The 144,179-nt window shown below is 40.5% G+C and overlaps 3 protein-coding genes across 12 annotated transcripts; 1 reads left to right on the top strand and 2 right to left on the bottom strand.

The window, feature by feature from the left end:
* Positions 1–21,604: 21,604 nt before the first annotated feature.
* LOC124151648 (DNA-binding protein D-ETS-3-like) lies at positions 21,605–35,235 on the bottom strand. 5 transcript variants are annotated; one of them, XM_046524217.2, is made up of 7 exons: positions 35,158–35,235; positions 32,091–32,331; positions 31,347–31,415; positions 30,623–30,727; positions 29,953–30,351; positions 26,031–26,223; positions 21,605–25,055 (listed from the first exon to the last, which is right to left on the bottom strand). In XM_046524217.2, the coding sequence occupies exons 2-7, from the start codon at positions 32,287–32,289 to the stop codon at positions 24,881–24,883; spliced, it is 1,140 nt and encodes a 379-aa protein (XP_046380173.2). In that variant the 5' UTR covers positions 32,290–32,331; positions 35,158–35,235; the 3' UTR covers positions 21,605–24,880. The 5 variants fall into 5 exon arrangements, with proteins under 5 accessions (XP_046380173.2, XP_046380175.2, XP_048241870.1 ...); XM_046524219.2 differs by having other exon boundaries at positions 26,031–26,220; XM_048385913.1 differs by having other exon boundaries at positions 30,623–30,724.
* Positions 35,236–55,252: 20,017 nt separating this feature from the next.
* On the top strand, positions 55,253–100,295 carry LOC124151649 (A disintegrin and metalloproteinase with thrombospondin motifs 7-like). 2 transcript variants are annotated; one of them, XM_048385692.1, is made up of 17 exons: positions 55,253–55,601; positions 68,993–69,216; positions 77,180–77,260; positions 77,499–77,619; positions 77,887–77,989; positions 80,643–80,730; positions 81,453–81,524; positions 82,283–82,425; positions 83,604–83,653; positions 85,425–85,533; positions 87,504–87,674; positions 88,593–88,725; positions 89,822–89,950; positions 94,000–94,051; positions 95,540–95,689; positions 96,860–97,108; positions 98,110–100,295. In XM_048385692.1, the coding sequence occupies exons 1-17, from the start codon at positions 55,523–55,525 to the stop codon at positions 98,325–98,327; spliced, it is 2,172 nt and encodes a 723-aa protein (XP_048241649.1). In that variant the 5' UTR covers positions 55,253–55,522; the 3' UTR covers positions 98,328–100,295. The 2 variants fall into 2 exon arrangements, with proteins under 2 accessions (XP_048241649.1, XP_048241650.1); XM_048385693.1 differs by lacking the exon at positions 55,253–55,601 and adding an exon at positions 67,625–68,345.
* An 832-nt stretch (positions 100,296–101,127) lies between these two features.
* Positions 101,128–129,464, bottom strand: LOC124151650. Of its 5 annotated transcripts, none has more exons than XM_046524225.2 (20): positions 129,066–129,462; positions 119,936–120,141; positions 118,437–118,526; positions 117,752–117,905; positions 116,041–116,236; positions 114,697–114,790; positions 114,057–114,134; positions 113,272–113,420; positions 112,759–112,814; positions 112,244–112,355; positions 111,303–111,473; positions 111,014–111,149; positions 110,567–110,686; positions 110,103–110,154; positions 109,816–109,968; positions 109,393–109,629; positions 108,565–108,720; positions 105,818–106,246; positions 103,903–104,385; positions 101,128–103,350 (listed from the first exon to the last, which is right to left on the bottom strand). In XM_046524225.2, the coding sequence occupies exons 1-20, from the start codon at positions 129,127–129,129 to the stop codon at positions 103,151–103,153; spliced, it is 3,336 nt and encodes a 1,111-aa protein (XP_046380181.2). In that variant the 5' UTR covers positions 129,130–129,462; the 3' UTR covers positions 101,128–103,150. The 5 variants fall into 5 exon arrangements, 4 of the variants coding, with proteins under 4 accessions (XP_046380181.2, XP_046380182.2, XP_046380184.2 ...); XM_046524227.2 differs by lacking the exon at positions 101,128–103,350 and adding an exon at positions 105,130–105,283 and having other exon boundaries at positions 104,252–104,385; positions 129,066–129,464; XR_006863395.2 differs by lacking the exon at positions 101,128–103,350 and adding an exon at positions 105,125–105,283 and having other exon boundaries at positions 104,278–104,385; positions 129,066–129,464.
* Between the last annotated feature and the right edge of the window lie 14,715 nt (positions 129,465–144,179).

The raw sequence follows: 144,179 nt of genomic DNA, 5'->3' as shown, positions 1-144,179 counted from the left end.
AAAGTGAAGGTCAATTCTTAAATGAATAGTTGTGCTCATTGAGTGATATTACGAGAAACATCTCAGGTCGTTGTGGCACGATGCGGGGAATCACGCGAACTGGGTATCATTAATTGGGTTAATTAAATGTGAAGCAATTGTTTTTTTCACATTCTGCTAACCTGGCGGTTTTAGTTATCATGGCGTTATCGTATTCTAGGCTGTTTTGAGACTGTGAGACTTAACGTTGATAGCGAGTGCTTCAAACCCTGATTAATTTCGTATTTTACAATGTCGATAAACGTTGGCAAAAACACAGTATCTTTAGCGACATGATGGCGTGGCTCGATCCGTTTATTACCGTCTTCGCCATGCTTGTGGTTTTGACACAGAGGTCCATCCATGGCACGACCTGGAATACCAGTATATAGAGGGCGTCATCGAAAATGATCAAAACAAGATTCTTTCGAATAGGCCCATGTACAGCCTCAGACATATCCAGATCTTGTCCTTTTTTATTAATCCAATGAAATCATTTATATCATTGCATTTTTTTGTCCCCTTTAACACTAATGTGATGTGATTGAGGAAAAACATGGCAAATATGCGGACCTCGCTTTCGAAATGTCACGCTTGCATCCCAAGTACCAAGTTGTCCGACTCCCCATTGTTCTCGGTGGCTTAGGTTTGGTACCTCCCAATCTGTTGACTGACATTGGGAGAGTACCCGGGTTTTCTACCAGGAATACAGCCCCTCTGACAATCTGGGTAATGCAGAAGGCTGCAAGTGATTGGGAGTCTTCACATTCTCCGAAAAGGTCTGGGTGGGTTTGACTAGGCAGTGCTTCCTGGGAGAAGTCCCATTCGCTGTCTGGGCTGCGTGTAGAGGGGACAAGGGGCCCTGAACTGATGATGAACCTTACCAGCGTGACTGTGCCAGGATCACCCAAACCCTCTTTGCTACATTTTCTATTTTAATTTGTAAATAATATGAATAATAATAATAATTTTGTGAGTACATTGACATCAGTGAGTAGTGAAGTACACATCTTTTATTTGAGAGTTTATACAAACAGAGCATCACATATGTAAAGTATGCATCGCGATGACAATATACTTAAGATAAGCATGTAAATAAACCACACATCACCATCTTCCGATCAACCCGCAAGACCGTCCTCATCAAAAACGTCTGAACGCACTTCAGCAGGGACAATCTGGATAAGATTCGCTATATAAATCTATCATTTATTTATTTATTTATTTATTTATTTATTTATTTATTTATATTTATTTATTTATTTATTTATTTTTTTATTTATTTATTTATTATACATAACAAGCAGCTCAATATCTTGCAATTCATTTTATAAGATTGCATTAACGGACATTTTAGTGCTAATATTATTTGCCAAGCTTCCCATTGAGATTTCGAGTTAGAATTGATCCCCAGCAAACTATTTGGCAACTTACGTGTGACTTTGTTGTCTGCGGGTCAATGTTCCTTGACGGCGTGAATGGTTTCCCATAATAGCAACTCCTGCTTTGTGTGGTACAGACTCTATTATATACAGGTCGCAGCAGGGATGTATCGGCCCCAAATCTGCAGCGAATGTCATTCAAAATTCCCAAAATGGAAATAAAGGTTTTCTAATTTATGTTAATAAGTAATAGCTAATCATGTGGCTTTGTGGAAATAACCTGTATTTCACTGAGGACAAATAAATATGAAGAGGTTGTAGTGCTAAGTTTTATGTTATTGCATTGACTGCAATCTAAAAATGCAATGTTACAATAGGCCTACTTTTGAATTAATATAAATATGAACTTTTAAAAAATCCACATTTTTATCAAAACTTATTTTCCAAAATTGTCTGCCAGAGGCAGTTTTAAATCCAAGATATATCCCTGGCCGCAGTCATGCAGTTGGCATATTACTGAGTGTTGCGTTAAACAACAAACGGGCACAAATAAAGCATTTACAAGGTTGTATGGTTATATTGTTAGAACATCCACGAAGACATTGCACATTGTCAAGTGGGTAATTACAAGAGGGTTGAGGGGCGGTCGGGTAGCCTAGTGGTTAAAGCGTTCGCTCGTCACGCCGAAGACCCGGGTTCGATTCCCGACATGGGTACAATGTTTGAAGCCCGTTTCTGGTGTCCCCCGCCGTGATATTGCTGGAATATTTCTAAAAGCGGCGTAAAACCATACTCACTCTCTCTCTCTTGAAGCGTGTATATATCGACAAAGAAAGGGAATTTGGCCATGATTATATTCATCCCATGGTACTTCATATTGTCAATAGACCGCCTCCGTGGTCTTGTGGTAGAGCGTCCGCCCGGAGACCGGAAGGTCCAGGGTTCGATCCCGGGCCGCGTCATACAAAAAGACGTTAAAAGATTGTACTTGTTGTTACCCTGTCTGGCGCTCGGCATTAAGGGGCTAAAACAAGGACTGGTCGGCTCGGAGTCAGTATACTGTGTCTGAGTGGGGTATTCACTAGTACAAGCAGCCACACACACACATACACGTGCATGCACGTCGCTATATAAGTGCAATAATCTTGGATGCGACGTTAAACCCAATTTCACCTCACCTCACCTCATATTGTCAATAAAATAAATACCCCCAGATTAAATCATTTTTACTGGCATGCTATGCAAAGAGTAACCTTGACCTTCAGGAGTATTTGAGATCAAGGAAAGGAGACGGTCCTTTAATTGACATCTATGTGGGCGTGGTTTGTCATCAAAGGTGATATCCTCTTCACATTCTGTCGGGAATAGTGGATTTACAAGGACGTAGGTAGTGTTGTTTAATTTTTTTAAATGCATGCAGTTGACTTTATCGGTATGTAATATATATGATTTTACAAACAAAATCTCAAAACCTGTTCCGCCCCCAGCCGATTCGACCGTCACGTTATTCACCCACTCACACACTCACGATTACACAACGAACCACTTCTCACTCTTCCAATGAGTAAAAAAACACCATAAAACATTCGCTCAATCCTCTTGTCCACACAATAAAGTGGGCGGTCGGGTAGCCTAGTGGTTAAAGCGTTCGCTCGTCACGCCGAAGACCCGGGTTCGATTCCCGACATGGGTACAATGTTTGAAGCCCGTTTCTGGTGTCCCCCGCCGTGATATTGCTGGAATATTTCTAAAAGCGGCGTAAAACCATACTCACTCTCTCTCTCTTGAAGCGTGTATATATCGACAAAGAAAGGGTCATATTTTTATCATAAGTTTTTGTACTTTACGACAGTTTCAATAACACAAGGAGGTAAATCACACACTACCATTTAGAGATTCACGACTTTGAACACCCTTGGTCAACACGAACACATTTATCTGCAGATTCAAATAGACAACGTGACATTCGGTTCAGACATGTGTGAAAGACAAACAAATGTTATGTCAATGTAATTTCCGGGTTTGATGGGATATACATTCTGTATAATAGTATTCTCGTTTAGACATTCGCATCAGCTTTAGTTGTGAATGGATTCGTGAGCTAAAAGCGGCGTAAAACCATACTCACTCAAGAGGGTTATTCACTTATCGCTTATCGTGTCTTACTAGACCTCCTTGTAATGTCTACCGAGTAGGTATAATCAGTCCCGTCATGCATATGTCGATGGTGCTCGCGTACCCTATACGCTGAAGGTTAGCCAGCTGCACCCACACACAGTACAACTGAATCGGTGGCTACATATTGATTGCCTCATACAGGTTCGGTTACTTGTCGTGATGATTGTGAGACCAGTAGCTGTTTTTTCAGGTGTATTGTTTTGACACTAAACGCTAAGCTAATACATAGGTATTACGTCAGAAATTCTGCAAAGGGGAATTTCTGGCAAGTCCCTTTATCGCGGGCCCACAAAACGGACACGATGTCATCGTCTATGTTTGGTATGCCAGGATAAAATGACTTTGTACCTCCATTGTTTAGTGATCATGACACGTGACCACTTGTCCCTTTCGATCCGTCCAGGTTCTGTCATAACGTTATCTGACGATGTCTTTCACTGTTAACGACCGCCTCCGTGGTCTAATGGTAGAGCGTCCGCCCGGAGAGCGGAAGGTCCGGGGTTCGATCACCGGCCGCGTCATACCCAAAAACGTTAAAAGATGGTACTTGTTGTTACCCTGTCTGGCGCACGGCATTAAGGGGCTAAAACAAGGACTGGTCGGCTCGGAGTCAGTATACTGTGTCTGAGTGGGGTATTCATGTTTAACTGCGGCATGGTATCTCAGTGAACTAGCACTATAAATCGGCATCAGTCCGGACTAGTACAAGCAGCCACACATACGCGTGCATGCACGTCGCTATATAAGTGCAATATATATCTTGGACGCGACGTTAAACCCAATTTCACCTCACCTCACCTTTCACTGTCACAACGTACGTGGTCTGAATTATGCAAGTTTTACTGTTTAACTTATAATTCATTAAGAGAATCAATAAATCTATATAGTCATATAAAAATCGACGATGTGGTATCAGTTAAGTATTTCTTACTATCACTACATCGATACTTAGATATTTGATTTATAGATTTACAAATCTAGGAAAGAGTATGGCTTTCTCAAACACAATTTCTCACCCAATACCAGAAGACGTTGATTTCCTGAACCCAGATACTCAGATTTCCTGAATTCCCAGACCATAAGAAATGACATATGGCTTTCTCAAATTCAAATTTTATTAGATGACAAAAATAATATTCTTTACTTAACTCAAATGTTCTAATTCTCATAAAATGATAGATGCCAGTATGGCTATTCTGAACTCAAATCCTCACCACCCCAGATAACAGTAATGTCATGGCTTACGTACTTGAAATAAATATGCCTCTTGCCATATGTTCACCAATGATAATGGATGCATGGTATGATGCATCGTGCAACATGTGCAGAATCAATATGACTGCATATTTCTAATGAGAAGTCAGTCACCTGCACTGCACCGGGCAATTATGCAGCATAGATCTCGAAATTACCCTTCACCTGTTTCAAATTGTACATAACCAGATGATTTTATACATTAATGCATGCTGATTTTCATGAAGCATCTTTAGGAAGATTATGGTTCCCTTGTCTGGTCAAGACTCGCAATCACTGTCTTGTCTGGTCAAGACTCGCAATCACTGTCTTGTCCGGTCAGGGCTCGCAATCACTGTCTTGTCTGGTCAAGACTCGCAATCACTGTCTTGTCTGGTCAAGACTCGCAATCACTGCCTTGTCTGGTCAAGACTCGCAATCACTGTCTTGTCTGGTCAAGACTCGCAATCACTGTCTTGTCAGGTCAAGACTCGCAATCACTGTCTTGTCAGGTCAAGACTCGCAATCACTGTCTTGTCTGGTCAAGACTCGCAATCACTGTCTTGTCTGGTCAAGACTCGTTATCACTGTCTTGTCTGGTCAAGACTCGTTATCACTGTCTTGTCTGGTCAAGACTCGCAATCACTGTCTTGTCTGGTCGAGACTCGCAATCGCTGTCTTGTCAGGTCAAGACTCGCAATCACTGTCTTGTCTGGTCAAGACTCGTTATCACTGTCTTGTCTGGTCGAGACTCGTTATCACTATCTTGTCTGGTCAAGACTCGTTATCACTGTCTTGTCTGGTCGAGACTCGTTATCACTGTCTTGTCTGGTCAAGACTCGTTATCACTGTCTTGTCTGGTCAAGACTCGTTATCACTGTCTTGTCTGGTCAAGACTCGTTATCACTATCTTGTCTGGTCAAGACTCGCAATCACTGTCTTGTCTGGTCAAGACTCGCAATCACCGCCTTGTCAGGTCAAGACTCCATTGTTTACAGGCTGCCGGCGTGTGGTTAAACTAATGCTGCCAGGCGGTATCCAACAAACAGATACTTCGTTTTCTTTGCAGATTGGGTGTTAGCGTGTTTTACCAGGGGAGCAGGACATGATTACCCTTTTGGCGAACACTGGTGTCATCACTAGTTTTCAGTGATCCATTCATATAATTTTCACCGTTGTTTTGCCTTTTACGCCCATTGGAATCTGTATTCAAGATGCAGCTACTTTCCCTGTATTTCATAACAGCGTTTCGAATATTAATCGCCACTAGAGTTCCACCCTGCTCATAAATACCGAATCGCAAGAGAGCCAACCCACTTATTATTTCACAACTAATAGCAATTATTGTAATCGAATATATTCAAACGAACTAATAGACAGAGGTCGGTGGATTTTCAAACGGGTCAACCTGCCCTTAATTCACATAGGATATCCATTCATCCTAAACATAATACCCTTTCAGAGTAATGTGTATGTGTCTTTGAAGATACCCTAACACTAGACATCCGAAGAATTTATACGGGTAGAACGTGAAAAAGCACACCCAAAAGCATGAATACATGGACGGCCTTGGCCCAGATAGCGGCCAGGCCACAAAACACGAGCTCATTCATTGGTTAGTTTTAAGCCAATCATCTTACAGGCCTCACTATCGATTGAAGATCGGCTGGGATTGTGCCTCGGGTTTCTTGGGAGTCTATAAATGCGCATTGTATGAGATATGTGTAGCTGCTACATTGAACGGTGAAAGCAGTCACGGTGCAAGTGCATGCTTGAATATGATAACGTTTATGTGCATCTGATTAGATAAGTGTAACTAGGGGACGCAACTCCGTCGGGGCGGACACATACCGGAATGTCAACCTGCAAATTACTGTTAGACTATTTGAAATTTGAGTCATGTCAAACAACGCACGGCGCTGTGAAGTTGCGTTATCATGTTCACTTTGGAATTTATCGCTTTGTTAAAGACTGAATGCTATATTTTAATTGCCTACTACTGCTCCATGATGCATAAATATGTCAGTATGTCGGTTTATGGTGAGTTTGTTTCTAAAAAAATATATATTGGGGATTAAAGTACAGACGATCTTCCAGTTGTATTGTTCTAGTTATTTGATCAACTGTTTACGTTCATTGTTTGTTTGTTAAACAGCCATACTTTATTTCATGGGGTATCAATTCATTTATCAGTCATGAGGTTTAAATGCATTATCGCCACATTATTGCTATTTTCGTGTATATATATTCTTTAATTATTTGATGATATTTTGCTCTCTATGACATATAATGCGTTATCTTTGCTGTATCATTGAAGAAATATACTCCGCCTTCGACCTTTTTATATTTGATACAGTATGTATTTCAGTCAGATGGTACAGTGTGTATTTCTGTCAGATGATACAGTGTGTATTTCAGTCAGATGGTACAGTATGTATTTCAGTCAGATGATACAGTATACGTTTCAATCAGATACGAGACATTTGTTTCTCTAAAGGGAAATGCCCAACAGTTTGTTTTAGATCCACAAACATTTTTTTGTCGCGAACACCTGCTACTATTATTTAAAGATGGTTCATAAACACATGCTCATGATATAGTCGAGAATTGCACAGTGGAATCTGCTTTAATCTGCATGTGATTATGGAAAGGGTTCCGTCGTTTTTATTGGAACGGTTTATTTTTTCTTCAGAAAACTTAGGACAAATTGTTTTTACGTCGTTTTCAGGAACAGATTATTATCGTTTTAAAAAATGTTTTAATGCATTATTAGTGGCTTGTGTTATACGATAGTTTGAATTATGATTAACTAATTTGTGTTCTGCATTTCAGATTCAGATTTTACAAAAACATGTTGATATTTGTCACTTCCTTTGTGTACGGGCATGGAGTTTGTAATCTGGAACGTTGATGGATGAGTTCCATCATGAATTTATTTCATTTTAATACATCGCTCCTCTGCTGAAAATATAAATGTAAATTTGATCATACCTAATCATGCTTTTGGAACTTGCTTTTGGAAGACACATGTATTTGATATGCATGGTTGTCCTGCCACGTGTGTTACATAATATTAAACAAGAACTAGCAGTGGTATTTTGTCAGTGTTAGTATTATTATTATCATTATTAGTAGTTGTAATAGTAATAGAAGTAGTAGAAGTGGTAGTAGTAGTAGTAGTAGTAGTAGTAGTAGTAGTAGCAGCGTCCGTAGTAGTAGTGTCGGTGTTGGTAATATTAGTGGTGATAGTAGTAGTAGCAATAGTAGTAATGGTGGTGGTAGAAGTAGTAGTAGTAGTAGTAGAAGCAGTAGTGATATTATTAGTGGTAGCAGCAGCAGTAGTAGAAGTAGTAGTAGTAGTGGTAGTAGCAGTAGTAGTAGTGGTAGCAGCAGCGTCCGCAGTAGTAGAGGTCATGGTGGAGGTGGTAGTAGTAGTAGTGGTAATAGTAGTAGAAGCAGCAGTAGTAGTGGAGATGGTGTTGGTGGTAGTAGCAGCAGTAGTAGTAGTAGTAGTAGTAGAAGTAGTGGTAGTAGCAGTAGTAGTGGTAGTAGTAGTAGCAGCAGTAGTAGTAGTAGTAGCAGCAGTAGTAGTAGTAGACGTAGTAGCAGTAGTAGTAGTAGTAGCAGCAGCAGTAGTAGTAGCAGTAGTAGTAGCAGCAGTAGTAGTAGCAGTAGTAGTAGAACTAGTAGTAGCAGTAGAAATAGTAGTAGTAGTAGTAGTAGTAGCAGTAGTAGTAGTAGCAGTAGCAGTTGTAGTAGTAGTAGTAGCAGCAGCAGTAGTAGTAGTAGTAGTAGTAGCAGCAGCAGTAGTAGTAGTAGTAGTAGTAGTAGCAGCAGTAGTAGTAGTAGCAGTAGCAGTTGTAGTAGTAGTAGTAGTAGCAGCAGCAGTAGTAGTAGTAGCAGCAGCAGTAGTAGTAGTAGTAGTAGTAGCAGCAGCAGTAGTAGTAGTAGTAGTAGTAGTAGTAGCAGTAGTAGTAGTAGCAGTAGCAGTTGTAGTAGTAGTAGTAGCAGCAGCAGTAGTAGTAGTAGCAGTAGTAGCAGCAGCAGTAGTAGTAGCAGTAGTAGTAGAACTAGTAGTAGCAGTAGTAGTAGCAGTAGTAGTAGTTGTAGTAGTAGCAGCAGCAGTAGTAGTAGAAGTAGTAGTAGTAGCAGCAGCAGCAACAACAGCAGCAGCAGCAGCAGTAGTAGTAGTAGTAGCAGCAGCAGTAGTAGTAGTAGTAGCAGCAGCAGCAGTAGTAGTAGTAGTAGCAGCAGCAGCAGTAGTAGTAGTAGTAGCAGCAGAAGTAGTAGCAGCAGCAGTAGTAGTAGTAGCAGCAGTAGTAGTTGTAGTAGCAGCAGCAGCAGCAGTAGTTGTTGTAGCAGCAGCAGCAGTAGCAGTAGTTGTAGTACTAATGATAACTAACACTTGTGTCCAGAAGGGCCACATCATCGGTGTTTGTTTGTGTTTGTTTCTTTGTTTACTTCACCGCTGTCAGCAGAATCATAACGAATATTATATTTCACGATGTGTGTGCATTTGAAAGGTGTTTATATCATTGTCAAAACTCGATACTCCAGCTCCAGTCATAACAGCTGAAGAGGATAATGTGCGCTGTTGTTACAAAGGTTAAAACATCTTTCAAAATCACGAAGCAATCCTAGATTACATGGCCTGTTTTGTCTGCACTGATAGTGAACAGCAATGTCAAATTAACATACTGTTACCGTGTGTGCAGTTGACTTTGCAGAATCGTCAGTTTGAAGTCATTGTCATCAGGGTGATAAAACTCTATCTTTGATAATACTGTTATCGCATGCCGGTCACTCTAATCCCGTCAACATTGACCATGTCATATAGATATTTAAATAAACCATCTGTTGATACTGGAAGAAGTCACGTTTTATTTAGTATATTTCTAAATTTTAAAACAGTTTTTAAATAAATACATTTTGAAGCTTTATCTTGAAAACGAATACATAACTAAACTTTTCTGAGAAAACCGATGTTAATGTTCGAAAAGTGTATTATGATATGAAATAGTCAGGACTGATCTTGGCGCCATCCATATAACTTCAATGTTTAATTAAATCCTCAAAACCTTTCTATAGCCCCAAGACATCTTTGCTAAAAGCAGAGTCCATTGTAAGATTCCGACTATAACATAAACACATGTTTATGAATCACTATCAAATAGTTTGTTTGTTTGTTTGTTGTTTGTTGTTTAACGCCGCACTCAGCAATATTCCAGCTGTATGACGAGGGTCTGTAAATAATCGAGCCTGGATCAGACAATCCAGTGATCGACATCATGAGCATCAATCCACGCAATTGGGATCGATACATTTATGTCGGGGATATGAAATATTCTACCAAGCGCATCCCTTTGAAAATATTGTATGTTAACCTACTATTTCAAAAACGTTATATCTTATATCACGTCATCTCGTCGAACGCCCCGTATTCGGAGGGATATAATAGCTATCTTTATGATGTTCTTTGTTCATAGGTCTCTATTTTTTTTAGTGTCCATGTATACATGTAATTGTGTTATGCATTACGTGAATATAAAGTTACAGTGAAAGTGAATGACAAGTAAACGCGTGTACACTTTATATAACAGAATTTGCTGAAAGTAGATGTGACAGATCCTAACAATACATGTTTACTTTGAGTAAAAAAAACATGGTTTTTTTCATAATTTTGGACCATGACATGTAACCAGTCGCATGTATCATTGTCTTTGCTTGTAAAGATTTTGAGCTTTGGACCTACTATACAACCATTAGGAGACAGACACGAACGCTGGACAGAAAGTGAACCCTATATATATATGGCTTTATTGAATGACAATGCCCTTACACCATGATATCCGTGTTCAGTTCGTGTAACGCACACTTGAAGTCCTGATTGTAGCCATTGGTCGTAAATTGTTCTACTTTGACGATGATAACTATTCCCGAAAGTATGCCATTTTATTGCGAACTTTCCATGTACTCGTTCTCGTATTGCGCAGCAGTTCTTCCATATTAGGAACATTGTACAAACAAACATTATATCTCTCTCAGTATAATTGCCCCTTTCAGCTAAACTTTTGAATTGTATATTTCTCATAACCTTTTCCCTGAATCTGTTATGTTTTCTGGATTTTAGCAGGGAATGGCCCCTTTCCTCAAACCAAATTGTTTAATAATAATAATAATAATAATAATAATAATAATAATAGTAATAGTAATAATAATAATAACCTCGCTTCGAAATTACACGCTTGCATCCCAAGTACCAAGTTGTCCGACTCACGGTGCCGTAGGTTTGGTACCTCCCAAGCTGTTGGCTGACATTGGGAGAGTACCCGGATTTGCTTCCAGGAATACATCCCTTCTGACAATCTGGGTAATGCAGAAGGCTGCAGTGTTGGGGAGTCTTCACATTCTCCGAGAAGTTCTGGGTGGGTTTGACTAGGCAGCGCTTCCTGGGAGAAGTCCTATTCGCTGTCTGGGCTGACTGTGCCAGGATCACCGAAACCATCTTTGCTGCATTTTTTTATTTTAATCTGTAAATAATAATAATATTAATTAAAATAATGATAATAATGATAATAATAATGATAATAATTATTATTATTATTATTATTATTATTATTATTATTATTATTATTATTATTATCATTATTATTATTATTATTATAATAGTATTAAAAAACAACACTTTCACTGTTATAAGTATAAGGTAGTGTATATTTGTCCGTGATACATACAATTTTATTATCAGTTACAGCAGACATGTTCTGTTCTGTTGAGGACGACACTTAATCTGTTCTCTGAATGCCCGAGGATGACAGGATGTGTGCTTGTACGCGATTGGAACGTACCTCCTATTATACGTACCTTTTATAGATGTTTTCCCATCAATGATCTATTCTAAGCGATGGGAATCGCCGTTGGGTTTCATTTCAAGATATCGGTCTAACGTGAGAGCAAATATGGAAATTTGTAGCTCTGTGTATTTGACTTAGATGGGAACCTTTTGTGAATTTGTCACCTTTGATCCAGACAGACAGACAAATAAATTTTTTTCGTTTCACCTCTTTACATCATGATAAAAGCACACAGTATCGACTGTTAGCTGAACAATTGAGTCGTATCCAGGCCGTATTGTTATCTGTTAAATCGTGCGTATCACCTATTTGGTACGGAATAATGTCACCTATGTATGTATGGAGATGTATGCAGAAGATACCGTCCGTTAAGCGAGGTTCTGCTCGATTTCTCTCTGCTATGGGACTGTTGATACTGTGGGTGTTTGCTCTATTAAGGGTAGTAGTAGTAGTACTAGTAGTAGTAGTAGTAGTAGTAGTACTAGTAGTAGTTACCTAATCGAGCTACGGTAACCAGTCCCAACAGTTTGGAATTGCACTGTAAAAGAGAAAGCGGAGAGTGAGCCCCCCATTACACCCCTATATACGTTGTAGTAGTAGTAGTAGTAGTAGTACTAGTAGTAGTAGTACTTACTTAATCGAGCTACGGTAACCAGTCCCAACAGTTTTGGTATTGCACTGTAAAAGAGAAAGGGGAGAGTGAGCGCCCCGTTACACCCCTATATACGTTGTAGTAGTAGTAGTAGTAGTAGTAGAAGTAGTAGTAGTAGTAGTAGTAGTAGAAGTAGTAGTAGTAGTAGTAGTAGTAGTAGTAGTAGTAGTAGTAGTAGTAGTAGTAGTAGTAGTAGTTGTAGTAGTAGTAATAGTAGTAGTAATAGTAGTAATGATGACAGTAGAAGTAGTTTGTTGTTTAACGCCGCACTCAGCAATATTTCAGTATATGACGGCTGTCTGTAAATAATCGAGCCTGGAGCAGACAATCCAGTGCTGGAACATCATAAGCATCGATCAACACAATTGGGATGCGATGACAGGCATCAACGAAGATAGCGAGCCTGACCTCCCGATCCCGTTAGCCGCCTTTGACAACAAGCATAGTCATCTCTTACGACAAGCATAGATAACTGACCCCCAATTCAAATCCCGATCTTCACGGGTCAATAATAACAGTAGTTGTGGTAGCAAAAGTAGAATTAGTAGTGGTGGGTGAGGTGAAATAGGTAGTTAAAGTGCGTAATAGTACAATGCACAAACTGAAAAGAGGAAACAGAATTGGATTAAACCCATTCTGTCCCCGCCAGCTGCCATCCTAACCTTGGCCTACACGAAACAAATGTAGTTGTTCCTACTAACAAGGCCTCAAATAACGCTTTTCATGTAAGCATCACTTTATTGTTTGATCGTGGAACTTGGTATAAGTGACATATCAAATCATGCCCCATATAAGGCCAGTGTGTTAATTGAGGAAGATATCTGCCAAAACAATACATCAGTACCATCAACTTTTGACTTGTCTCTTACACCTGAAGACTTGTCAATTCCTCTTTTGTTCTGGTTTCCAAAGTTTCATTAATATCCGTTCAAAGAGAAAGATATTACCGGGTACGGCACATGTACCACCAAATACTGTCACAAACATTAACCATAATCCTTAGCAAAGGACGGGCGGGATTTGTTGATATCCACAGAAAGTATGGAATTAAAACCTTGTGGATTCTCAAAAGCTAAAAGGATGTGCTTCAATTTTGGCCTCATCAGAAAAGTTCAACTTTGTACATCACTACATACCAAATGTGAGGGAAAACATCAAACCTCGACCATCGTGCATTTGGCGTTAAAAGTGGTAGCCACAGATATACTTACATATCCCTTTTTAAAGATTCGGGACAATAGTGGGTAACTGTCTTTTCCAATAACGATATAGTCATCTTATTTCACAACACTATTTAGAAAACGAAAAAGAATGTGTCGCATAAATGTACGTGAATATAAATCTTATTTTCTGTTCCATTTTGTTCAAGTCATTACTTGAAGACTAAAGAAATATTTTTGTGGCTTTTGAAAGCAGTTTTTACAACGCGAACTTGGTTAATCCGGAAACCGTTAATCTGAACGCTTCTTATTCCGGACCGCCTCCGTGGTCTAGTGGTAGAGCGTCCGCCCGAAGAGCTAAAGGTTCGGGTTTAGATCCCAGGTCCCCTCATACCAAAAGACGTTAATATATGTTACTTGTTCAGAGCTCCAGATAAGCTGCGTATCTGCGTAAAATACGCATCAGAAATGCAGAACTATGAAGTAAAATAAAATCCAAGCGTATCAAATACGCAACGAACATTACAGATACGCTACACAAAAAAAACTTATGCGTATCATCGAAATATTGTTAAGTAACCCTGCGTATTCGATTCGCAAATCAGCAACTTATTTTGAAATTATTAACGGGCATTCCGTCAACCTTGCCAAACTCCACGATGACAGTTACATCATGATCATTTGCCATCACACTTTCTTGTGGAAGTATCGTGGTATTTTTTAGTCCTACAAAGCTCTCGAACCCACACGACACCAGTTTGCAGGGACTAGATGAATAGTGTTTTTAAATATTTAACTTAAATACCCAAATGTGTAAAAACTAGTGGGTAGCAGAAATTTGATTACCCAGATAGAATTACTGATACCCAATGATTTTAAAATGCATGGGTAAAATACCCACAACACCAAAAGCTTATCTGGAGCTCTGCCTGGCGTTCGGCATAAAGGGAGTCAAAACAAGTACTGATCGGCTCGGAGCCAGTATACTGTGTCTTAATGTTAAACTGAGGCATGGTATCTCAGTGGGCTAGCATTATAAAATCGGTAAAAACACACACACACTTACCGGTATTCACGTCTCCTTATCGATGCAATACTCCAAATACCAAATACCAAATAGAACAAATTTCACCTTACTACTTCACATTCCGCTCGAATTATTCACTTTGTCATATTCACCTGGATCATTTAACTAACTAACAACAATAAACAAGGTTTTCTGAATTAATATAAATTCTAACATGAAATTGGGAATTGCTCGATTCTGATTGGACAATCTGAGGTATAAAATTACAATTACAACCGATTAGACGACCACATCATAGGTAAGAAAATGTTAATATCAACTATATAAAGTTCTTCTTTTTCAGTCCTTGTTGGTAGGCATTTTTAAATGATATAAGTACAATTTCTATAGCCGCTTGTGACGTCATATTTTCTGTGTCAGCATGAGAGGTGTGACGTCATAATGGTGCAGAAATACACCTTGCAAGGCTTGCTGACTCTTCTGTAAGAGTGCCTGTATCTCATGCTGGCTTACAAAATAGCTGTGCTGCATAGTTCCATGTCGGCCATATATTGGATTAAAGCATAATGATGTGTACAAATGGTATGCAAACTTAAATATATCACGACTCGTTGATAAAAGTGAAAATGTGCTCGGCAAACCTCGGATACTTTGTATCAGCTCGACTTGATACATTTGACCTCGGAAGACAAATCTAATGAGATTATTAATCTGTAACCTAAACAGTTAAAGCAAAACAGAGATGCATTATCAATAGTTCTTCATGTCTGGCATGTTTCTTTTAAACCGGGATCTGATTGGACAAAATAAATATATTAAAGGGCAAAAGAAAGCATACACCAAAAAATTGGATTTAATGTTATCAAAGCGTTACTGGGCTGAAAACAGTCGCTGTAAACGACTGTAAACACTGTAAACACTGTAAACGAAAAGCCCAAAACACAACTAGGATACCCCTATCAATTCATCACCATCGAAAAAACATTTCTTGTTTGTTTCATTTTAGCCATGATCAAACAGGGGCGTATACTTTCTTTTGCCCTTCAATACATTTGTTTTGTCCAATCAGATCCCGGCATACATCACAATAGCAGGAAGCACATTATCACGGACAATGCAGTAGCTTCATATTTTAACATATTTGTCTCTATATTAAGCACGGACCCTTACGCATGATAGGGAGAAATATTATGACAATGACATGCTCTCGTTTGCAGGAAGTTCAAACAGTTCAACTTAAACCTTTTATTTTTCAAACAGTTGAAGTTACTCTGAAACCTGATTGGTTAGCGATATGATTAAGTGTGTATAATTAGCTACCGGCTTCCGATGCTTTGTTTCCTGGGTTCATCGAAATCATCACGTCTACTCGGAATCCTACAGGGGCAGGGTGAGATGTCAATAAGAAGCGTCATGGATTTCACAAGCGTGCACTTGTGTAGGCCCTTATCAATTACGCCCGATTCTTGAAACAATTAAATATAGTATACTCTCAACGCCCATGAGTGTTGCAATGTAACTTAATGCAATTTTACGTTTCAAGTCCTGGTGTGGGGTTTGTGTGTGTGTGTGTGGGGGGGGGGGGGGGGGCTGCTGTCCCTTAAGCTTGTCTACAAACTGTGATCGTGGTTTTGACTCCTTGTTCTCCCTGATTATGTTTGTAGGTTTACACACACACTCACACACATTTGAACCCTCGATCATGTTTCAATTGGTTTCTTAGCTCCATTCCCGTGTACGTGGGTTTCACCAAAGGGGTGAAGGTCCAAGAAAAATCCTACTTCGGACTTTCCTCCCACATCAAGCTGACTAGCCGTGATATAGCTCACATCATATTCAATACGACGTTACTCCAAACTCACTCACTCACCCACTCACTGATGCGGCGACTTTTTAAAGTTTAGGTACCGGTACCATTTCCTGTCTCCATCCTTGAGCTCTGTCTTCTCGGATACCCTCTCTATACTGGACATTTCGCCCGTTCCTGGGATTCATGTCAGCGATCTCTGCACAATGAAACCTGGATAATATAGATTTCTTTACTTCGTGTTGGATTGGTTCAAATATTTTTTCTCATAGTGTTATCAAATAGAACCGATCTTTTAATTTCTGAGGTTCAGCTTTTCAAAACAGTGATCAAATTTAAAGAGGCGTTAACCGCACTCACTCACTCACTCACTCACTCACTCACTGTCGGGCTTTCCAGCATGTGGACACCATATGGGGAATCTGACCCCGTCTTCGTTGTCAAGAGCGAACGCTTTAACCACTAGGCTACCCCCACGCCCTACCTTTTGGACGATTACTAAATCTTTAAGGAACCATATACATTATCAAATAGACATTACTACAAATGATTCGTTAAAACATTTAAGTTTTATTGTGGACCATATCCATTGACGACATGATTAACAGGGTGCCACTGTATACGTATTTTCATCACCAATACCCCACGGTTGACGTAAACCCTTAAACGCAGGTGATGCCGAGATTGTGGCAACGGTCACAATCCTTTTTATTGAGAACCACGAGCTTCAATCTACAATTACTACAGCCCTAAGTTATCACAACGTTTGTAATGACACTTAGTCGCTGCAATTCGCAGTTGCCTCCCTTAGCCGCGCAACGATCCGCTAGACGGAAATGCAAATCCGGTGTTTGTCCAAAAATACTTTTTCTGTTATCATCATTAGGTGGAAAGTCACTTTGAGTTTTATCTTAAATTGGGGTACACTGGTGGCCCAGTTGTCTAAGGTGCCGCAATTGGCTGTGCTGGCCCGAAATCTATAATCACCGAGTTCGAATCTCAGCTCCGTTTTGATTAGGTTTTGATCTAGGTTTGTCACCATACTCGTACTCGTTTGTTTTACCAAAGGGTTAAACATCTCAGACCTGCATCACTTTGGGTGTTCTCCCACGTCAAGCAGCCACGCTTTAATATCGTGCAATGGGGCGTTAGATCAAATTGACTCACTCGTGCTTTTCACGTCTTAAAAAGCGTAAAGCTGTTTGATATATGAGATATAGTGATAAAATGGGCGACAAACGAAACACAGCAATTCCCTCCATTGTACGTAGGGCACACCAGAAGTGGAGTTGTTCACACATTGTCACCATGAATCGGTATCGAAACCCGGTCACTCACTCACTCACTCACTCACTCACTCACTCACTCACATATGCACACACGTACTCGGATCTCATTACCATATTCAATAACCTAATTTTGAACCAGTTAATATGTAAACAAAGTACAAACATATAATGAATAAAACAATTTATTTTATTTTATTATGAAGGCGTATCAAAAAAATGAAGAGCTGATTACTCGTTATCAAATCATGAGACACTCAGTCGTCCCACGTCACATTCGTATGACAACCTCGGAAACCCATTCACATACTCATAGGTCAAAGGTCATTTCATATTTCAAACAATGCGTGTCGTGAGTAGACAAGGAAAACACCCTTTTGCGACAGTTTTTTCCTCTGCATGGGTTTTGGCCATCGTATTTTCACATAATTATAAATAACTCTTTGTTGTGAGATTTTCATTTTACGTAATCAACATTTCCTATTTCGTAATCAACTTGATATTTCACATTATGTTAACCAATGCGTATTTACATCAAACACCGTAAACCTTTTCCGTACTTTCTTCCGGTAAATTACCGTCAGCTGCACTGTTAACATTTTCATTAAAAAAAACTGTATGCTGTGAAAATAACTGGTTGGTTGGTTTGTTGTTTAACGCCGCACTCAGCAATATTCCAGCTATATGACGCCGGTCTGTAAATATTCGAGTCTGGACCAGACAATCCAGTGATTGCTATCATGAGCATCGATCCACGCAATTGGGATCGATGACATGCATCAACCAAGTCAGCGAGCCTGACCACCCGATCCCGTTAGTCGCCTTTTACGACAAGCACAGTCGCCTTTTACGGCAAGCATAGGTTGCTGAAGACCTCTTCTACTCCGGATCTTCACAGGTCTGAAAATAACTAATTCCTGTAACAACATATGATGTTTATTATAACAGTAATATATATATATATATATATATATATATATATATATATATATATATATATATATATATGTGTGTGTGTGTGTGTGTGTGTGTGTGTGTGTGTGTGTGTGTGTGTGTGTGTGTGTGTGTGTGTGTACATACACATGCACGCACGCACGTACTCACGCACACAAACAAGCAGATACTCACACGCACGTACACACAAATACACACGCACGCACACACACAAGCAGACACACGCACAAACACATACACACGCAGGCACACACACACAAGCACACACTAACACGCAATTACACACACGCACGAGCACACACATACACACGCACACACAAACACATACACGCACGCATGCACGCACTCACACATAAATAGAACGATGTCCAAAACAGGGAAGGAAACGAAACATTTTTTTGCAAACGTATCTCTGCTCGTCCGTGATCCTACCTATACTGGTAAGGTATGTCTGTGCCTTATTGCTATCAAGTCATATGCCCACATATTTGGTCGCTACTTCCACATGACCCGAATATGTCTCAACAATCAATGAAGACAAAACCACAATGCTTCTGTTCAAATGAAAACCTAAATTTGCAGAACACGGAAAGACACAGTTGTTATTTACTGTGATATTTTGATAGTACTCTACCGTATACGGATATTACGACGAAGCACTGTCATTATTTTTCAGTAAATTACACGACTATTTTTAAAGATTAACAGTGCAGTCGGTTTTTCAAGCTGGAATAGTTATCGGTACGTTGCTGATATAGGATGTGACATGTAGGCTGGGTTAGAGTCCGTCCACAATATCACCCGGTGAGTCAGCATGGTTGAGAAAATACCCAAGTGATGCATCACTATTATGAGGGATTGTTATCATAAAACCACCCCATATCCACCTCCACCCCTAACCTCACGCCATAATAGAAATTGAAACCTGTTTCAAGCGACGATAACCCTCGCTCACTTACAAATGGGGGCGGTGAGGTAGCCCAGTGATTAAAGTGTTCGCTCGTAACAGATATGTCTTGGGTTCGATTCTCAGCAAGGTTGCAATGTGCAAAGTCCGTTCTGGTGTCCCAGTCGTGATATTGCTGGAATGCTCCTAAAAGAGGCCTATCACCGCTCACTCACAAATGGACAAATAGATCATCGTGTTTGACATTATATAACATCTTTAACATAAACACTTAGGACATCCCTTCAGAGTGTATGTCAGGTATTTGGCCATGATTATATTCATCCCATGGTACTTCATATTGTCAATAGACCGCCTCCGTGGTCTTGTGGTAGAGCGTCCGCCCGGAGAGCGGAAGGTCCAGGGTTCGATCCCGGGCCGCGTCATACAAAAAGACGTTAAAAGATTGTACTTGTTGTTACCCTGTCTGGCGCTCGGCATTAAGGGGCTAAAACAAGGACTGGTCGGCTCGGAGTCAGTATACTGTGTCTGAGTGGGGTATTCATGTTAAACTGCGGCATGGTTTCTCAGTGAGCTAGCACTATAAATCGGCATCAGTCCGGACTAGTACAAGCAGCCACACACACACATACACGTGCATGCACGTCGCTATATAAGTGCAATAATCTTGGACGCGACGTTAAACCCAATTTCACCTCACCTCACCTCATATTGTCAATAAAATAAATACCCCCAGATTAAATCATTTTTACTGGCATGCTATGCAAAGAGTAACCTTGACCTTCAGGAGTATTTGAGATCAAGGAAAGGAGACGGTCCTTTAACTGACATCTATGTGGGCGTGGTTTGTCATCAAAGGTGATATCCTCTTCACATTCTGTCGGGAATAGTGGATTTACAAGGACGTAGGTAGTGTTGTTTAATTTTTTTAAATGCATGCAGTTGACTTTATCGGTATGTAATATATATGATTTTACAAACAAAATCTCAAAACCTGTTCCGCCCCCAGCCGATTCGACCGTCACGTTATTCACCCACTCACACACTCACGATTACACAACGAACCACTTCTCACTCTTCCAATGAGTAAAAAAACACCATAAAACATTCGCTCAATCCTCTTGTCCACACAATAAAGTGGGCGGTCGGGTAGCCTAGTGGTTTAAGCGTTCGCTCGTCACGCCGAAGACCCGGGTTCGATTCCCGACATGGGTACAATGTGTGAAGCCCATTTCTGGTGTCCCCCGCCTGATATTGCTGGAATATTGCTAAAAGCGGCGTAAAACGATACTCACTCACTCACTCACTCACACAATAAAGTAGATCCGCCATATAGCAGATGATTTATGTTACTCAATGGGCAACATCTGTTAAAAAACATATTTTAATAGCCAAAGAAATATTGTTTCATTCTATCCACTATAATAAAATAAAAAGAAAGGAAAACAACCGGATAAGGTATCAAAAAGATATCTGGGTATGAGTACATAGAAATATATATTACCCAGTACCAATAGTTCGTTTATCCGGCTATTCCATAATCTGTTATGATTTCACGGGGATCGCAGTCGTCTGGATAAACGGTGTTTCTCTCAGATGACAACCATGCAAGTTACGATGTTAGTCGTCATTAGATAATTACAAATTACCAACAGGCCGGCATGGACAAGTACCACGTCAAACGGCTCACCGGTACGTACCTGTGTGATTCACGTTGCACGTTGTGATTGACGGGGGATTAGTTACCCCGAGGTTCTCCTATTAACATAATCAAGATCATTATCCATGAAAATGCCCAAGGCGCATATAGGGGTGTAACAGGGGTGCTTACTATCCCTTTCTTTTTCTTCCTTGAAATACACAATTAGTAACGTTTGCTTAATAAATGATAATAATAACAGGAAGAAGAGTACCCGGATTTGCTGCCAGGAATACAGCCCTTCTGACAATCTTGATGATAACCCTTACCAGGTTAACTGGGCCAGGATCACCCAAACCCTCCTTGCTGCATTTTTTACATTAATCTGTACATGATATGATAATGATGATGATGGTGATGATGATGATTATGATAATGATTATGATAAACTAGAAAGTGCAGCATTCACGATAGAGTACGTGGAAGAACAAAATAGGACATTCAAAACATATTTTGCAGATTTTATTCACAATAAATTATCAATCAATACATAATATAACATCACGAATGTTGGTTTGTTGATGTATTATCATCGACTAAGTACAATAGATCATGATCAGGTGAATAGATCCGTGTTCAATGTACGTAACCACCAGACCATATCAATAAACATAAATGCAGGCAGACTGGGAATAATTGTCATAACGAAAACCAAAAATCAACATATTATATACAAATGATACAATAATCCTTTTCATCATATTCTTTCAATTATATCTATACAATCAAAGGTATGTAACGTGCGAGTCGTGAGTGATTGCCTGCCGCTAGTGGAAGTAGCCAAGGGGCAACTCTCACTCCCTGCTTTTCCCACTATGACGTGGAGGTGATCATAAGTCTCGCCTTTGCTATGTAGGTAATGAATTGTTAATGTATATATTCAATCATATTTGACAACTTAGGCGTTAAGAGGCAGTTTGATAGGACCACGGGTCTCTTTTGTGACGTTTATTGCTCTGATGAACTCTTTGATCCACATACAAGACTGGATAAACAGTTGTCATCAGTACCATTGCTGAAGCACTGTCCATTTGACCAATTAATCAATGGTGATTTATTTACTTATGTATTCTAAATCTATCTTCCTCTTCTTATTAACTGTATCGAATTAATTGTAAAACCACCATGAACCTTTTGTGTATTTCGCTAGTATAAACCGTACATTTTACCTAAATTAGGAAACAAATATTGATATATTTCACACTATTACATCATGAGAATTCGCACAATTGAATATAAGCAATATGCATATCAATTGTTGAGCAGTATATCTTCAAAGGTATGATTTTAGTGTGAAGAAACTTCACAAAAGTATACAACATATTTTCATAAAAGGATGCATAATATAGTTCGAATACCAAATACTTTTATATCTTTGTATTTCCGATCACAAATAACAAACGGGGTGACTTTTTAGGATTATTGTAAATATAACAATAACATGTTTTTGAGGAATGATGATGGATATTTAATTAATAAACTTGGAAACATGGACGGATTTTCAGCTCGTTAATATTTGATGTAGATGTATTTAATATTGGGATATTAATAATAAAAAAAATTAACCTCATTACATTATGTCCCATAATGTATTACAGGTGTCTTGCCTATAATGTACACCAAGGGACATAATCCGGCAGTCATGGTTAGATAGAGTGATCTTCCCTTGATTTATAAATCATTTATTGCTTGTTACTATTGTGGGCCAGAACACTTAGCGATGACGTCACACTCCGTTTGTTCGGAAACTCCATTATTCCGCACGACTTAAAGGACGTAACGTATACCAGTGACTCGGTAATGCGGACATTTGGCAATCCGGACTATATCTGGACAATACATGACAATAACTAACACGTGATTTAATTCTAATTTCAACAAACCAAGAACACAAGTTATACGTCATTGATAAATCATCATACGTCACTCAAAAGAAATGATGCCTATATCTGACATCAGCGATAACAAATCTTGAAATAATTTACACAAGTTTAACATACATACACAAAATTATCCTTAGCACCGCAGTAAACAAAGCGCTTGTGTATTTGCTCCTGTAGGCCACAACAAATTTAACATTTTTTTCTTCGCTATTATCAATATAACAGGGCGAGGGTATAATCCTCTTACACAAACAAGGGGCATTTATAATTATGATTAGATAGCACAATTTGAAAAAGTTAACTTTTTTCATCTTGTGAATTTGTTTGGAGCTTCGCCGATTTCGAAAGCCATGTTAAGAAAGGGGGGGGTAACTTGGTTGCAAATAGAGTGATTTCAGAAATAATTGACATAAAAAAGGATATTCGATGAGCAGAAAACTTTGATTCGGAAAAGTAGTTTATTTGTTGTGGTCGCAGAGCGCTGTGCATTGGGCAATATGAAACACTCACCAGTAAACCAAAATTACTCAAATGAGTACGGTGGCCAAGATATTGAAATAAACGGATATTTTGGAAGATGCTGATTTCATTAGTAATATGGCTGTTTGGTCTAGTTTAACAATTCCTGGACAATTCCGATGACATAATAACTACGACACCGGAGCAGTCTTAGATGAAGAAAATGTGACTTTAACAGCAACACTGGATAATTGCACAGTAATTTTGATTTAATTTCAAAGTTGCATTAAAACTTCAAGCGACAATTCGTATACGTTAACACCTCATTATCTCGAACTCATTTGATTCGTTCATTCTTTAAGGCTACACATATACAGTAAACTACGGTTATAACGAACTCAAAGCGACTACTATTTTGAGTTCCGTAGTTCGTTATAAGCACATATACAACATAACTACAGCAATTTGTCGAGACCAAAAAAGTTCGTTATATCCGTCATTTCGTTATAAGCGTGTTCGTTATAACCGTAGTTTACTGTAACTGATTGTGCAGTATCTGGACATTTTGGTTTAACGTCGGATTGACTTGAATTATATTTAAAGAACACAAACGAGCGATACCCAAAGGCTGCAAGACCTAAAGTAACACGTGACCTTAATACGTCACGATCGGCGTCTCTCTCCGCACAGGGGACACCAGTGTTAAAACAACCTGGATATGTGTAAAATTAGAATGACGTTACAAAATAACACGATACTTGAAATCTCGATAAGATAAGCAGCGTTATATATTTCGAAATTGAGATATTGAGGTTTCATTGCATACTGTCAAATTTAATTTGTTTCATAAAACCCAGTTTGCACATGGAATGATTGTCGATGAAAGTCCTCATAGAGGATACGTTAAACAACCTAACTGATTGGTTCTGCTGTAGCACTCGTCCAAATTGGCTTACCTCCTTCACACATGTGGTTCATGTGTATACAGGAGGTATCCCAGATCTGGCCCTTGCTAAGTTTTCGTGCAAATCCCTATGTCATGAGACATGTCCACACAGCTGTGTAGATATCATGTCACTGAGCCGGTTTACACATGCATGGCGTAGTGGTATACAGCCATGAAGGATGGCACTTTTTCTGAAAGTCTAGGGACAACTAACACAGAACCCAAAACATCACCAATACGCATCAGAAAAATAGTACCCGTTACAGAAAGACGCATGTTTTAAACATGCATCGGGGTGTGCCAAGTCTTGAAGCCTGGGACAGGGACGTTACTTAGCAGCCGTAACACGGCGCTAAAAGAACGCATCTCTGCGTCTCTGCATCTTGACTAGATGACTTTGAGTTTAAGTATGAATAAGTACATGAATGACGTCATCTAATATGACGTATGAGGAGGGTAGTGGCACTGTGACGTCACCGTGCTGGATACTGTTCTGGGGGTCATGGACATCGACGTCTGGGAGAGGTATTGCCACACCTGTGCGCCCTGGCTGAACTTATAAACCAGTTTCCCAGGAACGTGTTCCAAGACGTTGTGTGTATAATAGTACCTAAAACAATCAAACAGTTAGAGACATGAGACACGTGTGGGACATAGAGGACACGAGAAGCAGAAGAGACACTAAAGACATGACGGAAGTGGGAGACATGAGAAGCAAGTGAGACTTGGTAGAAACATAATCGGGGCGAACAGGGATTCGAACCCACAATCATGGCTTCTGGCGTGCCCAAGGGACGCAATTCTGCACAGCAAATTGCGGCGCCTTAGACGACTGGGCCACCCGTGCCCCCGACAGCCAACGAACACGTGATACATAGAGACGGGGCGTGAAGGGTTGAGACATATGGGAGCAATGACGCATGAGATATCAGTAATGAGACATCAGTAATGGTGTGCGAACAACTGGTGTCACTCCTGAACATCAGGTGTCCATTCAAACAATTTTCACCGCTATTCTGCCTTTTACGCCAAGTATAACCTGTTTCGTCGGATAATCGAAACAGGTTGTTCTTACTTGTGATATGTGTCACGTACGAATTAAATATCTAATCGTGTTTTTAATCCCCTTTCACGAATTTTCTTTTTTCAAGGTTAGACATGTGCAAATATTTGCGAATGGCTAGGTTGTCGCGATATGGATTATTAAGTAGGAGGTTTTTAGGCAGCAGCTCCGGTCACAACTCGAGACGCTAGACCCACGGAAAGATCTTCAAAGAAGTTCCTACAAGTTGATATGTGAGTAAACAACACAGCCATGCACTGCACGGTGATGCATGTTTAGGGCACTGAGGGGGTGTGATAGGCACATGAATATACCGTATTCAATCTAAGTGTCGCACCCTTATATGTTATCGGATATGTATTGGGATTAAAGCACCTCTACCAGCCGAACAAACGCGCAATAATACTTGTGATCAACGGATCCTGGTGCGACTAAGGGACTCAACAGCGAACTGCGATCTGGTCCATTTGGCCACCCAAGGAATTAAATATAACATTTGAAGAAATTTACATATGGACTCACCTCAACCCTCTGCTTAGCTTCTCGTAGTTCATGCTCTTGTTTCCCTTCACGTGGCCCCAAAGTTCCGCCAGCCTCTGTGGGTCGATGAGCCGGAAGATGCCTTCCTGGCGATTGACCCAAGCGATATAGGAGGGGTTATAACGGGGGTCCTCGAGAAGGTCAAGGATGAACTTCCACAGCCGGGGCTGACCTTCTGAAATGAACACGTGACCTGGTAAAGTTGGGTACAGTTTTAGATGCAAAGAGCATGAACGAAATGCACTTAATCTACATAGCATCTGAAGTCTTTGATAGCATTTACAATGTTCACTTGTTTTTTGCCCTATGTCGCACTTATTTCAATTTATGGCACTGTCTTTAAATAATCGAGTCTGAATCAGACAATCCAGTGACTGACATCATCAGCATGTAATCACGCAAGTTTCGATGACATTCAATGAACCGAACATGACCACTCGATCTATTCATTCGCATCGTACGACAAGCATTTTGGATGGGGACATATATTTTTACCCGTAATCCACACGTGTAAACGGCCGTTTTAGAAGTTGGTGAACATCAAAAACGTACATGCAAATGTGGATCGATAACAAATCATTTATTATTCGTAACAACGTTTTCCCCCAAAGAAAGATAAGAAGGATCTCTGACACGTCGTTACAAACAACAAAGAAATGTGTCATTCTTCCAAATAGCATCTGATTCCGAAATTGAGCCTCTACGAAATTGATCATTCGGTAAAGTTGTCACATCTAACCAACAAATATCCCTAGCCTCAAACATGACACACAAAGGGCAGTAGATACGAGGGGAATTGTGTTTTAATTATTGATAAGTTGTTCACTCAACCACGTTCCCCTTGGCCAACAAGCTGTTGTGTACATGGGTGATTAATACAAGCCACTACTGTTGTTTACAATGACTGTTATATATTCAGTAGGAAATTGTTTGTGTATTTATGTCCATATTGTCCCGATGTATCAACATTCATTAATCAAAATGTCAGATCAGAAAAGCACCTACACCGATCGATCACGATTGCACGAGTGACATAGTAACGCCATTGTACAATAGTTACAAAACTGTGCACTTCACACATCATAATAACACATGTGATTTGTAGACACTTGAAGAAAAACACCAAGAAGACAACATTAATATTAATGGCATTAATCACGGTAGAGGTTAGCTGAGGTGACGTGGTGGGGTTTAACGCTGCAACGTGTGCGGGATGGGGGGGGGGGGGGGGCTTCTTGTAAAGTCCGGACTTATGCCGATTTTCTAGTGCTCACCCACTGAGTCATATAATATGCCGTAGTTTAACATGAACACCCCACTCAGACACAGTATTCTGACTCCAAGCCGACCAGTCCTTGTTCTAGCCCCTCAATCCGAGCGTCACTCAGGGTAACAACAAGTACCATATCTTAACGTATTTTGGTATGACGCGACCGGACAGCGAACTTCCGACTTTCCGATCTCCAGGCAAACGCTCTGTCCACGATACCGCATAAGTGGTCTAATACAACGTGCACTATGAAACAACAAACACTGTGTAACTAACGATTCAATAACAAACCTCCCTTGTCATGCACGCTATTTATCTGGCTAAATTCCCCCACGAAGGTTCCCTTGAGCGTGTCAAAATACATCAGACTGCTTTACTGTTAACAGGTGTGTAAGTCGTTCCGCTCCATACACATCGGCCCAGTTCACTAACTGTTAACAACCAAACTTGGTTCGTAGCTAATCACCGGCTGGCAAACGAATGAAGCATTTTGATTGGTCCGTATTGTGCGTAGGGGAACTCCCGTCACTTTTGTCTGCGCTATTTCATTGTTATTGGGAAAACTCAGATTTATTTTTAGAATCCAAATTTAGGCCACCTGAGTCACGACTTGTTGAAAGAAATGTAAACATGTGAGGGACTAGGGTACTTGTATTGTGCGTGAAGCATCACGTAGCTAGTAGAGGAAGAATTTATTACAGGTTCTGATTGTGAGCCAATCTGAATGGCGAATTAAACACTTGCAACGTTTCCTGATGCGCAGTCTTCTTTAAAGATTAGGTAACACATTTTTTAGGGGTTTATGGTAAACAAGATAATCCACGAGCTACGAATGGACCGATCGTGGACCAATGACGACAAAGTATATTCGTCTTTTGTTCAAAAAGAAAGTTGACACACTGACACGTTGCTGATAAATAGACTGGGGTATGATTCTTTGGCTTCTGGCCCATGTCGGACAATAGAGAGAGAGAAGGGAGGGGGGGGGGGGGGATTTTATTCTTTTATTGGCGAGTGTTGATATATTTAATATCAAAGCATGAGATCCTTTTTATCATGCAAAATAATTCTTCCAACTTTTTAAGTTTATAAACAGTATAATATAGTGTCTTGATTGTACAAGGTACAGCTCATCAGCTTCAGCGGCAGAGTGATTAGTGATGTCATTTAATTGTACCCGATGACATCACAATGGTCAGTAAAGCATTGTGATGAATCTCACCAAACGACGTTAAGCCAAGTACGTAAGCATATATAGATGAACAATTTCTTTATTACAATAAGTAGCGACGCATGGAGGAGGTTCTGACGCCGTTATCAAGCAAATGATGCACTGAATATGGTTGACAAGCAATTTTACAGGTATGAGGCAGTGTTTCAGCAGCTGAGTAGATATCAACTAAAGAAGTTGTTCATCCATATATCTTATCCTTACTTATTCTAATGCCTCTCAAAGAAGATATAAAGCCACTTTTGTAAAATGAATATTGCTTTCAAATGCATAACTGTACAATTTAACCCATATTTAAGCAAATTGCAAGATTCGTGGACAGAATATTAAAAAAATAATGGTTTTGTAAAAACAAAAAACTTTTAACTGGAAAAGTTTGAGTTTTCGATGAAGCAAACTTCAGAGGCTAATGTGAATGTAGTCAGGCACTGACTGGACAAACAGGATTCAACATAAGGGAAGTGACCCAACAAAATTTCCTCATGGTGATTGTATGTACGCTTCAAGTAATGTACATTTCCTCTTCCAACTATTGGTCTACAAGAGTTACATCCCCTTACTGAATCATTGGCTGCGGCAGACAATAATTGTGCATGTTAATGGCTTGAGATTGTTTACTCTTCTTCCAGTGTGTGTATGAGTACCCACCGATCTGACCATTTTATGTTTTTTTTAAATCATTTGTTATTTCATCTTGCTTTCAAATTTGAAAAAGATATATTCTATGGTGGTCGAAGCGTACTTTGTGAATTCCGTATCGATAAGACAATATGATAGTATGCATTATAAAGTGTAAATTATTTGTTGTCAGCCGATCTCGAGAGGCATATGGTGTGATGTGACTGCGTGAGACTATGGACACCGAGTCGCCAGGCTCTCACATATAGGCTCGCACACAGGATATCACACCATATGCCCCGAGGGATCGGCAGACAATGAATTTACCTTTCCGACATTCATTCATGCATTTATACAGGTCCGGAAACCATGTCCGCAGTTTCATCGAGTCATCGAAACTCGTAGCAGACGACGCAAACGAGCAGAGTTATTTCCCTTTACCCAATGCATTCGGGAAACATCGGTTCATGTCAGAAACTCAATGATACTTATGCGAGATAAGCAAGTTACCTAAGTTGTGTTACGATAGATTTCCCAGCGGGCTACACGTGCGAGCTACTTGGAAAATAACTCCCCGCTCTTTAACCAATCAGAAGCCAGTATTTGTTAAAATGTTAGTGTTTTGCAGGGATGGATCCATGTCACCGCAAATATTCTTGGTACCAGCTACTGGTCTGTTTTATCAGACTCGATTAATTAAAGGCCTTTACGAAAGCAAAGAAATACACTCTTTCCTGTTTTCGTCAATGCCATGTAACGTGTGAAAACAGAGAGAAATTAATCACCTTGAGATGTTGCCCCGGGATCATGCATGTAACATTGACCTTGACCTTGACCTTGACCTTGTGGGAACCCCATCTCGATGACAGGGAGCATTTGAGGGGATGATCGGTGATCTGGATTCTCCACAACCGGATAGTAGAACTCCATCGCTGACTGTGACCCTTGACCAGAGAACGGCGGGCTTTGACCTCCATATGGAGAGATTTGACCTTCAAATTGGGGACTTTGACTTCCAACTTGATGACCTTGACCTATTGGAGAAGATGACGTTGGGATGCCTGAATGTCTTGTCTGCGTGAAGTCTTGGCGTCCGGAGTGGGGATTTTGTGTTTCAGTCTGGGGGTTGGGGTGTAAAAGTTCTTGGACAAATCTTGCTGCAGTCTCCATCTCACTGGTGCTAGCTTTAATAAAATAGAGTGGGCACTCGGATAAAAACGAGTTCTGTACGATTAATCAAATGCCATGCAAATCAAATACTTCTGGAGCAATACAAACCTACATTTTGACAGGGAAACAATACAATTACTTTTCCTGTCATAACTATCACGAACTTTAGTCTATCTTACCTCATCAGTTTGAAAACATATCTTTCAAAGTCATGTTATTGTTTCGATGCAGCCTAATGATACATGCGATCCTGCCAACATTTAATAGTCGGTGAATGACACTTACCACTATACGACGCTGTTTCAATATTTGACCTCGTTGGGTTGTCAGGTCTTGATGCCATGTCTGAGCTATCGATCAGTTCTTCAAATAATGGAATATTTCCACCTGCTAACAAAAGGATATTGAAATACATATTGACTGTCATGTATAAATATAATTTCAGATATACACGTTTATCATGAAATACATATCATCTGTCATGTATTAATATGAAGGCTAAAAAGCATTTGCGTTACGCCGTGTTCCGCTAGCGGAGATGGCACAGACCCAGGCTTTGTACATTCACACGAGACATTATACAAACAGCTGGCTTTCATTATTTGCATATCTGAATAAATTTGAAGTTTTTTTCCAATGAAGATTAATGAAGTTGTCGACAATGCAGAAACTTTAACAACTGTCAGTATAATACATGAATACGTGAATACAGATCTTACGTGTACCTGTAACACACATGTTTACGTAAATAAGAATCTTAAACAAATTTTAAAGAAGATAAAAAGAAATGAATCTTTCTCAAACATTATGAAAACAGAAAGAAAATCATTACAAATTGAATTTTACCAGACCCATTTAAAAATATATGATAAAATCCTTAGGTTTGACTTAAAACTTTCCAAAAACGAATTCATCAAAATACATTCTTGTCAAATTCGTATTTTTAAAAATAATGATATAAATTATTTCGCATAATAACTAATAATATGATATAATCTATATTACATACTTTCTATTTGTTCTGTACCATATCCGATGGGGAAACAGGCGATTTTGGTTAAACAGGACACCAAGAACTCTGCAAGCACATAGGAAGGGGAGACAATCAGATAAAGCGCGTATGAAGAGTCGAGAATTGTCTGCTTGGCTCAATCTGTGACAAACACACGCCCAGTGGATCATAAACGGTAAGGGAAATAACTCTGTATTGCGAGATTGATTCAACCTTTGGTTTTGTCACCCACGAGACACGAGTTCGAGTCCCATATTGGCACTTACTAGTGAAGGTTGCCATCCAGTAGCAATTTATATAAAAAAACAACCCTCAAGGAAACAAAGTCTATACGTCATTACCGATACCGCTACATGTTAGGAACCCACTAGTATATAAACACAGTCAACAGATATGCAGCCGTCAGAAAATAATTCTTAAAATAGTATTCTACCTTTTACTATGTTATTTAGAATGTATAACAAGAACCATATAGGAAGGCACCGCCCTCTAGTTTCAGACCATATATGGCAGTTATACAGTTAATTTTACCCCCAGAGGATGAAGGAATCCTATAAAATCAACAACATAATAATTTCCCTCTTTTCAGTAACTCAATGTGTAACTATATATATGTTTTCCTGATTGTTAATATTTAGTAGTTCCAGATTAATCAGCGCACGCATACAATAGAGAAGTCAGAGAAGCTTCAGGCAGGATAGATGCAGACTGAAACACCATGAAACATTTGAAACGTCTTACCTAGTTCTGCTTGGGACACACCCGCGGTCGACTCAGGTTGCGGGGGGAGGTGTGACGTCACTGGTATTAGATGCGTCATCATGTGAGGTCCGGCTTGCGACATGTGAAACTGGGGGTTGGACTGCACGGCATTCATTGTTGCGGGGGAATATGTATCTGAATACGAAGCTGAATCTGTTTTGATTGGGTTGTTATCCATGTACTTGACACTTGACGCTGTCGTGAAGATCTGACCGCCAACCTGTAAACAACCATTCAATAGAGTCAGAATATGTTGTTGTTTAACGCCGCACTCAGCAATATGACATTTGTACGACGTTGGCTTGTAAATAATCGAAATGGTAAGGGTATCCTGCATCTGTCACAAACACATGCAAAGGCAAGTCAACTGTCCACCTGAACACGGGAACAACACAAAATAGGGAATTGAATCGGACATCATTATTGTCACTGATGCGTCAAATGTGAAAAAGAAAACATTTTGAAAACTTTACTAAGGCTAAAACAACTTTTGAGCAGGGGGCGCGGGTGCTCTGTGAAATCATCGTAGAAGGACCATGTTCGATTATACCCCAAATCTGATACCTAAGACGGAGCTTCTGAAATATTGCTAACATTAAGGGACATTTGACTATTGGAAAACCTCCAGTAAACACTTAGTCTGGGCCATGCAACCAGTCACTGAGAGTAAGAGCATCGAACCACGCCATCGGCGTACTATGACACACAAGAAACATCTGATACACTGAGGATTGATACACTGAGCACTACATATTAGTTTGGGGTTGAAATGGGGTTTAACGTCGCGTCCAGGATATTTGCACTTATATAGCGACATGCATGCACGCTCATGCGTGTATGTGTGTGTGTGTGTGTGTGTGTGTGTGTGTGTGTGTGTGTGTCTGCTTGTACTAGTCCGGACAGATGCTGATTTATAGTGCCAGTTCACTGAGATACCATGCCGCAGTTTAACATGAATACCCCACTCAAACACAGAATACTGACTGCGAGCCGACCAGTCCTTGTTTTAGCCCCTTAGTGCCGAGCGCCAGGCAGGGTAACAACAAGTACCATCTTTTAACGTCGAACCCCAGACCTTTCGCGCTCCGGGCGGGCGCTCTACGATTAGACCACGGAGGCGGTCCGTCATCCATGAGGAAAACATGATGAAGTGCTCATCATCTAGGTCAAGGTCGAGTAAAAAGCATGATACGTAAATGTATGCGTGACATAAAGTCATGCTGTAGGAAAACACTCGTTTAAAATATCATCCCGGAACCGAAAACCTTGTCTGAGTTGGTAAATATATAAACATTTGACACGCGATGCGAGGTACTCTCATCGTATTACAACTTCCCTGTAGACGCCTTTTTAATCTGAACATGTCACAGCAGGATTTGTGCAAATCACAAAACAAACTAAGTCAACATTCGAATTATATGCATGTGTATCCAATGCTGCTGTAAATATTCCATAGATCTAATAATGAAAGTACAGTAAACTACGGTTATAACGAACTCAAAGGGACCACTAATTTTAGTTCGTTATAACCGTTGTTCGTTATAAGCATACATATACAAAGCAAATGGCTGAGAAAAAACAAAACAGTTCGTTATATCCGTTGTTATAAGCGTGTTCGTAATAAACGTAGTTAACTGTATAGCTAAAGCTACAAATGTATATAGCCTAAAATATATTAAACAAACACAACACGGACGTCACTATTTAAAACCAGCCTGCAATAACAAGTTACCTTCAGAATTCCCAAACGACCCTTCACTCTCCTATGTCTTGAATGAAGTATATATTTCTTGTTCAGCCCAAGTGTGTGATTAACACAGCAGAACAATCGACGTATTTGTAGCCCGTGTTGGTTCCAGCTCGACGGGGAAATAAATTAAACTGGTAATTTCCAGAAACGAAACTACATTTAATGCTAGTGTCTCATGATCAGCTGGTGATGTTACATACATTTCACAGAAAGTTCTGATTTATTTCCTCAAGTACTTCGATGAACTGACTGTTCCTTAGAAATGTGGACGAACGATATTTCTGACTATTTCCGATGACCGCACTGAGATTGTCGAACAGGATTTAGGTCAGAGTTGCATTATCGCAGGACAATTTACGACAGACTGTTGACAGACACTTTTATCGCCAAAATGTTTCCTGTGGGATTGGCATACGCCGTTAGGCATGATTTGTTTCTCCTAAGTGATGGAGAAACACGGAGATGGATGCATGTGAACACCGAATCCCCCACCAGAAAGCAGGCCTGTATGAAAGACCAGAGAAGTGTTGAATGTGGAAATCTGACAAAATAATATAAAATATTCAACTTTTTATCAGCGAACACTTCAGCACTGATATGCTCCCTATTCACGACACCTAGTGTCATCAGTATAAGCATCATTCCTAAACACAGGCTCACGATCCGATATAGGCGGGATCGTAGAATCTGCTTTTAGCAAAGGTTTCTGATGGATATGGAAATTTTTTTCTCGCTTATATTAACATCGACTCTCGAATGATTCAGCATTTAAGGTTACTTACTTCATCACAATGAAACACTTCACACTGTCTGGTGTTATAACTTCTTCTTCGATGCTGTTTTTTATATCAACATCTTTTCCTTTTACAAACTTCGGAGAAATTGTTTAATCCAGGATGGTATATAAAATCGACAAAACCCAAATAATCACATGAAATCTCTTCTAAAAGCAGAGTCTATACAATTCCGATGATATGAATCACTACAAAATTGTAATAATACCAGGTGTTCGCGTGACTGTGGGTGTATCCTGCCTAGTGGTCTCACCCGTCACAAACACATGCAAAAGCAAGTCAAGTTATCACGTGCATCTCATACATCGACAAAATTAATATCAAAACATTATATAAATATGATTAATAACCCAAACCCAAACCAATACTTTCTGTATAAAATATACGTTGTGGGTGTGAGAAAGTCCCCATAATCACAACGCGACTACATCAAAGGAAGGCGTAGGCATACAATGATATTAAAACAATAAGCCTACGCTTGTAAACAAGGTGTTTCAATTACCTTGTCTGCTGTACTGCACGCGTCTATTCGGTTTGGTCACTGTGTTGTAAATAAGGAATATCAGACTAAGCAGGTCTTAACGTTAGGCCCTACGGGAAACCACCGCGTAGTTATTTTTAGAAAAGAAGGAAGTCACGTGGCATAAACTTTGACAAGTTGGAAATTGAGCCAATCGCTTTGCTCCACGTCACCGATTGTTTGCTGGTTGAGTAGACTTGATGAGCCAGTGAGAAACCTGAAAGCAGCGGGGTTTTCTGCGCCCACGTATTGATCGAGTTGAGACATGTATATTTGCATATCTGTCATGCAATGTGCCCCACTATTATTATAATAATATCTTAAGCAGCGAAAATGTCAATAACATACACACATACAAAATATGAGTGTGATCCGAAGTCACCAATGCCAGGAGTGAATTTAAACTTTGATAATTTAATCAATATATTTATATATTTTCCTCAATAAACACAACGGAGCGGAAAATGTATTGTTAAATCAAGGCCGTAGTTAACTTAACAAATATTTGCACAAGTATCACTTGTCCCCAACTTGATTCAAATATACTATATATTCTATATATATTCCACTGGGGGGGAGGATGAGGGACTCCCCCCCCCCCCCCCCCCCCCCCCCCCCCACGGGCTGGCTACGGCACTGTTAATTATTTACAACTTAGAAGTGTTATGTGACGTGTGTTGATACTGCCCCTCTTACTGTTATTGATATCATTGCTGTCAGATGTTGAATGCTGGTGTCATTTAACTCGCTTAACAATTAGGGTATTCTTACGTGATTTTTATATATTATTTCTCCGTATAAGCGGAAATAGGAATACAAACATTTCGGTTTCAAAGGTTTCTTTACTCATCATTCTTAAGGAAGAGAATATATGGATGCCAACTTCTTTATTATGAGGAACACAACGTTTCGGGTTATATGCCTACTCCATCATCAGGTGAATGAGTTATCCTGATGAAGGAGTAAGCATATACTCCGAAACGTTGTGTTCCTTATGATACAGAGGTTGACATCCATATATTCTCTTCCTTATGTGTATCACTGCTAAATGCCTTTCAAAGATCATCATTCTTGATCTTGGATTGTAAATTCAATAAAACAAATGATTAATTAGTGAATGCATTATTGAAAATCACCAACACAAATAACTAGCAATTTGTAGCGGCTTTAATTTGTTGCATGGATTGCGTGGACTGGTGTTTATGCTTTCAAGCTCTAGTTTGATCAGTTACTTGATTATATACAGGTCTCGGTGATATAGCTGAAATATTGCCAAGTGCAGCGTTAAACAACATTCATAGATAGCTATTTTGTTGCGTCGTGCAATCTGAACGGGGTCAAAACGTAAACGAAGCAAAGGTAGTGAATTGGTCCTAGGAGTGTGTCAGTATATGATGAGGATATCACCTACAGGATGCAGACTATAAAGAGATGCTATTTCAAATCGTCAGTAGAAAATTAGATCTTTTACGTGCCATTTTACGTGACTATGAAACGTTGACTTGTGGGGAAAGGTGTGAACGAGCGTTAACGAATACACAATGAAATATCAGGCAAAGATAAATTATGGACAAAACCATTTTCATAATCATAAGATAAATCTGTTATAACCAGATCATGGAGTGAGTGAGTGAGTTAAAATTTAACGTTGCATCGGCATTATTTCAGCCATATATCGACGACAGATCATTAAACGATCCCGACAATACCATAAGCATTTAATGACAATATCACTATCAACCGGTTATGATTCCAGGTGTTAGCGAAAGGATGAGTGTATCCTGCCCCACCTGAGGCAAGGGTCACAAACACATGCAAAGGCAAGTCAAGTGTGAGACTTGTCGACGTTCTGGTAATTTGCCATTTCAGTGGAGACTGTACTAAATTGAAAACTGTGTTAACATTTTACTCATAGTGATATTCCATAAACATGTCAGTTGTTCTTTGTCATGCTTGGTTGCATCGTTCTAAATGTATCGACATCGTGGTCATCACAATTTCCTATTGTCGGCATTGTGTTTGCGTGTTAGGCAAATCACGTGGTTATTACCAGGACGTAATAAAACATTCACAAGTCACGCATCTGAAAAAATAAATATGACAAGGATTCATAGATAAATACGGGACTTCATTTTTGATTGACGAATACTGAAATCTCATTAAAATCAGACGGATTACTCTGAACTGATACCTCTCCTGTCACCTGTGATAATTCTTCACCCCACCCCTAACCCAACACCCCACACCCCATACCCCACACCCCACACCCCATACCCCATACCCCACACCCCATACCCCCCAACCAATTATTAGCCACCCTCAAAGATAGGTGTCTACTTTCTTATGCCCGGCAGTGCAGTTAAGAGCAATAAGCCTCATGCTTACCATCAGTACCCCTCTACGAGTCATGACTAACACGCAGTTCATAAAGGGTTGATTTTGTAGGCGCAGAGTTTCATGTTTTTGAAAGGATGGTATTCTTTGTTAAACACCATACAGCAATATTAAATATGAATACTCGAGTCTCGCCCAGAAAACCAGTGATTGATATCATGAACAACGCTCCACGCCGTGTGGTACGATGACATGCAAATCAACCAAGTCAACGCGTCTGACCATTCGATCCATTAATTCGCCACCTACGGCTAGCACATGTTGTTTGGGCCCTATGTCACTGTAAATGCAAACCATAAAAACATTTCCATAATCATATGAAAATTAATATCTCCTTAAATGCCGAGAGTATAGTCGATTGCACGATTCCTACTATATCATATGTTTTTGAGTTGCTATCAAATAGCGATGATACCAGGTGTTCGTGCAAAGATGAGCTTATCCTGCCGACCCGTGGTACCCGTCACAAACACATGCAAAGGCAAGTCAGTTCACCTGAAAAAAGCACAGAAACATATGGTACACGTCAAAATGGGGAATTGCATCGTACATAATCGTTGTCACTGATGCGTAAACAAAAGGAAAAAAAAATTAACACGTAAATGTATTTTGGTGACCCAGCTCGACAACACCCTGAAATAAGCTAGCATTTATTTGTGCCCTGGCTGACATAGGCCTACATAGCCACAATACTATAAGGAAATATTTACCAACGGTCGCATTTATCCTCCTAAACGAACAATGTATGATATATGTGTATTGAATGTTATCACTAGGAATATATCATGATAACATATATGACATATCCATATGAATACTCGGCATATGGTGATGATAGCAACGTTTGTGTTCAAAGGTAGCAGCTTTTTGTGTTTTCTGAATGCATTTTGTAATGTTTACTTAATGTGTATATTTTGCATAATACACAGCTCGTTTTGTGAATAGATTCAGCATCGCCTATTTCGGTCCAGCAGCTTTGAGGAAACAATCGAGATCCCAGGATGACTTAGCTAGACGGCTGATAGCGTATATTTCCTGGCGAAGAGCTGTATGCGCTGTAAGAGGAAAGTAGCTCCTGGTATGATGTAGTTGATCAATATAATTTCGACTCATTTTCGGAGAATATATTAATCATCTGGTTGGTGTAACTAAAAACAACTATGTTATTTTTAACAGAGCCTTTTTGCTATTATACTTGTGCATTGTGTTTCTTCTTTGTTGACATACATCAAGGTGTGTCGGCTTATAGTGTTCCTTTTGGAATCCACGATTCGTTCAGAGTTGCGTCCCTTGGTGGTTCCAGGATCATATAATCGTGGTTTCGAATCGGAGATTTGCTTTGATAATAATCTTTGGTTTATCGGCACCATAACGGTGTTCGTGGGTTTGACCAGAGTGGTGGACTTGTAAGACATGCACCACTTGGGGTTTGTCCGACCACGCAGAGCTGACTCGCATTGCTATGAGTGAAATAGAGCAAAACCCACCTTACCTGTACCTTCACCCATTCTCTGAATAGTGGCGAGTTTTGGGACCAAGCGAAATCGTTCAATTCGTTCACTACTTAATGCCGCTATTTGAGCGGGGGTAAAATAATGTCTGTTTCGCTCAATTTGACTTGATCTTAACTGGAAATGGGTGAGGTGTTGTGAAATGGGGTTCAACATCAAGTTCAATGTATTATTCTTGTGTGTGTGTGTGTGTGTGTGTGTGTGTGTGTGTGTGTGTGTGTGTGTGTGTGTGTGTGTGTGTGTGTGTGTGTGTGTGTGTGTGTGTGTGTGTGTGTGTGTGTGTGTGTGTGTGCCGCAGTTTAACATGGACACAATACTAACACACAATACACAGACTCCTAGCCGACTGGTCCTTATTTTATCCCCTTAATGCCGGGCATCAAGCAAGTAAACAACAAGTTCCATATTCTGTTGTCTTTTGGTATGACGTGGCCGGGGATCGATCCACCGACTTTCTGCTCTCCGGGAGACGTCTACTAGACCACGGAGACTGTCTGTCTAGATATGGACACTAGGCCTTTGAGTATCAATTCTATTTAAAGTTTAACGAAAGCGAAATGGTCATGAACTTTTTAAAACGGACAACGGATACTGACATGGCCAAGGGACGCGACTCTGCATTTTGTAATCACGAAACCCAAGGCTATTTGATCAATAAGTATATCACAACTTTCTCAGTTCGTGTTACGGCGTTAAATGTAGCATCGAAAAGAAACGTTATGAAATTGGTACAGTTAACATTCTGATGTGTACCGTTACATGGTTGTTGTTTGCATGTATGTACACACTAAATGTATGTTTGCATTCTGCGTGGGACATCAAATACAACTCATGATGAAAAACGTCGATTGCATGAAGAGAAAGTCGTTTGACATAGTTAAGCATAGATAAATGCCTATATACAAAAAAAAATAAAACTAAGGTTAGATATCTGATGTTAGTAAGGAAATAGACTGAAAATTGATAAATTATGGCAGTTCATACACTAAACTACTTTTATAACGAACACGCTTATAACGAACTGACGGATATAACGTACTGTGTTTTTGTCACGGGCATTTGCTGCATACACCCTATATATAGTTATAATCAACTACGGTTATAACGAACTAAAATTAGTTCTCCCTTTGAGTTCCCTTTGAGTTCGTTATAACCGTAGTTTACTAAATATATATGAACAAATTAAATGATGTTCAGGGGCGTCAGGTGGCTAAGTGGTTAAAGAATTCGCTCGTTGAGCCTAACGCCCGATTTTGATTTCCCAGATGTGTAGGATGTGTGACACCGGTTCCTGGTGTCCTCCGCCTTGATGTTGCTTGAATACAGGCAGGATAAAAAGCAACTTACTCACTCATGATATTCACAGGGTCATATGAAACCATTTAAATATTTTCAATGACACCCAGAAGGCCAACCTTAACACACCCAGTTCCAGTGAACCAGCGGTAACAGTCAACCCAGGAAACCAGTATTATATTAATACCATGTGAAGACAGGCGTACGTGTCCGCTTCAAGATGCGTCACGGGCTTCCACACAACAGGATGCTGTTGAAACTGCTCGTGTTGTAATGTGTGCATAAGGGGGCGTGCACCACATTCAGTGCAATGTTCAAACAAACCTCCTAGCACACGTGGACCCAGTGAGAGAGGTCAATTTTACGCGCTTTTAGCAAAATGTCAGAGTGAGTGAGTGAGTGAGTATGGTTTTACGCCGCTTTTAGCAATATTCCAGCAATATCACGGCAGGGGACACCAGAAATGGGCTTCACACATTGTACCCATGTCGGGAATCGAACCCGGGTCTTCGGCGTGACGAGCGAACGCTTTAACCACTAGGCTACCCGACCGCCCCGCAAAATGTCAGAACGAACACGGTGGGGGTTTCAACCCAGAAATGGGTTTCAATCATTATACCCATGAAGGGAATCAACCATACTCCAGCGTGACGAGCGAACGCTTTAACCATTAAACTACCCCACGCTCCTTCACTGCAATACGGGGCACGGGTGGCCCAGTCGTCTAAGGCGCCGCGATTCGCTGTGCACAGTTGCGTCCCTTGGGCACGCCAGAAACCTATGATCGTGGGTTCGAATCCCGGTTCGCCCCGATTATGTCTCTAGGTTTGTCAGCACCATACCCGTGCTCGTGGGTTTCACCGAAGTGGTAAACGTCTGAGACCTGCATCACTTCGGGCCTTCCTCCCACATTAAGCTGACACGCCGTGATATACATGTAACTGGAATACTGTTAAAAGCGGCGTTAAACCCAATTCACTCACTCACTCACTGCAATACGCGTGTGCTGACTGACAGATGACGCAGCATATTTGTCTCCGTTTCAAGGTTCGGTAATATCTAATTAGGCCTTATTCATGGTATACCACTTACAATATCCATACACACTATTAGAAATAAATTACCTCATGTCAGCTTGACCCGGCCTTCACACACAGTTATAAAGCCACACAAAACAGATATCTGCAGCAACCGACATATTCACTAAATTGTTGGATTAAATATTCTAAACTGAAAAAGCGTTTTCAACTTTTCACAAAGAGATTTTATCATGCGAAACTTGTTGAAAGTACTGTTATCTTTCAAGTAATCAAGAAACGCCCCATTGTAACGCGTAATGCTGACATGGCAATATTTACAAGCGTGCGAGCAAACACTTATAGAAATGAATTTATCGCAATTTACATACAGACTGGATAAAGCACATGGGATGGTAGCGGGTGGGTGCTCCCGAGCGTGTAATCTGTAACCACTGGATGTATATCTGAGTCTGAAAATTCAAATTTTTAAACTTGGCTAATAACCTACTTTTTCTACATTATCTACAAATATTGGACTGATTTGACAAGATACATCATTTACTTCATCAATGATTATTGTTTAATGGCCAATGCGTACAATTAGAACAGTACAATTTTCTAGCACGTGAACATTTATCATCACGATTTTGTTAGACGTTATATATTTTATCAGAATTATATCTTACCTTAATAATCTATCAGTGGCATGGCATTATCAGCATTTTACAAGATACAGTGTACCCATAGAATCTGGCTTGAAATTCTGATGTAGTTTTTTTCAAAACAAAAGTAATAACTACGAGTGCCTGAACGAACATACTAAAACCATTGGTTTGTAGTCTATACCTACATCTCCGAAGATATCCTGAAATTAGAATATGCTCCAGACATTAGAATCATACTTTAAGGCACATTTAAAAAAACTACATTCTGTGCAGTTATATGCATTTATAAATTTCATTTTCATATCATTAATTGATTCAAAGGTTTGGAAAAAAATGTTTTAAATGTCTAACTTGTATATCTGGTTGTTGACGTGACTTGTCTCAACAAGGAAAAGGCGTGTAAGTCAGACATCTCTGGAGGAAACAAACCTAGCGAGTACATGCTCTGAACAAACGAGCACGTGGTCACAACCATCCCAAGACGTTGCTCACGGCGGTGTTGTTTTGCCAGCTTTGCATCCTGTCTCACCAACACTGTGACGTCGACGTCGACCCTGGTGCAGCTAGGTCCCACCAAGGTCACTGAAAGTCGTGAATCTTGCTTCTGTAAAAGGAAACCATTCTAGCATCGTCATGACGTGACCGATGATGTGGCAACGGTAAGTGTGCTCACAAGTAATGACATGCAGTACTGGAGCCGCTCAACCTTATCTAAAGAGTTGTTCAGTTCAACCTTGATCTCTCGAAGTCAGTGGAACCATCATAGATACTTCGAGTTAGCTGGAGTTCGAGAAAGGCGAAGTGTCGAATTGGAAGTTGTTATCATTCTAAAAATCGATGGGAAAGAAACGAAATATTGTTTGCATTTATATCCAGACAGAAAGACATACACATACACAAGCAGACACAAACACACTGGCACACATTCACAGACACATTCAAAGACACAGATACAGACACAAGCAGACACAGATACAGACACAAACGCATTGACACACAAACACAGACACACATACACAAACAGACACAGACACAGACACACAGATATAACAACACTGACACACATACACAAGCAGACGCAGATACAGACACACAGACACTGACACACATTCACAAGCAGACACAGACACAGACATTGACACTGACACATACACAAGCAGACACAGACACAGATAGAGACACTGACACAAACACAAACACAAGCAGACACAGACACAGACACACAGACATGGGCACACTGACACACATACACAAGCAGACAGACGCAGATACAGACACAGACACTGACACACATACACAAGCAGACACAGATACAAACACTGACACACATACACAAGCAGACGCAGACGCAGATACAGACACACAGACACTGACACACATACACAAGCAGACACAGATACAGACACACAGACAATGATACTCATACAAAAGATACAGACACACGGATATAAACACACAGGCACACATACACAAGCAGACACAGACGCAGATACAGACACACATTCACTGACACTCATACAAAAGCAGACACAGACAGATACAGACACACAGACGCAGATACAGACACACATACACAAGCAGATACAGACGCAGATACACAAACACACTGACACATTTATACATACAGACATAGACACTGACACACATACACAAGCAGACACTGACACACAGACACAAACATACACACGCAGACTTAGATACAGACACACAGATATAAACACACAGGCACACATACACAAACAGACACTGACACACATACACAAGCAGACACAGACGCAGATACAGACACACAGACACAAGCAGACACAGACGCAGATACAGACACACAGACACGAGCAGATACAGACACATAGACACAAACACACTGACACGTATACACAAACAGGGATATAGACACTCACACATACACAAACAGACACACAAACACTGACACACATACATAAACAGACAGACACTGACACACAGGCACAAACATACACAAGCAGACACAGATACAGACACACAGACATAAACGTACTGTCACACACATACACTGACACATACCCAAGCAGACACAGACACAGATACACAGACACAAACACACTGACACGCAGACACAACAGACACAGACACTGACACACAGACTCTTACACACATACACAAACAGGCACACAAACTCTGACACACATACACAAACAACACAGACACTGACACACATACACACATAGCAGTCACAGAAACAGATACAGACATAGACACAAACACACTGACACGTATACACAAACATACACAGGCAGACACCGAGACAGACACACAGACATAAACGTACTGACACACATACACAAGCAGACACAGATACAGACACACGGACACGCATACACAACAGACACAGACACTGACAATGACACACATACACAAACAGACACACAGACCCTTACACACATACACCGACAGGCACACAAACACTCACACACACACACACACACACACACACACACACACACACACACACACACACACACACACACACACACACACACACACACACACACACACACACACACACTGACACACAGACACTGACACACGTACACAAATAGGCACAGACACAAGCAGACACAAACACCGACACAGACACACTGACACACATACACAACAGACACTGACATTGACATACATACACAAACTCTTACACACATACACAGACAGGCACACAAACACTGACACACACACACAAACAGACACAGACACTGACACACGTACACAAACAGGCACAGACACAAGCAGACTCAAACACCGAAACAGACACACAGACACAAACACACTGACACACATACACAAGCAGACACAGACGCAGACACAAACACAGACACAGATATAGACACCTACATAAGCAGACACAGCCATAGACTACACAGACATAATTTATAAAGATCCTTAACTATAGTATGTTTGTTAACTCAAAGTCCTCAAAGAAAACATTTAGAATTTTGATACAAGCGGAGTGTGGACTCTCTACCAAAAGTCCTATTCATATTCTGCCTGAACAATATTGTTACATCGTCTCGATTCGTCAAGTGAGTGAGTATACAAATGTACAGTGGTGTTTGAATGACTTGACCTTTGTTTTGCTGGGGTTCATGTTGTGTAAGAAAGCTGCAAAAAATTCGCCGAGTATCGACTTATTAACAAAATTGGATCTTAAATTACGGTTAGAAATCACAGACCTAAAAGAACCATTCAATCCGTATATTCTGCGACGGCATTTTTCAACGCTTAGCTTACTTGATATACTCTAAAATATATATACAACATAATGACCGCCTAATATACCAGCAACACTCTAAACCTACTAAACATATAAAAGACAACCGCTATTTCGTAAACTCAGGGTGAGGTAGGCAAGAGACCATTTTCTGGCCTCCATCGCCATGATAGTGCTTGAATATTGCTCAAAGCGGCGTAAAACCATGCCCTCAACAGTTTCCTCAACCCGCGATATCGTATTACGGATGTTTTATCCAAGCCAAGGTTGAGGGCTTCTTGACTTTTCGACCTACGCTGGGATCAATTGACAATGCATTCCAAGTTGTTTTCTTTTATCTGAAGTAGCCACTTGAGGAGTTGGGGGACTACGTACAATTGTCGACCTAGCTGCGAATGATGGCCTTGTACCAATGTGGGTAATTGTAGCGGGGAGGCTTTGAGGAAGTAATTCTAACCAAGCAGCATGCTAGTCGTGATAATTGCTGGTCGTCATATGCGTTGGGGCTCTGTCTTTGCTCTGTTATAAGTCGCAAATATTTATTGGTTAAGATGTAATCCTATGACGAAACAATACTGTATTTTTTGTCAATAAGGATTTATTTATTTCATGTCTTTCTTTATTTTTTATTTCTTTTAACGACGTCTTGAAAAAATCATTGTCTGTGACGTAATGTTGAGAAAGATGTATTGATTCTGTGTGAATAGATTTGTCTTAATTGTCATTAAAAAACAAACATTTGCTGATGACATATTACGAAAAGGATATATCATGTTTGTTTTACAACTGATACCAATGAGTGCGAAATACAAAACAATTTGTAACTGATATCCTTGTCAGCGATACTATATTTTGATACAATAAACCTTATCGTATCCTGCTACTGATTGTCGGGTAGAGTGAAACCCTTCCTGTTTGACCAAGGTCACATGTACATTGTCTTACTAAACTCCTTATACTGACTGACCCGTAAAGATCCGGTGTAGAATAGGTCTTAAGCAACCCATGCTTGCCGTAAAAGGCGACTATGCTTGTCGTAAGAGGCGACTAACGGGATCGGGTGGTCAGGCTCGCTGACTTGGTTGACGCATGTCATCGATACCAATTGCGTGGATCGATGCTCATGTTGTCAATCACTTGATTGTCCGGCCCAGACTCGATAACTTCAAGTCCGCCGTCATATAGCTGGAATATATGCTGAGTGCGGCGTTAAACAACAAACCAACCAACCAACCTTAAACTGACTTTCAATTATTAGTTACTGATTTTAAATGCTGCAATCTCTCGTCACCAGTCTATCTCACGGAGTTACTGCTCCCCTTCTCTCAAACACGTAAACTCAGATCACATGACAAGATGCCGCTTTCCGTCCCAAACATCAAAACCAACGCATTTGGTCACTTCCAATACTCAGCTGCAACCAAATAGAGCAACAAGATCAAGTCCTCCCAAAGTCGGGCTGTTTTAAAGAAACAACGGAAAACTCACCTTTTCAAATGTTTTCAAACGCATGATTCTGTGTTTTGACTGATGCAGAGGACAAGCATCATTCCATTAATGGCGTATAGAGAGCACGTCAGTGTGAAGTGTTGCTCCATATAATTGCAATTTTATTTTATACAGATTAAAATAAAAAATGCAGCAAAGAGGGTTTGGGCGATCTTGGCACAGTCAGGCTGGTTAGGCTCATCATCAGCTTAGGGCCCTTTCCCCCTCTACACGCAGCCCAGACAGCGAATGGGACTTCTCCCAGGAAGCACTGCCTAGTTAAACCCACCCAGATCTTTTCGGAAAACGTGAAGACTCCCCAACACTGCAGCCTTCTGCATTGCCCCGATTGTCAGAAGGGCTGTATTCCTGGTAGCAAACCAGGGTACTCTCCCAATGTCAGTCAACAGATTGGGAGGTACCAAACCTAAGACACCGAGAACAATGGGGAGACGGACAACGTGGTACTTGTTTTTCCTGAATCTTGTCAATCACATTGGTGTCAAAAGGGACAGAATATTCAATGATATAAATGATTTCATTGGATTTATCAAAAAAGGACAAGATCAGGTTTGTTGACCATGGATACGTCTGAGGCTGTAAATGGGCCTATTCCAAAGAATTTTGTATTGATCATTTTCCAAGACGTCCTCTACATATTCTGGGTCGTACCATGGGTGGACCTCTGTGTCAAAACCATAAGCATGGCGAAGACGGTAATAAAGTGAACGAGCTACACCATCCTGTCGTTTAAGATACTGTGTATGTGCCAAAGCTGGGCATCCACTGACAATGTGTTGGACAGTCTCATTAAATTCATTACATAATCTACATTTCCTATTTACATTTTTATGGCATTCGAAGCGCAGTACGATGACACAAGATATGTAAGAAACCCTGTAAATAGTTTGTACTGTGTGTTCAAACAAGTAATTGGGCGGAAGATTTTAGGGTCAGTCAGATCACCTTTCTTTGGGAGAAGTATTGTTCGCCCTTTGCAGAACCAAGGCGGAACATCCCCTGCATGCACAAGAGAATTAAAACAGTTAAGTAATGGTGTTTGGTCACAAGGGAACAGTTTCCAATACCGGTTTCGAATACTATCAGGCCTGGCGCCGTATTAGATGACATTTTTTAGGCAATCAGGTGTAATGAAACACACCAATGGTGACCTTATGTTTTCATGTACACTATTATTGTAATCCTCTACCCATGGTTCCTCGAGGTTACAGTTGCCGGGTATGGACCACAACTGTTTCCAAAACCTTTCACTGGAATCCATGTTGGGTCTTTTCTCATCACTCTCATTCGTTGCATTTAATTGCCTGTAAAATTGTTTTTCATTTGATTTTAAGAATTAAGTTTGTTTTATGATTTTTTTTTCTTATCCCACTTTCTTTTTCTTTCTGTCCAAACCTTTAACTTTGCCCTTAGAGAATCAAGAATTTGATTGAGAATTTTCTCCTTTGTTGTCTTGTGTTTTGTTTTTAATTTTTTCCAAATTGATCTCTGGCGTTTTGACATAGATTGTCCCGAAGAACGCAGTTTTAAAGTTCTATCCAGGACACATCTTTCCTTGTTTCATTCAATTTAATTTGAAACCAGTTTTTCTTTTGATTTTGGTTTTTTTTCCCCTTTTGTGGTTCTTTTTTTTTAAAAACTGTATGGAGTTCCTCCAGTTTTCGAGCAGCAGCACACACGCAACAGTTAATGTCATGCAAAGATCAGTCCGCATTGAGAGTAACAGAAATAAGTCATTTAATTTATTAAGTTGATTCTGTGGAAATGATTGGTTAAATTGTTTTATTGGCCTTCGTTTCTCAATCGGTATATCATAGATTTTGGTAGTAGTAGTAGTAGTAGTAGTAGTAGTAATAGTTGTAGCAGTAGTAGTAGTAGTAGTAGTAGTAGTAGTAGTAGTACCAAAGCTTTCAGAAAGAGTTAAGGTAGACCTGGAAAACCCCCAGCTACCACTGAATTTCAGTGATCAGTTCATGTAATTTTCATGACTATTGTGCCGTTAGTGCTCAAAGGAATATGTCTCGGCACTGATTATTCTCTGGCGTTTCCTATGTTATATATTTGAGGTTATAACTTCAACTGTATTTTTATTATAAGACCTATGAAATAATTATATCATTAGATAGATACACATGCGTATAATTCGAATGTAGACTTAGTTTGTTTTTGTTTTTACAACTGCACTAACCTGTGCCTGTTAAGATAAATAGGTCTTCAACAAGGAAGTTGTAATACAAGGACAGTACCTGGGGTCGCGCGGTATATGTTTGTACACTTACCAACTCTCGGCGACATGCCACGCAAGGCTTCGGGATCCGGGATGATATTGCAAACGAGTCTGTTTACTGCATGAATACATGTCACACATACAGATATGTATGATGCATTTTACAAGAACTTCTTAAAACGCTTAATCACGTGGTTGCATGGCCTCGATTCCACTATGTTTAAGGATTTGCTTGAATTTTTTCATTGGTCACATTTTTCCTTCATGTCAAGCAATGTTACAGCATATCCATGAAGCTGTATGTTTTCTTAAATATTCCGGCAGCTCCAGTCATTGGTTTCATTATTTCACAATGTTCGATTAACAATCGAGCATGCTCTTTCTACGAAGATGTCAAATAGCGTCATACGACTTTTGCTCCAAAGTTGTTCAAGGACTTAGCAAAGCTTTTAATTTTTTTATGGAATTTTTAATGTGGATGACGCATCAGTGACAAAAATTATGCGATTCCCTATGTATAATTGTACCATATGTTCCCATGTTTTTAGATGATCAATTGACTTTCCTTTGCATGTGTTTGTGACGGGTGCCACATGTGGGACAGGATACGCCTGGTATTATCATTATATGAAAGGGATTCATAAACGTATGCTTAAAAAATTGTCGGATTCGAACATTGGATTGATTTTAGCAGAGCTTTCCTTGGACTATGGACAGGATTGTGTCACTGCTTCTCTGTTAATTTACATAATGATGGACCCCCATGGGTGAAGGTTTGATAACTGGATCATCTGTGTGTTAGGGGCACGACGGAGCAGTCGTGTGCAGTTCGCTGTGCAAATATGAGTTCCTCGGGGCTTGCCAGTAATCATTTGTTATCGTGAGTTCGATTCTCCAAAATTGCGTTTTACATTTGAAATATATCGTTTGGATGAATATCAAGGAGCTATGGCTGAAGTGAAATTGCACCACAATGCTTTGCAGGCCATAATGACGGCATCAGTGTCCATGACATCAATGACATCTCTAATCACTCTGCCATATTAGCTGTACTTAAACTCAAGAATCCCTTATTACGGTTTACAAGCTGGGCGAATGATGATGAATAGAATCTCACCCGTCTGTCTTTTGATATCAGATAGATGGACTTGTGTTGAAAACACTGATAAAGTAACTGGTTACAGAGGAATAACACAGAGAAATATGTAGGATATTAAGTCAGAGGAACGTACATCCACCGCGTACAGGGGGCACGGTCGTCTAAGGCGCCGCGATTCGCTGTGCAGAGTTGCGCCCCTTAGGCACGCCAGAAACCTATGATTGTTGGTTCGAATCCCGGTTCGCCCCGATTATGTCTCTAGGTTTGTCAGCACCATACCCGTGCCAGTGGGTTTCACCGAAGTGGTAAACGTCTGAGACCTGCATCACTTCGGGCTTTCCTCCCATATTAAGCTGACACGCCGTGATATAATTGGAATACTGTTAAAAGCGGTGTTAACTTACTAACTCACTCACTCACTCCACCGCGAACCCCACGAACTACTACAGCGATAATACGATGACAGCCTGGTTTGTTCTCAATTACAAAATAAGTTCATATCTATTTCCGCTGGAGCTAGCAAAATTCCATCTCTTTCACCGCGGCCTGTAAGAATCGAACCTGGGTTATGAGGGCGTGAGAGTGATAGCATGAGTAGCATACTAACCAACCATATCACACACTGTGACCAACATGTTCCCTTTAGCATTGGTGCCTAGTCTGCCTTGACATCCCCACCTCATATTTACTGCTATATCTTGAATGAATATACCATGCCAAATTGCATTATATCGTTCCTCTGGTCGTGCAAAATGTCACTTTTTATTCATAGAATGTCGTTTATTTAATATATAATCTGTAAAAAAGTTAAAATAATGTGACAACTGTTTGCCGATATGTTCATGTCCCTGCGGGCCAAATGGGAATGAAATATGATGGATGCATCCTGGTTATGTTTCAGACAGAATGTGCACTCAAGATTAAAGGAGATTTAACCACAAACACTTGATATTTGCTCCTTGGACATATGGTAGGTTTACTTCCTGCGTGCCGGTTAGACCGTGTGGAGTGAGCGTTTCAACTGCGAGGTCACAGACATGCGTCTTGTTGACATTTTTAATCATTTGGGGTGCAGGTGTCCTGTTATTATTTTTGTCGATCGTGATGGTAACATATTTGAGCAGCTCTGTCGAAATATGATATCAGGGTGGTTAACTTGTAGAGCCAGTAAACGGGCGCGATGTGCTGGGCCTAGAATCAGTTTATGTCTGTGATTTGCTTGTCCAAAAATAGTTATTCACAGAGTTGAGCTGGATCTAGAACCAGTTCCTGTCAGTGAGTGATGTGCTGGATCTAGAACCAGTTCCTGTCAGTGATGTGCTGGATCAAGAACCAGTTCCTGTCAGTGATGTGCTGGACCAAGAACCAGTTTCTGTCGGTAATGTGGTGGGTCAAGAACCAGTTTCTGTCAGTGATGTGCTGGATCTAGAACCAGTTCTTGTTAATGATGTGCTGGATCTAGAGCCATTACTTGTTAATGATGTTCTGTATCTAGAACCAGTTCCTGTTAATGATGTGCTGGATCTAGAACCAGTTCTCGTTAATGATGTGCTGGATCTAGAACCAGTTCTTATTAATGATGTGCTGGATCTGGAACCAGTTCTTGTTAATGCTGTGCTGGATCTGGAACCAGTTCTTGTTAATGATGTGCTTGATCTAGAACCAGTTCTCGTTAATGATGTGCTGGATCTAGAACCAGTTCTTATTAATGATGTGCTGGATCTGGAACCAGTTCTTGTCAATCATGTGCTGGATCTGGAACCAGTTCTTGTTACTGATGTGCTGGATCTGGAACCAGTTCTTGTTAATGATGTGCTGGATCTAGAACAAGTTTTTGCAAGTGATCTGCTGGATCAAGAACCAGTTTCTGTCAGTGATGTGCTGGATCTAGAACCAGTTCATGTCAGTGTGATGTGCTCGGTCTAGAACCAGTTCCTGTCAGTGATGTGCTGGATCAAGAACCAGTTCCTGTCAGTGATGTGCTGGACCAAGAACCAGTTTCTGTCAGTCATGTGCTGGATCTAGAACCAGTTCTTGTTAATGATGTGCTGGATCTAGAACCAGTTCCTGTTAATGATGTGCTGGATCTAGAACCAGTTCTTGTTAATGATGTGCTGGATCTAGAACCAGTTCTTGTTAATGATGTGCTGGATCTAGAACCAGTTCTTGTTAATTATGTGCTGGATCTAGAAACAGTTCTTATTAATGATGTGCTGGATCTAGAACCAGTTCTTATTAATGATGTGCTGGATCTGGAACCAGTTCTTGTAAATGATGTGCTGGATCTAGAACAAGTTTTTGCTAGTGATCTGCTGGATCAAGAACCAGTTTCTGTCAGTGATGTGCTGGATCTAGAACCAGTTCCTGTCAGTGATGTGCTGGATCTAGAACCAGTTTCTGTCAGAGTGATGTGCTGGATCTAGAACCAGTTTCTGTCAGAGTGATGTGCTGGATCTAGAACCAGTTCCTGTCAGTGATGTGCTGGATCTCGAACCAGGTTCTGTCAGTGATGTGCTGGATCTAGAACCAGTTTCTGTCAGTGATGTGTTGGAACTAGAACTAGTTCCTGTCAGTGATGTGTTGGATCTAGAACCAGTTCCTGTTAATCATTTGCTGGATTTAGAACCAGTTCCTGTCAATGATGTGCTGGATCTCGAACCAGTTTCTGTCAATGATGTGCTTGATCTCGAACCAGTTTATGTCAGTGATGTGCTGGATCTCGAACCAGTTCCTGTCAGTGATGTGCTGGATCTTGAACCAGTTTCTGTCAGTGATGTTCTGGATCTAGAACCAGTTTCTGTCAGTGATGTACTGGATCTAGAACCAGCGTCTGTCGGTGATGTACTGGATCTAGAACCAGTTTCTGTCGGTGAATGATAAACGGCCTGTGTTGTGCTGGGCCAAGAATGAGATATCCACTGTTTAGGCTGGGTGTAGCATCAGGGGGCACGGGTGGCCCAGTCGTCTAAAGCGCCGCGATTCGCTGTGCAGAGTTGCGTCCCTTGTACGATTGTGGGTTCGAAATCCGGTTCACCCCGATTATGTTTCTAGGTTTGTCAGCACCATACCCGTGCTCGTGGGTTTCACCGAAGTGGTAAACGTCTGAGACCTGCATCGCTTCGGGCTTTCCTCCCATATTAAGCTGACACGCCGCGATATAACTGTAATAGTGTTAAAAGCGGCGTTAAACAAAGCTCACTCACTCACTCACTCCACCGCGAAAACCACTACAGCGATAATACGATGACAGCCTGGTTTGTTCCACTCACTCACTCACCCACTGTAGAATCAGACACTGTCAGTGTAAATCATAAATATTTATTTTGAACAAGTTAATGTGTTGGATGTGATATGATGTGTTCAACCAATTACGTATGTTGTCGGAGCTGTGTACTGCTCCTAGAACTAGGTATTGGCAGTTGGTCGGTACAACATAGTTAACATCAATATATTTATAGAGGTTAGCAGGTTAGCGTCCTCCTTTGCCGGTGATATTGATTCAGTTATATCCCTGGAGCGTTGAAATCCATATAGCACCCTTAGGGAGTTGCTACGAATATATACCATGGCGGCATGTAAATAATAAAATCTGGGACAGAGAGTGAGTGAGTGAGTATGGTTTTACGCCGCTTTTAGCAATATTCCAGCAATATCACGGCGGGGGACACCAGAAATGGGCTTCACACATTGTACCCATGTCGGGAATCGAACCCGGGTCTTCGGCGTGACGAGCCAACGCTTTAATCACTAGGCTACCCCACCGCCCCTCTGGGACAGAGACACCACGATAGCACCATAAGGGTATGCTGCCTCGCAGGGATTCAAGCCACAGAGCCTAAACTCTCGGTATCCAGTAAAGTTGTGCCTTATAACAAACATGAGGTATACCGACAGCAGATCTTTTCCTGTGCCACCAGAACTGCAAGTAAATACAACCGTATCAATGCTGCTGTCCGACAAATAACGTTGAACCAGTATGAATTTCAGAAGTGCTGATTTTGAAATCATATGCATGAACTCACTTCCAATTGCTCCTTGCGTAAATGGGGGCCATGGGCCGCGATTAGGCAGAGTTGCGGCCCTTCTGCTAGAAACCTGTGCTCGTAGATTCGACGCCTCGTTGGCCCTGGTCACGTGTCTTGGTTTCTCAGCACTGTAGTTGTGCTCGTGGGTTTTAACGAATTTTTTGAAGTGGTAAACGTCTGAGACCTTCGTCCCTCCTGGGTTATTTTCGGTCCTTATCTAATCAGGGTTAGAATTCCCAGTTTGATTTAATCAAAATTGAATAAACGAGCCAATCACACTTCTGTTTGATTGAGGGGCGGTCGGGTAGCCTAGTGGTTAAAGCGTTAGCTCGTCACGCCGAAGACCCGGGTTCGATTCCCGACATGGGTACAAAGTGTGAAGCCCATTTCTGGTGTCCCCCGCCGTGATATTGCTGGAATATTGCTAAAAGCGGCGTAAAACCATACTCACTCACTCACTCTGTTTGATTGACTTAGGTCAAACTTACGACCGCGATTGGTCCTCATGCACAGCCCTTTCTAAAGCGTAAAACTGCATTCACTCACTCACAATTTCATGTTAAATATCATGCGACAACGTGCTTCCACTAAATGGTTATTAAATTATGATTTACACTCTGACCCCACGCGGTATTTCTAAAGGCAGAGAACCTGCCACAACCCTCGCCCTAACTTTGACTGATTCACGTTCTACAATAACAGCTACAAGAAGCGTAAATCACATGGATATGAGTATTCAAGTCATCGCCCGTTGTAATTTAGGCCCTTTCAATTGTATAAATTAGATTATAATGTTAAACCTTCGCTCTATGGGTAAAGCAAGCTGTTCGTGATCATTGGTCTTTTATGATACCCTCAACCACGCTTTCAATATTGCCTTAAGACTTGCGGCTTTTGCTTTTGTAATCACAGTCAACACGATTTGATCTTTCACCACCTTCTATTTCCAGTAAAAGACTCATTCAGGTATCGACCACATCGATAGGCTTATCGGATCACGACTGGGCTACGCCCTTATACATGCACTACCCTTACTGACGACACGGGTTGTCTCCCCTGTTGCGTAAATATACGTCACTCGTCTTGAGAATGCCGCGTCATTCAGGTTAAACTACCTGTATAACATTTTACAAAACACCCGGAGATGAAGCAATGAGGGGTCGGATCGTGTGTCGGACCCGTGAATCAACCTGTGCTCTATTTTCACGCTCCCTTGATCACGGGGGGTCGTGTTCCATGCGATCTTCACTCATTCTTGTCGCGCGCCACATCGGGGGGAGCAGATCGCTACCGACTCTCGCCAGCTGACGAAGACATTGAAGCACTCGCTCACCAGGAAGCGTGATTGACCGGACGCGATGAAAGAACTGAATACTTTACCTGTAATCTTTTGTTTGTTTTTATCACCTGTGCTACCTGCTGCATCACAACGACCAGGTAAGGCTGTACACCTGTGACCATCATCATTTCAAGTAGTTACGTTTTATTGTTTGCATATTTAACGTAGCTTCTCGCGTTGTTGATTTATGTAAACACAGATTGTGGTTTGATTTGTGACCCGGTTTCTAATATATGCTATCACACGATTGTTCCGGTTTAATTTGGCTAAAACACATTAAAGGGATTGGGCACCAAGGCCGTAGTTAATTTTTTTTGAAGGGGGGCAAATATTTGTACAAGTATCACTTGTCCCTATCTTGATTCAAATAAAACTGTTTTCTATAAAGAATCCATGGGTTGCCATATCGGTATATCAATTCCTCGCTTAAGCCTTTTTGTTCTAAATAAATTGTTATGTAATGCACTATCACCATGTGTTAATTGTGTATGTATATTAGTTCTGATACCATATGAGAAATATTGTTGAGGATTTATCTATGCATAAATTGAACTTATAGAGAGAGAATGTTTCAACACAGGATATATATTTCACAGTTAAACGGACAATGGTACAAGCGATCGTTCCGCTTGGCTGACTGCGATACACAGGCCCGTGTTTTGACGATTGTTATTTTAATAACAGTGATCATTATGATTATTAATAACATAGTACATACAATCTCAACTGTGTCGTTTAGTTCTGCTACGTGTGTCGTATTTAAGATAGAGATGACATTATCGTGTGCTACATTCTGTTCACTGTTCGTAATTGTGGCATCTATCTCACAACAGTAAACAGATATAATCCATTACTGATATATAATTTCTAACGTATCTTAAACACAAACTAATGTTTTGTGCTGCATGAGCTCTTGTATGTGGATGAGCATACACACTAACTAATATTTGGTGTTTCATGAACACTTGTATTTGGATCATCAAACACACTAACTAATGTTTGGTGCTTCATGAGCACTTGTATTTGGTTCATCATACACATTAACTAATGTTTGGTGCTTCATGAACACTTGTATTTGGATCATCATACACACTAACTAATATTTGGTGTTTCATGAACACTTGTATTTGGATCATCATACACACTAACTTATGTTTAGTGCTTCATGAGCACTTGTATTTGGTTCATCATGCACACTAACTAATGCTGGTGTTTCATGCGCACTTGTATTTGGATGAGCATACACACTTACTAATGTTTGGTGCTTCATGAACACTTGTATTTGTATCATCATACACACTACTGTTTGGTGTTTCATGAACGCTTGTATTTAGATCATCATACACACTAACTAATGTTTGGTGTTTCATGAACACGTGTATTTGGTTCATCATACACATTAACTAATGTTTGGTGTTTCATGAACACTTGTAGTTGTATCATCATACACACTAACTAATGTTTGGGGCTTCATGAACACGTGTATTGGGTTCATCATACACACTAACTAATGTTTGGTGCTTCATGAACACTTGTATTTGGATCATCATACACACTAACTAATATTTGGTGTTTCATGAACACTTGTATTTGGATGATTATTGTATTTGTATCATCATACACACTACTGTTTGGTGTTTCATGAACGCTTGTATTTAGATCATCATACACACTAACTAATGTTTGGTGTTTCATGAACACGTGTAGTTTGGTTCATCATACACATTAAATAATGTTTGGTGTTTCATGAACACTTGTATTTGGATCATCATACACACTAACTAATATTTGGTGTTTCATGAACACTTGTATTTGGATCATCATACACACTAACTTATGTTTAGTGCTTCATGAGCACTTGTATTTGGTTCATCATGCACACTAACTAATGCTGGTGTTTCATGCGCACTTGTATTTGGATGAGCATACACACTTACTAATGTTTGGTGCTTCATGAACACTTGTATTTGTATCATCATACACACTACTGTTTGGTGTTTCATGAACGCTTGTATTTAGATCATCATACACACTAACTAATGTTTGGTGTTTCATGAACACGTGTATTTGGTTCATCATACACACTAACTAATGTTTGGTGTTTCATGAACACTTGTATTTGTATCATCATACACACTAATGTTTGGTGTTTCATGAACACGTGTATTTAGATCATCATACACACTAACTAATGTTTGGGGATTCATGAACACGTGTATTGGGTTGATCATACACACTAACTAATGTTTGGTGTTTCATGAACACGTTTATTTGGATGAGCATACACATTATCTAATGTTTGGTGCTTCATGAACACATGCATTTGGATGATCATACACACTAACTAATGTTTGGTGTTTCATGAACACGTGTATTTGGATGAGCATACACATTATCTAATGTTTGGTGCTTCATGAGCACTGGTATTTGGATCATCATACACACTAGCTAATGTTTGGTGCTTCATGAACACTAAGATGTATGTGGATCCGCATGAACTCTATCTTCTGTGATCACGAGTGTCTTTATATGTTCATCATAAAGTCACTATTGATCACAATATTTTACGGATAAATAAACGTAAATAACATATGTATTTTAACACAAAAAGGTTTGATCAACTTCAAAATCGACTTCGCCTTTGTAGTATGCAGAGACAATGTGGTATAATTAATATAGAATATGAACAAACGTGTGACAATGAGACCCGGAAGCGATAGGTTTTTCACAGCACCCAATCAATCACAAGCCATGGTGACTCACGGTGTGCTAATACTGGTTTTGAGTAAATGAGTGATATCCTTATTATGAACATCCGGGACAGGGGACCTTTGATGTAATAATACACGCAGCATTTCGCTGTGTGGATTTGTGTGCAGGATTCTCTGGTCATGGGCTTAAATCTTGGATTTGTAGTTGAACCTTGGTCTGTGACCACTGTGCTAATCGGGCTCATTAAAGTTAATGTTAACGTCCTAAGTCACTTGGACCTATCACACGAGTCTGACATAGGGCAAGGAGTGAGTGAGTGAGTGAGTTCGGTTTAACGCCGCTTTTAACAGTATTCCAGTTATATCGCGGTGTGTCAGCTTAATGTGGGAGGAAGCCCGAAGTGATACAGGTCTCAGACGTTTACCACTGCGGTGAAACCCACAAGCACGGGTATGGTGCTGACAAACCTAGAAACATAATCGGGGCGAACCGGGATTCGAACCCATTACCATAGGTTTCTGGCGTGCCCAAGGGACGCAACTCTGCACAGCGAATCGCGGCGCCTTAGACGACTGGGCCACCCGTGCCCCCATAGGGCAAGGAGGGAAGGTACTTGGGGGTTTGGTAACCTTGTAGTTATAGCCTTCTCGCATGACGCCGAAGGTCCGGGTTCGATTCCGCTTATGAGAACAATCTGTGAAGCGCGTTCCTTGGGTCCCTTCTGCGATATACTGAATATGACCCCAAAATGGCGTTAACGAGTTCTCAATTCTTTAAATAGTATTTCAAATATTTATATGTAGTACTTTGTGCCGTTTACTCTGTTACACGTATGTTGTGTTTATATTTTATAATCAGTTGCTCAAATCGGACATGAAATGTGATTCACGTCTATTTCAGCATGCCGGGAATATAATCAGGTCACATCTAAATAGATGTTCAACAGGGTTTTTTAAAAACGACTTTAATAGGTTGCATATATCATTGATAGACTAAGACGAGTTTACCAGAAAATGTGGGGGCTTTTTGAAAAGCGCCTCGTATAGTAAACGAATGAACGTTATTTTCGCACACTCCTCGAAATCATATTATTATTTATTATAACCGGTGCTGGAACTTCCTCAAATATTATCAATGCTTAAAATGTCAAATGAACATTAGTTATGCAGATATCGCTAGAGTGAGTTAGTGAATGAGTTTGATGAATTCCGCCGATATCACCGCGTTTCGGCTTGTTGTGGGAGGAACGCCTGAATTGATGCATGCGGGTCTTAGACGTTTACCACTTTGATGAAGCTTCAGTGATGCATCTCTTCACTGTGGATTGCGGCGCCTCTCACGACTGTACCACCCATGCCCACCCACCCTAGATTTTGCTGGAATAATTCCTACGCCAATTAAAGCGTATTCAAGACGGGAATGGGGTTGTCTGATTGTAGTACCACAATGGGAGCGTATATTAAGCAGGGGTGTTACTATGGTTATATTATCCAACAAAATCAAACATCCCACTCCAGACTGATCTCCCTTAGATGCTATAGCTCTAGCATCCTATAGCTAGCTACATCCCTCTCTGTGTGTTTAAATCCCATTCCCACCCTTTTTAGCTCTACCACACTATTCCTACACCTTTCTGAGCTCTAGCATTCCTTTCTAAGTTGTGGCATCGCATTTGTATAACTTTCTCAGCTCAAACATCCCATTCCTCTCCTTTCCCAGCTCAAACATCCCATTCCTATACTTTCCCAGCTCAAATGTCTCATTCCTATCCTTTCGCACATCAAACATCCCATTCTTAACCCTTCCCAGCTCAAACATCCCATTCCGACCCATTTCTGGTTGCCGGTGTACAGTGTAAGATCATCATGGCCAGAAATTCCACCTGATCTAACCTCAGTATTCACGAGACATCTACAGTTACAATACAAACTCACAGACAGTGAAAGCAAACACGCACGTACTCGCTATAATCTTGTCTTTGTGCGCCAGTAAAGGAGTAAATCGGCGCTAAGATTTATCACATTCACGATTTCATTTAGATGCACTGAGGCAGAATATATAGCAAGCATTGCCCGTGTAACATATTGTGCTTTATATTTACTCACGTCTTACCCGACCCAGACACGCTGAAGGTCAGCCATTGCGGCACGATTTAGTAGTGTCCACGAGGGTGTGATTCGTTCATTATTTTTTGACGTAGACATGTATATCAAGGCATGATTATACTGAACAAAAAGGTCAGGGATCATGAATATTTATGGGGATATTATTAAGAAATTGTGTGCTCGTCATATTGTTGGAGACTGATGATGGTGTTCAAAATTTGCCATTGACTATCATTGATAAATATCATGAACAGTTTCTAGTATATTTTGTATTTCCACAAATAAACATACACAAAAATGTGCTCTACGTGGTTTTTTTAAGTAAAATGTTAATTTCTGGTCAAGTTAAGTCCCCTTTGGTTTAGGATGCATATACAAATCACTGGTTCTCGGGCACATATTTTCTTCCTGTTTTTGCTTTAGATCTCACCATTACATCTCTTAACGAATACTTAAAATTTAGGCATCCTCATGCTTACTGGATCTACTGTGTCATCCATTAAGAATACTGTGATCGATTTCGAACATTTGTGTTCCATTATGGACACGTAGGATCGATTATGGATGCTAATGATTGATTGTATTGTTACTTTGTCACCAACAAGCATCGCTAGCATCATCACAATCAACCACAGAAACATTGTTAATTGCACTCCGTGTCCCAGATCGTTTGATCAAAATCAGTCGTATTAAAATATTTTCGTACTCATAAAATATACTACAGAAGAAACCGTTTGTTAAAGTAGATTTGTAGGTATAAAGAGGGTGCACTCTGTGCAACTCTGACAATACAGACTTGACGCATTGTGTATTTTGTGTTGTTAATAATAGTGAGTGAGTGAGTAGATTTGTTCTTCAGCAACCCATTCTTGCCGTAAAAGGTGACTAAGCTTGTCGTAAGAGGCGAGTAAAGGGATCGGCGGTGGGGCTCGCTGACTTGGTTGATTCATGTCATCCTATCCCAATTGCGTGGATCGATGCTCATCATGTCAATCACTGGATTCTCTGGTCCAGATTTGATTATTTACAGACCGCCATCAGACAGCTGGAATATTGCTGAGTGCGGCGTAAAACAAACAAAAAACAAACCAAAACATTATCAGGGCGAATCTGGGATTCAAACCCACGATCAAAGTTTTCTGGTACATCAAATTGGCGCAACTCCGCACAGCGAATTTCGGCGCCTTTGACGACTTGGCCATCCGTTATTTGTTCTCCTACAAATAGACATGAGATGAGAGGGTAATCATGCGACGTCCTTGTTGAAGAGCTGGACAAACAACGCCCACCAATATACACGTGTGCCACTTACTATGGACACCCTGATAAGAACACTTCCTATATGAGTCACTCAGTATTCGACCTTATATAGTGGACATTCGTACATGTAAAATTAGAAAATAAAATGCTAAAGCTAAGCTGGATAAGGATATCTTTTAGACACGCAGAAATGTCAAAATGACCATTTGTTTCGTTAAGAATATTAGTAACCATGTCTTCATGTCACAAGTTTTGCACTAAAGTGAGTAGAAAGTGCTGTGTTCTTACTTCTGTAGAAACTCTAAAATTAAATCCATGGCCCACAGATATTTTCTTACAATATATGTTGGTACTATCACTAAGACCCTGGTTATGTTTAAACGAAACAATACATTCCCGGAAACCCCTGTAATCAATCAATCAGGGAGTCGGAGGCCCAGGATGCCAGTTTGTTTCTAATACACACGGCTTTATATATGAACATCGATGTTTTTGACGGTCTGTTCGTTAGTGGACGACATTAATACATTAAACGTGTGTCTAGAAGCATGGGCATAGTCTGTTGGTGTTATCAGTTGGGATCTAAGATCATATGTTTTACACATCAAAATAAAATGATATTCGTATTCTATATAGCTCTCGTTACATATAACACAAATTCTATCTTTCTCATTTCTTTACTAATTTCTTAGGCAATGGGAACTGCATCTAAACTGTTGCATTGGGTTTCTAGTTTATAACATGTAAGGGCTAAGATGTAGTATTCGGTATTGAAGTTACATGTATACAATGAGTAATCCTATGATTTTGTGTTAACGCCCATGCTAATCCTGATTGTATGATAGTTTCAATCTTTGAAAGAACTCTTACAAAAAACGTGATACGCTTGGAACACACTGTTGTTCCCACGGAAAGCCAAAACCTGAACATAATATAAAATGACTGTCAAACTTTAGAGGCCCAGTTTGTTTTACGATTGTCCGTATATAGGACAAGCTATAAGTGTGTGTGTGTGTGTGTGTGTGTGTGTGTGTGTGTGTGTGTGTGTGTGTGTGTGTGTGCGTGCCTGCGTGCCTGCGTGCCTGCGTGCGTGTGTTTGTGTGTGTGTTTGTGTGTGTGTGTGTGTGTGTGTGCCGATGTTATAGTGCTAGCCCACTGAGATATCATGCTGCAGTTTAACATGAATATCCCACTCAGACACAGAATACTGACTCCGAGCCGACCAGTCCTTGTTTTAGCCCCTTAATGCCGAGCGCCAGACAGGGTAACACGTACTATCTTTTTACGTCTTTTTGTATGACGCGGCCTGTAATCGATCTCCAGGCAGACGTTCTACCACTAGACCACGGAGGCGGTCGTTTCACTGTAAAGTCGGGGAGGCAGTCCTGTTAACTGTCAACTTACATTTGTAATTTAAATACAATCCCACGATCCCACGATTTTTAAGACAATTATATCTTCGAATTTTTTAATTATCCGAGATACACACAGCTTGGAACTAATTAAAAACGTTAGGTTTATATTATGCTACATTTTGCGTCACGTAAAAGAAAAGAGAGTCATATTTTTTACAATTCAACTGTGGTTATATAATGCGAATTCTTGAAACAAATTTTTGTCACATGTACATGTAGATCCGGCTGGTGGAGATATTGTGAAATCTCATGTATCCGCATCGCTGAGTGTCATCTGACTAAACCTATCACAATCCTACGCCAAGATCCTGGTATATGAAGGAATATACACAAGAAAATATATCTGCTGTTGCTGTCATATTATGATCCAGTATCAAGGATATACATATATCGTGTCATATTATGATCCATTTTCAAGGATATACATATATCCTGTCATATTATGATCCAGTATCAAGGATATACATATATCGTGTCATATTATGATCCAGTATCAAGGATATACATATATCGTGTCATATTATGATCCATTTTCAAGGATATACATATGTCGTGTCATATTATAATCCAGTACCAAGGATATACATATATCGTGTCATATTAGCAAATGGTACAGTTTTCCATGGGTGATATACGCAGCAGAAATTTGTTCTCAAGAAAGAACTTTAATTTTTTCAATTGCATTTCCAATATCTGAATTGATCATGAAGTAACTTAGAGATATACATACTATGTCATGTCACCTTCCAATACCGGAGGGCGGTCGGGTAGCCTAGTGGTTAAAGCGTTAGCTCGTCACGCCGAAGACCCGGGTTCGATTCCCGACATGGGTACAATGTGTGAAGCCCATTTCTGGTGTCCCCCGCCGTGATGTTGCTGGAATATTGCTAAAAGCGGCGTAAAACTATACTCACTCACTCCAATACTGGATTATGCAGGAAATGCATGAAGCAGGAGGGTTTTCTCCACATCAAGATTTATGTTTTCGAAATTTTCAATTTTGGATAACTGTTTTATCAATATGTCATCTTTTCATACAATATACAAAGAATATATCAAATATGACACATTGACAGTATATGACAATACTGGTTTCCCTAGGAGATATTACACTAAGAACCAAACCAATTTGATATTCTAGGGTGGGGAAGGGGGCCTTGGGTTGTTGTTTTTTTAAAAAAGAATTTTTATCTCCGGTGTTACCAAAACAATAAATTGTTAGCTCGGCCGGATGTGCTGTAGATGATGTGTTGAACTGTTCGTTTCCTCATTTCAATTAAAACAATTGTGTGTTTTGAAACTTCATCTTGAAACATATTCTGTCTGCATCAAGAATCTCCCTATAAAAACGTGGGTCCCTTATAACATAATTCCCCAAAAGGAGATACATATTTTTAATTTTGGTTAACTGTATGATCAATATGTCATTGTGTCATGGAATGTCCAAGAGATATATCAAGTATCTCACACTACGATACAAAACTGCCTTCCACAGTTGATATACACAGTAGCAAATGTGTCTTTAGGTGGACATATATGTGTTGTACAATGCTGGACAACTTCAACCAGTACCCAGAAGATATACATAATGTCATATGAGATACACACGGCAGAATACGTTTCTGCAGATTCGTCAGTACAAGGTTGATGTATTTCAATTTTCATTGAAATACAGCATACTTGCCAGAGTTTGACCTGTTATGATCTTAGAATACTCCAATTAGTGCACAGTCATTGAAAACAAGTTATATATATATTGTAGCAGGGACCCCGAGATTAGCGGCCATAACATTTCCGAGTCCCGTGATGGGATTCGAACCACGGACCCTCTGATCAGAGGTCGGACGCCTTGTCCACATGATCAAAGAGGTTAATCCCGTCAGCAAGCTGACAAGGTAAGGATGTCATCTGTGGGATGACAGAGGTCGGACGCCTTGTCCACATGACCAAAGAGGTTAATCCCGTCAGCAAGCTGACAAGGTAAGGATGTCATCTGTGGGATGACTCTACGCCCTGCTACAATATTAATGTTCACATCGTTTGTGTTCATTCTAGATGTTTAGTACATGTATATTACGCTGCCGTAACAATATAGTTATAACGATCTCGATATTTCTTGATTCATAATCACATTGTAATGATGTAGTCGAAATCGCACAATGAAGATATTTTATATGATTATGGAAAGGGTTTTGTCTCTTTTTTGTTTTAAACGTGTAACAGTTTAATATTTGTTAATGATATTGGATGACTAATAAAATAGGTACGTGCAGCAAAGGATGACATCTTCTTAAAATGCACAACTCTCTCACACACGAACTTCTTCTGTGTAGGATATATTTGTGCACATGTTTAAGTATAATTACATCTTGTTTAATAAACTCAGATATAATCCAGACTTAAAAGATAGCATATTTACTTCCTAAATATACTTAAAAATTTGCTGTCTTTGGAGGAGGAGATGTAATGCCTGCATATTCAAATGCAGAACGTTTTGCGGTGAGATTCTGTTCACGAGGTACCAGGATTTACATTCTGACGAAATACATTGAAATCCAATTTATATTTAAGAGCATATTAATAATTCCACTCAGCATAACACGAAAAGCGACATAATACAGACAATGAGGATGTTCATCAATAATTTGCTACGCATTTAAGTAATTGCCACCATTGAAGAGAGTGGGCGGATGCGAATTTACACCGCAAGTTGGGGTCTTCTTGGAACCAACAGCATCAGAGAGCCAATACAACTGCGAACCGGTTAATTTGAAACGAGCTTCTTTGGAGTTCCTGGTATAGTCGTGACTTTTTCCATGCGTAACGTGTGTTTGTTGTTTAACAACTTACTCATCAATATTCCAGCTCTATGGCAGCGGCCTGTAAATAATGGAGTATGGGCAAGACAATCAAGTGATTGATATTATGAGCATTGCCCCGTAGGGGTATGACAAGACGCAAGTCATAGAGCCTGATCTCGATCCATTTAGTTACTGAGATCCTGTTCGAACCAAGAGTACCTATGATCTGGATGCGTAGCGATACAGCAATGATGAAGTCGTCCACAAACTGGAGCCACAAAGCATCATGTTTAATCGTTATCTCTTTACCATTTACTGTATCTCAAAACTACCTTTCTGTACATCTGCATGGACCAAACAACCGCTCGCTAAATCGTTTAATTCGATGTAACAGAAAAATCTTTAACAACTCTATGGTGTAATGTTGGTACTCTGCTTATATCGAACGCATCACTCGACATATATTAGCTGCGGTAACCGCATCTCTGGTACTCCCTATTTAACCATTGTGATAGTGACTATCGCTACACAGACCTACGGGTTGTCCCACCGTGTTTTTTCTGTATCGCATCGCACTTTATATGCTTCAGCAAAGTGTTTGAGTCGTGGCAATAGGATTCACATACTAAGACACCTGCTTACCTTCAAATACGACAATTATACTTTTGATCGAGCAACAATGTACTGTAAACTACGGTTATAACGAATTCGAAGGGACCACTAACTTTAGTTTGTTATAACCGTAGTTCGTTATAAACATATATACAGCATAACTATAGCAAATAGTCGGGACAAAAAAATCAGTTCGTTATATCCGTCAGTTCGGTATAAGCGTGTTTCTATAAACGTACTTTACTGTATTTACTTATCGTGTTACCGGGCCGGTAAAGATTTCTCATACAAATCTGTACCCTCTCGGTGATTCCTATCCTATAAGTACACAAAAGGTTGCATGATCGAACATATAAGTACCCATATTTGAAGGCTAGTGTTTCAGGGATCAAATCGTGTTGCAGTTTTCGTGAGATTATGATTCATGGACATTATGTCAGGGTTGTTGGTGCGGTATGTTCCGAATCGGGAATCAAGCAGGAAAACACCACGGCACAGCCCGTAAATCTTTCTTGCGACAAGTCAATATCAGAACTGTTTATAGGGACCAGCACAGAGATACAGTTACACCAGATAGATATATGCGATGGGAGCCAGAACTTCGGGACAACGAGGTTTCGCAGTATGTTAACTAAGAAGAAGAAGAAGAAGGAAGAGAAGAAGAAGAAGGCGTAGACGAAGAAGCAGAAGAAGAAGGAGAAGAAGAAGAAGAAAGAAGAAGGAAGAGAAGAAGAAGAAGGCGTAGAAGAAGAAGCAGAAGGAGAAGAAGAAGAAAGAAGAAGAAGAGGAAGAAGAAGAAGGCGTAGAAGAAGAAGTAGAAGAAGCAGAAGGAGAAGAAGAAAGAAGAAGAAGTCGAAGAAGAAGCAGAAGGATAAGAAGAAGAAGGAGAAGAAGAAAGAAGAAGAAGAAGAGGAAGAAGCAGAAGGAGAAGAAAAAAGAAGAAGAAGTCGAAGAAGAAGCAGAAGGATAAGAAGGAGAAGGAGAAGAAGAAAGAAGAAGAAGAGGAAGAAGAGGAAGAAGAAGAAGAAGGAGCAGAAGGAGCAGAAGAAGAAGAGACTACTGGAGAGTGCCTACTGCCAGGCATATTACACTGCCGGACAAAAGAGAGTATGCGCTTCAAACCACACACTTCACTCTGCTCATTACTGTGTACTGTGCAAAGGTGACCAACATGTTCCTTGAGGCGTCATGACCACGTCACCTTTTGTGAGATACTCACTGATATGAAGAATGAAATATCGTATGTGATACCCGTATGAAATACATCACCATCGAATACCCATTTCTTGTTTGTTTGATTAGCCACCTTCAAACACGGGAGAGTACTTTCTTATGCCCAGCAGTGTATATTCTGACGCAGGTCTGAGACAGAACGTTCAAACTAGTAGCTCGCGGCGCGAACTTCTCTTTAACAGTCTTCTGAGTCACTGCTAAACGCGCAAAAAGTTGTTTTATCTCCAGATAATGTGTGTTGTCAAGCGTGTAACTCTGGATAAATCCAAATGTGAAGGGGAGTCAATGTGTCGTTTTGATAAAGCAAGATGAATGTATTTGGAATGAGTTTAGCCCAGAATACATTTGATGCAGGAGTTACTGAGTGCTTCAAAATTGTAAAGAACAAAATGCAGTTATATCTTTTTAACGGGTGTGTTTGGAATAGATTACATTACAAGTTCCGCTTCAGTGATATTTCATACTGGTTTCATGAAACGGAATGATTAATACATTTTGTAATCCCAAGTTTCGAAGTGATGATTTCCGAGCGAGGTAGATTTCAAGGTTATTATCATTAGGACGTAAGAATGCAGCAAAGAGGGTTTGGGTGATCCTGGCACAGTCAGGCTGGTTAGGCGCATCATCAACTCATTGCCCTCTACACGCAGCCCAGACAGCGAATGGTACAGGAAGCTCTGCCTACTCACCCAAAACTTTTCGGAGTATGTGAAGACCCCCCAACACTGCAGCCTTCTGCATTACCCAGATTGTCAGAAGGGCTGTAATCCGGGTACTCTCCCAATGTCAGTCAACAGACTGGGTGGTACCAAACATAAGGCTCCGAGAACAATGGTGGAGTCTTGTTTTCCTCATGAGTCACAACACAATTCTACCATGAGGAGCCTCCACATTAATCAAACCACGCTCTCCCATCATAATTGTTCATATAAGAGATTGAGGGAAGAGCGGGGGTGGTGGGTTAATCAAACCAAACCCTCCCTTTATAATCGTGAAGACGGTAATAACAGGATCGAGCCACGCCAAGTCGCTTAAGATACTGTGTTTGTGCCAAAGCTGGGCATCCATTGACAATGTGTTGGACAGTCTCATTAAATTTATTGCACGATCTACATTTCATATTGACATTGTAATGCAAAATCGCTCATTGACGGTTTGGGTTGGGAAGTTGACTGGTCCTGAGCAGCAAATAGAAAGCCGTGAAGTATTCGATATATTTTGACTAAACCCTTTACCGCAAATTGTTTCTGGCAAGGTATCATCTCACTATAACGAAACTTGATTTATCATATTTCGTGAAATATCCATTTTCCTATGATTACAAATCAGATGTTACTTTATTTATTTACAGACAGAGTCGTCCGTATATCCGTCCAGGCCACACCAAATGAAGAACAACGTTCGTGCCACCTTGCAGACGACCTTTACCTTCAAATGCAAGGCCGCAATGTATCGATAACTCTACATCTACAACATGAGCCACACCACGACACCAGAGCCCCCATTCCTGTGTTCGGGAGGAAGGCGAATGGGCAATCCGTCTCCAGGTTCTGGCAACAGATAACAACTAAATGGGTGAGACTGTAATATGCAAATAACTGTGTTGTCAGCGGAAGAAATTCCCAAAACGTTTTGAAATGATCCCGTAGTTTGCGCGTAGCCTCAAATGGCCACCTCCTAGTGGTAATCATCAAATGTTTGTTTGTTTATTTCTTTTTTGTTCAACGCCGCACACAGCAATATTACAGCTATATGACCGCGCTGTTTTAAATATTCAAGTCTGGACCAGATAAATCAGTGACTGATATCATGAGCATCGATCTACTCAGCGAGGCTGACCACCCGATCCCGACAGTAGTCTCTTATGACGACCCTATTTGCCTCTACCCTCTACCGGATCTTCACGGGTCCATCATATGTAATAATCTTATTGTTGATATGGAAACAGAAAGAAACCTCTTCATGCTCTCCCCAAAAGTTACCTGAGCTATGTCTTATGTGAAATTCGGCAAAAAAATTGAAAATACGATAGATCCCGTCTGATTTTAGACAAAAAATTAACTCGGTAGCAGTTGGTTTAGGGACGGACCAAACCACACCAGGAAGTGGCTTACAACACTGATATCTTATATCGATTACGCTCACGTCTCGGAACATGAAATACCCACTGTGACGAAACCACAACTGAAACACATATGTGTCCACCACACTGTTCCGCGGGGATAGTCAGATCACTTACAAGATAAACAATTTCTGCGTACTTCGTGCTTCGTGGTGTATCATGCAAGTACATCGGGGCGGTGTTATAACCTTGTGGTTAAAGGGTTCGATCGTCACTACAGACCGGGGTTCGATTCCTTACGTGGTTACTAGTGACACCACACTCGTTCACTCACTCACTCGGGTGCATCAGGTGCAAAAGGTATTTGGTACATTAGGATGGTGCAACATGGACACTAGGTGTAGGAGAAGGTGCATCATGGACACTAGATGTAGGAGAGGGAACAACATGGACACTAGATGTAGGAGAAGGGGCAACTTGGACACTAGGTGTAGGAGAAGGTGCACCATGGACACTAGATGTAGGAGAGGGGATCACATGGACACTAGATGTAGGAGAGGGGGCAACAATGGCACTAGATGTAGGAGAAGGTGCACCATGGACACTAGATGTAGGAGAGGGGACAACATGGACACTAGATGTAGGAGAGGGGACAACATGGACACTAGATGTAGGAGAGGGGACACAATGGACACTAGATGTAGGAGAAGTGCAACATGGACACTAGATGTAGGAGAGATGGCAACATGGACACTAGATGTAGGAGAGGGGACACCATGGACACTAGATGTAGCAGAGGGGACACCATGGACACTAGATGTAGGAGAAGGTGCAACATGGACACTAGATGTAGGAGAGGGGACACCATGGACACTAGATGTAGGAGAAGGTGCAACATGGACACTAGATGTAGGAGAAGGGACACCATGGACACTAGATGTAGGAGAAGGTGCAACATGGACACTAGATGTAGGAGAGATGGCAACATGGACACTAGATGTAGGAGAGGGAACAACATGGACACTAGATGTAGGAGAGGGGACACCATGGACACTAGATGTAGGAGAAGGTGCAACATGGACACTAGATGTAGGAGAAGGGACACCATGGACACTAGCTGTAGGAGAAGGTGCAACATGGACACTAGATGTAGGAGAGGTGGCAACTTGGACACTAGATGTAGGAGAAGGTGCAACATGGGCACTAGATGTAGGAGAAGTCACCTCTCCTACATCTAGTGTCCATGTTGCCCCCTCTCCTACACCTAGTGTCCATGGTGCACCTTCTCCTACACCAAGTGTCCATGTTGCCACCTCTCCTACACCTAGTGTCCATGGTGCACCTTCACTAGATGTAGGAGAAGGGGCAACATGGGCACTAGATGTAGAAGGGGCAACATGGGCACTAGATGTAGGAGAAGGGTACACATGGACACTAGGTGTAGGAGAAGGGTAAACATGGACACTAGGTGTAGGAGAGGGGACAACATGGGCACTAGGTGTAGGAGAGGGGACAACATGGACACTAGATGTAGGAAAGGGGACAACATGGACACTAGGTGTAGGAAAGGGGACAACATGGGCACTAGGTGTAGGAGAAGGGACAACATGGGCACTAGATGTAGGAAAGGGGACAACATGGACACTAGGTGTCGGAGAAGGGGCAACATGGACACTAGGTGTAGGAGAGGGGGCAACCCTGGACACTAGATGTAGGAGAGGTGACAACATGGACACTAGATGTAGGAGAAGGGGCAACATGGACACTAGATGTAGGAGAGGGGGCAACCCTGGACACTAGATATAGGAGGAGGGAAAACATGGACACTAGATGTAGGAGAAAGGGCAACAATGCCACTAGGCACAAGAGAAGGGTAAACATGGACACTAGGTGTAGGAGAAAGGGTAAACATGGACACTAGGTGTAGGGGAAAGGGAAAAAATGGACACTAGGTGTAGGGGAAGGGGCAACATGGACACTAGATGTAGGAGAAGGGGCAACATGGTCACTAGGCACAAGAGAAGGGTAAACATGGACACTAGGTGTAGGGGAAGGGTAAACATGGACACTAGCTGTAGGGGAAGGGGCAACATGGACACTAGGTGTAGGAGAAGGGGCAACATGGACACTTGGTGTAGGAGAAGGGGCAACATGGACACTAGGTGTAGGAGAGGGGGCAACATGGACACTAGGTGTAGGAGAAGGGGCAACATGGACACTTGGTGTAGGAGAAGGGGCAACATGGACACTAGGTGTAGGAGAGGGGGCAACATGGACACTAGCTGTAGGAGAAGGGTAAACATGGACACTAGGTGTAGGAGAAGGGGCAACATGGACACTAGATGTAGGAGAAGGGTAAACATGGACACTAGATGTAGGAGAAGGGGCAACATGGACACTAGATGTAGGAGAAGGGTAAACATGGACACTAGCTGTAGGAGAAGGGTAAACATGGACACTAGGTGTAGGAGAAGGGGCAACATGGACACTAGATGTAGGAGAAGGGACACCATGGACACTAGAAGTAGGAGAAGGGGCAACTTGGACACTAGATGTAGGAGAAGGGTAAACATGGACACTAGGTGTAGGAGAAGGGGCAACATGGACACTAGATGTAGGAGAAGGGGCAACATGGACACTAGATGTAGGAGAAGGGTAAACATGGACACTAGGTGTAGGAGAAGGGTAAACATGGACACTAGGTGTAGGAGAAGGGGCAACATGGACACTAGGTGTAGGAGAGGGGACAACATGGGCACTAGGTGTAGGAGAGGGGACAACATGGACACTAGATGTAGGAAAGGGGACAACATGGACACTAGGTGTAGGAAAGGGGACAACATGGGCACTAGGTGTAGGAGAAGGGACAACATGGGCACTAGATGTAGGAAAGGGGACAACATGGACACTAGGTGTCGGAGAAGGGGCAACATGGACACTAGGTGTAGGAGAGGGGGCAACCCTGGACACTAGATGTAGGAGAGGTGACAACATGGACACTAGATGTAGGAGAAGGGGCAACATGGACACTAGATGTAGGAGAGGGGGCAACCCTGGACACTAGATATAGGAGGAGGGAAAACATGGACACTAGATGTAGGAGAAAGGGCAACAATGCCACTAGGCACAAGAGAAGGGTAAACATGGACACTAGGTGTAGGAGAAGGGACAACATGGACACTAGATGTAGGAGAAGGGTAAACATGGACACTAGGTGTAGGAGAAGGGTAAACATGGACACTGGGTGTAGGAGAAGGGTAAACATGGACACTAGGTGTAGGAGAAGGGGCAACATGGACACTAGATGTAGGAGAAGGGTAAACATGGACACTAGATGTAGGGGAAGGGACACCATGGACACTAGCTGTAGGGGAAGGGGCAACATGGACACTAGGTGTAGGAGAAGGGGCAACATGGACACTTGGTGTAGGAGAAGGGGCAACATGGACACTAGGTGTAGGAGAGGGGGCAACATGGACACTAGGTGTAGGAGAAGGGGCAACATGGACACTTGGTGTAGGAGAAGGGGCAACATGGACACTAGGTGTAGGAGAGGGGGCAACATGGACACTAGCTGTAGGAGAAGGGTAAACATGGACACTAGGTGTAGGAGAAGGGGCAACATGGACACTAGATGTAGGAGAAGGGTAAACATGGACACTAGATGTAGGAGAAGGGGCAACATGGACACTAGATGTAGGAGAAGGGTAAACATGGACACTAGCTGTAGGAGAAGGGTAAACATGGACACTAGGTGTAGGAGAAGGGGCAACATGGACACTAGATGTAGGAGAAGGGACACCATGGACACTAGAAGTAGGAGAAGGGGCAACTTGGACACTAGATGTAGGAGAAGGGTAAACATGGACACTAGGTGTAGGAGAAGGGGCAACATGGACACTAGATGTAGGAGAAGGGGCAACATGGACACTAGATGTAGGAGAAGGGTAAACATGGACACTAGGTGTAGGAGAAGGGTAAACATGGACACTAGGTGTAGGAGAAGGGGCAACATGGACACTAGATGTAGGAGAAGGGGCAACATGGACACTAGATGTAGGAGAAGGGTAAACATGGACACTAGGTGTAGGAGAAGGGTAAACATGGACACTGGGTGTAGGAGAAGGGTAAACATGGACACTAGGTGTAGGAGAAGGGGCAACATGGACACTAGATGTAGGAGAAGGGTAAACATGGACACTAGATGTAGGGGAAGGGACACCATGGACACTAGATGTAGGGGAAGGGACACCATGGACACTTGGTGTAGGAGAAGGGTAAACATGGACACTAGATGTAGGGGAAGGGGTAACATAGAGAGTAGGTGCAGGAAAAGGGGCTGCATTAAAAGGTCAAATTGATTAGGCAAAAGTTGTTTAAATTACAACTCTCTTTCCATAAACATATATATGCAGACAGCGGACAGTATTAAACATTGAAATATGTAACTAGCATACAAACTTCAGTACTTCCATGAAAATAGTAACATTAACAATATTATATAAACTATTTGTGTGGTGAATGATATATACTAGTAATCATTTGAGATATTATGGTAAAACAACAAATGTGAAATAAGAGAATAACAATTGTATTAAATAAAAATATTAATAAAATCGCTTTTTTGACTTAATCGCTTTTTAATGTGAAGATGTTTTGTGTTAGTGAGCCTGAATTATCACCATAAGGAATTGTCTGGATCGAGACTTGGCGTCCTTCTGATAAAATCATATTCGTGCTATTGCTGCTGACAAAACACACGACCAACGAATGTTCACAAAAAAAGAATGAGGACATCTAGATAACTATATTTATATCCTTCGATGTGATGGGCTATTATTTTGTTTTCATTTTTACAGATACCTTTATCCCAACTTGTACCGTACGTGTTACTACTGAACCCACATCTGTATATTAGTCCTAATTTCATAAATTTGCTTATAATCTATATGATTTCCAAGACCTAGGTTATTTAAGTACTACTGAAAACTGAATTTTGCTTCGTTTTTATAACTGACATGTTAGCCTTTGAATATTTATTACGAGCAAGTATTTTAATCTGGTCTTTGGTATTTTATTCTGTGATGTCGTCTTAACCAATATTCGTGTACCAGTAGGTTCCCCACGTCGTCAGTCAAACCTTAGTTTAATGCCTGACAAGGAAACACCTTTACCACAAGGCTTCCACGGGTTATTTATTGAGCAGGGTTTAACGCCGCCTGGCAATCATGTGGTAGTCTCTTCGCACAGAATCGTTATCCAACAATGAGTAAGCTCCGATTGATTTTGCTAATTAAGAATTACATATTAATGTCTACAATGTCGCAGTCAATGTGAACTTCTGTTTCGCTCACAATGTTCTACATAGATCACCTGACGAACGCAAACAGCTGTACAGAGTTGCGTCCCTTAGTCGTGCCAGGGTCCGTTGATTTTGGGTTCGTATCCCGATTTCGTACCAACTATGCTCCTTGGTTTATTGCCCCCATACGCTCTTGGGTTTCACCAAAGGAATATAAAAGGCGTGCGTCGTTCACTCACTCACTCAACCACCCGCACACTCACTCACGCACTCACCTACGCATTCACCCACTCATTCAATCATAGAAACACGTAAGACTTAGTTGAGTATCCCCCCCCCCCCCCCCCCCCCCCCACCCCCCACCCCCCCAGGACAGGAAACAAGACAATGGGAATGAAGTGTACATTATCCGTAATGTATCTAAATATAACTCATTGAATCATCCAGCTAACCCAGAAGGAAATATAAACTTGGGATTTCTCAAGAGGGTATTGCGTTAGCGTCCCCGCGCATGCGGGTTACGTAAATGTTGACCCGTGAAGGTCCGGAGAAGGACAGGTCTTCAGCAACCCATTCTTGCCGTAAAAGGCGACTGTGCTTGTCGTAAGAGGCGACTAACGGGATCGGGTGGTCAGGCTCGCTGACTTGGTTGATGCATGTCATTGTATCCCAATTGCGTGGATCGATGCTCATGATATCAGTCATTGGATTGTCTGGTCCAGACTCGATTATTTACAGACCGCCGTCATATAGCTGGAATATTGCTGAGTGCGGCGTTAAACAACAAACTACTTCTACTGTCATAACTTCTACTACTACGACTACTACTACTACTACCACCACCACCACCACCACCACCACCACTACTACTACTACTACTACTACTACTACTGCTACTACTACCACTGCTGCTGTGCGGCGTTATATAATAAACCAACCAACCAACCAACATGCATGTTGGTTGTGTATTTTTTGCTGGTTGTGCAAAAGAACTTATCATTCCCACAAACATAGAGGTGGCCCAGTTTATCTGCTTTTTCTTCTTTTCCCGTTGTGTTTGCGATGTACAATCTCGATAATCCGGACTATGCGGTTTCCGTCGAAATCGTCAAGATATATAAAATGTCGGATTACTGAATACTTAAACAGAGTAATGCCCTTCATTTTCAAGGAGTATTGTCCTTCATTTTCACAAAGTAAAGTCCTTTGTTTACAAAGTAATGCCCTTTTGGAATTTACAGACTAATATTTCATTTATTTACAGAGTAATGTCCTTAATATGTACAGACCAATGACCTATGTATTTACAGGGTTATGAGCCCGTATTTTCGATATTTCATTGCATCAAAAGTTCACGAACAGCATGCGATTTAAAATAAGACTGTTATATCATTTGACAACGATCATCGATCACGCTCCGGAATATGGGCTCTGCTTTTTCCAATATGATTCATGTAGTTAATCCAGAACATCTATCAATAGGATGACGTCGTCTGTAACTACTGACATGACTGTAGAATTCTTTCAATAAATAGTTATGCTTCAGACTGTTGGACATTTTCTACCACGAAATTACAACATGGTGTTTGTTAGTCTCTCTCTCTCTCTCTCTCTCTCTCTCTCTCTCTCTCTCTCTCTCTCTCTCGCTCTCTCTCTCTCTCGCTCTCTCTCTCTCTCTCGCTCTCTCTCTCTCTCTCTCTCTCTCTCTCTCTCTCTCTCTCTCTCTCTCTCACACACACACACACACACGTACTCACACAAACTGGCATGACCTTTGATGGGAAAATGGTGAATTTCTAATCACATGGAAGTATCGTCCCTGTGAGAACCAGAAATGAATTGTTCAAATAGGTGTTTTTTTTGCTTTCGATTTCTTTTGCAATGTCCTTAAACCATTGCATATGATACCTTTGTTCCGCGTGACATGGGTGCTGTAACGGAAACAATCTTCAGTGGTATGTTGTGACTCACAATGACGCTGACCTTTGTAATTCCTGAAAACACTGCATGGACTGCTTTAAATACGAAACAAAACGAAAGGTTTCTGGAAAACAAAACACGTGAGGAATATTTTGTACTTGTAAAACAGCTGCAAAACTGTACCCGTGTGAAATCGTAGAACTGACTTAAATAAACGCATGTGTTTTTGTACTTATTTTCGCGTGTGTTTTCAGAGATCCTACGAAGATGTCCATCGAACCAGCTCCCTTGAAGTCGCATGCTCCATGACAGAATCTAGACCATTGTATCGAATAGTGCGTATAATAATAATAAAAAGTTCTGGGTGGGTTTGACCAGGTAGCGCTTCCTGGGAGAAGTCCCATTCGCTGTCTGGACTGTACGTTGAAGGGGCACGGGCCCTCAGCTGATGATGAGCCTTATAATAATAATCATAATAATCATAATAATCATAATGATGATGATGATAATAATAAAACAGCGTTATCACTATCCTCCGCCAGATATATATTAACCTTTATGTCCTATTTTCAGTCTGGGTTTGTGATCGTTGGCGGCCAACTATACCGCCTGAAGCCATTGGAAGGGGGTGCATCCTCCCGCCATGTTCATCATCTGGTTCCTTTGTCGGAAGTCTCCAATACTGAAAAAATAGGTATTTTTCGTTAAAATCTATTTGTATTTTTGTAAGCATGTCAGTAAATAATAAATATTTAATTCTTTATTTATATACTCATAAACGAAACCTTATCATCCTATGCAATACGATTAAACAATATGTACTTTAAACCTCAATACGCCAAGTCTACAAATGCATATGCAGTAATTGGCTCTTTATTAATATACGTTTATGTCCTAAGATCGAGTTGTTAACGTCATATTACTTTCTGTATTCATTGTTTGTTATCTATGTTTATTCCAGAATATCATCAGCAACACAACCCTCGATTTCGGCAGAGACGAGAAGTAGTCCCAGAGTACAACATTGACGTTTTAGTAATAGTAGATTATCAGCTTTTTCAGCAGTGAGTATCCTCTATCAGTAATGAGAATGTGCTTTGTCAGTCGAGCCAGGATATGACCCATTCCAAGGAGCCCTAAACACACTTCAATATATCCGAAGTTCGTATTGTCTGATATATATATAAATAATAACTAAGGTCGGTGACGTTGGAATAGTGTGTGGTTGCTTGGGCGTTGGTTTGATGGCGCACGAGATCGCGCGTTTGTATGTGTGTGTGTGTATGGATGAGTGCGTGAGTGGGTGAGTGTGTGGGTGAGTTGCTGCGTGAGTTTGTCGTTGTGTGAGTGTGTGGTTGTGGATGTGTGGGTTAGTTGTTGTGTGCGTGTGTGGTTGTGGGTGAGTGGGTGTGTGTTTGTCGTTGTGTGAGTGTGTGGGTTAGTTTTTGCATGTTTTGAGTGTGTCGGGGAGTGGGTATGTGGGTAAGTTGGTGTGTGGTTGTGTGGGTGACTGCGTGTATGAGTGCGTGGTTGTGGGTGAGTGGGTGTGTGAGTTTGTGAGTGTGTCGGTGAATCAGTGTGTGAGTTAGTTGGTGTGTGGTTGTGGGTGAGTGGGTGTGTGATTTTGTGGTTGTGGGTGAGTGGGTGTGTGAGTTTGTGAGTGTGTCGGTGAATCAGTGTGTGAGTTAGTTGGTGTGTGGTTGTGGGTGAGTGGGCGTGTGAGTTTGTGAGTGTGTCGGTGAATCAGTGTGTGAGTTAGTTGGTGTGTGGTTGTGGGTGAGTGGGTTTGTGAGTTTGTGAGTTTGTGAGTGTGTCGGTGAATCAGTGTGTGAGTTAGTTGGTGTGTGGTTGTGGGTGAGTGGGTGTGTGAGTTTGTGAGTTTGTGAGTGTGTCGGTGAATCAGTGTGTGAGTTAGTTGGTGTGTGGTTGTGGGTGAGTCGGTGTGTGAGTTTGTGAGTGTGTCGGTGAATCAGTGTGTGAGTTAGTTGTTGTGTGGTTGTGGGTGAGTGGGTGTGTGAGTTTGTGAGTGTGTCGGTGAATCAGTGTGTGAGTTAGTTGGTGTTTGGTTGTGGGTTAGTGGGTGTGTGAGTTTGTGAGTGTGTCGGTGAATCAGTTTGTGAGTTAGTTGTTGTGTGGTTGTGGGTGAGTGGGTGTGTGAGTTTGTGAGTGTGTCGGTGAATCAGTGTGTGAGTTAGTTGGTGTGTGGTTGTGGGTGAGTTGGTGTGTGAGTTTGTGAGTGTGTCGGTGAATCAGTGTTTGAGTTAGTTGGTGTGTGTTTGTGGGTGAGTGGGTGTGTGAGTTTGTGAGTGTGTCGGTGAATCAGTGTGTGAGTTAGTTGGTGTGTGGTTGTGGGTGAGTTGGTGTGTGAGTTTGTGAGTGTGTCGGTGAATCAGTGTGTGAGTTAGTTGGTGTGTGGTTGTGGGTTAGTGGGTGAGTGAGTTTGTGAGTTTGTGAGTGTGTCGGTGAATCAGTGTGTGAGTTAGTTGGTGTGTGGTTGTGGGTGAGTCGGGGTGTGAGTTTGTGAGTGTGTCGTTGAATCAGTGTGTGAGTTAGTTGGTGTGTGGTTGTGGGTGAGCGGGTGGGTGAGTTTGTGAGTGTGTCGGTGAATCAGTGTGTGAGTTAGTTGTTGTGTGGTTGTGGGTGAGTGGGTGTGTGAGTTTGTGAGTGTGTCGGTGAATCAGTGTGTGAGTTAGTTGGTGTGTGGTTGTGGGTGAGTGGGTTTGTGAGTTTGTGAGTTTGTGAGTGTGTCGGTGAATCAGTGTGTGAATTAGTTGGTGTGTGGTTGTGGGTTAGTGGGTGTGTGAGTTTGTGAGTGTGTCGGTGAATCAGTGTGTGAGTTAGTTGGTGTGTGGTTGTGGGTTAGTGGGTGTGTGAGTTTGTGAGTGTGTCGGTGAATCAGTGTGTGAGTTAGTTGGTGTGTGGTTGTGGGTGAGTGGGTGTGTGAGTTTGTGAGTGTGTCGGTGAATCAGTGTGTGAGTTAGTTGTTGTGTGGTTGTGGGTGAGTGGGTGTGTGAGTTTGTGAGTGTGTCTGTGAATCAGTGTGTGAGTTAGTTGGTGTGTGGTTGTGGGTTAGTGGGTGGGTGAGTTTGTGAGTGTGTCGGTGAATCAGTGTGTGAGTTAGTTGGTGTGTGGTTGTGGCTGAGTGGGTGTGTGAGTTTGTGAGTGTGTCGGTGAATCAGTGTGTGAGTTAGTTGGTGTGTGGTTGTGGGTGAGTAGATGTGTGGGGGAGTGAGTTTGTGGTTATGGGTGAGTTGGTGTGTGAGTTTGTTGTTGTGGGTTTGTGGTTGTGGGTGAGTAAGTGTATGAGTTTGTGGTTATGGGTGAGTTGGTGTGTGAGTTTGTTGTTGTGGGTGATTTGATGTGTGGTTGTGGGTTATTGAGTGCATGAGTGTGTTGTTATGGGTGAGTAGATGTGAGGGGGAGTGAGTGTGTGTTATCTTAAGCCGCACTCAACAATGTTCCAGCTATAAGCCGCCGGACTGTTACGTCTGGATCAGACAATCCTGTGACCAATATTATGAGCAACAGTCCACACCAAGCCTGACTAGCCGATCCATTAGGTCTCCCATCGAGACCTGCATAAACTGCCAGGGACATTTTCTATCCCGGAACTCCCACGGGGCGACACAACAGAACGTAATAGAACCACTCTGTTTTCGTCATACGCTTTGGTGTTAGTCTAAATTGTGTCTAAATATGTTTCATTTTCTTCAACAGTTGGCGCAATTTTGTAACTGGGTCAGCCACAACAATAGATAAGACTAAATCAGATATCAAGACTTATATAGCGCTGGTTTTTAAAGGGGTGAGTGCCTGCTTCTTTCGTCATAATCCTCTTGTTTTTACATTTATTCATAAGTGAACAGTTTCATTTCATACTGGTTTGGAACTTCTCGGGTGGTTAAGTTTAGGACGTTGCAATTCGCCATGCGGAGTTGTGTCCCTTATTTGTCCAAGGATCTGTTTATCGAAGATTATAGGAGTGAGTGATTGAGTATGGTTTTACCCCGCTTTTAGCAATATTCCATCAATATCACGACAGAGGACACCAGAAATGGGCTTCACACTTTGAACCTGGGCCTGAAGCGTGACGAGCGAACGCTTTAACTGCTAGGCTACCCTATTGCCCCGAAGATTGTATGAAATCTCTCGGTATAAGTGTACTACTCGGGCTTTTCCTCCACATCAAGCTGACACGTCGTGAAATTGCTAAAATAATCTTGAAATTACTAAAATAATCTTGAAATTACTAAAATAATCTTGAAATTACTAAAATAATCTTGAAATCTCCGGGGTTAGATTAAGTTATTTTTCGTCGCAATTCACAACGCACATTTGCGCCCCTTGGGGTACCAGAACCTAGGTTTGTGGATTCGAAACCCGGTTTATCCTAATTATGTTTCACCACAGTTTTCAAAGCTGTGTGGAATAAGAAACTATACTATGCAGTTCGAGATACTGAAAACAAAGAACGGGGGATACTAAACGTTTTCCTGGTGTATATATTCTCTATGTTGTTTTATTCAGGTGAATGTTCGCTTCGCCAGCATCTCAGACTACAAAATCAATGTCAGAATCGTAGATATAATCATTGCGGAGGTAAGTCGATAGTGTGTTTGTTTTGCATTGTTTGTTTGTTTGTTTGTTTGTTTTTAGCTAAAATAGACCCCAAAACATTATGGAAAAGAACTTCTTCTTTAAGAGAATTTATGGATGTCAACTTCTTTATTATGAGGAACACAACGTTTTCGGAGTATATGCTTTCTCCTTCATCAGGTGAATGATGTGTTTGGGGAGAAGGAGTAAGCATATACCCCGAAAACGTTGTGTTCCTCATATACGGAAGTTGACATCTATACATTTTCTTCCTTATGTGTATTACTACTAAATGCCTTTCAAAGAACTTCTTTTTGTTTGCCATTTTAATACAGACATGATCATTTCATGCCGCCGTGTTCCATTCGTCCGGAATATCGATTTCCGGATTTGCACATTATATGTTTAGAGTAATGTCCCTTTAAAATCTGTCAAAATCTGATTCTGACCGATCCAGATTTATGTCAATACCGCAACACATAAACGGTTCTGATTTTACTACGGTGTTATTTCAAGTAATACTGGTGTCTTTCAAACGTATACTTCTTTCCAATAGTTTTATCTACTGTTATAATCACACTCAGCAGGACCTCTGCCTAAACCGGACTAAAATTTCGGTTGCACGGAAGTCCGGTTAAGACAGAGTTCATTTTAAACATTTTCAACTTTGATCGTCAAAAAAACGTTAAGTCCTAATAAACGGGGTTTCAGTGAACACGGTATAATTTTAAATATGTAATTTTTTTCTGTTTCTGTTTTAGACTGCCACGTCACCGACTGCAATACTCACAAGTCAGTTTGCAATTAGTAATAACGTAAATGCTAACAGTACATTGTTTGCTTTGCGAAACTATGTGGCATCCAATCAGCTTCCACAGAATGATCATGTGATGTTATTTACCGGGTAAGCATTTTAATTGTGTGTTTTCCCTTTGGATTTAGATATGCAGGTATAAACAATGTTCCGTTTTATCATGTGTTCTGACGGTGCATTATTTACTGATGGTGACTGTTCGTATTTTACAGTTAGACACGTAACCGAGTCACATTCTCTCAGCACAGATGACCCGTGAAGATTCCGGGGTAGAATAGGTCTTCAGCAACCCATGCTTGCCGTAAAAGGTGACTATGCTTGTCGTAAAAGGCGACTAACGGGATCGGATGGTCAGGCTCGCTGACTTGGTTGATGCATGTCATCGAACCCAATTGCATTGATCGATGCTCATGATATTAATCACTGGATTGTCTGGTTCAGACTCGATTATTTACAGACTGCCGTCATATAGCTGGAATATTGCTGAGTGCGGCGTTAAACAGCAAACCAACCAACCAACCAACCTAGCACAGATAAGAGGCACACGCGGCTACGCCAACAAGAGCGCCGCATCTCGCTGTGCAGAGTTGCGTCCTTTAGCTGTGCCAGGATCCTGTGATTGTGGGGTTCAATTCCAGATCTATTATGATGTTCGGCATGTCTATACCCATATTCATAGATTTCACCAAAGGTAAACGTCTAAGACCGGCATCACTTTAAATTTCCTCCCAAGCTGACACGTGATATTTCTGAAATACTGTTCAAGACGGCGTTAAATAAAAGCAACAAACAAATATTAATAATCATCAGAAATCTCTGCTTGAAGCAAAGAACCGTTGTACGATTCCGACTCCATGTGAAGCATGTGTTTATCAAACACAATGGGTGACTGTCAGAACGCCACAGACACCAGGTGTCTTTTGGTCTTGCTGTGATACTATCAGTTATATAATGCGTATCTATATCTTCGTGGATCACATATTTCATTTGTTTACTGGATTCGTTGTGTTTGTGTTCGTGCATATGCATATCCGTTAAAAATGATAACTTACTTTTAGACTAACATTTAGTCTATGAAAATCTTAAATTACACAATACTCTTCTTGACTCTAAAAATATTTTTTTTAAATTTCCCGATGCTGATTTTATACAGCTAGCTGGAGCTGGCTAGACTTGCTTTTGTATAGACTTGCTTCTAGAGTGTGTTTTGTTTCATAAAATAGATATATGCAACAGTCATGGTGCAGGACTAATTACTTTCCTTCCAGGTATGACATTTTCGGCTCTGACAATGGCGTTTTATTCAAGTACACCAAAGGTATTTTAGTATCATTCTTCTTATACTAACATTTTTAGAAGTAGTGGTAGCGTTAGTAGTTTTGTTTCCTTGTTTGTTGTTTAACGCCGCACTCAGCAATATTTGAGCTATATGATGGCGGTCTGTAATTAATCGAGTCTGGACCAGATAATGATTGACAACGTGAGCGTTAGTAGTAGTAGAGGTCCAACTTTGTTTACACACTGAACCAAAAACTGGGGTAATTATATTTTAGCGCCATGAACATGCACTTGATCAATGGAAACAGGATTGACTCTGACCAGAGTTACATATATATATATATATATGTGCAAATACAAGGAAACCAACTTAAAAATCACTCAACTACAGAAAATGACGACATAATTATTACATTGAAAAAAACATGCATGGGTGCGATAACATATCTTTTTAAAACAAATAGTGCAGTATTGCTACATATTTAGAAACCTAAAAAATACAACATTTATATCTATCCGACCTTTTCGCACCGCTTATTATAAGCCTACTTATATTTCAAATGTTTGAATATGACCCACTACTTCCTTGTCTCGTGGGGATGTAGGTGCTACATGTAAATCCTACACTAAATATAACTATAAAAAATATATTAATTATTATTTTTTGTAACGGATATAATCCTGCTACAATCTGTATAACCTGACTTGGCTACAAAGGTATGGGACGATAACCTTGGTGTCTCGTGCTGCGTGAGATCAAACGACACACCCATGTTATCAAGCAAGGCAGCTGTTAATGTATGTTCCCCGTTTAACCCTACTCTAGATGGCTAGAAGAAGATCAGTGACTCACCTGGCTACTCCTATAATGTACCGATATCTCACATGTACAGTGACCGCCTCCGTGGTCTAGTGGTAGAGCGTCCGCCCGGAGAGCGGAAGGTCCAGGGTTCGATCCCGGGCCGCGTCATACAAAAAGACGTTAAAAGATTGTACTTGTTACCCTGTCTGGCGCTCGGCATTAAGGGGCTAAAACAAGGACTGGTCGGCTCGGAGTCAGTATACTGTGTCTGAGTGGGGTATTCATGTTAAACTGCGGCATGGTATCTCAGTGAGCTAGCACTATAAATCGGCATCAGTCCGGACTAGTACAAGCAGCCACACACACACATCCACGTGCATGCACGTCGCTATATAAGTGCAATAATCTTGGACGCGACGTTAAACCCAATTTCACCTCACCTCACCTCACCTCACATGTACATGTATGTTGTTACTGTTTAACACAGTGAAAGTTCTTGCGTTGTTTAAATTTATATCTGTCGCTATTACCGTGTACTTGTTACAGGTGTCGGTTCATACGAAGTTAGTTATTTACATTATTACTATGCAGTAAATTACCACTCCTAACTATGTAGAAAGGTAATATATAGCTCGTCTTTAAAAGGCATTTTGAAGTGGTACACATAAGGAAGAGAATTTATGGATGTCAACTTCTTTGTTATGAGGAACACAACGTTTCGGAGTATATACTTACTCCTTTATCAGGTGAATGACGGAGTAAGTATATTTCTCCGAAATGTTGTGTTCCTCATAATAAAGAAGTTGGCATTCATAAAATTTACTTCCTTCGGGTAATAGCTGTCCATTCTATACACCTGGTTATTCGATTCATCCGTAGTTCGTCTTTCACCCTGTTCATACTGATGATGACTATGATGATTTTGGTTACTGGTTGATTAGGCATTGTTTAATTATCACCGAGTATTCGTTATAGTCGACTGTTCGTTACAACTGAAGTTGTGTTTCAGGTCAGGCGTTTGTTGGGACGTTGTGTGAAGTTGGTCGTAGCGTCTCCGTCGTCGAGGACCATGCAGGATTCCAGAGTGTCCACACGGCTACCCATGAGTTGGCTCATAGGTGGGTTAACACCTCAACCGTCCACACCACCGATCCTCCTACCGGCACATACCCATCCGACCATCCACACACCTATCTAACCACCCACACCCATCCGACACTCCACACACCTATCTAACCATCCCACACACCTATCCGACCACCAAAACACCCATCTAACCATCCACACACCTATCTAACCATCCACACACCCATCCGACCACCAAAACACCCATCTAACCATCCACACACCCATCCGACCACCAAAACACCCATCTAACCATCCACACACCCATCCGACCACCAAAACACCCATCCGACCATCCACACACGCATCCGACCACCAAAACACCCATCCGACCATCCACACACCCATCCGACCATCCACACACCTATCTAACCATCCACACACCCATCCGACCACCAGAACACCCATCCGACCATCCACACACCCATCCGACCATCCACACACCTATCTAACTATCCCACACATCCATCCCACACACCCATCCCACACACCCATCCAACCATCCCACACATCCATCCCACACGACCATCCCACACACCCATCCAACCATCTCACACATCCATCCTCATCCCACACATCCATCTAACCGTCCCACACATCCATCCCACACACCCATCCAACCATCCCACACGCCCATCCAACCATCAACACACGTATCTAACCATCCCACACACCCATCCAACCATCCCACACGCCCATCCAACCATCAACACACGTATCTAACCATCCCACACACCCATCCAACCATCCACACATCCATCTAACCATCCCACAAACCCATCCAACCATCCCACACTACCATCCAACCATCCACACACATATCCACTTGGCGGCACATTCCCATCATACGATCTCACACATCCATCCCACCATCCACATACCCATCCAACCATCCCACACGCCCATCCAACCATCCACACACTTATAACCATCCCACACACCCATCCCACACATCCATCCAACCATCCACACATCCATCTAACCATCCCACAAACCCATTCAACCATCCCACACACCCATCTAACCAACCCACACACCCATCTAACCATCCACACACATATCCAATTGGCGGCACATTCCCATCATACCATCCCACACATCCATCCAACTATCCCACACACCCATCCACCTGCCACCGATCTAACCATCCAACACAGCCATACTTATCCCACACACCCATCCAACCATCCACACACCCATCCAACCATCCACACACCCATCCAACCACCCACACACCCATCCAACCATCCCACACACCCATCCAAACATCCCACACACCTGCCACCCATCCCACACACCCATCCACACACCCATCCCACACACCCATCCAACCATCAACACACCCATCCTACCATCCACACACCCATCCAACCATCCCACACACACATCCACACACCCATCCAGGCACCAATCTGACCATCCACACACCAATCTACCTACCGGCACACACCTGTTCAACCGTTCAGTGTCTACGCAACACTTCTACCGCAGACGTAATATTTACTAACATATAATGCAAAATATATATATTATGTATCGTCACGTCTATTTTAGATACTGATGCACGTGTAGCCACAAGGCACCGTAATGCGCCATGGACAGATTCGAATCCCAAACTCTAATTATCTTTCTTGGTTTGTCCGCCGTGAACGTGGGTCTCATTAAGAAGCTGCATCACTTCCGGCTTTCCTATTACACTGACAAGAGTTGCATCCCTTGGGCACGCCAGCAACCTATATTCGGGTTCGAATCACGGTTATGGTTCTAGGTCTGTCAGCACTATACCCATTCTCGTGGGTTTCACCAAAGTGGTAAACGTCTGAGACCTGCATCACTTCGGGTTTTCCTCCCACAATAAGCTGACACGTGATATAACTAGAATCACGTTAAAAGCCCTTTTAAACCAAACTGACTCGCCGCTTTCATTTACAAATTGGGTCTGACATTATTTGTGTGTTTCCAGCATGAATGCCACCCATGACGGGGACGACGACCCCAGCTGTAGTTCACGTGACCGCTACCTGATGGCCGGGCGGCCGGAGGCGCCAACAGACCTGACCAGGGCCAACCCATGGCGCTTCTCAAACTGTTCAATAGAAACGATGGCAAACTTTTTTGAAAACAAATTGAAAAAGTAAGTAATGCCATGTCGATCATGGAATGTGCAGAATTGTTTCCCTTGGGCGTGTCCGGATTCTGTGATCTTGGATTTCGATACCAGATCCGCGAAGGTTATGCACCCTATCGATGCTTTGGAGTTTCGGCAAAAGGATATGAGACCAGCATCAGTTCCCGAAAGCTGTGATAATATTGTTTAAATTTCACTCATTCACTCTCTCGCTCACATTCGAAGTGATATATCTCAAATACTGTTAGGGGGCACGGGTGGCCCAGTCGTCTAAGGCGCTGTGCAGAGTTGCGTCCCTTGGGCACGCCAGAAACCTATGATTGTGGGTTCGAATCCCGCTTCGCCCCGATTATGTTTCTAGGTTTGTCAGCACCATACCCGTGCTCGTGGGTTTCACTGAAGTGGTAAACGTCTGAGGCCGGCATCATTTCGGGCTTTCCTCCCACATTAAGGTGACACGCCGTGATATAACTGGAATACTGTTAAAAGCGGCGTTAAACCCAATTCACTCACTCACTCACTGCAATACGTGTGTACTGACTGACAGATGACGGAGCATATTTGACTCCGTTTCAAGGTTCGGTAATGACTTATTAGGCCTTATCCAAATAAGCTGACACGCCGTGACATAACTGGAATACTGTTAAAAGCGGCGTAAAACCTAACTCACTCACTCACTCAAATACTGTTCGAAGCGAACATAATACCAGCTCACTCAATAATCTTCTAACATTGCAAAAGGGGGCGGTCGGGTAGCCTAGTGGTTAAAGCGTTCGCTCGTCACGCCGAAGACCCGGGTTCGATTCCCGACATGGGTACAATGTGCGAAGCCCATTTCTGGTATCCCCCGCCGTGATATTGCTGGAATATTGCTAAAAGCGGCGTAAAACCATATTCACTCACTCACTCACTCTAACATTGCAGAGGGGGCGAGTCGTGCTTGTTACAAAGCACGGGAACAAACGTTCCGACTGTCAGCAGTTCAGCACCAGGTCAACTGTACAGCCCCAATCAACAGTGTCAACATATCGAAGGCCCACAGTCATACTACTGCAGGGTAAGGCCATATACAACCAACTCGGATACAGTGAAAACTCCTTTGTCCGGCCGCCCTGCAATCCGGACGATTACTACCCTGTACGTGTACACTTATCGCAATACTTATCTCGTGAACTCGGAGAATTGTTAATCCGGCCGAATTGTCTGTGAACAGTACGGATTAACGGGGTTTCATAGTTTAGCCAATTCTCGTTATAACGAACAACCTGATATCAAGGAATGGTCATGACCATTGGTAATAAGTGTTATCGTCTAGTTATTGAGTAAGGATAAGAATTTATGGATGAACAACTTCTTTATTACAATTAAGAGCGAGGTTTCGGTGTCGGTTCTAACACCGTTATCAAGCAAGTCATCACTTGATAACGGTGTTAGAACCGGTGCATCTATATAATTACGCAATTTTTTACAGAAATATATAATTGATCACTGGATATCCTGCATGCCCTGAAATCATGTGTTGTGTTACAACAAAATATGTTTCGCAATACTGTCTTGAAGACGTTACAGAACAATAGTCTTTCTCCTTGAAGCGTCCTTAGGTACATGTATGCTTCCTTTCTACTTAGTCAGATATTAGGGGGATACAGGTTGGCCCGTCATGTAACCCGAGGTAGGTTCAGAGTTGCCTCCCTTAGGCGTGTCAGGTTCCTATGATTGTGTGTTTGAAACCCGTTGGTTTCATGTCTGTTAGAAGACCTTCATCAGTTCGGGCCCCTTACCCACATCAGGCTGACATGTCGTATTATGACTCAAATAATGTTTAAAGCGGTGTTAAACTCTCTTAGGTTTTGCGCAAGTGTCTAGATACCAGGTATATACTATTTTCATGTCAACAAAAAGTGGTCACTTTTATTCTCAGCATTTGATTCTTCGCTCTTTGATGATACATGCTATGTTTGAGTCTGATTCTGTGTTGCACCCTTTTTAGTTTGAAATGTGACAATGTTTGTTTCCTAACCTTTAAATTTTAAAGGATGCATTGTGTCATAAAATGGAATCCGAAATTTGTTTTTGACGGAATACTGTATTACTCTACAACTCTGGGAACAATAAAAAATAAATAAATAGATATACTATTTACATCTTTACAGGGGCCTTCATTCAGCAACGTCAGCGACATCTGTACCTCCATGTACTGTTACCTGAATAACGTGGATGCCAACCAAATTCAATGCAATGAACACCATGCAGCCGATGGGACGTCCTGCGGAAACAGGAAGGTGACACTCAAGATCAATCAAATAATTATCAGTAATACATTCACCTGAAAACAGGTTAAGCACCTTCCTTGTTTCATATAGCTGGGACCGCCTCCGCGGTCTAGTGGTAGAGCGTCCGCCCGGAGAGCGGAAGGTCCGGGGTTCGATCCCCGGCCGCGTCATACCAAAAGACGTTAAAAGATGGTACTTGTTGTTACCCTGTCTGGCGCTCGGCATTAAGGGGCTAAAGCAAGGACTGGTCGGCTCGGAGTCAGTATACTGTGTCTGAGTGGGGTATTCATGTTAAACTGCGGCATGGTATCTCAGTGTGCTAGCACTATAAATCGGCATCAGTCCGGACTAGTACAAGCAGCCACACAAACACACACACGTACATGCACGTCGCTATATAAGTGCAATAATCTTGGACGCGACGTTAAACCCCATTTCACCTCACCTCACCTCATACAGCTGGAGTGCGGCGTTCAACTATCCTCAACGTCCAGGATGGACCTAGCTGCATATGTCGTTGATGTTATTTTGTTAGTGTCAAAGGTATCGCCTACACCTGGTAAAACGTTGGTATATAGAAACTTTTTGCTCCTCTGGTCATTGCAAACGCAAGAGCAACACAAACTATACCTCTCAGTTCGTTTTATGATATGATTTAAAACGGAAATATCTTACGTTAGCGATATACAGTAAACTACGGTTATAACGAACTCAAAGGGACCACTAATTTTAGTTCGTTATAACCGTAGTTCGTTATAAGCATAATAAATACAGCATCTAAACAAACGATCGGGACCAAAAAAGAAGTTCGTTATATCCATCATTTCGTTATAACCGTGTTCGTCATAAACGTAGTTGACTGTATATCTAGTGAACTGTATTGGCGCTTAGTCAGCACTCAACGAATACGTCTACATGGTTTTATTGTTTCAAATATAGTCGATTTCAAAACTTTTAAAATTAAAATAATATTTCGCATAATACACAACTGTTGATGGTCATCTCAGATATCCTATCTTTGAAAATAGATAAATTTGATTTTTCGGCATAAATTTACATTTCCAATATGCAGTAAACTACGGTTATAACGAACTCAAAGGGACTACTATTTTTAGTTCGTTATAACCGTAGTTCGTTATAAACATATATACAGCATAACCACAGCAAAAAGTCGGGACTAAAAAGTAAGTTCGTTATATCCGTCAGTTCGTTATAAGCGTGTTCGTTATAACCGTAGTTTACTGTAGTAAGGAGCGTATTGTTGCAAATTCATTTCTTACCCCCGGTCTTCATTGAACCAATCTTTTTTACACACAATTACCCAGCCACAGATTACTGTTTACAAACTGTTGCCGGAATGAGTGATGGTTAAAAAGACATACTTAAATTTAACGATAGTTCTTTCAATTTTCAATCACATAACAAACAAACTCGGTATATTTTATTTTGCCCCTCAGTATATAATATGGGAAGAAGCTGACGTGGCATTTGAAAAAGTAAGTCAAATATCACATTACTTTTCTTAGTAAGAAAAGCAGTATGTCACGTTGTAAACATACAAATGTGATACTCAAATAATAAATCTACGGTACGGTTTAGTAATGGCTCCTTATATGGAAATTAAAAGTTTAATTATTTTCCAGGTGTATATTTCAATATTTAAAAGCCATTTAAAAAAATCTTATCCTGTATTAAGTTTTAGGCAAAAGGCATGTTTTTGAGTACGCATATTGAAATACAGAAGTCAATTTCGATTATCTTTGTGACTACAGTCAACTACGTTTATGACGAACACGGTTATAACGAAATGATGGATATAACGAACTATTTCCCGATTGTTTGTTTATATGCTGTATTTATTATCCTTATAACGAACTACGGTTATAACGAACTAAAATTAGTGGTCCCTTTGAGTTCGTTATAACCGTAGTTTACTGTATTTCATCGGCTTCCTCTCCTTCGCATCAAGTGATGTGACTCGGTGATGAGACCGCCCGGAGATACATACAGTGTTCTTGTACCCACATTTCTCCAGGTATCATTGGTATGTAAGACATGTAGCAAAATGATATCAATGTCTTTTTCTATAAATATGGAAGTTTCACATAAATGAAATAAAAAAGGCTGGTTACTTTTTTCAAGTGTATATATTGCAATCTCGATATCCTGAAGTCCCGAAAAACTAAACAAAAATGTTCATGTGGAGACATTTGTACCCAAATCATTTACTGAAAAACCCGCGTGAGTTTGCACAGAGTATAAAGACTAGGCTTGTGCTTGTAAATTTGATTGAAGTCATAGTCCATCCAGAGTTACATCCCTTTGGTCGTTTCGAGACTGGCTGAAATAAGCACAAGCTGCGAGGCTTGACGAAACAATGCAGTGATTGATATTGTGAATGACGCTCCACCCCGCCGGGCCACGATCAACCAAGTCACCGAGTCTAACCACCCGATCAATTTGGTCGCCGTTAAGACCGGTATAGGTTGTATGGTCTTTGCCCAACCGGAATCCCCACGCTCATATGAGATGTGATATATAAGTACTAAGACATACATGTCGGTTAGTCTATGTGTAACGGTGTTAGCTTCATAGTCATAGAGCCGCCCCCGTGGTCTAGTGGTAGAGCGTCTGCCTGGAGAGCGGAAGGTCGGGGATTCGATCCCAAAAGACGTTCAAAAACGTACCTGTGGTTAGCCTGCCTGACGCTCGGCATTAAGGGGCTAAACACGTCAGTATACTGTGTCTGAGTGGGGTATCCATGTTAAACTGCAGCATGGTATCTCAGTGGGCTGGCACTATAAAATCGGCATTGGTCCAGACCAGTACAAGCACACACACACACACGCACGCACGCACGCACGCACGCACACACACACACACACACACACTTGCACGTCGCTATATAAGTGCAATAATCTAAGACCGCCTCCGTGGTCTTGTGGTAGAGCGTCCGCCCGGAGAGCGGAAGGTCCAGGGTTCGATCCCGGGCCGCGTCATACCAAAAGACGTTAAAAGATTGTACTTGTTGTTACCCTGTCTGGCGCTCGGCATTAAGGGGCTAAAACAAGGACTGGTCGGCTCGGAGTCAGTATACTGTGTCTGAGTGGGGTATTCATGTTAAACTGCGGCATGGTATCTCAGTGAGCTAGCACTATAAATCGGCATCAGTCCGGACTAGTACAAGCAGCCACACACACACATACACGTGCATGCACGTCGCTATATAAGTGCAATAATCTTGGACGCGACGTTAAACCCAATTTCACCTCACCTCACCCACTTTACCTCACATCAAAGTCATTAGCACAACCCCCGGGTTATCTCCCCTATATGGTGCACGTGTAAAGTGACGTAAAATCGATCAGTCAAACCATCCTCTGGTTTCCTTGGGTAGTTAGGTAACCGAGTGGTTAAATGGTTAGCTCCTTACGCCGAAGTCCCAGGTTCGATTCCCAAAACGGGTAAATTGTGTGAAGAACATTTCTGATGTTTACTGCATTGGCATTGCTAAAATATTGCTATGTCGTCTGAGACGACGCAATTCGCCATGCAGAGTTGCGTCCCTTAGTCTTCCCAGGATCTGTTGATTGTAAGTTCGAATCTCTGATTCGCCTGATTATGAAACTTACCCCCAAACGTCCATCTTAAAGACCAGCTTTGGTTTAGCATCCTGCATCATGCTCACAGGTCGTGACGTCACTGAAGATGTTCACAGCGGCGTAAAATTACATTCACTCTGTATACCCTGACAGCGGAAAGATTGTTAGCCCCTTCTCAGGTAGACAAAACTGTTTTATTTTATCATTGCAATTTGAGAAATCACATCACTCACTAACTCCGACGTTCGATTGATGACGCGTATCAATTGATGAGCGTGATGTTTCAGAGTTTAAAATAACGTTGTCCGTTCCAAGGCTCAGTGTTTAAGGAAGTAATGCGTATGTCAGATAAGTCTACATATACTCAACATAGCCCATCGAAAGAGATCCTGCGCCGTTGATTGGGACATAAGGATGATTATATCAGTACATGTCATTGGTATTGTGTTGTTCCAGTGGTGCGAGCAAGGACGATGTGTTGAATCTGAAGATGCACCAGTTAAAGATGGTAAGATAATTTCCTATATTATACCCCGCCACGAAGTGGGACTGGTGATATAGGAACGGAGTCCGTCTTTCCGTCTGTCCGTCCGTCCGCTTCTCAAAGGAGACACATTTTCTCAAAAACTATTTAAGTTAGAGAAATTAAATTTTACACACTTGTGTTACTGGTCATGATCTAAAATGAGTTCTAAAATTGGTGTCTTAAATTCATTTATTACAGAGTTATGTCCCTTGCTCCGGGCTTTTTAACTTAGTGCATGGTGTCTGCAATGGGGACAAGTTGTCTCAGAAACTACTGAAGTTACATGAATGAAAATTCGCATGCTTCTCTAAGTGTTACTTGTCAAGACAGAGCTTCAAAATCGGTGCCGTAAATAATTTTTCTACAGAATTATGGCCCGTGCTTTTCAGCTTAGTGCGGGGCGGTCGGGTAGCCTAGTGGTTAAAGCGTTCGCTCGTCACGCCGAAGACCCGGGTTCGATTCCCGACATGAGTACAATGTGTGAGGCCCATTTCTGGTGTCCCCCGCCGTGATATTGCTGGAATATTGCTAAAAGCGGCGTAAAACCATACTGACTCACTCACTTCAAGTTAGTGCATAGTGTTTACAATCGGGACAACATTTTCTCAGAAACTACTGACGTTACATAAATAAAAGTTTGCGTGCTTATCTGAGAGATACTATTTTTTTCCTGATTTACGTCCCTTAATACAGCTTTTAGATTTGGAGGATACACAGTTACGGCCCTTGATCCATGTTATGTTACAAAATGCATAGTGTCTGCAATTGCAATGTGGACAAGTTTTCCCAGAAACTACTGAAGTTAGCTTATGTAAGAGATGCTTATCAAGACTGAGTTCGAGAATTGGTGCCATAAAATAATCCACGGAAGGGGCCTTTTGTGTGTATTTATTTCACATTTAATCATTTTTTATGATGACATAAAGCGGCCCTAGTCTTCAGGCTTTATAAGACTCTTTTTTATAGTTTATTTTCCCTACTTTATGAACAAAGAAAAATCTAATGTGCCCCATGGCGGGGGATAGTGATAACGCTGTTTTCTTCTTCTTCTTCTTCTCTTCTTCTTCTTCTTCTTCTTCTTCTTCTTCTACTTCTGCAATGTTGCATTGTGCCGGAAACACACACTGTCTTCATGCTGCCGCTGTAACGTATCATCCCCGAAAGGGAGCACGGGCGGTCCTGTCGACTAAGGTGCCGCTACTCAAAATGCAGAGTTGCGCCCCTTAGAGACCTATGGTCTAAGTTTGTCAGAACACGTGTTCGTGGGTTTCCCCAAAGTTGTAAACGTGTAACCCTCGTATCACTTCGGGATTTCCTCCCACATTAAGCTGACATGCATTGATGTAACTGGAATACGGTTCAAATTTACGTTAAACCCAACTCACTCACTCACTCACTAACTTATCCCCCGTAATTATACGCTCATTCAAACTGTTACGTTGCAAATAAACAAAACTTTCATTCTTGTAGATGATTGTGTCTTTGGTGACGAAGTCGGGGTCACCGTGAACGGCAAAACGTGCTCAGCAGCGGTGGCGGAGGCGCCTTATGCCTGTTACAGAAGTGATATTCGGCAGCGTTGTTGTGGATCGTGCGGGAATATTCAACCACGTACAAGAGGTAAGAATGCGAGGGGTGTTGATTTGAACAAATTTCCTGAAAATGTGGATAAACTGCCATCCAAACAAGGAAATGGTGACCCTTCACAAAGTTAAAGTCAAGCTTTTATGTCAAGAATCCTACTTCTCCGTATTATTCATATGGTATTACAAAAAAAGATTAATGGTACACACGAAACGTATGACACATTCCGAAAGACGTTAAAATATGGTACTTGTTGTAACCCTGCCTGACGTTGGGCATTCAGGGATTGAAATAAAGACTGGTAGGCCCCGGGTCAGGATACTGTGTCTGAATGGGGATTTCATGTTAAACTGCGGCATGGTATCTCAGTGAGCTAGCACTATAAACCCGGCTAAAGTCCGGACTAGTACAAGACGCCACACACACACACTTTCTCTCTCTCTCTCTCTCTCTCTCTCTCTCTCTCTCTCTCTCTCTCTCTCTCTCTCTCTCTCTCTCTCTCTCTCTCTTACACACACACACACACACAAACAGTCACACGCATATACGCACACACACGCGCGCACACACACGTATATGCACGTCGCTATAAGTGTAATAATGTTCAACGCAACATTAAACCCCATTTCACATCACAAAAAGGACCCCAGAAGCACCAACGGTCCTTAGATCCAAAACAAATCGTGCCACACAACCTGGCCGTTTAGTATGTACGTTTCTGCCACGCATACTCTAAATTTCCCAATGCAGGAACATACTTGAAATTCATGTTTTTTATCTGCGCGAATCTTAACAACATGACAGCAAAATTATATTCATACTTAAAAAATAAGTCATAACGTATAATAAAGTTGGTGCGGTACATATACATGCAGTCGGAAAGCAGTATGAATGGCAAAGCTCCATGCTTTTTATATATTTGAATCATGAAAATACAAGTTGGGGACAAGTGACACTTGTTGTCATACAATATACTGCAATAGAATTCATTTATGTGTGATGTTGTATTCGATCAGTAAATACGGATCTGTAAAGAAATACAGCTACTAAGGTAAAAAGATTACTTTGGATAATAATAATCTTTATGCGTATTTGTACGCCGTCAACTCAAAATAGATTGTGTAATATTGATTTATTTTTACGCAACTACGCAGCTTATCCGATGCTCTGATTTGATGAATATTACAAGAACTGTTTTCTACCAAGGCTGCGAGTACGGAGACAAACTACCCGGCTGCGTGACACGCGGCTGTCACTCCATCCTCACTAACGGTAAAATCTATGACGACGACTGCTGTCGGACGTGCAACTTCAGCATCGATGCATGGCAATGCAGAGACGAATCTACAGCCGATCTCGACTGTTCTCGTATACAATCCTACCAGTGTTATACACCTAACATTGCCTTCTCCTGCTGTTCTGCGTGTGCAAAATACCGGAATGTCGACAATACTGGTAAGTAGAAATGTTTATGTTGATGAGTAGTTAAGCCTTTTTGTTTTAGTGTATATTAATGTGGTGTCAGGGTGTCCGTATGATACCAAACGTCTTTAATCGCGCTTGGTTGACAGGTGTCTTTTTGTGGGGAACATAATGCTCTTAGCGACAGGCGTTTACAGTCTAAGGGAGATAACTCTATGTCTCCTCAAAGGGAGATAACCAATGTATAACCAGTGATTTACGGAATTCTAATGTTGCTAAGTAACTAGTATAATGGTAATGATATCTGGTTAGGTTGAGATTTAAAATCCGCAGTCTCAGTGTAGATTCCTAGATCTTAAATAAACAAGTCGTGTTGTAACTGGCTTTGCTACGATCGTTCAACCTATGTTTTGTTTGTTAAGTTATGCTAGTAATTGTTGTTATTATGTGAGAGTGTTGATGTGGTGTTAGGCTGTCTTTGTGATGTGGGTTTGGTATAATGGGGTTTCACTGTAATCCCCAGAAACATTACTCCGCACCAAGATTCGTTTATCCAGACAATGGTGAATCAAGCGATTACCCAGAGAAAGGAATCGTCCGGTTAAACGAAGTTTCACTGAATTAAGCCTTATTTGGCCTGTAGTTGTCATGCCGGTCTATCGTTGGTTGGTTGGTTTGTTGTTTAACGCCGCATTCAGCAATATTCCAGCTATATGACGGCGGTCTGTAAATAATCGAGTCTGGACCAGACAATCCAGTGATTGACATCATGAGCATCAATCCACGCAATTGGGATCGATGACATGCATCAACCAAGTCAGCGAGCCTGACCACCCGATCCCGTTAGTCGCCTTTTACGACAAGCATAGTCGCCTTTTACGACACGCATAGTCACCTTTTACGACAAGCATAGTCACCTTTTCTGGGGAAGGGGTGGCCTTTCAGTTTACCTTGTGTTTCAAAGGTCACATACAGGCAGACATACACGTGGCACATCCTAATACCTTGTTTCCTATATATATATTTCTTTATAGGCTGTGAATACGGGGACCAGCAGGAGCGATGTGATATTCTAAGTAACTACGGAAAGGAATGCAGCACCGACAGACAAGTCAAGGAAGTCTGTTGCAAAACATGTTCGCCGGATATCAATTCTGCGCATGTCATGACGTCATCTTTCGCGGCCATATTTTTACTTTTCATAACAAATTTGCTTTATGTTTGTCAGGAAATGAACAGATATGTGCGATAAATGGCATCAGCAAAACCCTAATTTCACACCTGGACCAGTCCCACCCGACCTCAGCGCTGAGCTAATCGTAACATAGGCATATGATCGTCGTAGCGCTGAGGTCACTTTGTCGAACGGTGCCAAAACTGCTCTCAATTATTTACAAGCCGCTTAAGACGTTTCACATATACTTGAAGTCATTCCCAATCCTCCAAAAATATAACCCCTTTATGATCTGATTCATAAATCAGGGAAATGTGCCAAATATGATATAATGTAACTACGACTTTAAAATGATATCTTATTATGTTTGTTTGCTGTTTACGCCGCACACCACTCTATAAATAATACCGCGATTCGCTGTGCAGAGTTGCGTCCCTTGGGCACGCCAGAAACCTATGATTGCGGGATCGAATCCAGGTTCACCCCGATTATGTTTCTAGGTTTGTCAGCACCATACCCGTGCTCGTGGGTTTCACCGAAGTGGTAAACGTCTGGGACCTGCATCACTTCGGTCTTTCCTCCCACATTAAGCTGACACGCCGCGATATAACTGGTCACGGGTCAAGAGCGAAATGAGTACAATTAAGCATTTATTGCCAGGTAGATCAGGGAGTGCGAGATACTAGTACATGAAGGCGAATCAGATAATTATTAATATATACATCAAGGGCAACATAATTATTTACTGGGATGCGAGGCTTATTCGGAGCTTAGAAATAAGTATTATGATACTCAATAAAAAGTTAGCCATACGCATACAAAATGATTGACTACTAACGTAGCTTTGTCAAAATTTGTATAGTTTGCTTCTGAATTCCACTTGGCAATGCAGTAACGATATTCATAGCTTCAACATACATTGCTGTTTATCATTATTTGATTTCCAGTAGTGCAAACTGTATATATGTACTGATTCTCCAAATGCACTACTTTGTGTAATCTGTTGTGTATGTAACTGTGTTCAATGGGCCTCTAGCCTGAAACTTCAATCACAAATAATCAGGGTAATTTTAATAGCCAGCGTTCAGTTTTATCACAGCGAGATACTATCATGACCAAGAGTGAGACTGACACGTTTATTGAGAGTGGTTCTTGAATTGCGATGGAGACGTGTGAGAGTTAACGATCCTTTGAGAAAATGTGATGTAGACATGCAAGGAATTAGCTAAAGCCTATGTACATTATCGGAGGATTGAGTTAATAGTTTGTGTGTTGTCTAACGACGCACTCAGCAATATTCCAGCTATATGACGGCGGTCTGTTATTAATGGAGCATGGACCAGACAATCCAGTGATTGACCTCATGTCGAAGCGATCCACGCAATTGGGATACGATGATATGCATCAACCAAGTCAGCGAGCCTGACAACCCAATCACGTTAGTCGTTTCTTTCGACAAGCATGGGCGCCTTTTATCGCAAGTATGGGTTGCTGAAGACTTATTCTACCACGGATCTTCACGGGTCGATTTGCGTTAATAACTATGATCTTTTATAATCTGGCACACAAAGCCACCAACCAATATGGTGTGTTTTTCATCTTGGGTTCGAATCTCAGATTAGCCATGATAATGTTTCAAGGTTTTTCAGCAATATACCCGTGCTCGTGGGTTTCACCAAATTGGTAAACGTCTGAGACCTGCATCACTTAGGGTTTCTTCTCAAATGAACCTGCCACGCCGTGATATACTGAAAGACTGTTCAAAGCGGCGATAAAACCAACAAACTGGAATTAGTTGTATGTTTATGAATGAATGAAGTTAATTGTTGTGGAACCTCATTTTATACATGCATATCAATAATAACATAGATGACTTATTGATATTTTTGTGTGTCTACAGCTGAAGCAAAATGTACAAGAATGATATTAATATAATCTGAATAGGGCATGTATTGTCCGGTGGTTTTGAAATGATTGATATTGCTCAAATGAAATATTCATGTATTTGTTGATATTTTATATGAAAAGAATAAAAATGTAGACTGCGTTGTTTGTTTTTGTCGATACATATATACATGAACATATGCAGTAAATTAGCCTGGTGGTGGTTTTTCAAACTACCGGGTACCCATGCACTGCTGGGTGAACAGAGGCATGGTTCCATCAAAGTCATCTGCCTCAGGAGACATCCCATGTGGTACATGTGTTTCAGTGAAGGGTAGGACCGAAGCCCTGGAAACTCTCAATGAGTAAAGCCCCCGTACACTATCACCCATCTGTGTGCGACGTTCACCTTTTTTGCGTCTAGATATTAAATATATAATTTAAAAAAACGCTGGCAGCGGTGTGCAGATGGGTGGGTGGGCGTGCTCGGCACGCTTCACTTCGGCGAGTTTCTAGGGTTTCAGTTCCAGGCTGGTATTTGATCTGAATGCAAAAGGGCAACTTGTTTGGAGCGCGGAAATTGAATGTACAGTGACCCGTTAGCCAGGGAGATCTGCAAGACTTAATATCTGTTTGTTGTTATCATTAACCACTTAAGTGAGTGAGTTGGGTTTCACGCCGTTTTTATCATTATTGCAGTTATATCACGGCGTGTCAGCTTAATGTGGGAGGAGAGCTCGAAGTGATGCAGGTCTCAGACGTTTACCATTTCGGTGAAACCCACGAGCACGGGTATGGTGCTGACAAACCTAGAAACATAATCGGGGCGAACCGGGATTCGAACCCACAATCATAGGTGCCTGGCGTGCCCAAGGGACGCAACTCTGCACAGCGAATCGCTGCGCCTTAGACGACTTGGCTACCCGTGTCCCCTAACCACTTAGGTTAGCCGTTTGACATCTTGGTTTAACTTAGGAACATACCTCATTCAACAAAGAAATATTAAGTCATGTCAAAATAGGTTTTATTTCTATGTACAATATATACATGATAATGATATAAAAAATCCATTATATTAATTGTAGAGGCCAGCTCTAATAATAACTATGTATATACATGAAATTTAAAAAAGATATACGTTAAATCAAAATTAAAATATTTTGAGATTAGATTAAGTGACTAAATGTTGAAAGGGCGTTTCATAAACATGACTGGAATGTGACTTCATCATTATTAAGCGAATGGGTTTTCCTTAACACTGACCAGATTTCAACATGTCTGAGTGACAAAACATAAACAAAAATATAATACCATGTCAAACGTGATTGTGCGAAAAAAAAGTCGCAGAAATCACAACTCCCTGATTTCGTCAAGATATGTATCAAGAATATCAAGAACATCAAGAAGTAGGACATGGCAGAATCTTTATCTGTTTCTGTTATACCTTGGTCTTGTATAAAAATAGACTCAAGATGCGTGTTTAGTAATTCATCATTTATACTTGTTATAATGTTTTCGGATATACATATAATTCACCCTGATTGCACTGACGTGTTGAGATTATATTTCAACTGTTATACTTGTGTTGACTACGTTTTGGCTCTTTTGATCAATTACTCCGTCCCGCAGAGCACGTTGGTCATGGGAGAGATATGGTTACAGAACATGCAACAGAGATCTGAAAGCCACATATACATATTTCTGATTTGATATCTATCTTCAAAATCCTGAAAATCTTATTGAAAAAGAATGATATTGTATAGAAAAAATAAAATGTAACCCAAATTAAAGCAGATTAAATGTAAGCAAACAGAATGCCTTAAAACCCCAAAATATTCAAGTTGATACAAATATGAAAGATGTGTATCAACTTATAATACCCAAACCAACATAATTGAATGTAAATGTTAAAATGAAATCGGACATGTAAGCGTTTTATGTATAAAGGATGCGCTCAGATGTCACCATCCCTCATTTGCACTGTTGATCAAACCGACAAGCAAACCTCAGCACAACATACACGCTAGAATTTGACAAGCATTCTATATTATAAGTATTATGCTTATCTGCAATACGTGACACAGCGTTCTCCATCTCAGAGACCAACACGTTTCATTTGCAATGTTAACTGAGTTAATTGTTGCTGTGAATGCATAAAATGCACACAAGAAATAGTCGGTGTTAAAGAAATAAATGTCATATGAAAAGTAAAGGACAACCAGAATTGCATACAACCATCGACAAACAAGCTATCCACCTTATAATGTCTATCACAGAATGGTTTGGATGAGCTCTTTGTTATTGGAAGACCACGTGACTCTTCACGTATTTTGTTCAGTATTGGTACGCTACGTCTATCATTGGACCAATCAGTGATGACCAAACTAACTGACATGTAGTCAAGACTTCGCAACGACACAACTGTTAACGCAACGCAACTTGCATTATCACAAGCTCACAACTTGACAATCATGTTGAGGACCATAAACTACTATTGCAATATCGTTGAGCATTATCGATTTCATTGTTTCTCTGACGCAAGGGTGTCTACAAAACACAACTGTACAGTGCTATCTTCAGCATCTGTCCAAGGCACCATTAATGTTGAGCATTATCGAGTAGATTGTCTGCCATCAGAGCAGTGTGCATTCTACGCTGAACATGGTGTTATTCAAAATACAGCCACAACGATGGAATAGGAATGCCATGAAGACAGCTGCAATGTTAATGATAAAAAAGTCTTTAACCCTGTGCAAGTAGACACCTTGACAAACTCTTTCACAATGGTTCACTTATGTCCAGGAACTGACGCCTATCAATTTGTTCATCAAATCGATACAATGTTGTTGGAGCGGTCGAAGGTATTAGTAGAAACCCCTGAGATCTTCTCACAACCTCGCCTGTCTTCAAGACAACTTCATTCATTAGGAGACAAATACCCACCAGCAAATGTCCTTGTAAAATGCGCAATTGTAATGATTGTCCACAACCACATGTGAACTAAATAACCAGCGCTATCATACAAATAATGCTATAAGGGTGACACATAGTCCGGACAATATTGCGGATATTGCTGACCATCCCGTCCGATGATCAGCCCTTGATATAACAGATTTACAAGTATTGCAGCAGGTTTCTTCCAATCCCTTGCAAGAGGTATCCAAAGGTGCTGTCAGACCGCTGCAGATTGCTGGACTCTTGTCGCCATACTTACATCCTGAAATAAATAACATGCATTATATTAGAGTAATGCAAATAACAAGGTTGCAAGAGTGCACATACCTTCCGTGAAAACTTATACGCCCATGAAAGGTGAAAAAATACATCTGACCCTTTGTTTCATTTTTTAAATGATTAAAGCAATAATATGTCTCGTCACTCACAGTCCACTGAAGAACGTGTGCGTGTCTACATTTATTAGGAATAAACTCATGAAACTCAAGTTGGTTCTTATCACAAAGCACATTTAAGTCACATATCTTAAAACGTATTTGAAACATGTAGTAGACTGCTGCACACCAAGACATGTCGACACCCTTCATCGTGTATTCAAACAGACACACCTTATTACACCTGGTCATAGGGAAGTCAACCCAAATATATCAATTAAAATACAAATGTACAAGGAAAATAAGAAACTATATGAAGAAATAAGACGTGATGCGAAACATGACTGCTTTCAATACAAACGAAACAACCTTTACCAGCGTAAACAAATCAGCTTTAAAGATATGTACATAGTCTAAACATTTTTATCACAACCATGTACCTGGATCAGAGTCAATTCGAATATTAGCGCAAGAAACACAGCATAGCTCTTCAAAATCTGGTATGTAACAAGCCGGGGATCCTTCCGTTCTAAGATTAACAGAGCAGTTGCTGTTGGTGTCAACACACGCTGGAGTTGTGGTCGCTGGACGTGTCGTAGGGGTTGTAGTTGTAGCTGAGGTAGTCTTGGTTGAAGTTGGTGGACGCGTTGTGATAGGACTAGGAGTAACAATTTTCGTTGTAGGCGAAGGACGTTGGGTTGTTGTTGTTCTCGTTGTAGTAGTCGGGCGTGTAGTTGTTCTCGTTGTTGTAGTCGGACGAGTAGTTGTTGTTGTAGTTGATGTTGTTGTCGGTGGTGCAAGTGTTGAAACAAGTACGTTTGAACACGTGTCACAGCAGAAGTATGTGTACGGCGTTCCGTCGTCAAAGACGTGGTCACAGAGTACTGCATAGCAGCTATTATATCGGTCTCCGTAGGGGCAGTCTAGAGTTGGAAACGAGTTTCATGAATATCTACTGTTATACCGCATAAAATTGTAACTAGACCTTTGTCTAAATTTTATTGCAGTATGAAATCCAATATAAGTTATAAAAAAATGTTTTCACATTTAATTCAATTAAGAAATGATAAACATATAACTACATTTAAGATTTCTAGGTGTTATGGAAAAGTGCAACAGTGTTACTATTGTGAAGACAGACCACTCTAAGACTAACGAAAAGAGCAAATTAGAAGTAAGTTGGCAAAATAAAGTCTGTTGTGAGTGATAAGCGAGGGGCGCAGGAACTAGGCTTTTATTACAATTCTGTATACACTTATATCCTCATGGGACCGAATGACAAACTTCTGCTGATACTCTTGTAAAGAAAATATCCAATATTCTCCCTCAAACACTTATTCCCTCCCCTCCCAGTACACAACAAAAGGGCGAACCGGGATTCGAACCCATGATCTTAGGTTTCTCACGTGCCCAATGGACAAACCAAATGTTAAAGGATATAGTTATAAAATGATAAAGACCTTCAAATAAGGGTTTAATCCTAACCCGCCAAACTCTGAGACATATTTCCAAGGAGTTTTCCTGCTCGTAATGTGCATGTCAAAATGTATTCCATCTGAAGTCAGGTGTGATTCACCAGAAACTGTTTACCAAATTAAATACGTTATTTTTCGTTTTTTCAAAAGTATGAGCAGAAGTTTGATTTGATAAAAAATCATTCACCTTGCCTTTTTGTCATTTTCCAATTTCGTTTCATTGTTATTTGTTATCTTCCCTAGGAAAGAAATCCTAAAGATGAAAGATAACGCATCCAAGACGATGGGCGTGATGAAGGCTTAATACGACCACTTAATGGCCTACGTCGGAAAAAGAAACCTCGCCCTGAAAAGTGGTGATCAGGTTGATTAGGAGTCAGGGTTGTACACTGCAGAGAGTTCGAGAAAGTTCTCCATGTATGTTAGAGGTGCTTGACATTGTGAAGCAATAGAAAATCAACTACAGTGCACTGCACAGAGTTAAAAGAAAGCGTTTGTGAATTTAAACTAAAGAAAAATCGGAAATGAAACATAAAACTAAGAGATAAAAAGTACTAAGCTAGTGGATTAACTAGTGAGTGAGTGAGGGGGGTTTTACGCCGCTTTTAGCAATATTCCAGCAATATCACGGCGGGGGACACCAGAAATGGGCTTCACACATTGTACCCATGTCGGGAATCGAACCCGGGTCTTCTGCGTGACGAGCGAACGCTTTAACCACTAGGCTACCCGACCGCCCCGGATTAACTAGTGGAAGACTACAGAGATAGTAATTTATTTTAACAGAAAGCTGAACGAAATAAGAACAGTGATGGTTAAACAGTAAATATTCCTAGTTTTTGGTTAAAGGGTTTGGTTAAAGATTTCGTTTGTGCGTTACCTGGTTTGGAGGGGTTGGAAACAGCTGCACACGAACTGCAGCATGCTTTAGAAACGTCGCTGTTGTAGCAACGCCCCTTGCCGTACAGGCCGATATAAGCCTGGCAGCTTACACCGTATATCCTCTCTGAACACCTCTCTTGCACAGGTGTAGTGGTGGTGGGTCTGGCGGTCGTTGTTGTAGTCGTTGTTGTGGGAGTGGTTGTCGTAGTTGTGGGTGTAGTTGTAGTAGGAGTTGTGGTAGTGGTGGTAGTTGTTGTAGTGGTAGTTGGGGTTGTTGTTGTTGTTGTTGTTGTTGTTGTTGTTGTTGTTGTTGCCGGTCTACCGCTGCAGGTGTCGCAGCAGTAGAAACGGTAGGGAGTTCCGTCCGCGTAGACGTAGTCGCAAGCGTTATCTACACATCCACTGAACCAATCCCCGTACATGCAGCCTGGAGAAATATCGTCATAAAGATAGGATATCGCTTAAATTGGTCATGACAACCAAGACGTTTTTGCAAAGTCATTTTTGTTCCTACTTTCTACCGTCTTTCCTCGATATGCTCAAACAGAATGTTGAATATTGAGGTTTCATTGGAATATATCTCAATGTGAGTGGATAACATCTCAGAACAATTTACCAGTATTCCGGCAATATCGCGACATGCTATACCAATAGCTGGCTTCACGCTGTGGGACATCTAGGGTCTCCGTTGTGGATGCCCAAACGCCCATCAAAGATTAAAGGGGATAAACATCAAAGAGGGACGCCCGATATATGAGTGTGTGTTTGGTTTAACGTCGCTTAGCACATTATTTCAGTTATATCACGATGTGTAATCTTTACATGGGAGGAAGACCCGACGTGGCGCAGGCCTTAGACGTTTAGCATTCAGTGAACTCAGGGACATGGTGCTGACAAACCTCTAAACACAATTAGGCCGATTCTGGGATTCGAACCCACGACCCCAGGTGTCTGGCGAGCCTATCAGACGCAACTCTGCTCAGTGAATTGGCCCTCCAAGCCCCAGTTCTATCTATGACATATATTCTTCCTTTAAAGTTATTGATGGTATATGAATATGAATATGAATATGAATATACAGGGGCAGTACTAACTACGCTAGGATATGACTACTAAGTATGTACATGTATATGCTTAAACATCAGTTTCAACGGCGTTTGAAGATTGCTGTACCGTCATAAAAGAATATGACATGACTAGACAGTGGTATTATAACATTACGGTTATTGACATTGTGTATATAGGCATGACGAGAAGGGTTAAACACGGACTATTACAGAATGAGTTCAGGTGTGACACAAGCAGAGTGAGATTAGAGTGCAGTACTGTGACAGGGTACTGTGAGGAAAGAAGAAGGATTCTTCGTTTCCCTAGAAAGTCAGGGATGGAAAGCTCCGTTATCTCTTCTGATAAAGATTCTGACGTGATCAAATAAACTTGTATTTGTACCATCGCCAAAACGTTCTTCTTCCAATTTCAAAGTTAATCCATTGTCTGTCTGGCGTAGAGGGAGAGGGCGATATACTTATTGCGATATATTCTCTCAAAAGTTGACTGTTTCATTCTTCTTTCGTTGGCATTTCTTACGCCACACTCAATCTTTCTCCTCGCGAGCTGAAGTACATCCATTGCAGTTCACAGGTCTGGTTGTTAAAGAAGGGAGGTAACTCCTGAAGGTTTATCGTCCTCCGAGGAACTTTCTCATGATAAATTACAGAGCACACAGTTCAGGTGAGAAAGCTTTTATTAGGTTAGGTTTGTTAGAACAACAGTTCACACAACAGAGACAGACATGGCATATCGTACGCAGTGGAGGTTACATGGCACACATGTTATATCGGACAGGTTGTCAATATGTAATTAATGAAAGCAGTCATATTAGCACATCAAGAAAGAAGAAAGCGTTAGGTTTCATTCTGGAAAATACTTTCCACACTTCCAAATGAATGAGTCTCACGCATCCTAATGTCAACCAGTATAACACTATGTTAAGTACAAGGCGGTGGTAGTATCAATACCAACTTAGGTTATATAACACCTCCTTGACTTAAAACATACACTACTGAAAATATTCTCAGCCACAAAAACATCTTTCAGATTAAAAAAAGCGAGTGAAAGCAAATCAATATCTTATTGATATTTGTACCTTGATGACATTTTGGCGTTTATCATTGGATAATACTGACAGTTGTCGATTTTTTTACTATTACTTAAGGAAAAATATAAGAAAGAACAATGATCGTGTTTTTGTGATGTTGAAACTCATTCAGGAAGCTAGGTAAAACAGCAAGATCAAACATCGAACTGACAATAACGTTAGTAAAGAAGTACACAACGCAGATTATGCTGTATTTGTAAAGTTAGTAACGAAAGCACACAATGCAAATTATGCTGTATAAGTGTTATTGTAATGAGAATGATATAAGCACATGCAGTACTCAAACAAGTTAAGCAATTTCTCAAGCAGAAACACAGAATCGATGAACACGCATGCATTTCAATCATGCAAACATCTTTTAATTGTCCACAAACGAACTTTTGATTAAAGCGATATCAATTTCCAGATCCCCAAACCAAGATAAAATAGCATTTCGACCCGAATTTTACCTCCCTAACTCTTTTAGCAAACAGCACACATTATCAGAAAACAAGATGGCTGCTATGTCGTGGCAGCCATCTTGTAACGACAGGTTAGTCCCATATCCTCTAAGCGATAGGTTAGCAAATGAGAGTAATCTCCCTTACCTTGTATGCCCGTTTGTCTCTGTTTACAAGAGAAGCAGCAGTAGTTTTGGGTGGACTCGCTGTAACAGACGCCTGGGTCTGAGATGACGTATCCGACACACGACATTCCGTTGAAAGTTACGCCATTCCTGTCACCAAGGTTACTGGTGCAATCACCTGGAACAGCAGAGAAAAGGACATTCACAGTTATTATTACTTTATGGCATGGCTAGTTCGTAAGTTAAATGATAAAATATATAATCACTTTGACATAAACAGCCTACGACACTATCACTTTTCGAAGTTAACAATATATGACATGAAGCGTTTTAAGGAGTTTTCAGTCTCGACCTCTACAATATCTCGAATGATTTTCCCGCAGCATTAAGCAGTATTTTTATAGATTGCAAGTCCAATATATTGCCAATCCAGATTACTTATACATTAGACTGAACAATAAAGACTAACAATGAGAATAATTGAGATCATGCATCGTTGATCTATCCGTGGAATATTCATTGCATGTTTTCTGTGATATATTAAGCTCGGGTCTTTATCGCAAACCTACACTCACAATATAATTTTATTAACTAAACAAAACACGATTTTAGCCAGACGATCGGACGTGTTGTACATGTTAACCATCCGACAAAAATATCCTCTCGTACTGTCGGGCAGGCGATTACTTTTTACACTGTTTTATGTGATATTTTAGTTATATCTTGGCGCGTCAGGTTAATGTCGCAGAAAAACCCATTTGGCAGGTCGAAGCTACTTTGGTGAAACCAACGATAATGATAATGATCCCAAAGCTTCCCAACTCCCGTCTCCCCCATCCCTCTGACGTACCTCCTTGTGAAGTGGATGCCGTAGTGGGAACAGGTGCTCTTGTTGTTGTTGTTGTTGTTGTTGTTGTTATTGTTTTTGTTGTTACTGGTGCTCGCGTTGTTGTAGTTGTCGTAATGGGGACTGTAACACCACGTCCGCAAGTCTTACAGCAGTTGTCCGCGTACCGGGTACCGTCGTCGTATATGTAGGCGCAGAACTGGTCTTCGCAGCCGCGGACCTTGTCGCCGTAAAGACAGCCTGTCGAGAGGTTCACATATGAAACTTCCATAACAACCAAATGTTTCTAATTGAACCTTTAATTGGATGTATATTCCAGCAATCAAGACCCTGTATACACCAACAGTAGCAATAATTAGCAATTGTGTTTCAGTTAAAAACATTTGCCGACATAATGGTTACTTTTATTTATTCTTATCCACTTACTTTGTACACCTGTGAAATGTCTCTTGCAGGAGGCACAACAGCGGCCTCTGACCACCTCCTGGTAACAGTACGGAGAGTTATCACCGGCTGTGAAGTCCTCGCAAGTCTGGCCCTCAAACGATACCCCGCTCTGGTCTCCAAATACACAATCGTCTAGAAAATAAGAGAATATATGTCTTTTACTACAATGAAGAAATATGAAATTACTTAAGACAGTGGATGAGAGAGAACTGGATTTTGGCTAGTTTTGATCTAGAAGGTCAAAGTGGTTGGATATTTTCACTTACCGTCCGCAGATGGAGCTTCAGGGGAATACTGGCACAATCCATCTATGCACCACTGAAATATGAACAAAGGTAAATGAATATTTTGATGGCAAAATCGCTTTAAAATTCATTCACAAAAAATGTATTCGTTGTCACTGTCACTTTATTTGGACTATAAGTTCTTTGCCGTTCAAGAAAGAATTACATTTGAGAGTCCGATGGCATATACTAGTATTTTTCGTTGCCAACTATATATTATTATGAGTGAATGAAGGGCTTAATCATTTCCATTTTGCTCTTTTTTTATGAAACTAGTGATGCTAATGAATACATCAGGTCATGATACATCATAAGATAAGATACTGTTGACCGAGATACACTAATACGTTCCATGTGTGTCACGTATTGTGCCTGAGGATCCACTTGACTGAAAAGTTCCTGTGTGAACGTACAGTTAGATAAGAGAAGGGGGTAGGAGTTCTCACCTTCCTATCGCCACAGGTTGTCCCCCGGGCAGCCTCGTGCTGAAAGCAGGTGCCCACGCTGGTTGGATCCAAACAGAACATGCTGGTGCACACCAGACTGTAATTACCGAACTCTGGACCCTGAAACAGACACAAAATAGACGTTCATAACCGAAGACCGCAAATACCGCAAATACCGCAAATACCGCAAAAAATAATTTTACATGGTCCTCTATGGTCCCGCAGGACCGCTTCTGTGGTCCAATGGATAGAGCTTTACCCGGAGAGCGGAAGGTCGGGGTTCAACCCCCGGTTGCGTCATACCAAAAGACGTTAAAATATGGAGCTTGCTGTTGCCCTGCCTGGCGGTCGGCATGCAGACCAAATGCATCACACAGGTTTCCGGTACTACTTAATTTATGATGATGATATTATTTGTATCATCAGTATCATTGTTGTTATTATTACCATGCAGAGTCTTGAACGGGCTCCATGGGTCATCTGACATTGCTGATCAGGGTTGTACAGTTGTCCTGGGTTCACCGAGCCTATATCCGGAACACTTTCTACAGGCAAGGCACTGGTGAGACACTGGATTCCATTTCTGAAACATAGCGATACAAACAATGGTAATGACCTCCAGTGTACAATTCCAGAAACCTGAACGGACCTTTCGTCGAAACAGTCTTGGATTTAGCGTTTCCAGACCAACTCTGACTGACTCAAAACAATTCCTGAAATAAAGAAAGATACTTACGATGTCCTGGAAAGGGATGAAATCAGAGTCCGGAAGTAATCGACTGAGCATGTGGAGAAGAACCATGGATTCCGTTCATTTTCTGTGTTAGTCTTGTATGATCCCCCAGACATGATGAAACGGTCATTTGCTTTGCAGTTGTTACCATCACCATCATGCTTAGCTCCAAGGCTGAAAGATGGAAAAAATATTTTCAGATTGCGATGGTCATCTGGTAAATAACTTCACTAAGTAAAACTATATATTTTGTTACTTTTCTATCAAATGGTTATTGGATAAATAACTTCACTAAGTAACACTATATATTTCGTTACTTTTTTTATCAAATGGTTATTGGGTAAATAACTTCACTAAGTCACACTATATATTTCGTTACTTTTTCATCAAATGGTTATCGGGTAAATAACTTCACCATAATAACACTATATATTTCGTTACTTTTATATCAAATGGTTATCGGGTAAAAAACTTCACTAAGTCACACTATATATTTTGTTACTTTTTCATCAAATGGTTATCGGGTAAATAACTTCACTAAGTAACACTATATATTTCGTTACTTTTATATCAAATGGTTATATCGGGAACATAACTTTACTAAGTAACATTATAAACTTTGTTACTTATTCATCAATAGATGAAGTGATATAGTGTGTCTAGAAAAGCCTCCGATGATTCCTACAAATACCATCACTGTAATCGGAAATAGTCTATCGGTATCTCAAATATCGTTCCGTGAACGATGAATATCCGAAGACACTCAAAAAAATTGTTTAAACGTGAACTCTCGTAATGAAAAAACAACAACATCAAACCTAACATTGAAATGAGTCCCCAGTGCATGTATGTGCTTATCGCGTCAAAAACACATGGTAATAACGGTGAAGACTCATTCAGGCCAGTTTTAGAGAACAAGTACCGCATTCATAACATAGACTTACCCGTGTCCAAGTTCATGGGCGGCAGTATCAACACACTGGAACCCTCCGACGTCTTCCACCAATGAAATACTCCTCCCGTCGCTTCTGCACATAGTCGAGATGTAAGCGAGCCCTGTAATAAAACACCAATAAAATACATTATACCATCACTCCAACAAAGATGAAAGTGTAATTAACTGTTCAGTTAACCATTCAATAATTATACTTACATATACCACCAATTTACATAATCAAAGTCGTTTATAATAACTATTGCTTTGTTAGTTTAGTCAGATCAAGGTGTAGTAATGTGTGAGGCTAATTTCTGGTGTCGCCGCCGTGATATTGCTGGAATATTGCTAAACGCGGCGTAAAACCATACTCACCCCCAATCCAGGATAACCTATCTTCAAGTCGCACTACAAGATTGTTAACGCCATAAACCTTAAGATAGGACAATGTATGAACAGGAATTATTGGGAATATTTGTCCAGGGTTTACATCCTTCGTCTGATCTGTTAAAGGCAATTGCTTACCTGAAGTGGCAGTGGATTTGGCGTTGGTGATGGAGTTGATAGTGTAAAGATCATACCTGAAAGAACAGAAATACAAGACATTGCAGAGGAGCGTCCAAATAGATTCTCAGTAAGTACTTCCTTTTATACACAATGATGCACAGTACATTTACTCCAAAGTCACCCCGGACAATAGAAATGACACAAATATATTTTTTTTCGAGTGAGTGAGTATGTTTTTACCCCGCTTTTAGCAATATTCAAGCAATATCACGGCGGGGGACACCAGAAATGGGCTTCACGCATTGTACCCATGTCGGGAATCGAACCCGGGTCTTCAGCGTGACGAGCAAACGCTTTAACCAGTAAGCTACCCGACCGCCCCCATTTTTTTTCGAATGTTACGACCTTCCAAAATATCAACTCGTTATGTCCGGCATTCGCATGTTTGGCACTGTAATCCAAGGGCAACGTCAAATATCAAAATTGACTTTAACAGATTTTACTTCTAACAATTGTACAACTAAATCCTACCCAGAGAACATCATGACGTGATCGTTTGCCGGAAGTGACGTCCTGGCGACCCAATCTCGGAGATATACAAGTACTTTGTCCGCATCAACTTCGGAACCAGAACTACCGGATATCCGGAATGATTCTGTCCATGGCGATGAAGCTGCGGTCTGAAAACAATAAACACATTACTTCATGAAAACGAGATATGAACTAAAATAAACAAATCGGTCGATTGGATACCACAACGGTAGATATAACACATACTGAAGTCAATAATATCAGATGCCAATCGAGTTATGTTCATGACGACACCCTTATTTTATCATTAATTAATCCCACATAAGTCTATACAAGATACAAGATATAGTTGGGGTGTGATACACATGTATTGTTAATTCTCATATTTGCACTGTAAGCGCTGTGCCTGGTACAAGAGACTGCTTGACCAGTAGTTGTGATGTGATACACACGTATTGATAATGATCTTATTGTGCCAACCCTCTGCCTTGGGCCAAATAACGTCTTGTATAATTATTTCCTCTACATAAAGTTCATGTCAAATATCAACACCCCACTTGTCTCTAACTTTGAAACTCAGAGGCGTACTAAGATGTTTTATGAAATGTTATATTAATTTTAGGAAATAATTACGAAATAGTGAGAATAGAATTAAAAATGACGACAATTCTCTATACTCAACGAGGAAGACATGTTTCGGGTTACTTCATGGTATGTTAACAGTTTGTTGAGTGGGTACTAAAAGCCTCGGGTCATTAAATGATATAAATAGGTTTATTGCATACCTCGGCCACATAGTAGCCCACAAGCCGAACATTAATCCGTGAGTTAAGGCCAGTTATTGACTTGAACCTCAGACTGACCTATAAGAGACGAAAATAAGCAACTATATAGCATGTAACAAAGGCATATAGTGAAAAAAGACAATATATTCAAAGAAAAGATTACAGTTTGGGCATTTTAATCAACAACAGTAAACTACGTTTATAACGAACACGCTTATAACGAACTGACGAATATAGCGAACTTATGTTTTTGTCCCGACTAATTGCTGCAGTTATGGTGTATACATATATGCATATAACGAACTACGGTTATTACGAACTAAAATTAGTGGTCCCTTTGAGTTCGTTATATCCGTAGTGTACTGTATATATCAACGAATGAATATTTATGTACAGAGATACCTCATCCTAGATTAACCCACTTTGTTCATTTTGCTTATTTAACCATTTGCAGATTTATTGAGTAAACAGCTCGTAAGTCATTAGTCAGGGGTGTGTTCAAGTGCTTAATGCTGGGACCTCTACAGAAATCCCTGTAGGCGAATAGTTTGCACGCATTCAATTGTCGACACCCTGTCTGATTTTTGCCGCCTCCAGGTCGATTAAGGTGCTGTTAGTAACAAGATAAACATCCACTTACCCCGTTCATGACGTAGGCATAGTAACGTCTTATGTTTTGCAAGGTTTCTATTTTTTTCTGAGCAGCGGTTGGCTTTGTGCTGACGCCATACCATCTGGAAAATAATATTTTGAAAATAAGTATTTTCATCTCATAATTTTCTTGCCTCTTTTAACTGAAGGTACGCTGACAAAGTTCACAATGAATATGCCAAACATGTTTTCCCAAAAAATAACCATTCCCCAATTGTGTGCAGGTTCTACCATATGAAATGAACTATCAATGTACATATTTTCAAATTGTCTTGATATACTCAAAACTCCTTCTTCTTGCTAATTTTGACTTATGTTTTTGACAAAAACACTTATATCATACAAACTACAAAGACATAAAATAGATAGTGAAAATAACGTTACTCTGAACTGAGGGACAGAAAACCAGTATATAAAACAATCCTTCAGTATGGGAGCATTTGTTCAGGACGCGGAATCTAAAACACGCTTAACAAAACTGACACCTTCTTATATTTGTTTTCAGCGTGTGTTCCTATCCATGTTTCCAGAAATAGCGACATTGTTGGTTGTGAGATTGTTTGGGGCCAAGTTTGGCGTCAAAATACTAGCCTAATTGCCGCTCTGGGTTATGTTTGTTTCTGAATGAACTTGACACATGGCCTCCATGTTCTGTTGACGTTAACGTAACTATTGACATGTTTAACGTGTGTCAATTAACCGACGTTTCTGTCAGTATGTTGGTATTTTGCTCTCTCTCGGAATAACACATCTTCTGTTACTACAAAAATGCACCTTGAACATGCTTTTCGTTTTTACACGAAAATGATCATCTGTACTTGTACTGGTAGTGGTACTATACGGAGTACGTAATTCTTAAACGTGTGAAAGATTCATTGCATCAATACTTCATATTTAGAGAAACTGTTCATAGTTAAGTCTTTGAAAGGCATTTAAAGTGATACACATTAGGACGCGATTGAAGGAGTAAGCATATGCTCCGAAACGTTGTGCTCCTCATAATAAAGAAGTTGACATCCATAAATTCTCTTCCTTATTCATAGTTACTTCAATAGTTTCAAATAATAAGATAAAATAAGATATTTTTATCCATAAATACTTCCAAACATCAATATGCAAAAATATGGTAAATATAACTAATACAAATCTTTAATAATATTGACGTAAATTCATGGTCTATTGACCACACACAAGCACTGGAGGTCAGTAACCTTAGACAGAAAGTCAACAAGGTACAACGACACAGGTACGCCAACCTGGACTAGATTAGCAGGTGTTAACTATCATTTACCCGCCGGCGTTTCCGTAAACCCCCAACATCTACTAAACCCACCTTTCATAAACGCCGTAGTCTACAAGAGCAAGGACATCAATATAATACTGTGAAACTTGACGTTTTTGCCTGTCGAGGGGGGCATCTTTCAGCGGTACATATTGTGAAGAATGGCGTTTATGTCTAGTAATGGTGGCATCCTTGAGAGGAAGCACTTGATGAGTTTCTTTGATGGTACGTAGGGGATCCTCGGCCGCTGGAAATATGAATAAAATTATCATTAACTTGAAGTATGTGTCTCGTAAACAAAACATGTGATGGGAGTATGCACAACGGAATGTAGTATGTGTGATGGTACCTTTCTACTTATTGTTCACAAGGGTTAACCTACTTTAAGTATGACACTGTCCATTACAGTTTCCGTTTATTAACACAAGGAGGACGGTAATGTATGTCCTTTGTAAAACATGGGGTCAAAATGATTTATATATTAACACCATGTATACACGACATATAAAAAAGCACGTTGATGTTGTTTCAAGCTTATATTGCACATTTATACATTATTATGCGTTTACTAATGTAAAGGTCATTAAGGTAACATCAACCCAAGACTTCCATATCAGCCCGAGGGTCGAAGACCAGAGGACTGACATGGGGGTCGAGAGTTGATTTGGGGTACGACATAAAAAATGCTACATATTACCTTTTCGTCTCATACAATAACATCAAATTGTAACATTATCCATTTGCAAGTGAATGCAATAGTTTCACCTTATTTGAAAGACATTGTCACGGGAGAGCTGGTCGAACTGACGACGCACTAAGGACGTAACTCCAATTTCTTACACCCGGTCTGTATCGATCGCCCATTAAAATGCATTGACAAGCCATATCAGCCCAGCAGGGGGTGTAATACGGGTCTGGTTATTACACCCCTTGTGATATGACCGTCTCTATGTTCGCTCTATCGCACATGCAAAATGCCTTATATCATTGATAGGTATCTGGTTATAGGCAACTATTCGCGTAACAAACAGAGAATCGTGATTGAATTAAACATATATATAAAGCACGTATGCTTCAGCCCTTTAAGATCGTCTAGTCTGTATATAGTCTGATATATAAATACAAGCTAATTGCAAGGCCAGTTGGTTGGTTGAATACACCATTCAAATGTATAGATGAATGTATGTATGCTTAAAGGGAGTGGATAGTAAAGTAGATTTATCCATACATGCATGTAATCATTACATCAGACATGAAGACATGTAGCCAATACAGGTGGATATTGAGTCACACGTATTATCCACAAGTAGCGAATCGAGACCAAGCCTAGGGATAGTCTTATCTCGTATCTCGTCAAATATCCCTGACACACGTGCCTTTTAATATATAGGGGAAAGAGGCTATGTTCCCGAAGTGTTTCCTTTAACTCAAATGCTTAACAGATGCTTGCGAAGGTTTACATTCCACGTTCTCGTCATCAACTTCCTATTTCTTGGTCCTCGTTTCCCGCAAGTCACATGTATACCCTAGAGGAAGAGTCATCAACCGTTACGTGAAATCCCCAGGGGCCATGTGGTGCTACAGTTTAAGCATGTTCCCACGTTTTTCTCAAGAAACTATTTTTAATACAAATGGATAGTGAAACTAGAATAACACCACTAATAGCAATGATGATGATGATGATGATGATGATGATAATAATAGCAACAACAACAATAACAACAACAACAACAACAATAATAATAATAACGTGAGTGCGTACTTGGAGGTGCCTCTCTGTAATCATTTGCTGTGACTGGTGCAACATCTTCAGTAATTTCGTATTCTTCTGGATCACTTGTTGAATTTGTATCTCGGCGCTGCCTCTTTGGTCTCTCTATAATATATAGTTTCCGGTCCACTGTGATTGAACCATGCTGAAATAACAAAAAGGATATTGATCATGAGGGCTTTGCAGCTGAAATTTGTTTTTCATCACTGTACCAAATATATAGTTACCACACTACCTTCTCGTAAGTACATACGACCTCTACACCAACGCGATCAATATATGATATTGCTTCATCAATATCTGCAATGCTTGTCTTCTCTCATTCTATATATACTTACCACTGATATCTAAAAGTTAGCACATGCAAGTATATGATTCATGAGCATTTTGGGCCAATATGAGTGAGTGAGTGAGAATGGTTTTAAGCAGCTTTTAGCAATATTTCACCAATATCACTTCCGAGGACACAAGAAAAGGGCTTTACACATTGTTCCAATGTGGGGAATCGAACCCGGGTCTTCGGCGAGACGAGCGAACGCTTAAACCACTAGGCTACCCCACCGCCCCCGGGCCAATATGAACTAAGGAAAAATAATGTAAATAGGAAATGGGAAGACGTGATTTTGATTTGTACGTGAACACTCCTCTTTTTGGTCTGAATGGTGTGACTACCTACCACTGATACATCTACTCCTTGGTTTTCCAGCATCTGACAGTCAACTGTCATGGCCGCTTTTTGCACCTCATCTTGGTATTCTGCGCTATCCTGAAAATAGATAAAATTGTTAAAGCATATAATGCATTTGGTGTAAAATATTAAACGTTGTTTACAAAACTTAAAGTACTCGAATATTATGAGATGTTGCACAAGAACACATTACGGTGTGCATTACACATATATGTATATAGTTTTACGTCTATTCATAAATATGTGTTTCATATAGATAAAAAATTAACAAAAATTCCTTGGTGGTACACCAAGGTATTCATTAAAGTTGATTTTTTTATATTGGATTTCACATTTGTATGACATCGTTTCAGTTTCTAGAGGAACTCAAATAATTCTATGCAGGGAGTGGTAGAACCATTTTATTACTTAGTTTGGCCCAAAACACCCTACCTACAGTCATTAAAACTTATCAAGAAGTCATATTTTGATGTGCCATAACTGATATGTTGCCTCAGGAGATACTTAAAATATACTTCGTTGAAGTGGGCAAAAAAGGAGCACAAACGTTTTATATTTATATATGGCTTGTACAAGTATCCATTCCAGTTTATTTAGTTATTGTTTATGCAAAAACTAGAAGCAACTCAACTGATAACAGATTATCAATTCCTATTCAAAATGCATGCTGTCGGTTTGATTCGTGTCTCATATATCAATGCAAAAAACATGATATAAATCAATAGCATATGCAGCATATATGTCGAATACCTGATGTGATTGAGTGCATTTTGGAATGCAATGCCGAAACCCGATCCCTAAGGATATCTATTGATCATCTTTTAAATATACATATCAAGATCAGTACGTTTAGAATGCTTGCAGGATGCATATGTTGTGGAAAATTTCAATGTACAAAACCATATATAAACAGATTTATAATTAAATATGGAGTTAACACTTTTAAACTTGCTACACTTCAACGTAGATAAACAGGGAATGATTGCTTACGGAATAATATCCTAGAGTAGGAAATCAGTGTATATGTCTTAAAAGGGATAACAGAATGTCATCTTTACAACAGTATTCTTGGGCATACAAAAATCCCGTTACGCCATCAGGAAACTGCACATTGACAATTAATTCCACGTAGAATTTTGTTTGTTTGTTTGTTTCTTGTTTAACGTCGCACTCAGCAATGTTCCAGCCATACGACGGCGGTCTGTAAATAATCGAGTCTGGATCAGACAATCCAATGATAGACATCATGAGCATAGAACTAATGCAATTGGGATACGATGACACGCTTTAACCAAGTCAGCGAGCCTGACCACCGGATCCCGTTGGTCGCCTCTTACGACAAGCTTGAGTTGCTGAACACCAATTCTAACCCGGATCTTTAAGGGTATATTCCACGTAGAAAAAAACCACGTTGATTACCTAAGGAATCAATTGTGCTGAAAATATATTTTTAGTTGATCTGGAACCGTTCATCATTTCCAACTCACCGATATGTCGAGAAGGATTTCCTTCTTCACCTCATCATCTCGAAACAGACTTGTCGTGTATAGCGGAACATTTATATCAATATCGGCATTCTTGGTGAGTGTTAGAGGTAAGGAATGGCCATCTGTTGTTACTGTGATATATATGGTCCTAGGTAACTTGCACTCGCTGATTTCGGTCAGTGTTGTGTCGGACACCTGCACATAGGCTGCAAGGAAAAGATTAAAGATGTTACAAGTTTGTTTGTTTTAACATTATTTTAATAATAACTATATGATGGTGGCCCGTACCTAATCGAGTCTGAACCAGACAATCCAGTGATGGACATCATGAGCATCGATCCACGCAATTAGAATAGGTTTACATCAACCAAATCAGCGACCCTGACCTCCACCCCATCCCAACTCCTCCCAATATCAAACGGTCGGTCCCTAACAGTCAAACATTAAGCTGAGTCATTATTTAATAACAAGACACATGACACGACAGAGACTGGGTCAACTGAAATGTAAATAAAACGTCTTATTTGAAAGAGTTCGTGTCTATTATTTAACAGTGCAGTATAAGTTCACGAAAATCAAACATGCATACATAATGGCTTCACTGAACAACTGCCAAAACGAAGCACGCAGTGTACACATCACGCACTTTGGAAACACTGTACGATTATGATAAGATGTGTGTATAAAGCTGTTAAATACGTAGATGTGTTCCACTTAAGATATGTGCGTGAGATATCTAAATCATAAGGAACTTTGTCCAGCAATGGCCTTGTACTGTATTGCTTCACACAGTTCTTATATATCCAATGTCATGGCATTGATTCCATCATGAACCTGCTATTCCCGTGACGTATGAACAAAACAAAACAATGCACATAACAGTAAATTTATATAAACAACCTGTATCCAAGATCTTTAAGTGCATGGCACATACTTTCTTGATACTAGCACCTGTAACACTATACATAAACTGTTTGCGTGGCTTTCTAGACGTTTGTGAGTATAATATTAAAAGAAAACGTACAACGTTATGTACAGTAAAGAATCTTTTAACGCAAAATTGTATGCAGAAAACTTTGGGACGTCAGTTAACTTCAGTTATTTTTACCCCATGATGTCAATATATGATTTAAGATATGGCTACGAGACAGAGCCTGGGGTACATTGACATAAAGGTCTATATAACTGGTATTCCACAAAGAGTCTATGGTATGAATCTGTGGTGGAGGAATTTATTTCCAAATGATTCAGTACATTTGGAAAGTTGTACTGCCAGTCTTGAATGATGACTGCCTCATAAAATGGCAATAAGTTGCTAGTTTCCTGTCTGAAGAGTCAGTATTATTTTCACCTGTGTGGTGATTACAGGTAATATTGTCATAAAATTACCAGAGACAGGACTGTGTTTTAAAGTTCGAATTCATATCAGACAGCGGGAAAACAACATGAATCCTAACTGTATTTCTTTGAATAATATAAGAGGAATCCTTTCATAGGAAGAATCAAAGGATCCTTGTTTCTATTTCTATTTATAGTATCATAAGGCAATGCATGATGAGCAAAGGTATTGCGGAATATTTCTCCAAAGATTGTGACTGTCAAAAAAGTAAAATATTTGATATCGTTGTAAAATATTAATTTCTTTGAACAAACTAAAACAGAATTTGTTGATTTCTCGACAAGTTATGTTTGCCATTTACAATAAAAACAAGTAGTTGAATAATATTTTCTTTAATTACCAGACTCAAATGATGTATTGTTTCAGAACAAACATACTTGCCATAGAACAAATATCCTCAATTTTCACAAGTCACTATGTTTTAAATACGAAAATCGAGCCTAATTTCATTATATTCACGTTAGAAAATACCCAGTTCGTATATTTTGTCTCTAGATCACCTGGATCAAGTTTAATTGTCAATTCCAACCTGCCCCTCCGCCTATGGTAAATACAACAATCCTAGTCACCCCATACCAGGCTCACAGAGCGACCCCAAGCCTAGACTGTACCTGCAAATTGCTGTTTGCACATTCGAGGTAATTAAATCGCGAGGTAGGTTAATGAATACCTTAAGCGGACTGTATGTCCCAGGTCTGACCATCGCCTGACCACTAAATCCGTGGTCATGTGTAACGTTTACACCTGTGCGTCCTGCTTCAAGGAGGTGGCAGAAATACTGCATGGTAGCGTTTTGTGCATACGAGTAAAGTGAAAAGGCTTAAAGGCTTAAAGGGAAAGGTTACTTTGTCAGAGTTCCGAATGATTGTAGTTGTGAGAATTTGGGATCTTGACATTTGGAAGTGCCTTTGGTGTTTCTCTGGTGAAGAGCGAGTGAGTTTTAGAAACTTCTACTGGTAATCTACTTATATATGAATAGACACGTGTTATGCTGTAGTCACTCTTTAAATGTCTCTATGATGTCAAGTTTCATATCTAATGGTTTGATTTGGTTCGTTTATTGTTTAACGCCACACTCAGCAGTATTCCAGCTATATGGTGGCGGTCTGTAAATAATCCAGTCTGGACAAGACAATCAAGTGATTGACATCATGAGCATCGATCCACGAATTTGGAATACGATGACATGCATCAACCAAGTCAGCCAGCCTCACCACCCGATCCCGTTAGTCGCCTCTTACGACAAGCATAGTCGCCTTCATATCTAATGCCAATCCTTTTACTCGTATAACTGACACTCATCTTGAAATGGAATTATCCAGACTGATTACTCTCTGGCGTTGGCGTTGTGTATTACATGTTGTGTTGGCTGATTCATAACATGATATTATCACTAGGAAATGACACTACAATGAGTATCGACCAATAGGCATGTATTGTTGCTAAACTATTTATATTTAATCTTCAAGTAAAACAGACCCGTGAAGATTCCGGGGTAGAATAGGTCTTAAGCAACCCATGCTTGCCGTAAAAGGCGACTAACGGGATCGGGTGGTCAGGCTCGCTGACTTGGTTGATACATGTCATCGATCCCAATTGCGTTGATCGATGCTCATGATGTCAATCACTTGATTGTCTGGTCCAGACTGGATTATTTACAGACCGCCACCATATAGCTGGAATATTGCTGAGTGCGGCGTTAAACAACAAACAAACAAACAACAATGAAGTAAAACAGCAGACAATCCCACCCAACATCGGGTTTAAACTTTGTAACTAAAGAATGTTATTAAGATGTTAAGCCATCGCTTTGTCTTCCATGTTCGTGTAACCCCACGACATGTGACACAATGTGGGTTTCAGGAACTCAGTCCCCACCCAAGCCGCCCTCACGTGTCACATCCTACATCAGCAGCCCTTCAGGATATGAGACATCCGTTTTTTTCAGTACGAAATGTTTAAGGGGCTTGTTCATCACATGATGGTGACGGATGCTAATGTCTTCCAGCAACAAAACTGATTTATGAGACCGTTAAACAGAACACATCACAAGTGTCCATCATGAGAAACAAGAAGCTGTAGTGTATCGCCTTCACGCTGCGGGTGTGAGAAATTGCAGCGTTTTCATTTCGTTATGTCTGAAATGTCCCTCACGTCATGAACAAGGAGCTTTATAATAGACAAAGCTTGAATAATACATCGGTGGTGTATACGAATGGCTAAGTTTAAACTTGCGTGTCCATTAAGTTCACTTTCAGGACCATCTGCAATTAATTATCGAGCAGTTTCAAAGCAGAATTACACAAACTGCTAACACGAGTATAATCACATAAATACTTCGAACGAGATGTCATTTCAGGGGACTTAGCATTATACGTGCATCAGTAGGGAACACAACTTTGACCCTATTATTTGCCAATATCGTTTGACAGGTGCCCCATCACTGACGCATACACATCGATCTACTAGTAATTGCTTTTGGTATCGGGGCGTTGACGTATTAGTAATTTATAAAATGGAGCCATATAATGTATGACAATACAGAATTTTTCACAGGTGTTTTAGTATAACATTCGTTTGAGTAAATCAGTGCCTGTGCCGTAGTGGATGTCTTTAACGATCAAAATATGAACAAAACATCTATCAAAGCTTCATGGTTAATAGTCGTGGAGGACGAATCTTACGAATAGTGATTCTTACACATTCATATGACAAATACCCCTTCCTTTCTACAATAAGCGAACGGTGTAAAGCTGCATGAAAATCCGTATGACTAACGGTGCACCACAGCATGACTAACGTGCATTCAGCCAACTGAGCTATCTTATATCGTGGTCCGCCCGGCTATGTGGGACGATACTGATGGTAATTAGGTTATTGCGAAAGATTGTTTACGGAGGTGTTGCATTGTCCTTATATGAACATCAGTTTTAACTTAGGAAGGAAAAAATATCATCCTGGTAAACTTTTTCATGACGAAGTTTTAAAATCCCACGCATAATTATGATAACAGATTCATTCACACGTGATTTATTCTTATCATAACCGTTTACGAAAAGTTATACCATGTTGGGTCAGTTGGGAGGATATGAAACGCTTATATATCTCACGTGAACATTTACAATAAACTACATTCACGTGATGCATGTACATATATGAGTGAAAGAGATAGTGTTTGATATCAGGCAATCAGATGTACATTGAAATCAACATTACGACACGATGACGTGTTAGTCATTTATATTACGTTATATGAACGAGACTTTAATAGTGATATTTTATAAGTACAGTTAACTACGGTTATAACGAACTCGAAGGGATCATTAATTTTAGTACGTAATAACCGTAGTTCGTTATAGGCATATATACAGCATTTATACAACAAATGGTCGGGACTAAAAAATCAGTTCGTTATATCGGTCAGTTCGTTATAAACGTGTTCGTTATAAACGTAGTTTACTGTATCCACTTTTGATGGATTGTATTCAGATACAGTTGTCTACCTCTTCATTGTATCAGAGTGTAGACGTGTCTCCCTGAATGCATCATGCGGAAAAAGGGATGAGGGAAAAAATGAGAGGAAGAAAGGAGAAAGAAAGAAGGACGCATGATAGAATGAAAGGCCGAAAGAAAGAAAGGAACATTTATTTATATAACAAAAAACTACAGAAATGAATGTACGTAACGGACATTTATGGATATTTAACAGCCGTAACGACCTATCTATAATGACACCTCGTCGCACTGACGGTATTACATAATAAGTGTTAGCTACATTAGTTTCCGTTCCCCTTAGGTAATGTCTTTATCTTGTTCACGCTTGCATGCTCACTAGGGTTGAGAACGAGCCAGGAGATAAATAACAGGTCCTAAACAACGTCCTTCATTTTGGAGTATATTCATCTTATTATGTGAGAACTACGTTTACGAGCACAACTACTCGTCATGGCGAGTGTAAATAACGTTTTACATGAACAGGTATGAGACAAGGCTGTCTAACCATATGGAATGTTAACATGGCCGGGGAGGAATCTTTTCACATAAATGACAGGAAGCTGTTTCCTTTTAAGCAGTTTATGATAACATATTATGGATTTTTATTGTTTTTAATAAACTATCATATGGCATAATTATTTCCTTGACATTATTCCATAATCATGTCATTGTTTAGGGTGCGATGTCCTCATGCGAAAATTTGTGTGGCACTTTTACTACTTCCTATGATTCAAAAATCACCTGAGATATATTTTTTTTATAAATGCTCATTTTCTATTTCAATCGAGTTCACAAAATGTAATAAAAGCGACAGAATGTAAAATCAGTTTCAGAACATGTACTGTACATTTGTGTTGTGAACTCAGGTCATCTACGTTCATTAAAAACATGCAACAAACCGCTGTGACTCTGATCATATCGACTTCTAACGAAATTGTTATACAGTAAACTACGGTTATAACGTACTCAAAGGGACCTTATTTTAGTTCGTTATAACCGTAGTTCGTTATAAGCATATATACAGCATATGTACAACAAATGGCCGGGACTAAAAATAAGTTCGTTATATCGGTCAGTTCGTTATAAGCGTGTTCGTTATAACCGTAGTTTACTGTACATTTGGTTCACGATGTCACACTGGACACATCAGTTTGAGCGTTGCGCAACCATCCCATCCTTACAAACACATTACGTGATGATGATTGACATATTGACAGGTAGTGTTTTTGCCGTCTAGGGTTAATTGATTTTCTGGACGCTGCGTTTCCTGGTCAGGTTCTCAGGTGAGTATGCCTTGACCTTAGATGAAAGGTTGCCCGTCACAAGACCATGGTCAGTCGAGGTCAAGAGTCCTCGAAATTTACTTCCTTATGAAGCGAAAGAAGAGTTCACATTTTGATCAAAATCCTATCAACATTTTAATATTTAAACTTCGGTGGACTTCTTTATACATTCTGGTACATTCAATTTCTTACAAACATTAACACATTTTACAAATGTGGTTGTTGATTTTATGTGTATAAAATTACGTAATTATAGTTAGCAATCAGCTCAGGTATACCGATAAACAAACACATGGTCTGCCATTATCTATACAGTGACCAGGTGTTGACATAGGGGCTGTGTAATACGTAGAAATGTGCAGTCACGTTGGAATCTGAAGGTAAATCTACTACACTGACAATAGACATGGACTAGACCCATAAAAGCTTGTTTATCTTCAAACATGAAAATATGAGCTAATCTGAACTGTGGATATACGAAAGTAAAGGAAGCATTAGTTTAGCCGGGTTCACTACATGTTTGCTATCTCAACTATACTTAAAATTTCCGAGGTTAGACGAGAAACTTGTTATACACCTTAATGGTGTCCCACACATGAATATATATGAGTCGCAAGGAAAACATTTAACACTTTTGGATATAAACGCACTGAATATTATTCAGGTATTATATTGTTGACGGCTCTAATACCACGATGTACTCTGAATAATATCGGATATGGATTACAAGGTTCAAAACACAAATTGAATCCAAAAATATATCTCGCCCGCATATATATATCCAAGTCCCTGATAAATAATGACTCACATTCAATACAATAAAGACGAATACTTATTCAATAATGAGGCTTTACTGGACGGTCATTTTAACCTAAGTGTGCGCCCAAGGCAGCCCCATTGAACTGCTTCGTGAATAGGTTGACCTCTTTCACAGTTACCTACAGGCATAGCGTACATACACCTGCCCTCAGTTACCGCTCAAGGGGATACATGGTCGGTCAAAGCGATAAGTAAATGGGACAGAAGATTCCGGTCACAAATGCGTGTTTAACGCCTGGTTTCATCACTGATTTTCAGTACTCCATTCATAGAATTTCTACAGATATTTGGCCCTTTACGCCAATGGAATCTGTTTGGGCAGAACATCTAGGCTGGTTAATCTTTTGCATTGACAATTTATTTCTCATCGTCATTCGCTTGCTAGCATGGTTATTCCGGTTCTTTAACGATTATTTCTTTTCTTACGTCACATTTAGAATATAAAGACGTTAGGGTTAGTAGATTTGGCTGTAACGAAGTTGGATATAATAAACGTCGTTAAAACCAAAACGTGTAAACAGAACAAATGTATGACATTGAACATAATTAATGTGTCAATCGACATTCAACAATCGAACATGCCTGAGTGATTTGGGTGGGGTTGAATTAAAACTTTAATCGGCCTACAACATTGTGGCTGTTTGCTGATGGGGCGGTCGGGTAGCCTAGTGGTTAAAGCGTTAGCTCGTCACGCCGAAGACCCGGGTTCGATTCCCGATATGGGTACAATGTGTGAAGCCCATTTCTGGTGTCCCCCGCCGTGATATTGCTGGAATATTGCTAAAAGCGGCGTAAAACCAAACTCACTCACTCACTGTTTGCTGATAACGACTTCGTGACAGAGAAGGGTGTAAATAACGTACTTTTACCAGCTATTTGATCATATATTGGGGGCGGTCGGTAAGCCTAGTTGCTAAAGCGTTCGCTCGTCACGCCGAAGACCCGGGTTCGATTCCCGACATGGGTGCAATGTGTGAAGACCATTTCTGGTGCCCCCGCCGTGGTATTGCTGGAATATTTCTAAAAGCGGCGTAACACCATACTCACTCTTTCATTTGATCATGTATTAATAGAACCTACTATTTCCTGATCGGGCGTGAAGGACGGATTTATCGAACTATGACACATCATAACAATGGACATTGTTGTTGCCTGGTATACCTATAACAAGGCTTATCGTTGTGTAAAAGGCCGCAGTCATTGGTTGTATATGTAATTGCTGGTGGGATCAGTACAGCAGGTGCGCTGCGTGAGTTTACTTGTCACAGTTATAACGTTATCTACCTGTCAAAAACATATTATTTGCTTTTAAACGTGTGATTCATTGTAAATACATGTACTGTATAAGACCTTTACAACACGAAACTGCTCCATACGCGCTTCAGGTTCAGAGCATCATAATGAACCACACGACGGTCAACGGTTAACGGTTACACGATTGTTTATAACACGATGGCTAGGATTTGACTAGAACAGAACGTGGGGGGATCCTAGACACGTATCCATAGTAACAGGAAACTTGAAATGGGCGTTACGTAACATCTTGGGGACAAAGATAATAATAACACCAATTAACATTCGTTTGTTGTTATAGTCGCCATGATACAGTTTACTCGGGCCCAGTACTTTATTGATTAACAAGCGCGTCTTGAAACGAACGAGATGACTGCAGCAGCTGTTTCTGTGCTATGTGAATGGGATATATCAGGTTGAATACATTCTACGTTTTTGGGATGTAAATAACAGTTTTGAAATATACATGAATTTGCCATTTTCTGGTATTTGAAATCCTTTGAATATTGGAAATGATTTCAAGCCCATTCTTATAATAACAATGCCATAATCGTTTCATGTGTTGGGTTATGTGTTAAATATTATGTCTAATGGGAATCTGGTCAGAACATATCACTTTCACTCATATTGTACAAACACTCTGACTGACGATGACACAGCGTCTCATTTTAAATACATTATTTAAAATAAGTTAAGAAACATATCGAAATTAAAACCATACAGCATTACAATGCAAATGTGTAAATATAAATGGTTACAAACAGATTTAAATTGTCATAAAAGTTACCAAAACATAACATTTGTTGATAATATGAATTATGAAAATATGTAAAATCCTTACCTTTGTTGCTCGAAACTAAATACACACACACCGAGAGGACAAAGTAACGTATAAATGTCCGCATGGTCAAAGTCTTTGTTGGCGTTTCTTAAACAAACAGTCTTTTTCTCTCTGATTCCAAGTTTGAACTGACTGTCCTCGTTCTCAGCAGATTTTATATACACGCAGCCTATACACAAAACCTCCTCGTGATTCCTACCATGTATTATTAGCGAAGCACGTCATACCGACATTTCCATACGAAGATTGTTTGTGATTGGGGGACTATGAAATCAGTCATGCTCCAGTGACCCTACCCGCTTCACATACCCCGGTCCTGTTTCCTCTGCGCGCGCTAAGCTCTTGACTCGAGGGTCCAGTCACACACACACGTCCGCTCTGACTGAGCGCTCCTGTGATGACGCAGCGATTCACCTGGTGAAGCCGAACGCTTAGTCAACTGCGGCTTTCTAGCGTCGAGCTTTGAAGCGTTTGTGAGTTTTGAAACTCGATGCTGTTCTAAGTGTCACGCTGACTTTTACCTTACATCCACCAAGTTCATATATTGAGTATGAACAGGTTTCATATATTATATTTATTTAGTATAGTATTATTAGATATGAATATCCAGGGAAATGCTGTACGGTTTGTTTACATATGTTTATCACGATCGATGGATGGTAGAACTGTTCTACCTGATGGGTGAATCTGTATTTATACTTGTATCGATCTTCGTTAAAGAATCAGGTTGTGTTGATCAAACTGATGCTTATTCTTGACCGAGTGTTACCTAGGACGTTACTGATCGATTGTCGGACGCAGGCGTCACAGCTGATGGGCCATCTATACCTGTGGATCGATTGATTTCCTTGAGGACAAAACCTCTAGCCATATTAACGAGAATTTCCTCAGCGGTATTGACTGTCTGATAAATAAGTAGTTAGTCTGGCCCGACAATTTACAGTCCGCCGTCATACAGCTTGAATATTGTTGAGTGTGGCGTTAAACAACAAGAAACACACAAAACAGCCCGGTGCCCAGTTTCAATCTTTCTCTAGGAGTGACATGTGTCAAACCTAGACGTTGCTTATGAATATTTACAGCATTCATTAACCACTATATTGAGGACCAGATAATACAATTTGAGTTTTAAGACACCAACACGTTTTTAAATGACTCCAATCCTTTCTCCTTAAGATGAAAACCGGGTGTCAGCGTCGGGAAGATTATACGCAAACTACATTTCGCGATATAAAGTCCCTCTTTTCCCCCAAACCCGTTATCACGAACCAAAGCGTGCCTTGATATGTACGTACATGTACCACCCGTTTCCCTGTCATATGTTCAAGTAGAAATACGCTAATTCACGGGAATGGGATGACAAATGGTTTCTTTATATAAGACCATTCATCATTATTTATTCGTCAAGTTCATTTCACAGAAAATATATTTGTTTTCATTAGTTTATGATAATCGTATCAAACTCAAATTGGACATACTACTGTTGGTAATGTTGGAATAGATAGAAAACATTTTCGGTTTCTGCACAGAGACACGTGTGTGGGGAGTTCAGAATGGTTCCCCGGTACCCATGCATATTATAGAAGTCGTGTAAATATAACACGTCATATATTAACGCCAGAGAATAACCAGTCTTGATTATCTGCCGAAACAGATTCCACTGGGCGTGAAAGACAAACAGCGGTGAAGACGATGTGAATGGATCACTGAAAATCAGTGATGACACCAGGTGTTCGCGAAATGAGTGAGCATATCCTGTCCGTTAGTTCCCTCCACTCACACAATTTGCATAAAAAACGCAAGTGTTTGTATGTTTGTTTTTTGCATGACACAACACAGCAGTACTCCTGCCATACGGTGTCGGCCTGTAAACAATCAAGTGATAGACCAACAACCCAGTGACAAAAAGGGGTTGACTGATCCAAATTACTGCTGGGCATGGTTAAGACAATAACAGGAAGAGTCAACGCTGAACGGAACAGTTTATTGTGTGACATTGCTATCAGAATAAAAGCGAGACATCCATCTTAATAAACAGTGTTCATGGTACAAATCCGACTAGACACCGACTGTATTTGTTCTCAATATCAACCACTAGTTTTCAAGTCTGAGATCCGATAACTGCGCTAAAAATGCTGTACTGTGATTACGACATAAATTCCCAGAAACTCACGTATTCTATAATGGACTGGAGGTTAACATCGATTCTAAAATGTATATTAGATCGTTTCGATTTTGATGACGATCGACGATTTATTTAAAGTCGGATTAATAAAAATCAGCGTGTGACGTAGTGCTGGTCACGACGCCAGATGTGATCGTGTAACAGATTGCTGTAATTAACCATGCCAAAGAAATGCTACAAATCTAGTTTCGAGAATAACTATAGCCAGTTTTCTGACCCAAAAAGCTAGTTTTTCATCTAAAGTGAGTCAATAGAGTAACAGAAAATAGGCTTTTGCTCGCCGTTTTCGGTCTGTCATCAATTCGCGGGGGACACACGCTCTGTTTCATGTTGAATTTATTGCGCATAGTTTGTAGATAGTGGACGTGTCAGCGTTGTACCTCGCAAGTTCATTTCGATATTTTTTAAGATTTTCATCAATACGCGAATAAAGCTTCCTTTTCGTGAAACAGGTTGTAATGAAATATAATAACGTTGCTGGTGAGCTGATGGGATATTATCTGAAAAAAGTTTTTTTTTTCAAGAAATGCACCAAGACCATAATTATGCTTGTTGAAGAAATGTTGAAATTGTCTGCGACAAAAATACATTGCTGCAAGATGTTTTTTAATTGTTTTTTTATTTAGGCTTATAGTTTTTATTATGTATTTACTAAGTTCTAACTTTTCTAAGTACCACCAAAAAGCTAATTATTATGTGATATAATATTATGTCATCTAGTTTTATTGTTACGTTATGTTTGTTTTGTTCATGGTATGTTCTCTGTACCACTGGTTTTCGAGATATGAAGTTTTTTATACTGATAGAAACGTTTATACTTAAACGATATTACTCCTACTATTTAGTCTTAGAAATACGTTAACCGAGCGACTCGACAGGTTACCGCCCAGATTAACACAGATCATATTGAAGTAGATTCCCCATCACTCTTCGTATAGAATGTCGTCACGATATGGCTGAAATATTGCCGATGTGACGTAAAGCTTTAACTCACTCACTCGTATAGAATGACTGTATTGACACAAGTATATGTCGTGATACTGACTAGGTCGACATGATCTCCAGTACTTCACGGTCTTTTAAACGTATTATCACTCATATCCTATTGGATTGTGACGACACAACATTAACACACACTAATAGCGTTGCGTTATTGAAATGCTTAATAGCTAGTTCTTGGAAAATCACTGCTATCGTTAAAGCTCTTTTCTGTTTGGGGGAAACAGTTCACAGAGTGCTTTGAATTAAATTAAACTTCCAAAGCCCATGTGGTATAACTTGTCTTAATAGAGTATGTGTGGACGATAAAATTTGAGTGAGTGAGTATGATTTTTCGCTGCTTTTAACAATGTCAGCAATATTACGGCTGGCGACACCAGAAATTGGCTTCACCCATTGTACTCATATGTTGGGAATCGATCCCGGGTCTTCGGCGTGACGAGCAAACGCACTAACCACAGAGCTGACCCACCGCCTCGATGACACTGGAGTAGGACAAGGCTGTCGTACTTCTCTATCTTTATTTATGCTGTTTTCTGATTCCTACTTTAAACATAAATTTCAAAAAATGAAAAGCTGTGTACATTTCTGGTTACAAATATTTTGTTCTTTTTCACAACCATGTGTTGTTTCCTATTATTCCGATCAGGTTCCCGCCCACATTACATACACACCTTGAAACATGTGGTCATAAAGCAAATCTGTTGTCTGTCATGCCACCCCGCCATGTGCATACGACACCTTCTCTCTAAATTGACATCATACGTTATTGTGTTTACCATATAAACTTGTTATGGATAAAATCTGGGTCAATCGTATACATGCAACCACTTGTAGATTTCCTGAATGATCAAGTCATGTGACCTAATTACGAGTTTCTATGACGATCCCAGCTAGGTCAAAGTTACACAACTACGTTTGTGTTAGTGCGTAATTTGGATGAACAGGGATGAGACATCAGCCAATGACGTTTAGGTCATAATTATTGAATACAATCTCAAAGGCGCAAAAACCATTTAGTCAAGTGTATTGTGTTTGGTAACACGTATTGGCAATTTTGAAAAACTGACTCAAGTTATTTATGTGACTGTGTGCATATGTTTCAGACGTTAAGGCATTATTACTATTATCTTAAGTGGACTAGTGTGTTTTAACGTCACTGTGAACAGTATTTCATACATATAGCTATATGCAGGTCTTTTACGTTTATATATATAGGGGTACGGGTGGCCCAGTCGTCTAAGGCGCCGCGATTCGATGTGCAAAGTTGCCTCCCTTGGGCATGCCAGAAACCTATGATTGTGGGTTCGAATCCCGCTTCGCCCCGATTATGTTTCTAGGTTTGTCAGCACCATACCCGTGCTCGTGGGTTTCACCGAAGTGGTAAACGTCTGAGACCTGCATCACTTCGGGCTTTCCTCCCATATTAAGCTGACACGCCGTGATATAACTGGAATACTGTTAAAAGCGGCGTCAAACCCAACTCAGTCAGTCACTCACTTTCACGTTTATAATTACCACTTTGGTTACATATTTGAGTGAGTGAGTATGATTTTGAGCCACTGTTAGCAGTAGTTCAGCAATATCACGGCGAGGGAAATGGGCTTAACATATTGCACCCATGTGGGGAATGGCACCTGGATTTTCGGCGTCGAGAGCGAATGCTCTAACTACGTGGCTATCCCATTGTCCAGGTACACATTTGACCAGTGGTGTGGTAGTGATACACCACCAATCATAAGCAGGTCAAATATTGGATTCGAACTCACACTTTGTGTAGTCTGGTGCACATTACACGAATTGTCCAGCAACAGTTTGAGAATTTAATACAGGATCTGCGGACTGACTTTTTGTTCCGATGAGAACCTTCGTGTCGTTTTGTAAAGTCACGCTCAAACATGCCTTATACAATCACGTCACAGCAGTTGTGTGTCACCAGCGTGATATATATAGGCATACTTTTTAATGAATACAATAGAACACGTGATCCAGTATACACTATTCTTTGAAAATACGATAGTATAATACATTTTTATTCTTGATGATTTGGAAATAAGAAGGGTGTTAGGGTTTATTAACCTCACATATGAATGTAACAAAATAGCAATTTTAAAACGATTTTACGAATAAGGATATTTAATCTTGTGGTTGAAACATACCGATCATGGCAGCAATGTATGTAGCTTTATAACACGATATGACGAATATATTGCTGTGTACCCGGATCTCTGAATATGGAAACAGTCCGTGTTTTATGAAGCGATGGTTGTGACCGTGTTGTCGGTGATTCAGGGGTCGGTCAATGCTGAGTGACGAGTACCGTGAACTGTGAGAAAGATATCTATCTATGATATATCATATACTTATCCACTGGCTCATGTATTTACATGTATGACGAACTATATTATTAAAACATTTGATAACATTTCTGTCATATTTCCATGTTCATTATTACCTACGCAATAGTTTGCAGATACAGTAAACTACGGTTATAACGAACACGCTTATAACGAACTGACGGATAAAACGAACTTACTTTTTGGTCCCGACTACTTGCTGTAGTCATGCTGTATATGTACTTATAACGAACTACGGTTATAACGAACTAAAATTAGTAATCCCTTTGAGTTCGTATAACCGTAGTTTACTGTACATTATTATACGAGTCTCAATTGATTTGTCAAAGCTTATTGAAAGGATAGGGCTGTAGACTTATGTGAACGTTTCAATTTCAACAAAGTAGTCATTTACATGACAAGATAGAACACATTACAATTTCTTGATATTGTACATATATGAAACAATACAATCAGTTTTGTTCTACGTCCTAACCCACGCTAAAAAAACATAGGGGTGAATTTTGCTTAACGCCGCGTTGAACAATTATCAAATAAAAAATGGGCGTGATACACGTTTTGGTCTGGTCTGTTCTGGGTCTGTTCTGGGATTCGAACCCACTACCAATGAACCCTGGCCTTCTTAAGACACCGTGCCCCTCTTATTATTAAAGAAATAAAATGACGAGTGGGAGTTATTTATCGTACAATAAAATACTGCAGGGAGAATAAACTATGATGGGCGCAGCAGGATGTTAATGATTGTACAAGGTGAGGTGAGGTGAAATGGGGTTTAACGTCGCATCCAAGATTATTGCACTTATATAACGACGTGCATGTACGTGTGTGTGTTTGTGTAGCTGCTTGTACTAGTCCGATGCCGATTTATAGTGCTAGCCCACTGAGATACCATGCCGCAGTTTAACATGAATATCCCACTCAGACACAGTATACTGACTCCGAGCCGACCAGTCCTTGTTTTAGCCCCTTAATGCCGAGCGCCAGAAAGGGTAACAACAAGTACTATCTTTTAACGTCTTTTGGTATGACGCGGCCGGGGATCGAACCCCGGACCTTCCGCTCTCCGGGCGGACGCTCTACCACTAGACCACGGAGACGGTTTATGATTGGACAAACTTTAAAAATATTTACCCGTATTTAGATAATGATGACTCCCTGAATACAATCCGACTTCGGCAATGTCGGACATGTCCATCATATGGAAAGGGTGTTAAGTGTGGTAATTCCTGGATATTCTCACAATTTTCACATCGATTATCTTACTTTTTCACCCAATACCGATTGTCATATATCTCGCCCACTTTTGGATGCGATCGTTCGGCCAAAGCCTTTATCTGTGTTGTCCAGCAATACCTATGGGGAACAACTCACTAAACACCTCCCTCTTAGAGATAAGGACGTCATCAAGATGCGAGCGTATATTCGAATCACCAGAAATGACGTCACGATAGAAGATTGAATATCGTGAAATAAACCACGCTTTGATTTTCTTTTTTCTTTGCGCTCTATCGCGTAGCATATTTTATTGGTGGTCATTGATACAGTTACCAAATGCGCACGGAAATATATGTGTATCATCCACTATAAATGTCACATGTTGGTCGTAGATTGGTTTGTAAACGTAATATAGAACAGTAAAAACTGGCAATAACATTTTCTGATACTACGACCATTCTAGAAATATTACTACCGTCAGTACTCTCTCCATCTTCCCTAGGCAAAGGCGTTAACTGACTATAAAAGTGGACTTTTAAACTTTTAAAGTCAGTTAACTCCCTTGCCTCGGGAGGAAGATGTTCTCTCTCTCTCTCTCTCTCTCTCTCTCTCTCTCTCTCTCTCTCTCTCTCTCTCTCTCTCTCTCTCTCTTTCTCTCTCGCTCTCTCTCTCTCTCTCTCTCTCTCTCTTTGCTTCAATTACTGAGTGGCAGACGGTGCTTAAAGCCATTTAGAATGTGATTTATGATAGTCAGGGTTGTCAGGATGACTTTGGGGGTATTAGGCGATAGTTCTGGTTAGACACTGCGTCAGGGTAGCCATATTGGTTAAAGCGTTTGCCTGTCCCTTCGAAGATCCGGATTCGATTCCACATATGGGTTCAATGTAAGAACCCCATTTGTGTGTCCTCGGCCATAGTAGCATGGAAAACAGCAGCGCAAAGCCTTACTCAGTATCCCCTGTGGTGACATGATAGTTACAGTTTCAATGGAAAAAAAGACGGAAACTACACTTCAGACTATACTCTTCAAACCATAAGGACGTGCATACACATCTCCTTTAGTCAAAAATATTCTAATCAGTGTATGGTCAGAACGTTAAAACTGGTTTATTGCAATGTCGCGTACGTCGAACGATGAGCTTTGGACTATTCGAACAACAGTTAGAGTTCGATTCCGTGCCTATCAAACACAATTTGTAGTTTTTTTCAGTCAGTATGATGGTACTTTGTATGTTCAGCAATGAGTCATTTGTCGCGACGTAGTCGGTATCGAAAAGTTCTGTGAAGCTACTTAAACACGATATGCTTGATTAAACATACATAATCAGCCTTTTAGGAAACGTGAAATCCGTGCTTGTGCACTTGCCGTGACTATTTATTATAATACGACTGCTTGAGTCGTGACGTACTAGACCATGGGTTATTATGCTGGCAACAATCCGGCCACCTCTGGATCGTGATCTATGATTTTTTATTTGAGAGAAACAGGATCATGGATTTGTCAAACACAAAATCATTTTCGAATCATATCTACCCTGGTGTCTCTAATTGTTGTTAATCCACATGATAACTCTGTGAATTAAATTAGGTAGGAAAACGTTTTAAATGAATATCTTAATGTGATATATTTCTAACCAAGTGAGTGAGTGAGTGACAACCTGAGTTTGGAGGTATGTAGCAGTGTTTATGACAATATTTTCAAACTTACTCACATGTACTTTTCAAACTTAGTAACATGTATTTTTTGTTCCTAAGGAACATAGGAAAACTTTATTTACGTTTTCGTCCGGGGATATGAGTTTTCTTCCAGTTCCTCAGGCTATTGTCATAAACATGTTTTTCCGTCACCCAGTACGTCAATTTCCGAGTAACGTCATGGTCACCATGAACTGTGCGAAAGGTCATAACGTCAACTCACTGATTGTTAATATTAGTTAGAATAGGTCTTCAACAACCCTAACTTGCCGTAAAAGGCGACTATGCTTGTCGTAAAAGGCGACTAACGGGATCGGGTGGTCAGGCTCGATGACTTGTTTGATGCATGTCATCGTTTCCCAATTCCGTGGATCGATGCTCATGATGTCAGTCACTGGATTGTCTGGTCAATACCGGATTATTTACCGACTGCCGTCATACAGCTGGAATATTGCTGAATGCGGCGTTAAACAACAAACAAACAAACAGAACTGTTTAGTTAAGTTTCTGATAGTGCTCTTTTATTATAATTATAATCTCTATATGGTTTTATCTAAAAGTTGTTTTATTCAGTAAATATATAAGCAGAGTAAACCAGATGAATATAACGTTCCAGTTTGTATTTTGTCATTCGCGTGTTAAAGTACATTTTTCGTTTAGTTAAAACAATTTTTAGTTTTCTACAAATCATTTTCTTTCAATAATATTTGAAAAAGAATTTGTTAATTGAATGAAGTTTATATAAGCTGTGGGATTGTTATACAAGGGTTTTGGACAAAGGTCAATCGTATTTCAGTCTGGGTAACGCTTTGGGTATGTACAAATCGTGTTGTTATTTATCCCTCGTCTTCCATATTTGGGCCTGCACTCCTTGCAGGTAGCTGTTTTGCAGTCCATTGGCCCCTCATAGCTTCGTCTTTAATCTTTGAACTTTGGTTTACGGTTCACGTCCGCTCAACAAAACAGACCTAGTTGCATAAATGCAGCGTTATTGTTCACGATTTCCCAACCACAGAAGATGAAACGCTTCTCCGCACCGGTAGCATTGTTTGTTTCTCACGTTCGGTGAGTCAATGAAAATATTTTTAGACGTTTACTCATCTGTGACCTTGTATTGGCCTATTTACGACCTGATAACATGGTCAGGCATATGTCCGATTGAACTGTGGAGGTAAACAGACACACGTGGATATCCCCGACCGTATCTTAATTTTTGCCTTGCACGGTCAAAAGACTGAAGCCGGATTTATTTGTTTAAAAGGGTGGGGACGGGCGCACACTTTAATCATTCTCCAGTCACGAAGTGAACACAAAAAACATATTGGGTTGACATGTCATGTGTCTTAAAAATGGAGGATCGCATCTCCGCGTTGACATATACACGAACTATATAAATCGGGAGATAGTTAACATATTGCAGACCGCCTGGTCTAGTGGTAGAGCGTCCGGACGGAGAGCGGAAAATCCGGGGTTCGATCCCCGGCTGCGTCATACCAATAGACGTTAAAAGATGGTACTTGTTGTTACCCTGTCTGCTACTCGGCATTAAGGGGCTAAAACAAGGACTGGTCAGCTCGGAGTTAGTATACTGTGTCTGAGTAGGGTATTACTATTAAACTGCGGCATGGTATCTCAGTGAGCTAGCACTAATAAATCGGCATCAGTCCGGACTAATACAAGCAGCCACACACACACACGTGTAAATGCACATCGCTACCTAAGTGCAGTAATCGTGGACGCGGCGTTAAACCCCATTCACCTCACCGCACATATTACACGTATTTTCGTCCCGCTTTGAACAGTTTATAAAGGTGAAACTTGTGTATGTATTATGTATGATTGTTGATACATTAAATATTCGATAATGTGCAAAAGATATTGCTGTATCTTGATCAATCGTATACATGCAACTTCTTGTATATTTCTTAAATGACGAAGTCAAGTGACCTAATTACGAGTTTCTATGACGATCCCAGCTAGGTCAAAGTTATACAACTACGTTTGTGTTTGCGCGTAATTAGGAAGAACTGGGATGAGACATTAACCACTGACGTTTTGGTCACAATAATCAACAAAAGTGCAACAAGCATTCATTCAAGTGTATTGTGTAAGGTAACAAGCATTGAAAATTTTGAAAAACTGACTCAACTTATTTTAGGAACTGGATATAAAATGACGGCCAAAGAAACTACTATAGTTTTAAATCACAAAAGATAGATCCATGAAGTATAATGTATTGAAAAGATCAAAATCTCAAGGAAATCAACATTTAAAACGACAGTCATACAGCATTCGACAGTTGCCCGAATTGAAGTGGGGTAGCATGGAGTGTATGACTACCCCCTGCTACAAGACATGCAAAAACTCTCCGGTGTACAGAGAAAGTCACCGTCGTCTGATGACGTCACGTGGGCTACGTCGCCAAGTGGGTAACGTCGCCATTTCTCTTGGAGAGCCTGGATCAGTTCTTGTCGGTTGGCTGAAGGATGAGGTCGCTGTCGAACACGACGATCCATGACATCCCAGAGGTGTTCTACTTGGGATATGTCTGGAGTGTTACAATTACGACTATACTCTTCAAAACATAGGGTCGTGCATACACATCTCATTCATCCAAAAATGTTCTAATCAGCGTATGGCCAGAACGTTAAAACCGGTGCATTACAATGTCGTTTTAGTCGAACGATGAGCATCAGACTATTCAAACAACAGTTTCAGTATGTTTCTGTGCTCGAGACGTAGATGGTATCGGGAAAGCTCAGAGAAGCTACTCTAAGAACCGCACCATTTTGTATATATAATTAGCCTTTTCAGTAAACGTGAAACGTTAACACACATGATCATCAATGTGCGCGTTTCTCTACGTTTATCCGTGACCATTGATGATAACTGCTTGAGTCCTGACGTACAAGTCCATGCATTATTATGCTGGCAACTAACCAGTAACACCTCTGAATCGTGATCTATGTCAGATACATTTATAATAGGATCATTGATTTATCAAACACATAAATCACCTGCGATTCATTTCTACTCTAAATTATTATAAAAATGAATAATAACTCCGTAAATTTAATTTGGAATTGAAGCTATATATTTTTTTTTATCTCAATCCGATTTTTTTTTTCTGGAAAGCCGAATCTATTTTCCCAGTTGTATCTCTTTTAATACAAACCAACTATAAATACATCTTCCAGGTACGGGGCCTTTCTACAACATGAGTGAGTGAGTTGGGTTTAACGCCGCATCAACAACAACGTGAAAGTGGAGGGATCCTGCAGTGTTTATGATAATGTCTTCAAACTTACTAACATTGTCATACCTAAGGAACACAAGCAGAATTCAGTCGCGTTTTTCGTTTTTCCTTCATTTCCTCAAGCTACTCTTATATAAATATGCGTTTCAATAACCCAAGCGTCAATTTATTGTAACGTTATGGCGTCCATAGACTGTTCGAAATCATAATGTCAACTCATTGATTGTTACGTCACATATATCTTTACATGAAAAGTGATCGCCATTGATACAAAAAACCTGATCTAATTCAATTTCGTGGATTCATCAACAATCAATACGCAAGATTGCTTCACCTGGTCTCTTTATCGTCAGAGTAACGCCACAACAAAAGTAGTTCCCAAACCTTATGAAAGTACTGGTTGGTTTCTGATAAGGCAAATATATTATAATTATAATCTATATATGGTTATATTAGAAAGTTATTTTATTCAGTAAATATTTAAGCAGGGCAAACCAGCTGAACGGTTTGTATTTGGTCGAAAGATAATTCGCGTGTTAAAGTAAGTTTGGTACATGTTTCATTTAGTTAAAACAATCTTAATTTTTTCTACAAAATTAATCATTTTCTTTCAATAAAATGTTTTTTTAATTTGTTAATTAAATGAAGTTTATATAAGCTGTGGGATTGTTATACAAGGGTCTTGGACAAAGGTCAATCATAGTTCAGTCTGGGTAACACTTTGGGCATGTACAAATCGTGTTGTTATTTATCCCCCGTCTTCCATATTTGGGCCTGTACTCATTGCAGGTAGCTGTTTTGCAGTTAATTGCCCCCCCCCCCCCCCCCCCCCCCCCCCCCTCCTCCCCCTCGTAGCTTCGTCTTTCATCTTTGAACTTTGGTTTACGGTTCACGTCCGCTCAACAAAACAGACCTGGTTGTATAAATGCAGCGTCATTGTTCAAGATTTCCAAATCGCAAAAATGAAATGCTTTGTGACATTGTTAGTTTCTCACGTTCGGTTAGTCAATGACGATATTTTTAGATGTTTACTCACTGTGACCTTGTATTGACCTATTTTCGATTTCATAACATAGGCCACACTTATGTTCGTGAGTAAACATGTACATGAGGTATATAACTGAGGGGAACAGTTATAAAACCATCTTTACCCACCACAGAACTACTTCCAGCACGTCATAATCAGTGATAGTTCGTTGCACATTTTCATTTCATAACTTTACCGCCTCCGTGGTCTAGTGATAGAGCGTCCGCCCGGGGAACGGAAAATCCGGGGTTCGATCCCCGACCGCGTCATACCAAAAGACGTTAAAAGATGGTACTTGTTGTTACCCTGTCTGGCGCTCGGCATTAAGGGGCTAAAACAAGGACTGGTCGGCTCGGAGTCAGTATACTGTGTCTGAGTGGGGTATTCATGTTAAACTGCGACATGGTATCTCAGTAAGCTAGGACTATAAATCGGCATCAGTCCGGACTAGTACAAGCAGCCACACAAACACACACACGTACATGCACGTCGCTATATACGTGCAATAATCTTGGACGCGACGTTAAACCCCATTTCACCTCACCTCACATTTCATAACTCAACTGGTTATGTAACTAAAAATTCAAATGGTTCCTTAGAAATCACATTTATTACACCCATTGGTGTACCGTTATATTTAATTTTCAAGGTGGGGCATATAAACATTAAACCTTATTTCTGTGTGACGGAACCGGATGCTATAGAGTTAACAAGTACCGTCGAGAATGAACTGCTTTTGTAACATAGATATTGTACACAGAAGATCACGAAACATCCTGGTCGCTCTCATTTTTTCCAGGAATTATATTGTATATGACAATGAGCCTCGCCATGTTTGTGTAACTGCGATTTTAAATTCGATAATACTGAGGAATAAAAGTCCAGATTTCTTGTAATCCTTAGTCATAAACCGGTGATCGGGGGTTCGAATCCGAGATGAGCCTCTTAAAATCATTGGTATTGGTCCTCATAGCCTGCTTCTGGGTCTCACCGACATTCTACACATCAACAACCTACAGCGTGATATAACGGAAACTTTGTTCATAGAACCTAATCTACTGACTCTGTATTAACCCCGTTGGCACCCAGGGTAGAAGGTGTCCCCAGCACCCGACTGCTAGTCGTAAGAGACGATAAAGTAGGGTAGTAATGGTCTTTCCCCAAATGTTTATATTGATGTTATCAATGAGGAAGTCCAGCATTTCACATATAATTTTCACATAGTGTTTTCTCAGTGAACTTCAGATGACATTTGCTTTCATTTATGACAAATTGTAATGAACCTCTGAATACAGATATGTAACTGTATCTGTGATCACCACGTATTGAAACTATGGATCAACGAATTAGTGAGTGAGTGAATTGAGTTTGACGCCGCTTTTAACATTATTCCAGTTATGTCACGGCGTGTGAGCTTAATGTGGGAGGAAAGCCCGAGGTGATGCAGGTCTCAGACGTTTACCACTTCGGCGAAACCCACGAGCACAGGTATGGTGCTGACAAACCTAGAAACATAATCGGGGCGAACCGGGATTCAAACCCACAATCATAGGTTTCTGGCGTGCTCAAGGGACGCAACTCTGCGGCGCCTTAGACGACTGGGCGACCCGTACCCCTGGATCAACGAATTAATTATTTCCTTAAGCTTGTCATGTGGGATAGTGGTGTACAAATATTTTGGCAGAATTGAACATGGAATTGTTTTGTAAATTGTCAAGCAAATGCTTTGAGTTTGAGAAGTGTCAAATATCTATTGTCATCCTTTATAATGTTAATATATAAACAATAAACTACAAGTATAAAAGTATTCCTTGTTTGTTGACAATGGCATTGCATGGATAAGTTCTTTGCGGTACATGGATGAAGGGTTTGCTATTGTGTGTCCTGAGCCATGGAGTTGTTTTGACAACACTGAAGGCAAAGTGCGCTGTTGGCAATAGAAGTTGCAGTCCCTAGCAACATAAGCTGGTCGTCAGGGGAGACTTAATGAATCGGGTGGTCAGGCTCGGTGACTTGGTTCATAGCGTGTCAACGTACCCGCACGGCGTTGGTCTTTGCTCATAGCTTTCAACTTTATATTTCTTTATGATTATTAATTACGTAAATCCGTATCTTCATTTTGTAAACGTATACACCTCAAATGAACTGTATGACATTTATGCTGGCCAATAAGGTTTTCCTTTAATGATTTGTAACTTGAACTTTTAACTTTATGCTCATAAATATTTATGTTAACCTGTACGTACATATTGTAAATGTTTACACGTAAAAGTACATGTATGACAATAACAATGAATGGATTGTCTGGACTAGGCCCAATTATTTACAGGTCGACGTCATTTACCTGGATTATTGGCAATGGCAAAGCCCAACGATTCAA

Source organism: Haliotis rufescens, unplaced genomic scaffold, assembly GCF_023055435.1.
Source record: "Haliotis rufescens isolate VD_foot unplaced genomic scaffold, xgHalRufe1.0.p SCAF_6, whole genome shotgun sequence".
In the NCBI taxonomy this organism is placed as follows: domain Eukaryota; kingdom Metazoa; phylum Mollusca; class Gastropoda; order Lepetellida; family Haliotidae; genus Haliotis; species Haliotis rufescens.
This window is presented reverse-complemented; position numbering and strand designations above follow the sequence as displayed.

Bases quoted from the DNA above. Each gene is read 5' to 3' on its own strand.
- LOC124151648 (XM_046524217.2), bottom strand. From the start codon at position 32,289: ATGGATAACAACCCAATCAAAACAGATTCAGCTTCGTATTCAGATACA. The intron at 30,728-31,346 runs GTATGTAATATA...TCCTTTTGTTAG, and splicing joins TGGTACAGAACAAATAGAAA to CAGGTGGAAATATTCCATTA. The intron at 25,056-26,030 runs GTGAGTCCATAT...TGATTGTTTTAG, and splicing joins AAGCTAAGCAGAGGGTTGAG to GTACTATTATACACACAACG.
- LOC124151649 (XM_048385692.1), top strand. From the start codon at position 55,523: ATGAAAGAACTGAATACTTTACCTGTAATCTTTTGTTTGTTTTTATCA. The intron at 80,731-81,452 runs GTGAGTGCCTGC...TGTTTTATTCAG, and splicing joins TAGCGCTGGTTTTTAAAGGG to GTGAATGTTCGCTTCGCCAG. The intron at 87,675-88,592 runs GTAAGTAATGCC...CTAACATTGCAG, and splicing joins TTTGAAAACAAATTGAAAAA to AGGGGGCGAGTCGTGCTTGT.
- LOC124151650 (XM_046524225.2), bottom strand. From the start codon at position 129,129: ATGCGGACATTTATACGTTACTTTGTCCTCTCGGTGTGTGTGTATTTA. The intron at 114,791-116,040 runs GTGGGTTTAGTA...ATTATTTTCCAG, and splicing joins GACTACGGCGTTTATGAAAG to ATGGTATGGCGTCAGCACAA. The intron at 109,969-110,102 runs GTAAGTGAAAAT...CTTATTTTCTAG, and splicing joins TGAAGCTCCATCTGCGGACG to ACGATTGTGTATTTGGAGAC.